At 48.7% G+C, this 141,306-nt stretch overlaps 4 protein-coding genes across 9 annotated transcripts in view; 2 read left to right on the top strand and 2 right to left on the bottom strand.

Annotated features, from left to right (window-relative positions):
• The window catches only part of IZUMO4 (IZUMO family member 4), a 17,547-nt gene extending 16,952 nt beyond the window's left edge, over nt 1-595 (top strand). The window contains exon 11 of the mRNA XM_081846420.1: nt 419-595. Within this exon, the coding sequence (XP_081702546.1) occupies nt 419-519 (101 nt within the window). The 3' untranslated portion in view covers nt 520-595. The remainder of the gene's footprint in view (nt 1-418) is intronic.
• A 2,229-nt stretch (nt 596-2,824) lies between these two features.
• Nucleotides 2,825-50,572, bottom strand: AP3D1 (adaptor related protein complex 3 subunit delta 1). 3 transcript variants are annotated; one of them, XM_081846040.1, is made up of 33 exons: nt 50,434-50,572; nt 40,330-40,425; nt 39,077-39,157; nt 37,711-37,791; nt 36,053-36,160; nt 34,233-34,362; nt 33,798-33,937; nt 32,422-32,495; nt 27,231-27,280; nt 27,074-27,123; nt 26,868-26,916; nt 25,982-26,127; nt 24,402-24,550; nt 23,240-23,470; nt 22,506-22,737; nt 21,119-21,264; nt 19,985-20,126; nt 19,376-19,447; nt 19,121-19,196; nt 16,915-17,126; nt 15,797-15,870; nt 14,815-14,838; nt 13,430-13,656; nt 13,040-13,101; nt 10,675-10,776; nt 9,596-9,742; nt 8,907-8,954; nt 8,601-8,790; nt 7,646-7,734; nt 6,844-6,929; nt 4,137-4,258; nt 3,559-3,638; nt 2,825-3,403 (listed from the first exon to the last, which is right to left on the bottom strand). In XM_081846040.1, the coding sequence occupies exons 1-33, from the start codon at nt 50,527-50,529 to the stop codon at nt 3,308-3,310; spliced, it is 3,708 nt and encodes a 1,235-aa protein (XP_081702166.1). In that variant the 5' UTR covers nt 50,530-50,572; the 3' UTR covers nt 2,825-3,307. The 3 variants fall into 3 exon arrangements, with proteins under 3 accessions (XP_081702166.1, XP_081702165.1, XP_081702167.1); XM_081846039.1 differs by having other exon boundaries at nt 13,040-13,099; nt 13,425-13,656; nt 50,434-50,571; XM_081846041.1 differs by lacking the exon at nt 14,815-14,838 and having other exon boundaries at nt 13,040-13,099; nt 13,425-13,656; nt 50,434-50,570.
• Nucleotides 50,573-63,472: 12,900 nt separating this feature from the next.
• Nucleotides 63,473-137,397, top strand: DOT1L (DOT1 like histone lysine methyltransferase). 4 transcript variants are annotated; one of them, XM_081845996.1, is made up of 29 exons: nt 63,475-63,836; nt 79,309-79,352; nt 81,281-81,355; nt 84,791-84,854; nt 86,876-87,104; nt 88,419-88,513; nt 89,494-89,556; nt 95,417-95,472; nt 98,260-98,339; nt 101,855-101,923; nt 103,267-103,373; nt 104,673-104,714; nt 105,311-105,394; nt 105,985-106,222; nt 107,331-107,444; nt 107,926-108,017; nt 108,776-108,877; nt 110,783-110,920; nt 111,020-111,145; nt 111,256-111,764; nt 114,096-114,219; nt 115,948-116,094; nt 119,045-119,174; nt 120,210-120,826; nt 122,253-122,374; nt 124,864-124,928; nt 125,676-126,656; nt 127,864-128,511; nt 131,183-137,397. In XM_081845996.1, the coding sequence occupies exons 1-28, from the start codon at nt 63,756-63,758 to the stop codon at nt 128,469-128,471; spliced, it is 5,202 nt and encodes a 1,733-aa protein (XP_081702122.1). In that variant the 5' UTR covers nt 63,475-63,755; the 3' UTR covers nt 128,472-128,511; nt 131,183-137,397. The 4 variants fall into 4 exon arrangements, with proteins under 4 accessions (XP_081702123.1, XP_081702122.1, XP_081702121.1 ...); XM_081845995.1 differs by having other exon boundaries at nt 122,169-122,374; XM_081845997.1 differs by lacking the exon at nt 115,948-116,094 and having other exon boundaries at nt 63,473-63,836; nt 122,169-122,374.
• Nucleotides 137,398-140,196: 2,799 nt separating this feature from the next.
• Nucleotides 140,197-141,306, bottom strand: part of PLEKHJ1 (pleckstrin homology domain containing J1) — a gene marked incomplete at its 5' end in the record, with an annotated part of 9,017 nt that continues 7,907 nt past the window's right edge. Inside the window, one exon of the mRNA XM_081845956.1 lies at nt 140,197-140,963. Within this exon, the coding sequence (XP_081702082.1) occupies nt 140,898-140,963 (66 nt within the window). The 3' untranslated portion in view covers nt 140,197-140,897. The remainder of the gene's footprint in view (nt 140,964-141,306) is intronic.

Genomic DNA, 141,306 nt, shown 5'->3' with positions numbered 1-141,306 from the left:
GGCTGATGTGAAATAGAGGCATTCTCTTCCATTAGCAAGGAAGACCTCTTCTTAGATCAAGAAGGGAGAAACATCTCTAGCCCATCTCTTGCTGGACTCCTGTCCTCCCAGACCACGTGTGAGATGGGAGTAATGGTTCCATCTTAAAGAGGCATTCTTTCGAGGGATTGCGCCTCTTCTTCAAGAAGGGACGTAGGAACCTCTGTGGCTGCCGACTCCTGGCAAACAGCCACCATCCAGTGAGCCAAAAATCAGGAATGGAGTTGTCCTCCAATATCTGGGGAGGCCACAGGTTCCTAATCTATTATGCCACCATGTTACAGAGATCGAAAGGTGGAGTCAGAAGGGCGCTGCATGCCGGTTTTAGGGGCAGCAGCTACAAGGGGAGGGTCTCTAATGCCTGCTTTGTGTCCCCTAGGTATAGAAAGCACCCTCTCGAAAAACTGGCTCAACTTGATGGCGCTGAAGGAGCTTGAGGGAGAGACCCCTGTTCTCCAGCTCCTCGCCCCAATCTGCTGAATTCTTTTCCTTTCCGCAATGTTCTATGGAGAGCCCACTTTGATGTAATAAAATTATGGATAGAGAGACCCCTGCAGTTTGCCGCTGTTGAGCTTGGTTGTATCAGAAAGATGGTCTCATTGGTTTTACACACAGCCAGGAACCTGGTAGATCCCTCCCAGCTACATATGGGTCTGGGTCTTTTGAAAGGGAAAATGGGATCAACTGGAAAAGGGGTTTGATGGCTCCCGTCGTTTGGTCCCAGCGCCTGCCAACCTAGCAGTTCGAAAGCACCCTTAAGTGCAAGTAGATAAATAGGGACCGCTTTATACCGGGAAGGTAAACGGTGTTTCCGTGTGCTGCGCTGGTGCTGGCTCGCCAGAGCAGCTTCGTCACGCTGGCCACGTGACCCAGAAGTGTCTTCGGACGGTGCCAGCTCACGGCCTCTAGAGCGAGATGAGCTCGCAACCCTAGAGTTGGACACGACTGGCCTGTACGGGCAGGGGTACCTTTACCTTAACCAAACCCAACGTGGGTGGCGCGAAGGTAAACGGCGTTTCCGTGCGCTGCTCTGGTTTGCCAGAAGCGGCTTAGTCCTGCTGGCCACATGACGCCGGCTCCCTTGGCCAGTAAAGCGAGATGAGTGCCACAACCCCAGAGTCGGTCACGACTGCACCTAATGGTCAGGGGTCCCTTTACCTTTACCCAAAACCGAAGCTTTTCCAAAGCGGGAGGAAAGATGAAAGACCTTTCAAGAGTCAGCTGGTTTTGTAATTTTATTGGATCATCTCAACATACACACACGCACACACAAAAATTGGTACAGCAGCTTTGTGGCGTTTTTCTCTTTTGGGGATTTCAGGGGAAGGGGGGGAATGTCGATAGCAAATAAGTTTGATTTTCTTCTCCCCTCCCCCCCCAAAAAACATAACACATCATACAGTTTTTTAAAGGTTCTAGAATCACCAAAAGGTTTCTGCAAGAGAACATAATCTACATGCTAAAGTGAGGGGTTTTTTTTTCATCCAGGAATATATGTACACATATATAGATATATATATACTTCTTTTTTTTAATCCACTAATTCCAAGGAACCGTTGTCCTTTTTAAGACAAATTTAAAAGACGCCGTGCAGTCTCCCTCCCAACGCGTACACAAAAATCTGGACTAAGCCACGGAAGGCTGAGCAGGAGCTTCTCCCTACCCAAACGATTTTTTAATACTTTTATCAAGCAACATGGGCCCCGAAGATAATGTGGGAAAGTGGAGACCTGGATCCATCTGATAAATCAAGTTCTGCCAGAGCAAAACGCACCCCTTTTCCCCCAAGCTGGCAAGCATTTTGCAAGTGGTTTTGGATTTTTAAAAAACCCAAACCTACCCCCAAATCATAGGGGGGGGGGAGGCTGAGACACCCATGTCTTGAAACAAGCAGCACATCAAAGAGCAAGCCAGAGACCGGGGTTTTCATGCTTGTTTCTGTGCTCTCTCTGCATCCCACAAAATATACTTTATTTGGGGGTGGGGGGGTGGGGAGGTTGAAAAATGATATTTTGCGAAACAGGTGGGTTCTTGTAAAAAAATTGCTAAGTGCCATATTCCTCAACAGTGATCAAGCTGATTTCAAAATAAATAAGTCGCCGGCTCACTTCCGTCTTACGGGACAGGCGCGTGGGGGAAGATTTGTCGAAACCAGAGGGAAGAAGACTTGTTTCCAGCCAAGAATCTCCAAAAAACACAAGGAAGCCGTCCCACAAGCTGTGCGGTCTGCCAGTTTCTCGGACCAATGTCTGATCGGTTAGTGTCTTGATCTGGGAGTTCAGAAGCCCAAGGCACAGTTTATGGGAGCAGGTGGAATATGGGGCGAAAAGAGGTAATTGGGGGGTCATGGTGGGAGAACCATGGCCAGTGCAGCAGCCAAAGGGGTCAACCTAACACGGTAAGCCAAATAAAAATGTCAAAAATAAAGTGGGGGGGGGAGGGGAGGATCCACACACAAAACCAAGAGACAATGAACCTTTGGATTTCCAGTTTTCTTTTTGCTACATTCTAAACAAAATAAAAACTTCAGGAATGTGAGATTTTGCTCTTTCTCTCTCTCTTTAAGCGGACATCACAAAGACCCATGAGAAGGGGAGTTGATCTATCTCGCAGAACGGGAATGAATCCTGTCCTCGGGAGGCAGGAGGGGGAGGCAAACACAACGGGCTTATGGTGGGAGGTGGGAGGGAAGCCAGGGCTTAAAAAACAAAACAAAACCCCAACAACAGCAACAACAAAACTAATTCCAGGTACAGTCAGCCTGGATATGGACAACCACGCAACCGTGAAATTGGAGCTGATTTAAAGAGATGCAGTGCCTGCGATTTCTTGGGTTGCTCAGCACCACACCTCATGGGGCCATCGACTGTGGCAAGGATCTCTTGGGCGGCCGCGTCAATGAGGGCAGAGTGCTTCTCTGGTACAGAAGAAGTTCCCCACCACGGCTGGTCGAAAAGTTCAAAATGGAATGTGAGGGAAGGGGGGAGAGAGAGAAAAGACTACAGCTTCGGGATGTGTAAACCGCCAGAACCGAAAACCAACACCCACCCACACGCCCCGCGTCCCAGGGCGGAGTGGGAGTGGGAAAACGCCCGCCCCCAGGAGGGGCAGGTAGGGGAGGACCGTGCGTGCGCATGGGGAGAGAGAGGGTAGGGGAGAGGAATCTTTATCGCTCGGCCGGATTCAGTCTGTGTGAGCCTCACGACACTCCTCTCTCAGGGGGAGGCGGGGGGAGGAGAACGGATCGCACCAGTTTCTCGGGAGCAACTCAGCACTTCGACAAGGTCTCCTTGAGTTCAGACAGCAGGTTGCCCAGCAAGGTCGGCTCGTTGCACTTGGCATCGACGGAGACGGAGTTCTCTCCCTTTGGGAAGAGAGCGGATTTTCATTTGTGGGTGCGGAAAGAGAGAGAGGGATCAGACAGCAAACACAGATTTTGGCCAACCAACACACAAAGGAGGTGGAGCGACTCCCCTAGGAGGCAATCATCACCCCACTGTATCTGCCCCCCCCACTTACCTTTTTAACTAAGAGACAGACGTGATGGCCCTGGATAGAACGGCTATACATTGATGCGCAGGACCCCACTCGCTCGACAACTGAAGGGGAAGGAAAGAGAAGGCGTTTAAGATGGGGCGTCTTCGTCCTCTCCCTCAAAAACAAGGCTAAGCTTTCAGGAGTGAGAAGGAGGGGGGGGGGAGGAGAAGAGCTTACTCCCTCTGCCCATATCAGCAAGAGGCACTGGTTAAATCTCCTGGGGGGATGAAGCAGAGCCCAAAGCAGGGACTCATGTTGAGAAGCGACAGAAGGCCTCCTCAGAGAGTCTCCTTGGATTGATCACAACTGATGCAGAGAGAGACGACAGGTAAAGGCAGCAAAAGCCCAACCCCCCTTACCTGCCGGCCATAAGGACTTAAGCAGGGGTGGAAACCCTCAAAATTGTCCCTAAACAAATGCCAACAGCGGGGGGGGGGGGGGATCACGTCTGGCAACCAATCTATTGACATTATTTTCAGCTCTCCAACCCCACTATGGCAGTCTATCCTGGGTTGTTGTTGTTTTTTGAGGAGGGGGAACTTACTGCAGCAGAAACTCACCTGAGAAGTGATGGTGGAAGCAGATTTTCGCTAGGAGGTGGTGGAAAGGCATGGTGATGCTGTCGACTTTGAAGGATGTGGCGTGCAGGTCTCCCGACTCCAGCAGCTTGGCATAAGCATCACTTGAGGGAGGAGAAATCAAGGTGAATTGAGCGGCAAGGGAAGCTGGAGGAAGAGGAGTGGGCCGGGACACCATCTCTGGCTTGCCCACTTCTGTGGGCCGGAAAAGCTTTTTAATGACATTGTTTATTATGATCTTGGGACGAACCAGGCCTAGCGAGCAAACACACACTCATGCCAACGCACAAAGAAGGGGGGGGGGAGCATCAAAGCAAGTACATTCAAATGACATTGCAAAGAGATACGGTTCATAAATAAGCTTGTTTTCCCCTGCTCTGGAGGGTAGGACTCGAACCCGTGGCTTCAAGTTACAAGAAAGGAGATTCCGATTAAACATCAGAAAGAAGTTTCTGACTCAACCTCTAGGATAATCCAGGAACAAGGGTTGAAGTTGGTACAAAAATGGTAAGGTTGAGTACAAAAATGGTAAGGTAATGGTAACCTGTAAGGTTATATCATATTACAAAATCTGGAAGTAAGAATTGTTGGAGGAAATGTGGAGTGATGGGAATGTACAGTCATATGTGGTGGGATTGTCCACTAGTTAATGAATTTTGGAAACACATTGGTATAGAAATATTGGGAATTGGGTAGGAAGGTGTAAATATCTAAATTAATAGTTCTTATTAGCCTGAGTAGCACCGAGTTAGAAACAAAAGAGAAATGTAAATGGGTAAAATTGATGGTAATTGCAGCCAGACAGGTTATAGCGAGTAATTGGAAAAATGCAGAAGAGTTAGGGGTGAACCAATGGAGGAAAAAACTGAATAATATTATAATTTTAGAATACCTAACTGTGAAGATACACAGAATGAAAGGGTTTAAGGTCAGTGAGAAGGAGGAGGATTGGTTTGAGAAAAGATTGAATTATTTGGGCAGGTTTGAACAATTTGGGGCAATTAAAATGTTAAAACTTAAATAAACCTTGTAGAGGGAGGAGTGTTAAGGTACATATGGTTAAGGTACATATGGTTGATTTGAATATGTTATTATTGATTATGTATACATGATTATGTATACCCAATGTATCAGCTGCCTGGGGGGGTTTCACTGTTTTCACTGTTTGTGTTTTCGTTGTTGGTAAAAAATAAAAAAAATAAAAAAAGGAAGAAGTTTCTGACAGTGAGAGCTGTGTGATAGTGGAAAGGGTTTACTTGGGACGCTGTGGACTCTCCTTCCTTGGTGATTTTAAAGCAGAGGTTGGGTGTCCACCTGTCATGGATGCTTGAGCTGAAATTCCTGCATTGCAGGGGGTTGGTCTAGATCAGTGTTTCCCAACCGGTGTTCCGCGGCACACTAGTGTGCCGCGAGACGTTGCCTGGTGTGCCGTGGGAGGGAGGCGGGCGAGTCAGGCGGGCGAGAGGCCTTAGACGCCCTGCAGAAAGGCGTCCTCTTTGTGGGTGGGTTCTCCCCCCTCCCTTAGCGCATCGTATTTAGTTGGGGATTCTGGAGAGGGGGGCGGGGGCGCGCTGGCCCCGAGCGGAACAGACGCGCCGTCGTCCCCACCTCCCTCTCCTCAGTAGCTCCGAGCCGACTGACTGAGGGTGGGACGCGGCCAGCGGCGTCCTCTCTCTCTCTCTCTCCGCCTCCCAGCACCGCTTTTCCCGAGGTGGGCGCGCGCCTAAGGCTGAATGGGAGCAGCCTGGAGGCTTGGCGGCCTCTCAGCGGCTCCTGACGGGCGTCCCCGAGGCGGGAGGTGCTGAGCAGGGGCTCTGCGAGAGGGCGCGAGGGATGCGTGGTGGTGCCTGCGCACGCGTGACTTAAGAGGGCGACCTGCTGCCTCTCCTCTCTCTCCCCTCCCTCCCCTCATGGGCACGGAGTCCCTGGCACAGCTTGGCGCTACTACAGCTACAGCTGCTGCTGCTCCTGCTTGGATGAAGGCGGCAGCTTCTTCCTAACGCCCAGCCTCTGAGGGACCGCAGTCTCCCACCCTCTTTTTTTTTTTTTTTTGGCGGGATGCTGAGGTAAAGGATCCCCTCGCGCGCGGGCGGGCATCTCTTTGGGCAGGGCGCGTGTGGAGGCTTAAGGTGGGGAGTGTGGAGGGGTTGCCGCTTGCGAGGGGAGGGTTCATATTGTAATGGGCTGCGGTGTGGGCAACACGGCTCTCCAATGGCCAGCCCGCGGAGGAACATTGAGTTGGAGCATTTCGAGGAGAGGGACAAAAGGCGCACTGAATAAAGTATTTTATAATTTTTCACATTTCTGTTTACTTACTATTTCATAATAAAGTAATTATAAAATACTTTCTTTGTGTTTATTTGATTCCTATTAAAGAGAGTTACTTTATATATAGTCAATATAGGCACAGAGTTAATTTTTTAAACATTTTCTAATGGTGGTGTGCCTCGAGATTTTTTTCATGAAACAAGTGTGCCTTTGCCCAAAAAAGGTTGGGAAACACTGGGCTAGATGACCCTTGGGGGTCCCTTCCAACTCCACAATTTATGACTCTACAAACGTTTTCTCATAAAAGCAGGGCAAGGGAGAAGCGTGTCAGGTCGATCTCTGCATCCAACAGTGGAAGCTCATTTGTCCGCTCCCAGAGTCTCAAGAACACTGCTTAGGCGCTACGTTCCCATTGACTCACCTGTAACAGGGCGTTGTGATAAGGTAGGAGGCGCAGCTGAAATGCAACTTGAAGTCCAGCTTTTCGTGTGTTGAGCCTTCCTCGTCCTGCCAGAAAACAACAGAGGATGGGAAGTGGGGGCAAAGGAAGCAGCCCCCCCATGCATCCCTGAAACAGCCTCTTCTCTTGGGGAGCGGGGAAGGAGGCAGAAAAAGCCCCCCAACTGTCCCTCCCATATGCTCCATTTTTCACTCCAGCCACCCGCCTTGCTGTTCCTCTCCGAGGCTTTGGGAAAAAAATCTGGCTTTTCAGTCCCTTCTACCCATAAGAGTCCCAAGGATGGGATAAAGCCGCATCCAATATATTAATATAAAATCACCATTTATTACTTTTATATACTGCCCTTCATCCGAGGATCCTAGGGTGGCTTTCTGGCATAAAAACACAAAAATCCTTAATCTGTTTCAAACCTTTTTTTTTTTAAAAAAATACTGTGCAAAACTGAGTTTTAATGTTAACGGTGTGCTTTCGTTTATTCTTATTTTACTTATGAGATTTATAGGTCACCCTTCATCACAAGATCTTGGGGTGGTTCACAGAGTAAAAAAAATACAGGTTAAAAACATGAAAGTAAGTAAAATTTAATTGTAACAGCCTGCCATAGGACCTTGGGGTGAAGGGCAGGCAATGGACTGTAATAATAATAATAATAGTAATAGCAATAGTAATAGTAGTAATAATAATAATAATAATAATAATAATAATAATAATAATAATAATAATAATAGAATTCAGGCACTGGGAAAGTGGAAAAGGCCCTTACTTTGACGATAAACGCAAGGGTTCCTTTTAGTTTCTGCGCCATGACAATACTTTGCAAGGTGAAGACAAACTGGGCTTCGTTGGACACCCCTAAATTGGGAGAAGGGAGTGGGGGCAGGGGAAAGAGAAAATTTTAAAAAAAGAAATAAATTTGCAAATATTCACTTTCTTCCATTTTGGCTCAAGCTTGATTGATTGGTGGGGGCGGGGGAGAAGCCCTACCAAACCCTAACCCTAAACACATCATTTGGAAGCATATGAAAATGAAAAGCATCAAAGACCCTCAGCAGTCACACAGCTACAGAGAAGACTGCCTCCCCCTGCAACTACTATCAAATTCTGTAATTTGTATTAATGTAAACTTCCAGTAAACCTCCAGAACATATTCCCCAGTATATTTTATCTTATTGATATGGCTGGTGGCTCAAACAAATGAAGTTTCTATCTATCTATTATGTGAAAATATAATAATAATAATCAAATATCCTTTATTAGGCATAGCAAACCACACATTATCAAATAGACACCGTATACAAATTATGCAAAATACAAGCTCAACATAACAAGGTTTGTCCCAGTCAGATCTTTCGCTCCAAAGAAAATCAATTTGCATAAATAATACAACCACTAAATCTCTTTATAACGGCCCAGTCTTTCTACATGGACAGCACTCAAAATTTCAGTCACCATTAAAGTAATTTGATCATTACTGTCCGAAAGCAGGTTCTGAACCGTTGGTAGAATAGAAGTCAGCCTATTGAGTTGTAAGGCCTCTAATAATTGTCTTCTGGCATAATAATAATGATAATAATAATTTGAAAGGTTGCCCCTGGGCTTAATCTAGATATGACCCCTTTGATGCCATTAAACTTTTTGTGGAAAGGGAGGCTCTCTTGACGCTCCTTGACGCCTCTGGCCAGCCCTGCACCCCCCTCCCCAGCAAAGACAGGACATACCAGGGGGCAGCTGGAAAGGGACAGGAATTCCGTCATGTATCGAGGAGCCTTCTGGCCGGAACATTTTAGTGTTGAGTGAGTCCAGGACATTCAGCTCCATGCTCTTCAGGAAGCTGCTGCTTTTGTTCTCGAAGATGATGGAGACGGTCACCTGGCTGTCGTTCTGCAGGTTCCCCTGGATGTCGTAGGTCTGCGGGAGAAGGCATTTGTGAAGAGGGAGCAGTAGCGGAGCTGGACACCATCACTTAACCACTGCACATTCAAGGCTCTTGCACTCCACGGAGGCGCAGACCCAACCCCACTCACCATTTTGATGTACGCGTTTTCGGCAAGGAGGGCGTAACTTGACATCGGCTGGAAGGCAGAAAGAAAAGGGCGTCATTCCTGAGCTGCGGCCAATTACGTGTGGAGAGACAGCGTGGTTAGAGCGCCGGAAGAGGACTTGGGAGACCGGGTTCGAATCCCTACTCAGCTAAGAAGCTGTCTGGGTGGCCTTGCGCCAGTCGCTCACTCTCAGCCTAACCTACCTTGCAGGGTTTTTGTATGGACTAAATGTAGGCCACCTTGAGTTCGTTATAGAAAAAGGCAAGGTTATAAACGCAGTAAATATATATAAAGTTCTGCTCGGGGTAAACCCACTGAAATTAAGAGAAGTTAGTAATGCCTATCAATTTCAGTGGGTCTACTTTGGGCAGGACCAACACTGGCTATGATTAAAAGAAATCTCTATACAGGAGTGTTTCCCAAACTTGGGTCTCCAGCTGGTTTTGGGACTACAATTCCCAACATCCTAACCACGGGTCCTGCTAGCTAGGGATGATGGGAGTTGTAGTCCCAAAACAGCTGGAGACCTGAGTTTGGGAAATCCTGCAAAAGACCTCTCAAGCGGTTTGCCAGATGGCCTAAAATAGTCATTTAAAATACCAATAAAAAACAAGTTAATCATAATAACAAGAGAAAAAACCCAAAAATGCAATTATAAGACCCTTGCTCACCGGTAATGGTTCATCCTCCAGCGTCCCATTCTGCACCGATTCTGCAGGGAGCTCCTCTCCACTGTGGCCCTGGTGTTTCTTCGACTTCTTATCCTTGGACTTCTCCTCTTTCTTGTGCTTCTTCTTCTTGTGCTTGGAGGATTTCGACTGGGCCAGGGGGAAATCCAGGGGTCAGACACCTTCCTCCCATATCGCCCATTAAAAGCCAAGGTGTGAACCTTGGCGATCTCCGCCAGGCCCTGCCCTGCCCAACTCCCTGCCCATAGAGGGAACTGCCCCTGCCTCCTTCCAAAGTCTCTCAAAAACCGCTTTTGGGACAGGCACTTCACACTACGGATGTTTCTCCTTAACCAAGCAGCATCTACTGCTGTCATTGTGGTTTTTAATTAATAATAACAAATGATAATCATATTATTTTATGCTCCCCAGCCACTCTGGGCAGCTACCAACAAAATATTAAAAAACACAGTAAAACACTGAACATTAAAAACTTCCCTATACGGGGCTGCTTTCAGGTGTTTCTCAAGTTGTGTGGTTGTTCATCTCCCTGACATCTGGCGGGAGGGCGTTCCATAGGGCGGGCGCCACCACCGAGAAGGCCCTCTGCCTGCTTCCCTGTAACTTCACTTCTCGCAGGGAGGGAACCGCCAGAAGGACCTCCATGTCCAGACTGGACGATTGGTTATATTGTAGTCCATATTGCAAGCTGCCTTGACATACAGTGGTGCCTCGCAAGATGAAATTAATTCGTTCCGCGAGTTGCTTCGTCTTGCGGAGCACGGATTCCCCGGGTATTAACGGCTTTAAGAAAAAGGAAGCAAACCCGCAAGACGTTTTTGCCTTGTGAAGCAAGCCCATAGGGAAATTCGTCTTGCGAAGCACCTCGAAAAACGGAAAACTCTTTCGTCTAGCGAGTTTTTCGTCTTGCGAGGCATTCGTCTTGCGGGGCACCACTGTATCTTATGAAAGCATGGGTCGCAAATATTCAAGTAAACAATAAAAGAAGCCAACTCACAACCCTTCTGCGCTCTCTTACTCTCTTTTTTGGCAGTCAGAGGGACAGGGACTTGGCCACTCACCTTTCCTTCATCTTCCTCCTCCAGCTCTTCTTCCCGCGCTTCCTTCTGGGCCCCCACTGGCTCCCCAGCCCCCGCAAGGTTCACGCTCGGCTCAGAAGGGCTCTAAAGGGAGGCGGCAAGATTGAAATTATTTATACTAAGCCCATCTAGCTGAGTTGCCCCAGCCACTCTGGGGCAGCTTTCAACAAATTAAAACACAGTTAGACATCAAACATTAAAAACTTCCCCATGCAGGGCCACCTTCAGATGTCTTCTAAAACTTCTAGCTTATCTCATTGACGTCTGGTGGAAAATGCTCAAAAAGCAAGCCAAGGGACTAAGGGACAATCTAGGAGGGTCTCCCAGAGGGGCAAGGAGGGGTCTTACTTTACAATGGTTCATGCCCTCAAACTGTGGGCACCTCCCTGCTTGCATCCCTCCCCCAAGCCCACTGGCTGCCTGTTTCCCGGGCCAGGCTCAGGGTTCTTGCGTTAATTTACAAGGCCCTTAACAGCATGGCTCCAGGAGATCTTACAATACTCCTGATACCTTATATCTTATCGCTGAGATACTGGGGACGGGGAGAGAAAACAGGTCCCAAGGTCTTCGCCTAAACCAGCTGCTTTCAGGCTTTTTGAGTCCACAGCTTTTTGACCAACTCCATTCTTTCTGCGGCACCCCTGTGAGGCTCAGGAGCCCAGTTATGTCCCCCCTTGCCTGCAGAGCTGGCAGCCTCTTACCCTTTTCCGAACGCCTTCCCTTGTGGAGTGTTCCCTCAGCCTCCTCTCCTCTTTCCTTGGGAGTCCTCTGGGCAGCTGCTGCCCTTGGTTTCTGAGCTGCCCGCCTGCCCCAAAGAGAGGCGCTTCCTCACACTGCCCCACAGGTGCCTGGGAAGCACCACCCGGCCAGCCCCAGAGGCACCATTTGCCTGGGGAGCCTGTAGCCGGGGCTGCTGCAATGAACAGCCATGAAAGCCTTTGGGAGGAAGACGCAAGAGGGCATCAGAGGAGGGAGGGAGGGAAGGAAGGAAGGAAAGAAAGAGGGACAGAGGCCAGTGTTGCCTGCAGCACCCCTGACCAACATTCAGTGCACCCCAGGGTGCCACAGTGCACTGGTTGAAAACCACTGGTTTAAGGAGACCTTTGACGCCTGGCTTACTGTCTTTTTCACTCTAGTTTTTAGAGGAGGAAAGGGGGAAAGCCCTGGTGTGTTTTTTTTGGGATCAGCTCACAGTTGTGCAGCTTCTTTTGCATAGGGGAAAAGCCCCCTTTTTTGAGGATCAGCTCAAAGTTGTTGAGCTTACTTTGCAAAGGGAAAAAAATTCTGTTTTTATGCGGTTCAGCTCAAAGTTCTGCAGCTTCTTTAGGAAAGGAAAGGGAGCCCTTTCTACAGTTTCCAGACAGATAATCTAATCAGCCAGTCACATGTCACTGGGGAAACAAACAGTCTCAGTCTGCAGGACATACAACAATGGAGGCCTGGGCAAGGGAGCGGGGCCAGAAAGGGAGCCAGCGATTGACCACACATTCGCTCCATAAGATGCACAGACATCTCCCCTTACTTTTTAGAAGGAATAAAGTGCGTCTTACGGAGTGAAAAATACGTAAAGTGGTGCCTCGCAAGAAAATTAATTTCTTCGTCTAGCAGTTTTTTCGTCTTGCGAAGCAAGCCCATTGACGGCTTAGCGGATTAGCGCTATTAGCGGCTTTTAGCAGCTTATCGGCTTAGCGGATAAGCAGATAAGTGTTGAATGGTTTCTTTAAATGTAAAGGTTCATCATTGTTCCACCTAATGTGTATGTCTTTAAGGGGCCAGAGCAAGGGCCAGAGCAAGATAACGAGACCCAGCTTTACAGCTGTGAAACATAGCAGGTGCTGCTGAGTTGCATTGATTAAGGTGTGTCAGCATTTGCATGTAGTATATAAGGAGCAGCACCTAGCTCTCCCATTACCCTGGGGGTTGGGTTGGTGGTTGGGTCTGGTTTGTTGTTAATGTATTTAGTGTATAAGGAGTTTTTGTTTTTGTAATTAAAACCTTGTTTAAGTTATTTTTGAGTCCCTTTCTTTTTAATGCATGGTCTCCCCAGCAAGCTCTCTGCAGCGCTACCATACTGCAAATAACCAACAATAAGCGGCTTAGCAAAAGGGGGGGAGGGGAAAAAACCCACAGGAACTCGCAAGACATTTTCGTCTTGCAAAGCAAGCCCATAGGGAAATTCGTTTTGAGAAGCGCCTCCAAAACGGAAAACCCTTTTGTCTAGCGGGTTTTCCGTCTTGCGAGGCGTTCGTCTTGCGGGGCACCACTGTATATACCTGAGTTTGCAATACTTGCACACACACGCACACACACACACACATCATTCCAGAGCTCTGCAATGGAGATTAACCTTTGCTTCCGTAGCAGCTGCAGGCGGCGGACCGTCAGAAAGCCAGAAGTCCATGTCTTCCTGCTGGAACAAGAGAGAAGGGGAGCAAAAAAGGACTGCGGGTTACCTGTAGTGCACTTTCTTTTACAACATATTTAAAACTTACTACTACTACTACTACTAATAATAATGAACACCACCACTCCACCCCGATACACAAAGTGTGTATGAAAACAGCAAACCCTGTGCCCATTTCTGGGTGCTTTTGACCTATAACTCCCACTATCACCCGCGACTGAGGAGCCCTGCTGGAATGCAGCAGCTGAACTGTAATTCCCATCAGACTTGGGTGCTGGGAACGGAAGAGGCCAGACTTGAGAAGAACACAGGTGTGTGGGTGTGTTACCTTCTTCTTCTCCTCTTCCTCTTGCTCCTCCTCCACCTCCTCCTCGATCTTCCTCTCCCTCTCCTTCCTCTTCTCTTTCTCCCGCTCCTTGTCTTTGTGCTTCTTCTTCTCCTTCTTCTTTGGTCGCTTGCTCTTCTTCTCTGTGGAGAGCACTTCCGCCTCCTGGGGCGACTTGAGGTCGTCGGCGTTCCTGTGTCTCTGCACCGGAAGCTTCTCGCTGTCCGCCAAAGGCCTTTTTAGTGGGAAGGAAGGACAGGGGAGGTTTGTTTGTTTTTAACTACGCGTTTCGTTTTGCATTTTTGCGTCTCATTTTGCATTTTTAGGCCGTGAACTGCCTTGTGATCTTCAGGTGAAGGGTAAATAAATATACAAATTCAACCCGGGCTGCAAAAAACACCATCTCAAGATCCAGCCTCCTGTTTTCCAACCCAAAAACAAGATTCTAGCAGGGCCAGTAATATGGTGCCCATTGCAAGGCCAGAATTAACACCACACACACTCTCATGCATAGCACACAGGTACGTTCCCAGGAAGCTGTGATTGACCGCAGCTCCGTCGCTGAATGAACCCTCTGAAATGGCCTGAGGGTGACCAGAAGTTCCCCAACACCAGTCTTTGCCCATCTGGTGCCCTCCAGCGGCTCTGGACCACAACTCTTAGCAGCCCCCATGCTGGCTGCGGCTGCTGGGGAGTCATGATGGCGGAAATTCCAGAACATCTGAAGGGCACCTGGGCTGCGGAAGGCTGTCCTGGAGTAAGTTTCAGGAGCACTGCAACAGGTTAACAGCGAGGTGGACTGCATACAGCTGCTTTCCTGGTCGCCTATGGCGAACGGAAGATTGGCTCCAGGCAAGCAAGCGACCAAACGCCATTCAGAGCATGGAACTCCCTGTCACTAGCAATCAGGCAGGCACCAGATGCAAGACTGAAACAGGTTTATTCCAGGAGGCCTTTGCACCATAAATGCTGTTCTTGGATTTTCAGTTTTGCATACTGCATGTTTTTTATTTTGTAAGTTGCTTTAGTGAAAACTAGGATTTTAAAAAACGTTTCTTTTGTTCCAGGCCACAAACATGCAAATTTAGGTCTATGCAGGCAGAAGAGAGAGAGAATTGATCCCCCCCCCCCAGACTCTCAAAATACGGAGAGTCTCTTTTTTCTGCCACAATTTGGGGTAGGGTTGCTGGGTCTTGGCCGTGCAGGGGTTTTACGACGTCAGAAAGGGAGCAGCCAACTTGCGGTTTTTGCATTGTAATTTTATGTTGTGAACTGCCCTGAGATCTATGGATAAAGGGGCAGTATGCAAATTTAATAAATTGTAAAAAGAACAACTTCCTGTACACTGGAGAAAGAGAGAGAGCGAGAGAGATAGGGAGAGGGGAGCGCTTACCTCGCCGATTTCCCTGAAACCAGACTGTGTGTGAAAGACAGAGAGAAAGAGAGGGAGAGAGGAAAAAAATAAAATAAAATACACATGACGACAGAATACAGCAACTGTGCAAATGGAAGAAGCAGGAGGGAAAGAGACAGAGAGCGAGAAATGCAAAATAATTCTGGTGATGCCTCACAGAACATACAAACAGAAGAGCTGGAAGAACCTGAGGAGCAAACCTAGCCTTTTAAAAGACGCAATGGAAGTGTTCAAATCAATGGCTTCACCTCCTAAACAAAGCTAAGCCCACAAGGTGAATACTGGGGGGGGGGGTACCTGTGACCCCTAGGTCTAATCTGGCCCACAAGGTCAGTGTCTGCCCCAAACCAAGCTCACCCCAGAGGTCGCATGTGACATAAAGGAGGGCTTGCCATACTAGCAAGTGGTCTATATTTGAATCGTTCTCATTCTCAAGTACTGGTTTTCTTTTTAAAAAAACAAACACCCACAATTCATGCGCATGGCTTAGAAATCTGAATATTAAGCCATCTCCATCTCTCCACCTAAATACCTGAAACAAATGAATGAAATATTGCTGAACTACAACCAAGAGTAGAGAAACTTTGGCCCTCCAGGCATTGCTGAAATACAACTCCCACCAGCATGGCCGATGGCTGGGGGTGATGGCAGTTGTAGTTCAGCAAAATGCCCGGCTAGCCAAAGGCTCCTTGCACTCCGATGCTGTTTTTTGTTGCATCAATTAAGTGTTTTAAATGTGTTGTTAGCAGCCCTGAGCCCGGTTTTCTGAACTGGGAAGGGTGGGGTATAAATAAAAATTTATTTATTATTATTATTATTATTATTATTATTATTATTATTATTATTATTATCATCATCATCATCCCACAGAGAGTGGCAAAGCAACAGGCCTCAGCTGACGTCAGGAAGGTTTAATGCTAGCCAGGAAAGCAGAAGAACGCCTGCCCAGCTTTTTCCTTACTTGTCGAGGTCGATGTCCAGGGCCTTGTAGGGGTCGTTGGGGTCCTTGTCATCCTCGTCGCTGGGCAGAGCATTCTGGGGGGAAAGCCACAAGAGAAGAGGGAGTGGGTCAAAGAGGTGCTGGTCTCCAAGGGGCGGGGGAACCTACCCTCCATTGCCACAGCGACAGAATTTTTTTGAAGTCAGAAATATGTTCCCACCACCCTGAACCAAGAGATAATGACTGTGCCACCATACTGCTGCAGCAGGATTTCATTTGCCAGATTAAGAATGTAAGAATTTGCCTGATGCAGCTGGCCAAAGGGGGCCGTTCTACAGTCCAGCCACCTGCTCTCATAGCGGCCAACCAGAAGCATCAACGGGAAGCTCTCAAGCAGGACCTGAGCAAAACAGGAACTCTCCCTGTGATTCCCAGCAACCGGGGTGCAGAAGCACGGCTGCCTCCAACTGTGGGGGGAGAACACAGCCCCTCTATTTCTGCACTCCCTCCCACCCCCAGATTCACCTGCATTTAGCACAGCGTGAGCACCCCAGGCACCCTCACCTGCTAAAAAGTTATGACCAGCTAGCTATCAACCTCAAGCCTGAAACAACACCATCAGAATGAATTTTATCTGCTGTTACCTGGCCTGCTCCCTCCCCCCCCCCTTTTAAAATCTACGCAGTGACCATTTAACGGAGAGAGGAGGTTATCAAGTTTGTTTGTTCCTGCTCCAGAGGGCGGGACTTCAAGTGACAAGAAAGATTCGGAATAAACCTTGAGAAGAACTTCATGACAGTAAGAGCTGTTTGACAGACAGCAGGTCCATACCCATAACTAGTTTTGGGGGCAATTTTTAATGTTTTGCAAATTTTTAATGTGCTGTAAGCCACCCTGAGTGGCTGGAGAAACCCAGACTGATGGGTGGGGTACAAATGATAACATTATTATTATTATTATTATTATTATTATTATTATTATTATTATTATTATTATTATTACCACTACTACTACTACCACCACCCATCAGGATTTGTAACCAGGTTGGTTCCCAATCCACCCACAGCCAGAGAACACCAGGAAGAACAGGGTGGGTGCCTTGATTCGTGCATTAGTTATACGCTCCCGCCAGGGCTTACTTCTGGCATCTCCTCTGTGATGATGTCCACATGTTGTGCGGGCGCAATGTCCTCGTCGCTCTCGGTGTGCAGCGAGTTGTGGCGCCGGTGGTGCTTTCCCCGCTTCTCCTTCTCCTGCTTCTTCTGCTTCTTCTTCTTCTTGTCCTTCTCCAGCTTCTGCTGGTGCCGACGCTCCTCTTCCAGCTTCACATACTGGTCAGAAACCGGCAAGCCTGTGTTGATGGGCGGGGAGGGACAGAGCGAGTTCTCAAGAGGGGCAGTGGGCTGAGCACCAGCCTTGAAAGGAAACGCTGGCCAAGGTACACAGCCTGGGAGTCATTTTGGACTCACCGCTGTCCATGGTCAACTCTGCGCCCAGGGTGGCTGTCTACCAGCTCCATCTGAGACCCTCCCTGCCTGCTCCCTGTCTCGCCAGAGTGGTGCACGCTCTGGTCCCACTTGGACTACTGCAATGCACTCTCCATGGAGCTACCTTTGAAGGTGACTTGGAAACGACAACTAATCCAGAATGCAGCAGCTAGACTGGTGACTGGGACCATATAACACCAGTCCTGTAAGACCTACATTGGCTCCCAGTGTGTTTCCAAGTACAATTCAAAGTGTTGGTGCTGACATTTAAACCCCTAAATGGCCTTGACCCAGTATACCTGAAGGAGCGTCTCCACCCTCAACGTCCAGTCCAGACACTGTGGTCCAAGCTCTGAGGGCCTTCTGGTGGTTCCTTCATTGTGAGGTTACAGGGAACCAGGCAGAGGGCCTTCTTGGTGGTGGTGCCCTCCCTGTGGAACACCCTCCTCTCATATGTCAAGGAGATTAAGAACTACACAACTTTCAGAAGACACCTGAAGGCAGCCCCCTATTGGGAAGCTTTCAATGCTTAATGTTTTTACTCAGAGCAGACCCATTGAAACTAATGGACTTTAAAAGGCAGCCATGCCCTCTTTGTGTGGCTATTCCAACTTCAGCAGCCGGAGAAATGGAAGCCAGGCGTACTCGCCCTTTCAGGATCCCAGCATCTGAAGTGGGAAGCACAGACCAGGGCACAGAAAACTTGATTTGGAAGCACTGAGAATCAAGGCTGCTCATGATATTCTTGTAAAGAAGCTGGTAAAATGCGGTCTTGACTATGCTACCACTCAGTGGATTTGTAACTGGCTGACTGACCGAACCCAAAGGGTGCTCATCAATGGTTCCTCTTCATCCTGGAGAAGAGTGACTAGTGGGGTGCCACAGGGTTCTGTCTTGGGCCCGGTCTTATTCAACATCTTTATCAAAGACTTGGATGATGGACTCAAGGGCATCCTGATCAAATTTGCAGATGACACCAAACTGGGAGGGGTGGCTAACACCCCAGAGGACAGGATCACACTTCAAAACGACCTTGACGGATTAGAGAACTGGGCCAAAACAAACAGGGAGTTTTAACAGGGAGAAATGTAAAGTATTGCACTTGGGCAAAAAAAAATGAGAGGCACAAATACAAGATGGGTGACACCTGGCTTGAGAGCAGTACATGTGAAAAGGATCTAGGAGTCTTGGTTGACCACAAACTTGACATGAGCCAACAGTGTGAGGCGGCAGCTAAAAAAGCCAATGCAATTCTGTATTCTGCTCTGGTCAGACCTCACCTGGAGTACTGTGTCCAGTTCTGGGCACCACAGTTCAAGAAGGACACTGACAAACTGGAACGTGTCCAGAGGAGGGCAACCAAAATGGTCAAAGGCCTGGAAATGATGCCTTATGAGGAACGGCTAAGGGAGCTGGGCATGTTTAGCCTGGAGAAGAGGAGGTTAAGGGGTGATATGATAGCCATGTTCAAATATATAAAAGGATGTCACATAGAGGAGGGAGAAAGGTTGTTTTCTGCTGCTCCAGAGAAGTGGACACGGAGCAATGGATCCAAACTACAAGAAAGAAGATTCCACCTAAACATTAGGAAGAACTTCCTGACAGTAAGAGCTGTTTGACAGTGGAATTTGCTGCCAAGGAGTGTGGTGGAGTCTCCTTCTTTGGAGGTCTTTAAGCAGAGGCTTGACAACCATATGTCAGGAGTGCTCTGATGGTGTTTCCTGCTTGGCAGCGGGTTGGACTCGATGGCCCTTGTGGTCTCTTCCAACTCTATGATTCTATGATTCTATCTGCATAGCTCCGCCCACCGGGCCCCGTTCATTGGTGTGGAATGCTGGGAAACTGGCAGAACTCTTACCAGGAACTTTCAGAGGAACGGAGAGGTCAATTTGCACCACAGGTATGTGCTCGACGCCGGGGCTATCTTGGTACCTCTGGACAAGGTGGGGGTGGAGGGAAGAGGATCAGGTGGGGAAACAAGAGATGTCATGTGCCAACATTGGCCCTGTGTGGCTTATCAAAAGCAACAGCAGGATCCCTGCCATTAGGAGAGGGAGCCCCCACCACCCTAGAGTGGGTCCCTTGCGACTACCAGACAAGGATCTGGGCTTACCTTCTGTGGGGAAGGAGAACTTTTGATGTAGAACGGGTTGTTCGCTTGTTCTTGCTTCCGGACTTCTCGGCGCTTTAGGGAGAGACAAGGGGCACAGCGGTGGGTTTAAAAATCTAATATATTAAGGATTATTGTAACATTTTTCTTGGCTTCATTTATTTAAAAAAGGAGAGTGCAAATGCCCCCACCCAGCTCCACATCAGCTTTGGCTGGGGGCCAAGCTGAGTCTCTATCCAGAGAGGACCAGCCTAACTTGTCTAGGCTCTGGGAACTTCCAGGTTAGATTACTGCAGCATGTTATATGTGGGGCTGCCTCTGAAGCGTTTGGAAACGCCAGCTGGTGCAGGATTCAGTGGCTAGGTTGCTCGCTGGGACAAAACAGTTTGAGCATATTGCATTGCTCCTGGCCTGACTGCCAATCAGTTTCCGGGCCCACTTAAAAGTGCTGGCTTCTCACGTGAACCAGAGGGGCATGATGCCTACATGATGGGCATAATAAATTCCTGCATTGCAGGGGGTTGGCCCTGACGGCCCTCATGGTCTCTTCCAACTCTACAGTTCTTTCATTCTATGATGTGCTCCAACACCCCTGTTCTGCAGCCAGCCTACCCTCTTCAGTTCCTCCTCGTCCATTTCAGGCTGCCGGTGCCTTGTGTGCCTCTGTTCCTCCTCGTGGAACATGGTCCGGGGCTTCTCGTCTTCAGACTCGCTGTCCGAGGGAGGCTCGTTGATCCAAGCGTCAAGGTCCAAGCTGGGAAAGGAGAGAGCCTCCACATCACTACCAAGCTGCCCTTGCTATTGATTACTCAAAAAGTTACTAATTCTAGTTAGATTAATATAGCCTCTTGTCAACAGAATAGACTCTTAAATCTCAGGGCCACGGGTTCAAGCCCCATGTTGGGCAAAGATTCTTGCATTGCAGAGGGGTTGGACTAAATGACACCTGTAGTCTTTTTCAAGTCTGCGATTCTATAATTCCATCTTATTTCTGTGATTTTAGGTTGTTCTGAGCAATTTTCTTAATTGTTGCAACCTGCTTTAGGTTCTTAGAGTGAAGGGTGGGCAAATCATTGTCATCATCACCATCACCACAACACCCAGTCTTGAGTTATCATTTCTCCAATTCAGGGCTGCGGAAACTCAAGGCGGGGCGATATCTGGTTTGCAACGTCACAATATATCACCAGCTAAACACTGTGATATACCAATATATCACGATGTCTGAAATATGTAGAGGGCTTGGCAGGCTACACACCCACCCACCCACCCACCCCATGATTTGCAGTATATTGCCGGGTCAAAATTTTCAAAACGGTTTGGGACGATATATTGTCCAGCCCTACTCAGGACCCTCCCACAGGGCTACTCTGCACCCTCCTGAAGCGCTTTTGCATAGCTGGGATGTTTCCTTGAGCCGTTAATGTGCCTCTTTGCTCAGCTGGATGGGGAACAGAGAGGTGTTTATATGCAGCACCCAGGTTCAAAAGACTCCCCCCCACCCGCTTGGAACCAAACAAGGTTTCTGGACCACCTTATTAAAAGGCAGCCCCATGCACAGTGCACTGCGGCAGTTCTGACGCTGCTGCAAACACAGAAATCGCACGGTCCCTCCTTGCCCTTTCTAAGACCCCTTGCTCTGCCTTCCCCCAATTTCACTCCTCTCAGACTGGCTGGGAGGCAGGTGAGGCTGCAGGCCCAGAACCCTGAGATCCAATGCCGTCACTCGGGCGGAGAGAATCTTACCCTTCTGGAATGGGCACTTTCTTCTGGGCTTTGGGGGCGACAGGGTTGAGCTCCCCAGCGAACAAAGCGATCACTTCCTCGGCTACGGGGACCTCTTTGCTCTGAAGCTTGTGGATGTATTTCATGAGCTGGAGGATGCAAGAGGCCTGACGAGAGGAAAGAATTTTATAAAAGTTAAGAGAGAAAAAGAGACTCTTGTTGATTTAGCCCAGTGTTTCCCAGACTTGGGTCTCTGACTGTTTTTGGACTACAACTCCCATCATTCCTAGCTAGCAAGACCAGTGGTCGGGAATGGTGGGAATTGTATTTTTTTTTTATTTATAAATATTTATTAAAGTTTTTAAATATAAATGCACAAATAATAAACGATCTTACTTCTATCACAACAATTTCATCACTTCTTTGGACTCCCTCACGTCTCCCGCTCCCATTTACATCGTTAAAATTTTTTTCCAAACAAATTATCAACTTGTGGGAATGGTGGGAATTGTAGTCTGAAAACAGCTGGAGACCCAAGTTTGGGAAACACTGATTTTAGCCAGAGGGTTAAAATGTTGCACAGGTGGTACCTCATGTCAAATAAATGAGCCAAAATGTATAAAAATGTGCCAGATAAGTGCTGGGAACGGTAAGTAGACAGAAGGGTCATTCTTTCATATGTGGTGGACATGCGAAAAAGTAAAAGGCTATTGGGAAATGATATACAGTGAAATGAAGATGATATTTAAATAGATTATTCCCAAAAGATCAGAAGCTTTTCTTATAGGCATAATAGGGACAGACATTTTGAAGATGACCAAACTATTTACGTATGTGACAACAACATCTAGAATATTATTTGCATAGAAATGAATAGAAGAAAGGGTTCCATTGAAGGAAGAGTTGTTTTTAAAATTAATAAGCTATGCAGAAATGGCAAAGCCGATAGCAATATTAAGATGAGCCTTTTACAGAAGAATGGAGGCCTTTCTTGCACTATTTGAAAAAGTATTATAGTCAAATGAAATTGCGGGCAGAATTCCAGATAGGACCGCAGCAGCAGAAAAACTATACAGTAACTGTATTAGTGGGATTCTGCAATAGATGAGAGTTTGATATATTACAGTAGAAAAGGGTATGAAAAGGGCTGCATTTTCTCTTTCCTTTTCGATATTTCTGACTTCATTTGTTCTAGATATAACCTTATTTTATTGTGAAAACTTTAATTTGAGCATAAAAGAAAAAGGTTTGAACAGAAGCACTGTGAAGCTGGGAATAGGAAGCCAATTTATGAATCGATCCAATTATTCAATCTGAAGTCTAATTGTGAAATTTTAGAAATTTAATAGAAAGTGATAATGTGCAAAAAAGAAAAAAGAGAAGGGATCTTGGGAGGATTTTTGCTTACCCTTTCCTGGACCTCGAGGTCCGCACTCTGCACGAACTGCGGCAGCCGCTCAATCATCATTTGAGTCGCCTCCTGTGCCACCTCCTTCTCGTCGGCCTGCTCCTTCTGCTGAAGGATTGCGGCGTACAATTTCACCATGTTTTGGACGTACACAGCCTGGATGTGGCCGGGCAGCGTGGTGACCTTGGGCCGCAGCATGGCTTCGAGAGTCTGATGAGGCTCCTCGAGGTGCCTGAGGAGGAGGGGGAGAAGGTGCTCAGAGGCGGGGTGTCCCAAATCCTCCTTCCAGGAGGGAAAGCGAGGAAACCACAAGAGGCAGCAAGGGGAGAACTCGGCCCTCTCCCAGTTGCGAGTGGTTCGTGAGACAGCCTTTGTGGTGGTGGCCCCAAGGGCAAGGAACTACCTCCCCACACAGGTGATACCAGCATCATGTCTTTACAGATGTTGGCAACGGGTCATGTTGGTTGTTGGAGACTAGCAACATCTGGGAGGGCCCTGCCAGATGTTCCCCATCCCTGGTCTAAGAGGAGGAATTCCCCAGTGAGGAGGGAATGCCTCTTCTCAATAGAGGCACTCCTCCATCTCAAGCATCCCATAGCAGACACTGCTTCTTAGAGAAGGGCTGGGGAACCTGTCACTCTCTTGACTCCCATCTTGCAGGCCCACTGGTTGTCTGCAGGCTACAGCTTGGGAGCTCCTGCGTGACAGATGCCACCGTGCAGCTGGGAACTTACTCAGAGAACTCCCCGCAGATCCAGGCCGCGGCGTACAAGACCTCGCAGATCCCGTTGCGCTGGGTGTTGCTGGCCAGGAGGTGGGCGTTGTCCAACAGCATGGCCATCTGGGAGACGGCGAACTTGCGGATGGCCTTGACGCGAATGGCCACGTCAAGCATCTGGGAAGCAATGAGGTGGCCGTGGCGGGTCCCCTCCAGACGGGTCAGCTCCACCAGGATGCTGATGTACCTGGATCACGAGAACACAGGAAGGGGCCTTAGACCGAGTCAGACTATTGGGTCCCTCAAGCTCAGGACTGTCTTCGGCAGGGTTTCCCAAACTTGGTTCTTTGGCTAGGGATGATGGGAGTTGTAGTCCAAAAACAGCTGGAGAACCAACTTTGGGAAGCCCTGGTCTACAGTGATTGAAAGTGGCTCTCCAGGGTTTCTAGTTCAGACCTAACGGGAGTTGCTGGGGACGGGACCTGAGACCTGCTGAACGCAAGGTGGATTGCTCTACCACTGAGCTATGGCTTTTTCCTTAAAAAACAAAGTAATAAAAACGAAATGAAATGAAAAAGATATTTAAACTGGTTATCCCCCCCCCAACCTGATGCTTTTCTCCTATGGATAATTGGGTCAAAGGCCACAAAGAAGATGATTAACTTATTTATGCATGCAAGAAACAGCAGACAGAACCTTATACAGTGGTACCTCAGGTTACATATGCTTCAGGTTACAGACTCCGCTAACCCAGAAATAGTGCTTCAGGTTAAGAACTTTGCTTCAGGTTGAGAACAGAAATCGTGCTCCGGCGGAGCAGCGGTAGTAGGCCCCATTAGCTAAAGTGGTGCTTCAGGTTAAGAACAGTTCCAGGTTAAGAACCGACCTCCAGAACGATCTAAGTTCTTAACCCGAGGTACCACTGTACAAGCAGAACTGGAAAGAAAAGTCCAGAGAAAGAAGAACGGCTCTTAAAATTAACGGACTATGCGGAACTGGCAAAACTAACAGTGAAAATAAGAGGTCAATACGATGGACAATTTATGGAAGAATATCATAATCAAATCGCCGGCAGGATTTGAAACTTGAGCAACGAGAAGAAAATGGTAATATATGAAATAGAGGACCACGTATTAGATGCAATGTGTGAAGCCCTGTAGGTAAACAGAAATACTGACCATTCAAAATTGGTGATGTATTGGTAATTGGACTGGCTACATATGTCAATGATTTTGGTCAGCAGCTCATCCCTGTAGGTTGTCCCTTCCGCTTTGTCCACGTGGATCATCAGCTTCTTCACAATCTCCATCAAGTTCTTCTTGGACACCTGAAGTTATAGAGGCCGATTGGTGGGGAGGAAGGGGCAAGTCATTAAAGGGGATATTGACAAGCTGGAGCGTGTTAAGAGGAGGGTGACCAACAGTGGAGTGAAGTTTTTTGTCAGGGAACAATGATGCCAGCTTGAAAGGGCGATTTGGGTGTGGGTGTGAACATCGGGTTGTGACGTCCCAACATGCTGACATGCATGGCCATCGTGCCTCCCTAAGTCGGGCAGAAGCATCCAGGGCTTTCATACATGAACAATTCACTGGGAACACAGCCTAGTCCCCCTAATCTGCACATCACTGGCAACCAAGATGATGAAGGGCCTGGAAACCAAGCCTTTTGAGGAGCAACTGAAGGAGTTGGGGATGTTTTGGCTAAAGAAGAGGAGAACTGAGAGGTGGGAAGATGGCCACCTTCAAATATCTCAATGGAAGGTGGAGCCAGATTGTCTTCTGCTGCTCTGCTGGGGAGGACCCCAGACAATGGATTCAGATGGCAAGAAAGGAGAACCCAATGAAACATTCAGAAGTTCAACAGTAAAAAGGTGGTGGACTCTCCTTCCTTGGAGGCTTTTCATAGAATCATAGAATCACAGAATAATAGAGTTGGAAGAGACCACAAGGGCCATCGAGTCCAACCCCCTGCCAAGCAGGAAACGCCATCAGAGTACTCCTGACATATGGTTGTCAAGCCTCTGCTTAAAGACCTCCCAAGAAGGAGACTCCACCACACTCCTTGGCAGCAAATTCCACTGTCAAACAGCTCTTACTGTCAGGAAGTTCTTCCTAATGTTTAGGTGGAATCTTCTTTCTTGTAGTTTAGAACCATTGCTCAGTGTCCGCTTCTCTGGAGCAGCAGAAAACAACCTTTCTCCCTCCTCTATGTGACATCCTTTTATATATTTGAACATGGCTATCATATCACCCCTTAAGCAGAGGCTGGGTGGCCACCTGCCAGGGGTTCTTGAGCCCTGATTCCTGTACTGCAGGGGGCTGGGCTGGATGAAGCTGCAGGTCCCTTCCAACTCTACGACTGTATGAATGCCTTCTATTGCTTTTGAGAGTGTTCTGGATGCAACATCTGTCGCCCCACGAAGCATGGTTTGCTTTAGGAATGCAGGAAGCTGCCCTATGCTGAGTGTCAAGACTGTTGGCCCCATCTAACTCAGTACGGTTGACACTGACTGGCAGCAGCACTCTGGGGTTCCAGAAGGGGCTCTTGCCCAGTCCTACCTAGGAGGGGTCAGAAATTGAGCCAGGACCTTCTGCATGCAAAGCAGGCACCAATGAGCCATGGACCGCCCCCAGCTTGATCTCCCTCTTGCCTCCAAGGATGTTGCTATTGCTGCATTGCTCCTAAGGGTTTTCAGGTGTGCTCTCTATACTTCTAAAAGACCTCTTTTCCGTGATGTTGTGGTGGCAGGTGAGCGTACCATCCCGTAGAGAAGATCCAAGGCCCGGAGGCGGATGGACTCGTCTTTATCATCCAAGCACTGCAGGATGAGATCCTTGTGGGACTGGACCGATTTGGGGTGGGTCTTCAGGATCTTGGACATCGCCAGCAGCCCCAGATATTTCACTACGTGGAGAGGAGGAGACACAAACACACACAAAGGCCAAATAAGATTTCCAGGGGCAGCGGTGGAGGCCCGGGAAGCTGAGCTGCACTCAAGAGTAGATTCCGCGAAATCAACGGACTCAAGTTGGGAAAGCCCAGTGGATTTCAACAGCTCTAATCCGAGAATGACCTATAAAGCCTTAAACGGCTCAGGACTGCAATACCTCAAGGACTGCCTCTTTCTTTATGAACCTACCCGGACCCTGAGATCATCTTCTGAGGCCCTCCTTCGTGTGCCCCCTCCTTGAGAGGTCCAGAGGCAGGCAACACGAGAACGGGGCCTTCTCTGCAGTGGCTCCCCACCTACTCTCCCCAGGGATGTTCGCCTGGTGCCTTCATTATATACCTTTAGGCGCCAGGCAAAAACATTCCCTTTAACCAGGCCTTTGGTTGATTTGATTGATATCCTATGCCCTTTTTAAATGTGGGGGGTTTTTTGGGGGGGGTGTTATTGGATTGTTGTTTTTATTTTGATTATGTATTTTGTGGTTTCATATTTTGATTTTATTTTGTGAGCTGCCCTGAGACCTCTGGGTATAGGGTGGTGTATAAATTCAACCAATCAATCATAATCATAAAATGACTAAGCCAATGCAACTGCTCACTCATATTAGTATTTAGCAGGATTTTAAGGGTGCCCCCTCCCTTGCCCTTGGTGCCAAGGACCTCCCCCCAACCCCCCCCCCAGGCCCGAGACTTACAGTTCTGGTCCGAATCTTCTATCAGTATCCTCAGCTTCTGAACGCAGAGCTGTAAAGAAATGACGCACAGGTTTGTTTGTTTTTTGCAAGAGGCGGAGAGGATGACACCTTCCACCTCCCTCTGCAATCAGCGAAAGCCCTTTGCGCTCCAGCAAAATTTCAGCTGCCGCTGCCGCGAGAGCTGGCAGACCAAGAGGGGACTGTACCTGGATGCTGGCACTGTGGTTGGGCATCCCCGAGGAGAGAGAGATCAACACTGGAGGAAGGAGGGCGGAGAAAAGGGAGTTTAAATTGGTACGGTGCAAAACACGCAAGTCAGGAGGGGTAAACAATAATGGTGTGCTTGGCAATGTCTTCCCTTACCTGCAATCACTGTGTTCACACATTCGTAAAGCAGCGACATGGCGGAAGTGCTGAGAGGGGGGAAAGAGAGAGTTATTGCACTGCGGAAAGCTCGCCGGAAAGTACTGCAACACTGCACATTCATGGAGGAGAAAGGCTATGGGTGTCCACTAGCCGGCTGACCAGGTTTTACCTCTGTGTTTGGAAGCAGCGCGAGACTTTAGGACCATCAAGGCAATGGCTTTTTCCACCCACACTCCAGTCCTAGCAGCCTTCAGATAGGAGTTGCTGCCACGAGCATTAAGTGCATGTGATGAACTAAGTGGAAGGTCGCAAGTCATGGGGTGCACAAATTCAGCAGGGCTTAGTGTGATTTCGGCTGCTGGTTTGCTAATGCTGTTAGCATTGTTTTGCGGATTATGAGTGCTGCAGTGCTTTGCGAATCATATATTACGACTTTTTTGTTGTGGCTGCTGTTTAGCTCTTTTAAAAAGTTCTTTTGTTAATAGTGACTGTTTTGCTGATGATTTGTTAAGTATTCCAACGGTTTATGTTGCATTTGTGTTGTTCTATTATTTATCTGATTGGTATACCGCCCTTCATCGTAAGATCTCAGGGCAGGTCACAGAATAAAAATACAGGATAAAAACATGAAAATAAGTAAAACAAAACAACAAAACAGTAATGCCCTCCCCCTTCTCACAAACACATTTAAAAGGCTGTAGAATATTAATCAGCCCAAGGCCTGGGAGAAGAGGAGCGTTTTTGCCTGGCGCCTAAAGGTGTATAATGAAGGGACCAAGCGAACCTCCCTGGGGAGAGCGTTCCACAAACAGGGAGCCACTCAGAGAAGGCCCCGTTCTCATGAATGGGTTGTTTTATATAGGGAGAGGCAGTACTCAATGTACAGTATTGCGGTCCTGAGCCAGTTATTGTTGTTTACTGTGAGCCACTTTGTGAAAACTGACATCTTGACCGTTGGACCTGCCCTTGGTCTCGTCCGCTCCCTTCACTGGAGCCTATCTTCACATGGAGGGGAAGTTCCTAACTCACTGAGGGTTTGAAACCCATCGGCTCCCCTCGCCTGGTTCAACCGGCCAGTCAAAGCCATTTCCGGGATTGCACCCGCTGTTGCATTTTTGACAGCTTCCAGGAGCCACGGGTGAGAGCAGAGTACAGGGTGGGGACCAAAGGTGGACCTAGCACCCCAGAAGGAACACTAGAGGTGCAACCCCTCCTGTTAACACCCCGTATTCCCCAGCTTCCAATATTACAGGTTCATTATTTAGCAAAACACGTACCGTATTTTTCCCGTGTATAAGACTAGGGTTTTCCCCCTTTAAAATGTCAAAAATTAGGGGGCGTCTTATACATGGGGGCATCTTATAGATGGAAAAATATGGTATGCCACTTAAAGACTAGCTATAAAATCCACAGACATGATAAAACTAGCAAAATACAAAGGAAGAATGTAAACAGCCAAAATGTGTAACGACTACATGTCAGGATGAAACACTTTTAAGCATCATAGAATGAAGGCAGAGAACAGATGCTGTCTTGCTAAAAGATTGGAACATGGAACAAGCATGGTGCTGCCCTGGAAAAAAGAGTCAGTTCTGCAGACCAAAGCAGTGGGAACACGATGGGGGCAAGGCCAATCCTTCTAGTGAAGTAGCCCCGAGTTGTGGGTGGGTTTTATGTGTCCCCTTGAATCTGCCCCACTAACAAGTCACCAGACAGCGCAGATCTTTGCAGATCTATATTATTGGAAGCCAAACGGTTGCCATTTTGGGGACCAACACTTTTCAAACTCGCACAAGCAATCAGCCTGCATGCCTGTTCAGGTTTAAATATCAGGATTTAGAAATCAATATGCCCCGTGTTTTGTCAACTGGGTCGAACAAAAACCCTGGCTGGAGGCAAGTTCACTTTGGTTGCTTCCCCAGGTCAGCATATGGGCTGCCTGTTTCAGGAAGCGCAAAGGTGTTCTGACCGCTGGATTTGCAAGATCCACAACACAGACAACCCGCCCCAAACCATAGAGAGGTGAGTGAGGGAGAACACAAGGGATGTAGAGCCACAACACGCTTTCCACAGAGCTAAGGAGAAAGGCCTAGAGCGACACACAAACAGAGGCAGAGCGCCCTCTTCTGGTTCCTGAGAAGGCGGCTATTTTAATGGGGTGGGATCATAGTGCTGACAGGGGAGGAGCCAATCTACCCTAGAGGAGTGGGGGGGGGAGGAGATGGGCAAGCTCCAAAGGCCTGGTACCAATCGCCACCCAAACTGGCCGCATCTAAGGAGAATCCAGAAGTGGGAACCACGTGGGGATTTATGCAGCTTTGCACGTTTGTGAGAGGAATGGGATCGCCGTGAGGTGCGAGAAGTGGGAGGAACACAAAAGCAAAAACGGAACAAAAACAAAAAAACACACCCCTCCACTGCTGCTGCGTCAACATCCCAGGTGGCAACTCTCCCCCCTCTTCCAGGACTGCATCCCGCAGAGCAGCCCCCGGGCTAGGGTCCACCCAGTGAAAATGGCGTTAGCTAGAGATACACACTTCTCGTTTTTTAAAAAATAGACAACAGCAGCACCACCTAATTAAGTGGTTCCCAAACTCCCTGCCCCACTTGAAAAGGGTCGAGGGGGCTTGCTGAACTGCAGAATGATTTGTCAGCTGTGCTAGATGCTGGTCTGGTCTTTAATTGCTTCTTTCACATTTGGGAACCCCTGATCTAATCCATGTTGCAGAACTGGCACCCATTTCAGACGCCGTTCCTCAGGCAGCAAGTGACATTAGGTTTACACAACATAGAGAATGCTGAGCCATTAAATTGTCCATGGTATAAAACCATGTCTTGATTCCCACCTAATGCTAAACCGTGGTTTGTGCAGCTACAGTTTAGTAAAATATGGCTTGGCGTGCATTCATGTGCTTAACTATGGTGTTTCTACCGCCAACAAACTACAATCTGAAACCATGTTCTATTGTTGGGTTATGCACCTTGCTCTGGTTTAACTTCTAGGGCAGGGGTGGGAAACTGGATCCTTACCCCAGCACTTGTGGGCAGAGTTTGACAAGTGGGTGTGGCTGCTCAGCTGCCAATCCCCTCACCTCCCAATAAAGCCAGGTGACCTTTTTTGCCTGCACAGGTGAGAGAGCTGGGAGCCACTTGCAAAGCTCCTTTCAAAGGGCTATTTCTGCAAGGAGCTGCAGGGCTCAGCGGACATTCCCTGTCAGCAGGGTCCTCAAACCTCCTTCCAGCTTGCTAAATGGTTAATCGCCTGTTTTGTGGACAGGTCTTACCAGGTTCACTCTCTTCCAGCATCTTCAAGTGGGACTGGGAACTCTCCCCTCTGGGGAGCCTCTGCCAACCAGAGCAGGCAGAGCAGGCAGATGGAAGGACTAATGGTCTGGCTTCGTATATAGCAGGTTCCTGTGTCCCTCTCTCACTGGCAAGCTAGCACAGCATAACAGTTAAAGGGTTTACTAGGACCTGGGAGAGACCAGACCTCAAATCCCCCACTCAGCCCCCAAGCTCATCTTGGGGAGCATTCACCATCTTAGCCTAACCTACTTACAGGGTTGTTTGTTGTGAGGATAAAATGGGAAGGGATTTGAGAACCACACTGGAGAAAACGGTGGTATAGGAATAAAATATGGCGTTTTTTTTAATACAGTGGTGCCCCGCAAGACGAATGCCTCGCAAGACGAAAAACCCGCTAGACGAAAGGGTTTTCCGTTTTTCGAGGCGCTTCGCAAGACGAATTTCCCTATGGGCTTGCTTCGCAAGACGAAAACGTCTTGCAAGTCTTTTCCCTTTTTCCCCCTTTTTCTAAGCCGCTAATAGCCGCTTAGCTGCTAAGCCGCTAATAGCGCTAATCCGCTAATAGGGATGCTTCGCAAGACGAAAAAACCGGTAGACGAAGAGACTCGCGGAATGGATTATTTTCGTCTTGCGAGGCACCACTGTAATAAAAATATTAAGCCAGGGTTTTCCCTGCCCCACACTTAACATTCCACATGGTGCACGGTGCAAGGTGGGTGGCTGTGGCTTGGGCAAAAAGGCCTCGCGGGCCAAATTGGGGCAAAGGGGTGGGCCGCGGGACAGAGCCACAGCCCCTTCTCTAAACCACTGGGTACTCACTTCTGGCCTAATCTAAGGTGGGTCGCAGCAGCAGCACTCTGACCATATGAAATACATGGCCAAATAGAGAGAGGAAGGAAGGAAGGAAGGAAGGAAGGAAGGAAGGAAGGAAGGAGAATAAAATAATAAAAATAAAATACTACTACTACTACTACTACTATTATTATTATTATTATTATTATTATTATTATTATTATTATTATTACTATTATTATGCCACCCACCTGACTGGGTTGCCGCAACCACTCTGGGTGGCTTCCAACAAATTAAACACATTAATAATAATGATAATAATAATAAATTGGTCTCAAAACACGTCTGGGTTAAAAGGCAAGTCCGGATCTGAAAAAGTTGAAGGCTGCTCATTCCAGACCAACCCCTGCCACCGCCATCTTCGAAGTCAGCTGGCTCCACTCCCGTTAACACAGAATCAAAGAACGGTCAGGGTTCGAGCATCAACTGGGGACCTCGTAGGGTTTTCTCGGCCAGTAGCCCCCCACCCGACCCCCACCCCTGGCCCCAACAGCTACTCAACTACAGCAGAATTAGGGTGAAAAAGAGAGGGAGGAGACCAGAGCACGGGGGTGGTGGAGTTTTGGGGGGGTGGGTTTGTGTTTGCTTTGAAGTATACATACTGTCCACTTGGGCGCATTTCTTGGAGGAGGACTAGTTTTTTATCTTTGGTGGGGCTGCCATGAACTCTACCCCCTTTGGGGAATTGGAAGAGGGCGCGCTGGCTGTTTGGGGAGAGAAAGGAGGGTTAAGTGGAACACTTCGCACGGGATCTACGTGTCCTTTTAAAAAATGGATGGGGTGCTCCCTTGGCAAAGGTGGAGAGGGGGTGCTGCACTTTTTACAAGACCCCACCCCCCAATGGTCACAGGAGGCTGGTTAAGGGGTGAAGAGTGTCCTGGCAACCCTGTCCCAGAAGCAGAAGTGCGTGCTTGAATGGAAACACAAAGGCAGGGGGCTGGGATTCTTGGATATCAGCAGCTGAGGCGCGAGAGGTGCTTTGCACAAACGGCGTTAAGGACTAGTGGCGCCAAAGAACTGACTCACTCACCTGTGTATGAGGTTGGTGAGGGGCTCAATGAGCTTCTTCCCTAGCCTGGGTTCCAAAGGAGTGAGAGCACCAAACTGCAGGAAGAAAGGAGAGAGAATGTTTGAATGGCCGGATGACAACAGCTATCCTGCAGGGTCTGAGGGAGCGTCTTCACCCCCATTGTTCAGCCTGGACACTCAGGTCCAGCTCCGAGGGCCTTCTAGCGGTTCCCTCACTGCAAGACGTGAGGATGCATGAACCCAGGCAGAGGGCCTTCTCTGTAGTTGCACCCTGCCGCTAGATGTCAAGGAAATAAGCAACTATCTGGCCTTTTGGAAGACACTTGAAAGCAGCCCTGCATAGGGAAGTTTTTCATGTTTGATGGCTTGATGTTTTCAATTTGTTGGAAGCCGCCCAGAGTTGCTGGGGCAATCCAGTCAGATGGGAAGCAATTAACTAACTAATCCAGCCAGCCTGCCAGCCTTTGCGGGGGGGGGGGGGTTGCTTCTCCCCAGACCACACCCTCCTTGAGTTCTTTTTGCCCTGTCGCAATGCGTGAAATTGAATGTAGCCCAATTTACACTGGTGAGAGTTGTGTCCGCTTTCCCCTCTGCTTTTGACAGCCTTCTCATCCATTAATTTTCCTGATCCCTTTTGGAAACTGAACATAGGAGCAGTCCTGCTGGATGAGGCCAAAAGGGGCCCATGTAGTCAGGCGCCCTGTCCTCACAGGGGCTGAACATATGCCCCAATGGGAAGCCTCAACAAAGCCCTGCTGCTCCTCTGGTTCACGAGGAGACCCTCTCCAGAGCCTGAAGATGAGGCCCAGGTGCTCCAAACCCGTAATGCAACTGGAGTCACTTGTAAATAAATAAAATCCGTGCCGCAACAGAGTACAGTGGTGCCCCGCAAGACGAATGCCTCGCAAGACGAAAAACCCGCTAGACGAAAGGGTTTTCCGTTTTTCGAGGCGCTTCGCAAGACGAATTTCCCTATGGGCTTGCTTCGCAAGACGAAAACGTCTTGCGAGTCTTGCGATTTTTTTCGCTCCCCCCCCCTTTTCTAAGCCGCTAATAGCGCTAATCCGCTAAGCGGGTTGCTTCGCAAGATGAAAAAACCGCAAGACGAAGAGACTCGCGGAACGGATTCTTTTCGTCTTGTGAGGCACCACTGTATACGGCAGCTTCCCTGCGCACTCTTGCTCACACTTCAGCCTCTCCCAGAATCCTTTGCAGCCTGAGTCAGACACTTCGCCGCCACCTCCCCACACAAACCAATTAAGCAGGCTGCCTGCTGTGTCTGCTCCTTTCCTCTCTGTTTCACATCAACTCTTCACCTCTTAAGTGACAAGAGTGTGTGTCTTCACACTACGATCGGAGGAAGCCGCCTGTACTTGCCAGCTTGATAATTTTAATGAGGACCCAGTTGTTGGTGGACGACGTCATCAGCTTAAAAAAGAGCGGAGCAAGGGAAAGGTAGTTTTTCGGGTTGCGCCTGGCCAGCTCACAGATGACGTTCACGGCGGCTGACTGGACACCTGGGGGACAGGGGAGGAATAAAGGGAAGAGGGGGTCCGAGTGAGTTGTGGAACAAAACGGCTGACGGATTTAAGATACGTCTTCCCCAGAAAGTTAAAAATTTTTTTAAAAAATTGTATACCGCCCTATACCTGCAGGTCTCAGGGCAGTTACAGCACAAAAACACAATATAAATACACAACATTACATGATAAAAAAAACAACAAGCCAATGAAAGCCACTCCCTTCCCCTTCCCACCCAAAGACACACAGTCTTTGCAATCTTCTGGATCCTGTTTTATCCAGCTTACTAACCGGGGTCTGGGTCTTCCAACTTCTCCTTAAGGCGGGGGAACGCAGGGCGAAGGGACTCCGGGTATTTCAAGAACACTTTGTACATGATTAACACTGCCTTCTTTCTGATGTAAGGCTTCGTGTGAGACATCTGTTGGGGAGGGCAGGGAGAGGAAGAAGGGAGAGGAGAATGAGCTCACGTTTCTTCCACAACAAGGGCATCAAGGTCTCTCCTTTTGCACCACAGCAAACCAGCAGCACTGGGAGGAAGGGCTGTAGCTCAGCCGTAGAGCTGAGCTGCATGCAGAAGGTCCCAGGTTCAAGCCCTGACAACATCTCCAGGTAGGGATGTTAATGCCCCCTGCCTAAAAACATGCCAGCCAGCATGGGCAATATTATTAAATCACAATACTATTAAATCAGGAGCTGGCTCCAGGCACCGGGCCCATTGGCAGACCAACACTGCATTACAAAGATGTCTGCAAACATGACCTGAAGGCTGGCAACATTAACCCCGCCATGTGGGAATCGCTTGCAGGCGGCTACAGTGCCTGGAGGCAGGCAGTGAAGTGGCGCATCTATGGCAGTGACCAGAGGAGGAATGACCGCTGGCTGCCCTCCTCTGCACACCTTCCAGCTTGTCAACATCCTTCTTAAACTGTGGTGCCCAGAATTGGACACAGTATTCCAAGTGTGGTCTGACTACCGGTAAGTCAGAATAGAGTGGTACTATTACTTCCCTTGATATGGACGCTAGACTTCTGTTGATGCAGCCTAGCTTTTTTGGCTGCTGCATCACACGCTTAGCTTGTGGCTGACCAAGACCCCTGTACTATCCAAAAGCATCTGGGGGGCAGAACATAGCCATCGTGGTGATTGGATGTTAATGATCTTCTCCTCCGGGGATTTGTCCATCGACAGTTGCAATCAAAATTATTCAACTCCCACTGCAAATCAGGTTTATTAAAATTTACAGACTTTTACAGACTGTTTGCAATGAGCAAATAAAACAAAAGCAATTGAAATAGCTCAACACGATGGTTTCCCCAAATTCAGCTGAAAATATAATAATAATAATAATATAATATCTTTATTGTCATTGCCCCCTCTCGGGGACAACGAAAATTACTTGGCTGCTCCATCCACCCAGGTAGGGCACTCCACACAAAATCAGAACAACTATAAAAACACTAATTAAAACAATACAGTATAATACAGCAAGGGAGATTAGATGACTTTCAAAGTCCAGGTTTCCCATTCAGGGCCGAGATCGCTCTGGAGAAGAAGCTGTTCTTGAGACGGCTCGTTCTTGTCTTCATCGTCCTGTATCTCCATCCCGACGGCAGGAGCTCGAAGAGACAGTGACCAGGATGTGATGGATCTTTTACTATGTCCAGTGCAACTTATACTGGCTTCTCCAGTCTCACTATCATGAATGGAATCCCTCACAACAGCACAAATGCAACATGTGCATGAGCTGGAACACATGAAATACTGGCTAGGATTTGCTGAGTGCCAAATTTGGCTGCATGTTAGAAATATCGCCAAGTCAAGAGAATGGTCCAAAAAGGTAAGAGATGAGAGCCCTTCGCAAACAAGGAGTCTGTAAATTTTGATAATAAACCTGATTCGCAATGGGGGTTGAATAATTTCGATTGCAACCGTATGCTTTCGAGATGGTTCTTATGCACTCGAGGAGCAAAGCACAGAACTTAGTTGTGGGACAAGGACTTCTGAACAGCTTTTAAAATCCCAATGGCTTGGCAGAAGAAAGAGCAAACAATGCAACCATTGTAGACCAGCCGCTCCCCCCCCCCAGCCCTACCCCCGTCCCAACTCACCAGGGTCATGATGTCGTTGGCCAAGTCTCTGGCCAGATCAGGAGTCACAAAGCAGGACAAACCAGTCAGTGCGACACCGGTGTCATACTGGTTGGGGCTACTCAGGTCCTAGAATAGGAGGGGAGATGGAAAGGAGTGTCGGGGGTGGGGGTGGGGAGGGGAGAGAGGTGTGGGAAGAGGAGGGAGAAGAGTCCTTAGTTGAGTTCAACCTAGAAAGACGAAGTCTTTATCAGCGGCGTAGCGTGGGTTGTCAGCACCCGGGGCAAGGCAAGTAATTTGCGCCCCTAACCCCTAACCTGCCGCCGCTGCCAGCTTCTTCTTGCTGCTGCCTGGGCTGGGGTATTTACGGTAAGGTAGCCACGGCGGCGGCGGCGGGTCCGTGTCAGGTGATCTGAGGTGAGTTGCCGCTGGCGCTGCCACCCAAACGACGCCGCTTGCCCGGAGGAGGGCAGAGAGGCGAGGAAAATGCAACATGGCCCAGCAGCTGCAGCAGCGGCGGCGAGCGCTGTGAGGGGCTGCCTGGCGCGCCCTCCACGGCCCTGATGCGCGGGGACCGTGGCGAGCGCTGAGAGCCACTGCCTGCCGGACGCCTTCAGCCCGGACGCGTGCACAGTTGGTTCCGCGAGACATGGGGCTCTGCTACAGCCTGCGCCCGAGGCTCTTCGGCGACTCCGGAGGCACTGAGTGTGCCCCCCAGATTTTGCGCCCGGTGCGGCCGGCCCCCCCTGCACCCCTCACGCTACGCCACTGGTCTTTATATCCCGCTTTACCTCCAAGGAGCTCAAGGTGAGGAACATAGCTCTCCCCTTCCCTTTTTATCCTCACAACAGCCCAGTGCAATAGGCTAGGCTGAGTGACTGGCCCATGGTCACCCAGGCTGAGTGGGGATTCAGACCCTGGTCTCTCCCAGGCCATAACTCAATGCTCTGACCCAGTGTTTCTGAAACTTTGGTCTCCAGATGTTTTTGGGCAACTCCCATCATCCCTAGCTAGCAGCACCATGTGGGGAGACCTGTATTCTAATGCAAGTACAGTGGTACCTTGGCTTACGAACTTAATCCATTCTGGAAGTCTGTTCTTAAACCAAAACCATTCTTAAACCAAGGCACACTTTCCCTAATGAGGCCTCCCACCGTCGGTGCCCTTCCACCATTCGGATTCCGTTCTTAGACCGAGGTAAAGTTCTGAAACCAAGACACTATTTCCGGTTTTGCGGAGTTTGTAAACCAAATTGTTCTTAAACTGGACTGCTCTTAAACCAAGGTACCGCTGTAGTAGCTAAAGACCGCTACTGTTAAAAAAATTTAAAGCTGTTGTTTCAAATTGTTTTTACATGTTAATTTTGATTTTTGTTATTTGCAATTTGTGGGTTGGAGGGTTGGTTAGGCGCTTTTGTTGGGGAGCGTAATTTCTGCGAGTTTGCACACATTAGTTTTAGTAATTATTTTTATTATGTATTTCATGCTTTCATATTGTTACTTTGTGTTGTGAACTGCCCTGAGAGCTATGGGTATAGGATGGTGTAAAATTTAACCAATCAATCAAAGTGTAGGGCATGACCTACATTTCTTAAGTCATAAGGAAGAAAACAGGCCGGTGGTCTAGCAGGAGGAGACACCAATAACAGGCAGCAGCTCTTCTGGAATGGCGACACTCACCTTTCGGATCTGGTTCGTTGTCAGCATGATGACGTCGGTCCCTTCGTGAAAGCACTGCGAGGCTGCCAGGTACCCGATCCTCTGCAGGGTTAGGAAAGAGGGAAAGCGAGTCAGTATCAAAGGCTGAAAGGGACTCATTGCCACTGCGTGCAAGAATGGTAAAAAAAAACATATTCTTAAAAATTGATGTAATCTGGCCCGGGACCTTCATAGACTATTCTTAATGTTACAGTGGTGCCCCGCAAGACGAATGCCTCGCAAGACGGAAAACCCGCTAGACGAAAGGGTTTTCCGTTTTGGAGGTGCTTCGCAAAACGAATTTCCTATGGGCTTGCTTCACAAGACGAAAATGTCTTGCGAGTTCCTGCGGGGTTTTTTTCCTCCCCCCCCCTTTTCCCAAGCCGCTAAGCCGCTTATCAGCTGATCCGCTAAGCCGCTTAACAGCTGATCCGCTAATCCGCTAAGCCGCTTAACAGCTGATCCGCTAAGCCGCTTATCAGCTGATCCGCTAAGCCCGCTAAGCTGCTAATAGCGCTAATCCGCTAATGGGCTTGCTTTGCAAGACGAAAAAACCGCAAGACGAAGAGACTCGCGTAATTTTTATTTTAATGTTATCCTTCATTATCTTAATTTTATGTGCGTAATGCGAACGTTGCTATGTTTGGTTTTAATAAATAATTTTATAATTTCAAGCTTTCAAGGTGTCTTATTTACAACGTCTTCCTTCGTTATGTTGTAGGGGGTAGGTAGAAATATAAAGGTAAAGGTACCCCTGACCAACAGGTCCAGCCGTGACCGACTCTGGGGTTGCGCGCTCATCTCGCTCAAGAGGCCAGGAGCCAGTGCTTGTCCGAAGACAGCTTCCGGGTCACGTGGCCAGCGTGACGAAGCCACAGCTGGCGAGCCAGTACCAGCGCAGCACACGGAAACGTCGTTTACCTTCCCGCTAGAGAGCGGTCCCTATTTATCTACTTGCACTTTGGGGTGCTTTTGAACTGCTAGGTAGGCAGGAGCTGGGACTGAACGACAGGAGCTCACCCCGTCGCGCAAGGATTCGAACCGCCGACCTTTCGATCAGCAAGTCCTAGGCTCTGTGGTTTAACCCACAGCGCCACCCGCGGTCCCAGGTAGAAATATAGGTGCATCAAAAAATGCAAATTTGTCACTGCATCTTTCTCTTTGTTCGCTTAAAGGCAGTAGGTTTCCAGAGGGGCGCTGAGTATTTTTTTCATTTTCTGAATGAATTTGGCAGGCCAAATATGTTTGGGAACCTCCATTTTAGAGGAAATATGTTTCCTTGGCAGCTGCCAGGAACCCCCTAGCGCCTTTCCCCCCGGCAGCCCAGGTTCCCACGCAGCCCACTTACTTTGAAGGTGTACTTTGAGGCGCTCATGACTTCGATGATGTTGAAGGCTGCCCAGCTGATGTCGTAGCCCAGCATTTGCAACTGTGAGGGGAGGAGGAACAAAGGCCAGAGTGTGAGTCTTGGGACAGCAAGGATGGGACATTATAACGATTAGCAGGAGAAAAGGCGTCTTGCCTTTTTATGTGGCACCCAAGATGCTTTTGCCCTAGGCCAAAAGTAGTTGATGGTACAGGATCACAGGATCGTAGAACAGTAGAGTTGGAAGGGACCCCAAGGGTCATCTCATCCAACCCCCTGAAATGCAGGAATCTTCCCTTTGGGGTTTCCTCCCACCAATCCTCTGCATCTAACCGCCTACGGACAGCCAGATGGAGAGGGCTGGAGGGCCATATTCAGCCTGGGCGCACACAGGCCTGAAGTTTCTTACACCTGCCCAATTTGATACCCCTGCCAAGCTCAATGCCACGCCCAAGGGATACAGAGAGATAAATAAAAAACTTGACAATTCTGTATGTAGTTTATGCAAATTCATTAATAATGTGCGGCATTTCAACAATCTCTAATACGTGAAATCTTAATTACCGTATTTACTCAAGTCTAACGCGCCATCGAATCTAATGCACACCTTAATTTTCACAGCGTAATTTGGCCAAAAAAGGTGAGCATTAGATTTGAGTAAATATGGTAATACATACAGTGACAAAATGAAAATGACAAGTGCAACAATGAGATACCCGAATTTCGATCTGTTTCATGGTCGGACTGAAAAGGAACTCTTGAGTTATATATAACATGATTGTAATAACTTCATTCAATGCAAACCTCATACAATGTCATTTTTATTTTGGCATTGTATATATTAAGATTTTAAAGAGTTGTTAAGTTTGCGATTTGACACCACCTCACCTTCCATGGAAATAACACTGATACAGGAACACAATGTATGTTCCGCAGCTGGAGGCAGCAGATACTACTTGCTGGAGGGGAAAGTGTCACTGTGTTCAGAGCCTGTTTGTGAGCATCTGGTTGGCTTCTTTTGAAAACCAGAACGGCCACTGGCCTGATCCAACTGGAAAATTCTTAAATTCTTCTGTTTACTCCCCACCTCTACTATGGGGAGACAGAATTATGGGATGCAGTCGGAAACAAAGAGGGCCACCTCACCTCGGGAGGCTCCTCGCGGAACAAGCTCACTTGCCTGCCCCACAGGCCGCACGGCAGAAACCTGACCCACAGGTGAGGGAGACACTTACGTAGGTGAGCTTGCAGACGGCATTGGCTTTCACGGCAATGTTATCCTGCTTCAGTTCCTGCTTGATCTCATCGATGCACTGAGAGATGTACTTCGCCTGGAGGGGTGGAGAGGAAGGAGTTGTGGGTTAAGGAAGTCACTGGAAATCTCCGGCTCAGTCAAGATTGTCCCCAAAGATCCAGTGCCCAGAACACATTTCGTTCTTAGGCACAGGAAGTTTTGTCTGGCCTCCCCAAGCACCCATGTCAAACAAAGGATGCTGCCTTATGCCAAACTGGTCAATCTAGCATAGTACTGTCTGCACTGACCGGCAGCAGCTATCCAGGGCTTCAAGAGGGCACACCTAGCTCTACCTGGAGCTGGGGATAGGCAGGTCACACCGCTCACATGATATAAATGTTAGGCACCCCTCCCCTTTGTGGGTCACTAGCAGATCTGGATGCAAAAGGCAATTAACGTTCCCTCTCCAAAGGTGTTGCACAGTTACTGATTTAGACTTCGTTAATTAAGCTTGCTAAAAGCCAGCTTCGCATGATAAAGCAAAGTGCGATTTGGGAGGGGAGGGAACAGGAGACAGAAGAGAAGCGGAAATAATTTAGGAAGGGAGTAAAAATATCGCCCTCTGTGTACATGGATCCTGCCATGATGCTGAAGCCTGCACCTCAAGGGGAGGTTTTGTGGGGTCCTGATTTCATCATCATCATTTTATTACTTGTACCCTGCCCATCCGACTGTTGGAAGCCCTACTCTGGGCGGCTCCCAACATGTATAAAAACATACTAAAACATCAAACATTGAAAAAACTTCCCTATACAGGGCTGCCTTCTGATGTCTTCTAAAAGTCAGATACAGTTCTACCTTGGTTGTCGAATGGAATCTGTCCCAGAAGTCCGTTTGACTCCTGAAAATGTTCAACAACCAAGGCACGGCTTCTGATTGGCTGCAGGAGGTTCCTGCACTCAATTGAAAGCCACGTAAGCCGCATTGGACACTCGGCTTCCAAAAAAGTTCGCAAACCGGAACACTCACTTCCGAGTTTGTGGCGTTCAGGGGCCAAAACGGACAAGTACCAAGGCGTTCGACAACCAAGGTATCACTGTAGTTATTTATTTCCTTGACATCTGATGGGAGGGCGTACCACAGGGTGGGTGCCACCACCGAGAAAGCCCTCTGTCTGGTTCCTTGTAACCTCACTTCTCACAGGGAGGGAACCACCAGAAGACCCTCAGAGGAGGACCTCAGTGTCCAGGCTGAACAATGGGGTGGAGATACTCCTTCAGGTATACAGGGCCGAGGCTGTTTAGGGTTTTAAAGGTCAGCACCAACACTTTGAATTGTGCTTGGAAACGTACTGGGAGCCAATGTAGGTCTTTCAGGACCAGTGTTATATGGTCCCAGTGACCACTCCCAGTCACCAGTCTAGCTGTCACACTCTGCATTAGTTGTAGTTTCTGAGTCACCTTCAAAGGCAGCCCCACACAGAGCGCATTGCAGTCGTCCAAGCGGGAAATAACCAGGACATCATTTGAACGTGGGCTCCATATCCTTCTGGTGTCCTCAATTTCTTTTTCCCCTTGATTAAAAAGACCCAAGTTTGACGACCTCATTTGCATGACCAATAATACTAAAAGTGGGCGGGGCAACTGATGTAAATTCTATCTGTGTGCTTTTGTCCAGTTTCTTAACACACACACTCTTTATCCTTCATCCAATCAATCAAGAAGCATCATCATATTCCAATGAAACATCTCAGCCGGGGATGGGCGTGTGGATCTGGGGGAGGGGTCTGGAACCTTTAAGACAAAAAGAGCCACTTGGACCCGTTTCCAAAGAAAAAAAAAAACTGGGAGCCGCAAAACTCGTCATTATAAAAATAACTTTTTTGTCACTTTTTAAAAATTATTTCTTTGTTTGACCCCTCAGAATTACTCCTCCTCATAGAAATAAACGTTAAATTAACAGGTTACCTTTTGTGTGTGTGTGTTCTTCACTCCCCTTCAAAACAGTGAGCAGCGTACATGCCCCCTTTCAATGCAGTGACCAGTGTACATGCCCCTTACAATGTGGCGGGTGGGCAGGAAGGTGACGTCGGGACGGTGCGTGACTAACGCACGCACCGCCCCCATGCGACGTCACAGCCAGTACAGCGCCTGCCACAGTGGGGAGTGTCAGGGCGCACAATGCACCTCCTCCCCTTGCTAGTATCCGCCCCGGAGCCGCAGCAAAGGTGTAAAAGAGCCACATGCAGCTCCGGAGCCGAGGGTTGCAGACCTCTGATCTGGGGTGTAAACGAACAGCCCATGAAATGTATGACCTAGGCACAGTTCTGAGGGCTAGTCAGAAAGGCATTCTACAGTAATCTCCATCTCTGCGGCTTTTAACAAACATTGCCAGATGATTGGTTTCTCTTGTCTTCAGCAGTTACCAGATTTTTAACCTGGCACATTTTTGTCCCTAGGTACCTTGGGTGATGGGACACTTCCCACTCTGCTCCCCACAAGTGAGCAGTGGGGCCTGGGAAATTAGATACGTGCCTGATGGATTCCATGACATCTGTCTTTTCCTGCCGCGACATGGCCATCAAATATTTAGTGCAAGTTAACAATGTGTTCAGAGATCCATTGCACAGCCGACAAGCCATTGGGGGGGGGGCAGGGGGGAGAGAATAATTCAGCTCTGACTTATGGGACCCTGACAGCTCACTGGAAGACTTATCACCTTAGTTGCATCTTAACTGGGTTTTCTGCTTCATTATCCACACTTTTTAAAAATTTTGAATAAAGCGGTAGGCCGATCTGTTGGTGCTTTTGGTATCTGTTACCTGACCATCCGCTTGGGCTGATGAGAGTTGGGGGACTGCCTTGCCACGCGGAGGGCAGTGAGATAACTAATTTGGACCATCTTCTGTGCCCCTGCGCGCTCTACTCACCAACCATCTTACCATCCACCACATCCACCTTCCAGAGCTTCCCCTTCTCGCACCATGCAACTACAAGGCTCATTTTTCACCTTCTGAAGCCGCATTTCTTCAGGCAAATCCAGATGTGGCACCACAAATCCTCCCAAGGGGGGGGGGTTGCACGATAGACAGCCTTACATTTTAATGTATATAAAAAGAGAAGCAAACTCTGTTGCATGGCTGCTGTTTTGAATGTAAAATTCTGAAACCAGTTGCTCCCACACACTATGCCATGTGGAATTGGATTCCCCCCCCCAAAAAAAAACCCCGAGGCTGCCTGCTGCACTTCTGTATGATTTACTGGTCTGACCATACAGCCTCCCTGGGGCTGGGGCAGGTGACTCCTGCTCTGTCTCTGATTCAAACAAGATCTCTCCCCATGCAGAGATTAAGAAGCTGTCAAGTGAGCATGCTGTTTCCTACAGAGGATCAGTGGGTGGGCATCTCTGATTGTAGGCAGTATATTATATCAGTGCTCCCCCCCCAGACATTGGCTGAATACAAGCCCCACAGCCAACGGTCAGGGATGGTGGGTATTGGAGCTGGCAGAATCTAGAGGGTCTCGTGAGGTCAGTCAACTCCTGCTTCAGTCCTTCTGGGTTTAAGGGTGTGGTGGCCAAACTGAAATGGGAAATACAGAAAAGAAGGGGGGTGTTTCTGTGGGTCTTAAGATCTGGGAAGCGGCCTTATTTATACCAGGTTCATCTAGCTCATAATTCTCTAATCTGACCAGGGACTCAGGCAGCAGACCATTTTTTACCCTGCTGACCTCAACCGAAGCTGTTGGGGGTCTGAGTCTCAGATGCGCCATGTTCAGAGTATGTGTTCAGCGGGTCCAGTGCTCCTTTCCCAGAATTCTGAAATGTGCTGGCTTACCATGGGGACTCTCTACCTTTCCCTGGACATTTAGCAACTCCATGAAGGCGGCTGACCTCAGTGCTGCTTGCCTCGAGCAGCCGTTTTCAATAATGGCCTCGCCTGGCTTCCACGATGGGACAAAACCCTGTGACTGGGAGCATGTTGGGCTTGCGTTAAATCTTTGCAAGGAGAGGCTGCTAAAAGAGCTCTGTGGGTGTGGACAGGAGGCAGATCTCAAGCCGGCTAGCGGAGGAGCATAAACCACAGAATGGAGCAAGAACATTTTAGAGGCTATCAGGCCAACCTCCTGCCAGCACTTTCAACAGGAATCAGAGACAGGGAAGTCTATTCTTGCTCTTTGCACAGGGCGCGGTCGATGGCCCTCTTTAATCTTCTGTCCTAATTGCAATGAGTGGATTGTGGGTATCTGGACTGTCCCTGGATCAAGTGACTTTCCTTCTTTCAAGTTCTCAAAGCTCTTAACTGAGCTCAAGGTTGTCCTCTGAACTAGCCAGATATTTAGCTGAGAATCAATCACATTCAGTCTGTCATTTGAAAAATAAGACTGTCTTGTTGTCAAATGGGAACTAGACATTCCGTTTTGGCGACTGTAACCTTGGTTTCAGGAGCTGTTTGGCTCCCGTTGCTCGGACCCTGCTCCTGCCAACCTAGCAGTTCGAAAGCATGCAGTGCAAGTAGATAAATAGGTACCACTCTGGTGGGAAGGTAAATGGCGTTTCTGTGCGCTGCTCTGGTTCGCCAGAAGCGGCTTAGTCATGCTGGCCACATGACCCAGAAGCTGTACGCCGGCTCCCTCAGCCAGTAAAGCGAGATGAGCGCCACAACCCCACAGTCGTCCGTGACTGGACCTAACAGTCAGGGGTCTCTTTATCTTTAGGCATCTAGCTTATATATTGGGAATTTCTAATACTGACCACAACCCAAGATGGTTGGCAGTGAAGGCTAGATGCACCTAAGGCATGAAGTGCTGTGATGACCACCATGACCCCAAAGGAACACAACCCTACACAGAATCATAAGAGTGTTGGAAGGACCTCCAAGGGTCATCAAGTCCAGCCCCTTGAAATGCAGGAATCACAGCTTTAAAATCCCTGACGGACAGGCATCCAACCAACCTCTGTTTAAAGCCTCCAATGAAGGGGAGTCCACTTTCCAAGGGAGTGCATGCCACTGCCAAACAGCTCTTACTGCCAGAAAGTGCTTCCTAGCATTGAATTGGAATCTCCACTGGTTCAGGCAAGCTAGACATACACTTCAAGGGAAGACTGCACTGGGCACACAGCTAGAGCATGGGAACATGTCTTAGAATCACAGAATTGTAGAGTTGGAAGGGACCCCAAGGGTCATCCCTGCAATGGGGGAATAATGTATAGCCATTTTCATAATGCTATGTCTCTGCAGCTATAAGAGGTTTCACATAAGGTACACTTTGTGATTGGTCAATCCTAGAGGGGGCCTCCAACACACCCAACACAGCTCATTCTGCAGCTTCAAACTGCCAGAGTCAAGCTTATTTCCCCCCCCCCCCCCAAGGAGGCTAGCTTCTGCATCCAGAACCCACTTGTCCCATTGGCCAGCACAGCAAAGTCCTTCCTGGCGTTTCTGCTATGAAACTGAGCCAGCGGCTGCTCTTCATTGGCAGGAATTTGGGAGATGGGGGGAGAGAGGAGCAACAAACCATTTCAGGAGGCTTCCCAATGGACTAGGAGTGACGTGTCCAGAAGTTAAAAGCTCACAAGAGAGCAGGCCTTCTGCTATCTGCCACTGGGAACCAATCCTTCGGTCAACATGAACACTTTTATTTTTTTTAAAGGAGGGGATGACTAATTTCCTGAGCAGAAGCACTCGGGTGGCTCAGCACCGTGAGAAGTGCCATATCATCCCTGGAGTCATTAAAAGCGCTCCCCAAACAGACACCTCACCCTCTCGCCAGGCTCCCAATATTGTTGATTTTTTAATACCAGCAGATTGCTTTGCCCACATGCAAGCAGAGGCAACAATGCATGTCCTTTTGTAGGTGCTGCTTTTCCCGATTTCACTCTGAAACTCCGCCCCCCCATGAGCAGTGTTAGAAACACAGATATATGTATAAGCTAGGTACCAAATGGCTCCTTAGACCAGGGTCACATTCACCAGAATTGAATGCCTAGTTGCCACTTTGGTGCCAGAAGTTGTGTATATGACTTTTTGGTTCCTGCTTCATTCCGATTGTGTAGATAAAATATAGAATTAGATAAAATATAGATATAGATAAAATATAGAATAGAATTCTGAAGGATGCATTGCTAGTGTGGGAAAACAGTTAAGATCCAAGGATCCCCAGGTGTGCACCTCCAGATGATGAGGACGTCAGGTGGCATCCTGGCAGCTTCAATTGGTTGCAAGTGCCCATTAGCAGGTGCAGAATGCCACCTGGCAAATTTTGAATGCTGTGCTGGACTAGCTGGGCCGCTTGCCCCATCCAACATCTTATGTTCTTTATACAGCCTACGCCAGACCCCAAACCTGGACACAAAAGTACCCTAGTGCAGGCCATACCAATGTTTGGCCATTCATGGCCTGAAGAAAAACCACACACCCTCTTTCTATCTGCAGATGTGTAATAAAAATTCCTCCAACATTTAGCATCGAAGCACTGTAAACAAAGTTAAAATGGCACATGCTGCGCTCGAGCTCACAATCTCATTTCAGGAATGAGGAAAGGAGAACTAAGTGAAAGGCGCGGAGGTTCTTGGTTACTTCCCTGAATCTCTCCCCCAGCCACACATACCAATTTGCAGTAAGTGCATGATTATTTACAAGCAAGCTGGGCTGCTCGGGCTACGAACTGCATTCAAAATTGTATGTTGATAGCAAAGGTATGCCTCTTAAGGGGTTGCAGTCCAGTTCCCCACCCACCACCCAATCTAGTCAAGGGCAGCTAAAAGAAGAAAAAGCAATATATTTACAGACTGTCACCTCCTTCCTGATAAAAAATGAGTGCTGTATCTGTTATCTCTGTGCCTTCACACAATTGACACTTGTTTTAACTCTCTAACCACATCACAAACACTTCAAGGCCAGCGCCGCAAAGCTCTCCAAAGAAACACAATGAGATTTCCAGAAAGGCTCTCTTGTAGCGAGTGGCTTCCTCTTCTGAGACAGAGAGCTCCCCAAATGGGTCTAGATAGGACGAAACTGGTATGATCAAAAGGGAGGGTTGAAAGTGAGAGACTCTCTCAGTTGAGGAGCAGCCTGGAACTTTTATTAGGCACTGACAAGGGTTTCACCTGAAAGTTAGTGAGCAAATGGGATCTCAGGGTAAGGGGGAGAGAAAAGATGTTACAATCCAAGAATCACTTCAAAAACTAAAATTTATTTCATCATGGAAGAGTCCTCGGAGACAACGCTGTTTTGCTACAATTCTGAAAAACGGGCGGCACTTTCAGCTTCCCCGCTGGCAAATATTCTTACATAAGTCCCTCGCCCTGGTGTCTCCCCTTCCGTACGTGAATCTTTTCCAGGCCTTGCTGCAGCTCATTGCCCAGTCTGGCACCCCAAGTCCTTTGACAAGCTGGACCCGTGGCCTAGAGGCAGGTGAGCAGGGGACCAGTTGCCCCACTGTGGCTCTGCCTGATGCTGCCCTTATGAGGAACAGTTGAAGGAGCTGGGGATGTTGAGCCTGGGAAAGAGGAGACTGAGAGGAGATATGATAGACATCTTCAAATATCTTAAGGGCTGTCACCTGGGAGATGGAGCCAGCTTGTTTTCTCCTGCTCCGGAGGGTAGGACCTGAACCCATGGCTTCAAGTTACAAGAAAGGAGATTCTGACTAAACACCAGGAATAACTTTCTGACCGTGAGAGCCGTTCAACACTGAAATGGTCTCCCTCACAAGGTGGGGGACTCCCTTTCCTTGGAGGTTTTTTAAACAGAAGCTAAACGGCCATTTGTCATGGATGCTTTAGCTGAGATTCCTGCATTGCAGGGGGTTGGACTAGATGACCATTGGGATCCCTTCCAATTCTACATCTCTACAGTTCTGTGATTCCTGCAACTTCCTTCACCCAACCCACCCGTTTTCTTGCAGTTCCTCTTTCAGGTCTGCAATCGAAATGCATTTGCTTGGTTCTTACTCTCATCAGCCGACAGACATGCCAAGCTTTCTTGCAAAGTGGAAGTAAGGCGGGATCGGTCATGGGGAGAGGGCGGTGCTTCAGTGGTAGAGCGCATGCTTTGATTGCAGGAGGTCCTGGGGGGTCCTCTGACATCTTTAGCTTGGGTGGGTATGGGGAGCCCCTGCAGCCAACCAGATTTGCCAAGATTCCCGGCACCCCTCTGCCACAATGGCCAAGGATCATGGAAGTTATAGTCCTACAAAACTTGGACCCAGCTTCCCCATCTAAAACCCTGAGGAGCAGCAGTCGGTATAACTATAGATAAGTGGGACACTGGGAGATCTTCCAGATGTACATAAGCATTCATAATTGCCTCTCTATTCCAGGTTCTGGCAGAGGGATGGGGAACCTATGGTCCTTCAGATGCTGTTGTCTGACTCCAACTCCCATCAACCCTGACCATAATGGCTGATGGGAGTTGGAGTTCAACAGCTTCTAGAGGGCCACAGGTCTTCCAGGCCTGCCTTAAGGGGCCCCTAAGGGAAACCTGTATCGCTCCAGATCATTTTTGCCCAGAGCTCCCACCGTCTCTGCAGCTGACTACAGCTGATGGGTGTTGGAGTCCAGCAACATCTGGAGGGCCAGCGGTTCTCCATCACTGACATATTGCTTCAGGGTCTTTACAATGGTGTATAAATATTGATGGTGATAAACAGAGACACGCCCCATGAACAGTTCTGTTTCCTTGGGGGACCCCACTTCTTACAGCGTACATGCAAAATTTGTTTTTTCCCCACCACCATGAACCATCTCGTTGAGAGTGATTTTGAAGCTTGGAGACACCTCCCCCGCCCCCAAGCCTAGAACCTTAACACCAACCTCAGCTCAGCCTCCTAGTGGTTGAGGATACCTTCAGCTTTTGAAATTCGCCAGGCACCAGGCGCATTTTGCACCTGGCTATTGTCTACTTGCAACCAAGTTCAGATGCTGACGTCTCCGTCATCTGGAGGTGCATGCCTGGGAATCCTTGGGTCCAGACTGTTTTCGCACACTACAACACATCCTCTAGAACAGTGTTTCCCAACCTTTGGGCTCTAGCTGTTTTCGGACTACATTTCCCACCATCCCTGACCACTGGTACTGCTAGCTAGGGATGATGGGAGTTGTAGTCCAAAAGCAGCTGGAGACCTAAGGTTGGGAAACACTGCTCTAGAATTCTATCTATCTGCTCAATCAGAATGAATTTCAGGAACCAGAAAGTCGTATTGAAAAATATATGACTTTCAAGCTGTCTGGTCCAAAAATGGCAACTAGGCATTCCATTTTGGTGACTGTAACCCTGGTCGAAGGAGCCATTTGGTCCTTGGATTATATATCTAAGTTTCTAGTACGTACTGGGTGCCCTGCACCAGGTGTTCCTATCCCCCACTTATGTGGTCTTTGCAGAAACTGAGAGTGCCCCCTGCTGAAAGCTAGAGAAAGGAAATTCTGCTTTGCTCTTCAGCACACTTGGGTGTGGTACAGTGAACGCCTATGCACTCCTGCGGGTCACAAATCCTGAAGAGCTCCTGTCAGTCAGGTAGACCTCTGGTCCAATCTCAGCTACCTTGCTTGGCTTACAACAATTCACTTGTCCCAGTATGCAAGGAAGAGAAACGCACAGAGTGGAAATGGAAATAGCTATGGGCTGAAGCAGAGGTTTTTAAACTGCTTTAGCCCAGTAGCAAAAAGAGCCTGGCAAAACCGGGCTAATTCCGAACACGGCCCTAAAAATTCATGTTTCAAGCAGCCTTTTTGTCTGCAACTCTTGAGGGCTGGACGCTTTTAGGGGCAGTGCAGATGCTCTGCTTGCAGGAGGTCCTGGGTTCGATTCCCGGCGAGAGAGGCCTGTCCCCCAAGCCCTGCAGGGGCGCCGCCAGTCCACACCAAGGGAGGAGAGCTCCCCACCTAGGAATCACGAGGACTAGCCCCTTGAACGCTCCTCCCGGGCTACAACTCCCACCGCCCCTAGTCAGCAGTGGTGGGAGTTGTAGTTCTGAGCCCCAACCCGATTCGTTCCCCCTTGCGCCTCCCTTCGGGAATCACGAGGACTAGCGCCTCGGAGGGAAGCAGACTGAGGGGGGAGCCTGAAACTCCGGGCTTCCTCCCTGAGGACTAGCGCCCGCCTCACCTCGTCCTCCTTGTGGTTGCGGATGCCGCGCACCAGGTCCTGGAGGTTCTTGTCGAACATGCGGTCGATGCTGCCTTTCACCATCTTCAGCGCCATGGCGGCGGCGGCGAGGGGCGGGCGGGGGGCGGCCGGGGGGGGGGGAGAGGCGGAGGTGAGCGAAGGCGGCGGCGGCGGCGGGCGAAGGCGCCTCACATGCCTCCTTCCCGCCCCCTGGCGCTCGCTCTCCCTGGCGGGCCCCGCCGGCGCTGCTCTGAGGGGGCTTCGCGGGGCGGCGGCGGCGGCGGCGGCGGGAAAGAGCCGGAGCGGCGACAAAATGGCCGCCGGTCAGCTGAGGGAGCGCTGGCGCCACGCCCCCTTTCTCCTCCGGCGCGCTTGCGTCACCACGCCGCGCCGCGGCCCCCAGCTTTCCACGTCCGCCACTTGAGGCGGCGGGTCCTCCTCGCCCATAGAGAGCGAGGGAAGGAGAGGGAGCGGACGTCACGTCCGGTTAGGTGTTTCTAAGCCCAACCCACGCAGGGGCAATCCTTCCCCCGAGACGAGCCACCTCTATGGTTCGCCCGCTCGGCTTCCGCCCTGGCGCTCCCGAAGGGGATTCCGAGGCGGCGCTTGAGCCACGCCCTCTCTGCGTCTTGGCTCCGCCCAGCGGGAGATATAGCCACGCCCCCAACCTTCCTATGCCTGGCTTTATCGCCCTGTAAAAGATAAAGATTATGTATTATTATTATTATTAACAACAACAACAACAATTATTATTATTATTATTAACAACAACAACAACAATAATAATTTTATATTTTATATTTTAAAAATATTTTATATTTTATTAATTTTTATTTTATAAATAATAATGATAATAATAAGCATGTTTTAAGAGAAGCATGTTTTAATATTTGCGGTACAGCTGATGGATCAGTAATTACATGGATGGAGTATTTTTATTTTATAAAAATATCAGAGTGGTTCACAACGATCAACACACAGAAAAAGAATAAATTCACCTCCCATCCGACTAATTAAACAATCTATAGCCTTTTAAACTCTGGACAGGGTGTTGTTTTTGTTATTATGGTGTGCATTTGTGTGTTTTCATATTGCAAAATACCCCGTGATCTACAGATGAAGGTATAGAAATTCAATTCTAAATAAATAAAAAAAAACCATAAGCTTGTAAAAATATTAATAGAATTTTTTTAGACAGCAATACAGTGGTATCTTGGTTTACATATGCTTCAGGTTACATACGCTTCAGGTTACAGACTCCACTAACCCAGAAATAATACCTCGGGTTAAGAACTTTGCTTCAGGATGAGAACAGAAATCGTGCTCCGGCAGCACAGCAGCAGCAGGAGGCCCCATTAGCTAAAGTGGTGCTTCAGGTTAAGAACAGTTTCAGGTTAAGAACGGACGTCCAGAACAAATTAAGTACTTAACCCGAGGTACCACTGTATAACAATGAATAAAAACAACCTTTGAAGACTGAGCACACGATCAACACTTTACTATAACGTACCATTGTTGATTTTATATTTTATATTTTTAATACATAATGGCATTTATCTAGGGAGCAGCAAACTGTAATGCTGAAAATATTAATTTTTAATATTAATCATATAACCAAATCATTTACTGCTAATGCCAAGCTGTTATAGCACTATTAATATTGTATCAATTATCATTCATTATTTTAAAATATTGTATCTACTTTTTTATGATGTTCTACTAGCAGTTCGAAAGCACGTCAAAGTGCAAGTAGATAAATAGGTACCGCTTTATAGCGGGAAGGTAAACGGCGTTTCCGTGTGCTGCCCTGGTGCCAGTTCGCCAGAGCAGCTTTGTCACGCTGGCCACGTGACCCGGAAGTGTCCGCAGACAGCGCTGACCCCCAGCCTCTTAAGTGAGATGGGCGCACAACCCCAGAGTCGGACACGACTGGCCCGTACGGGAAGGGGTACCTTTACCTTTACCTTTACTTAGCTCTACCTTTCTACTTTCTTTTGTGTTTTTATTTCATAACTGTTCAGCCTGGGTATCTTTGGTGGAAAAGCGGGATGGAAAAAGATTGTGGTGAATCAGAAATGGTTTGGCTTCTTTTGAGTGACAGCAACAGCTACATGGCATGGAGAGTGATTCTCTGTGCACCAGCAGGAAAAAAAAACCCTGGAAAAAGTAGTTAGATAAAATCACAATTAACTGTTTTAGTAATGTGGATATTTAATCTGATTTAAGATTGTTGTCTCTGGGGGAAACACAAATGGGCGAGGTATCAATAATAAAATGATTATTCTCATTTACATCATGAATGTCACCTTATATTGGGGATGCATGTTCTGTATTACTTTATTAATACTGTTGCTACAAGTTTGCTATTGCCTTTGGCTGGAACAATAAATAGAAGAACTGAACTCTCTCTCTCTAAACACACACACATATTTAGACCTGCGATCCTTTTCAGGGAAAACCATGAGTGTTTATAGTGGTATGATAACTGCTACAAGTTCATAGTGTGGATTGGGACTCTGTGTCTGTTCTGCATTGAAAGCTGGGTGGGGTTTTTTGGTTTTTAGTGTATGGAATTGTTCTTCATTGTCTTGAATACACACAATCACTTTTACATCTTTAATTGTTTCTTCATGAGATCGCTTTGAGGCCTTTCATGGGCCACCACTCATCACCAGAGTTGAAGCAAAACAAATAAATACCCATTTTATATGCCCACATGCCACATTGGCAAGACTGATTGATTCAAAACGTTTGTTGTTTTGCCTTTCCAATTACAAATGAGAACGTCCAGAATGCCTTGCAACAGTAATTCAGAATAACATGTCTGGAAAATTAACCCAATGGAGGTCTGGGGAGGAGGGGAAGAATTTGAGATGGAAAAACTTTATTCGGAGAATTAAACTTCCTTTGCTATTTGGCATCTCCTCCAGCAGAGGGCAGGCCAACACAACTTTTCATCCCAGGCGGTACAGCCCTTGAAATTAATGGACATTGCAAACTTCACAGCCATTCTTCTGGATTGGTCTACTCTTGAGTAGAACTGAGCTGGTTGCAACCTTATGCCTGTCTCCAGGACTCATGGGCATGCATTCGATGAAACCCAAAGTCGGAAGATTCATACAGATAACAAGAAAGGACTTGTATATGTTTGAATGATGGAATTTCCCCCCTTCCCCTGGGAGGCAGCGCTGGTTGGCAGCTTAAAAAGTGGATCCAATATATTCATGGGCACGAGGGAAATCAGTATGTACCGCTCTGGCGGGAAGGTAAACAGCGTTTCCATGCGCTGCTCTGGTTCGCCAGAAGCGGCTTAGTCCTGCTGGCCACATGACCCGGAAGCTGGACGCCGGCTCCCTCGGCCAGTAAAGCGAGATGAGCACCGCAACCCCAGAGTCGGCCACGACTGGGACCTAATGGTCAGGGGTCCCTTTACCCTTTACCTTTTAGTTTAGAGAAATGGAGAATAAGAGACGACATGGCAGAAGTTTATAAAATGACAAAGGGCATTGAGAAAGTGGATAGAGGAAAGTTTTTACCCACCTGTCATAACTCTAGAACTCGTGGGCATCCAATGAAGCTGAATAATAATAATAATAATAATAATAATAATAATAATAATAATAATTTATTATTTGTACCCCACCCATCTGGCTGGGTTTCCCCAGCCACTCTGGGTGGCTTCCAAAAAAGACCAAAAATACACTAAAATGTCACACATTAAAAGCTTCCCTGAACAGGGCTGCCTTCAGATGTCTTCTAAAAGTCTGGTAGTTGTTTTTCTCTTTGACATCTGGTGGGAGGGCATTCCACAGGGCGGGCGCCACTACCAAGAAGGCCCTCTGCCTGGTTCTCTGTAACTTGGCTTATCACAGGGAGGGAACCACCAGAAGGCCCTCGGCACTGGACCTCAGTGTCCAGGCAGAACGATGGAGGTGGAGACGCTCCTTCAGGTATACTGGACAGAGGCTGTTTAGGGCTTTAAAGGTCAGCACCAACCCACTGAATTGTGCTCAGAAACATACAGTACTGGGAGCCAATGTAGGTCTTTCCAGACTGGTGTTGAGGCATCTGATCAAGGCCTGTATTTTAAAATGAGCTTAAAGATTTGCAAATGTTTCATGCCAGGCAGAAAAGCAGCTGGCTAAGTACTTTGGCAGTTGTTTATCCTCCTGGACAAGCCCCCCCCCCCCGATTTATAGCAGAAGCAGGAGACAAATTTCTCAAGGTTGTAAAAAGGGAAATACAGGCTGGGAGCAAAGGTTACACTGACCCTACATATTACAGAATACAATCAAGCTGCAAAAACACTAATTAAGAGTTGGTAAATAGTAAGATCTCTGTTTAGATAGAACTTAATACCACGAGCCATTTGTTTTAGCCATTTGTTTTGGAATGCAGGGGCAACAGGGGCAAAAGGTGATCTGGTAATTAAGGTGCCTTGTCGAGGCAAATGTAAGATATATGACTACTTGTCTGCCATTTATGGGTAGAAGGAAATATAGCTCTTTGTCTCCCATAAAAGGTAATAGGAAATGGGTGTATCTTTTATGATTGGTTCTAGCAAACAGCCAATAGGAATTTCAACCAGGCTGATTGGACAGAGGCAGCCAAAGGAGGAGCAAGGGGGCTGGGCTGAGGAAATATAAGTGCTGGCCATCAGGGCTGGAGTGGGCAGAGCTTTGGTAACCATATACCACTGTGCCTATCATTTATTTGTCTGACAAATAAATTATTATTTTAATTTCTCTATTGCTGCGTTGAATATTTCATTCCAGCTAAGCGTTAACCACAAGCAGGGTGCTACAGTGTTATGTGGTCTCGGCGGCCGCTCCCAGTCCCCAGTCTGGCTGCCACATTCTGGATTAGTTGTAGTTTCCGGGTCACCTTCAAAGGTAGCCCCACATAGAGCGCATGGCAGTAGTCCAAGTGGGAATGTTAGGAGAAGATTCAGGACAGATAAAGGACAGTGCATAAACTGTGGAACTCCCTGTCGCAGGAAGCAGCAATGGCCACCAACTTGGATGGATATAAAAGGGGACTGGACAGATTCATGGAGGATGAGAGGGCTCTCGAGGGCTATTAGCCATGGTGGCTATGCTCTGCTTTCACAGCTGGAGTCAGCAGTGCTTCTCAATACCAGTTTCTGGAAACCAGAGGAGGGGAGTGTGGCTGCTGCGCTCGGGTCTTGCTTGCGGGTTTGTCATTGGGGCATCTGTGTGGACAGGATGGGCCGTTGTCCTGATCCAAAAGTATGCTGGAAATGCAAAGAAAAAGAAGGGATTTTTATCATATGTGGTGGGAATGTAGAGAAATTTTTAAAAAATTGGGAAATGATATATAATGAGTTGAAGAAAATGTTTAAACTAACATTTGTAAAAAAAAACCAGAATCATTCTTGTTAGGGATTATAGGAAAAGACCTGCCAAGGAAATTAACAAGAACTTATTTCTGTATGCAACAACGGCGGCAAGAGTCTTGATAGCACAAGGATGGAAGAACGAGGAAATCCCAACGAAAGAATAACGGCAAGAGAAATTGATGGACTATGCAGAACCGGCGAAACTGACATATAAACTGCAACGCAAGGACAACTGTGGCTTTAAAGAAGAATGGGAACTTTTTACAAATTACTTTAAAAAAAACACACAAAATTTTGTGGACTCCTTGGCAGGTTTTGAATAAAAATACACAAATTTATTATTGTTGACATAATAGATAGACAATTCAATGATTTTTACAATTTTATAATATGCTGAGAATAATGTGTGTTGAAAAACAGAGAGAGGAGCTGAGGGAAGTCTGGGGTCTGTGTGGGAGGGAGGGTTATTCTTGGGGAGGGGGGAAATGGGGGGAATGAAGATGATATGTTTTTGATAATTTATGATGTTGAAATTCTTAATAAAAACTATTTAAAAAACAAAACAAAAAACAAAAGTGTCATCCTGTGTTCTAAGCTAGGGTGGGATGATGAAGCAGTAAAAAAATATAACGTTCTGGAGAGATGGAATGAAATGCCTGCGGCAAAAGGGGGGGAAGGCAGTCTTGGAAACATGATCAAAAGAAAAGAGTTTGGTTTCAACCATCTGTTAGTATAGGAATTGCCCACCAGAAGCAGAGAACCTTTCAAACACAGCTGAGGGGCGAATTTACTGCGTAGACATACAGTTGGGTGCCTACCTGCTTTGGGGTGCGTTCCAAGTCCCCCCACAGCTTTCACAGCAAAAGGGGGGCCTCAGGAGTCCAGGTCTCCTTGACTACTCCTCATCTTCTCAGTCCATTGCCTGAGGTGTCTGTGTCAGGATTGCAAAAGGCTTCTTAAAGGCTTTTTAATGTCTCTGGGGCCACCTGGGTCTTTAGATCTGAGGCTGCTATTATGGTAACAGATTGTGGGGTTCTGCTTGGTGGGCTTTCCTCCTCGCGTAGGGGAGCGGAGGCTGGACTGGCAATGTTGTGTTGCCTGTTGGGAATCTTTCCCCCCAAAAACCTTTTTTTTAAAAAAAAAATTAACCTAAGAAGAGCCATGTAGCAGGATCAGGCCAGAGGGGACCCTCCGGCTGGAGGCAGGAATGCTTTCTGAGTAGGTTCAGAAAAGGGCAGGCAAAATGGCCAAGGGGGTGGGGCAAATTCATCATCATCATCATCATCATTAAAAGTTATATACCACCCTATACCCGCAGGTCTCTTCATAAGAAAGGTTGCAGCCTTTGTGTCTTTTTCATTGGGAGAAAAGGAGAGCAAGAGGCCACATGATAGTTTAGAAAACTCTGCATGGCATGGAAAGAGGAACGCTTTTCTCGCTCTCTCCTAACACTGAACTTCTGGGCATCAAGTGAAATCGCGGAATGAAGACTGGTTCTTGAGGATGAATTTGAAGATGGTGGTTCCACCGTCTGCAGAATTTGGGGCTGCAGTGCCCAAGCTGGTGTCAAGTCAGAATAACTCACACGGTGTCTGTGAAGTTGACCTTTTACTCCGCGATTGCAACTTTGAAGTGGACCCTTTACTTAGCGATCGCAGCAACTTTCCCCGGAGGTCTTGCCCCAAGGAGACAGATGTGAGGACTGAAGGTCTCCGCCTTCCCTAAGTTCTCTCCTCCCCCAGGTCCTTCCCAAGCAATCCGAGACTGACACCTTGCTTGTGTTTGTTCCACCCTTTTCATATCTCTCCTGGTCCTGGGAGACAAGCAGGGAGGGGAACTGGTTGTAGCAGGAGGTGGAGACACCTGTGACTCTTCGCCATCTCTGCCTCTTCACCTCCTTCCTCTGTTTCTGTACTTCTCTCTGGCACAGACTCTTCCTGCTCACTAAACCCTGTTACCCCTTCAGCTTCTGACACCTCCACTGTTGGTACTAAAGGGTTAAGAGGTAACAAGTCGCTCTAATCACTGAGCAGCTGGAAGTCATTAAGCATCCAGGAATGTGAGTTGGTTTGTATAAATAGTCAGTTCACCCGTGTTTCTCTCTCTTCTTCCCCCCTTGACCTGACTCGCAGACTCAGTTTGTGGCTGTGGGCGTGTTTGCTGATATGAGTTAAGTTTAGAGTGAAGTTTTCATTATGCCGGAGATAAAAGCATGTGTGCTTTATTGCCAGGGTTTTTTTTTGCTTTTGTGAATAAAGTTTTTTCCTGAGTTCCAAAGTGCTTGCTCCAGGATTCTTCATTTATAAAAGGTACTGACTCTCCTGCCTCCTTCAGCCGCTGCACAAAATTCTCTGCTGAGATAAGACTTATGGCGTTGGAAGTGCACTGGACGTTTACTTAACATTAAACTAATCAAAGTTTAATGGACATCCACCTCCACGTCTTATTCTTCTCCTCGCTCTGACCACTCATTGTTGTCTCACCACCAACCTCCTGGCTCTTGAGCCTTCTTCCCTTGGTGGTTCCTCCCGCCATTCCCCTGCCTCCAACCAGTCCATGACACCCAGCCTCTTGGGTCCCTTTCTCACAACATGAGAACTCATGGGTGTCCAGTAGAACTGGGAGGTTAAGGAGAGCTAAAAGAAAGGACTTCTTCCTACTGTACAGAGTTACCGTATTTTTCGCTCCATAAGATGCACTTTTTTCTTCCTAAAAAGTAAGGGGAAATGTCTGTGCATCTTATGGAGCGAATGCATGGTCCCTGGAGCCGAATTGCCCAGGGGCAAAAAGCAGATCATGTGGGGGGGTTTTTGAAAGAGGGAAGTGGGTGTTGAAACAAAGCTGCTGATCGTTTGCCGATCGGGAGAGAGATAAGGGATGCTAGAGATAAAGGAGGCTGCCTGGGAGGGGGGAGGTAAAGACAGCAAACTTGCAAAGGGGGGAAACAGGAAGACTAAAGCAATAAGGAGAGAAATTAGAAGAAGAGGAGGAGCAAAAAACTGCTCCAGCTAAGGAAAAGACACTAAGGCAAACAAGAGGGAAAGGAGTGTTGAAAGGAAACAGCTGATCGGTGGGATCAGAAGAGAGATAAGGGACGCTAGCGGAGGCTGCCTGGGAGAGGGGAGGTAAAAGCCCAAGGATCCTCAGGATTTTTACATTGGGTCTCCCCAAATTCACCATCAGATCACATGTCTATGGCCACAGCATGAAAACCACAAAAATAATACATCCACTGTTTCGTTCAGAATAGTTTTTTTATTGTTTTCCTCATCTATGGAGTGAAAAATATGGTAAATTGTGGAACTCACTCCTGCAGGAGGCAAGGACAGCCACCAACTTGCCATTAAAAGAGGACTGGACAAATTCACGGAAAGTAAGGCTTGTTAATGGCTTCTAGCCAGAATAACTATGTTCCAGCTGCACGGTCAGAGGCAGTAATGCGTCTGAGCGCCACTGTTTTCTGGGGAACCTTCTGAGGGTCACACGTGTGGTTGGAGACACAGCTTTCAAATGGATAACACAGAATTGTGGGGTTGGGACTACAAGGCTCATCTAGTCCAACCCCCTGCAATGTAGGAGTCTTTAGCCCAACGTTGGGCTCAAACCCACAACCTTGAGATTAAGAGTTCCATGCTCTGCCAGATGAGCTATATGGGAGCCAACCGGTTGGAGACAGAGGTGGGCAGAGCGCTGAGTGCAAATGTTGCCCTTTGTACCGTAGGCTGCTTCCTAATTTTAGGGTAGGTTGCACCTGCTTTCCATGCAGAAGCCTCAGGTTCAGTTTCCAACGTCTCCAGATAGGGCTGGGAATGGCTTCTGTCCTGAAACTCTGGGGAGCTGCTGAGAGTCAGTGTAGGACGTGCTGAGCTAGATTGAGCAACGGGTCTGACAAACAGAAGGCAGCTCTCCTGTGTCATCTATACACACACACCTCTTTCCAGGAAAGCGAAGCACTTAACAGACCACAGATAGTAAAAGGTCCAGTCAATCGTGTCAGGGTGGTCCAGTTAATTTTCCTGCCACGGGAAAGCCATGTGTTGCTGCCCTGTTAAAACAGACAAGGGGATGCGATAGGATGTTCAACTGGGAGGGAACCAAATTTCAGCCTTCGTGGCTGAAGGGCGGCGGTGAGGCGGCAGGGGGTGTTTTGATAACATGCCTGCCAACCAGGCAAGGTGGGCCAGGAGCAGCTGTTGGCATCCCTTCCCTGGAGACAAGCCAGAAAAGCTTTTGTGGGCGGAGGTAAACATGTGTGGGGACATGCCTCGCGGCTGCCAGTCGAATTGTGCAGCCGCAGGCAGGGAAGGAATCTGCAAGAGGCGAGAAAGAGGTGGGGGAGAAATAACTTTTGATTTGGATTCTGGGTTGCCCTGATCGGTGACCTAGATTACTCCAGAGCATAGCTGTCAACTTTCAGATTTGAAAATAAGGGATCAGCAGCCTCACCTGTCCCAAAATCTGGGATAGCAGCTGGAAGCAGCGGGAAACTGCGCTGGAATAAGGGAATTTCCCGCAAAAAAAGGGAAGGTTTGACAGCTATGCTCCAGAGAGGGCTTTCCTTGGCTGAGGACTTCAGAGAGCTTGCTTGGCAACCAGTTGCTGACTGATGCTGCTTGTGAAAATATGTGCACATAAAATATGTATGCATGTGAATATTTCCAGAAATTCACCCTCCGTACACTGTCTGGAAATGGCAAGGACTGAATTTAGGATCCTTTGCTCTAAATGAATGAATTTATTATTATTATTATTATTATTAGACGCGGGTGGCGCTGTGGGTTAAACCACAGAGCCTAGGACTTGCCGATCAGAAGGTCGGCGGTTCGAATCCCCACGACGGGGTGAGCTCCCGTTGCTCGGTCCCTGCTCCTGCCAACCTAGCAGTTCAAAAGCACATCAAAGTGCAAGTAGCTAAATAGGTACCGCTCTGGCAGGAAGGTAAACGACATTTCCGTGCGCTGCTCTGGTTCGCCAGAAGCGGCTTAGTCATGCTGGCCACATGACCCGGAAGCTGTACGCCGGCTCCCTCGGCCAATAAAGCGAGATGAGTGCCGCAACCCCAGAGTCGGCCACAACTGGACCTAATGGTCAGGGGTCCCTTTACCTTTACATTATTATTATTATTATTATTATTATTATTATTATTATTATTATATCATCCTATACCTGAAGGTCTCAGGGCGGTTTACAGGATGAAATCACAATATAAAAACCCAAAATACATAATCAAGACAAAACAAAAACAACCCAATAACGTCCTCCACAACACATTTTAAAAGGGCATCAAATGTTAATCAACCAAAGGCCTGGCTAAAGAGGAACATAGGAAGTGGCCTCATATAGGCTCAGACCACTAGTCCACAATGTTCAGTATTTCTTGCTCTGGCAGCTGTGAGGCATGTCCCCACACAGGTCTACCTCCGCCCAGAAAAGCTTTTCTGGCTTGTCTCCAGGGAAGGGATGCCAACAGCTGCTCCTGCCTTGCAAATCTCAGTGTGGCTCACAACTTAAAATTACAATATAAAAACCCTATTTTGGTACAGGGAGCGGTGTTTGCAATGCTGCAGAATGGACTTTTGCAAAAGAAAAGAAACAAACCCGTCGCTTTTGCGTTTTCAAAGTGAAAGGTGCTTTGCATGCTGATGCGCAGGACTGTTCCACACCTGCAGCCGATTCCTGGATCTGGGAACTCACATTTCTCTTATCCTCACCCCCCACCTCGCAGTTTTCCTTTGCAGACCTTGAAAGCACCAAGGACCAGATTTCCTCCCCCTGCTGGACTAGAGCTGCCGAGACAATCTGAGCTGCTATTTCGCCTTCCCTTTCAAAGACGCCCCCCTTGCCATGTTCTGTTCCAGCAGCTGCAGACGGAGGAGCATCTGCCGCACGTCCAAAACGTTGCTCTCAAACGTTGCTCTGCAAGCCGTGCGACCGCACTCCCCCAGCCCCACAAAATTTAACAAATCTGCCTGCAAAGGAATACAGAACGACCAGAAAAATCTGCTCTTTTGGCAGATAACAGATTGATTTGAAAACATATTGATAATGACGGATGGGGAAACTTTTCCAGCCTGGGGCCAAATTCCTTTCTGGGGAAGCTTCTGGGGGCCACATGCAATGTGGATTTGACCTCTTTTCCACAGCCCGTCACCCAGAGGCATTATTAGAATCCAAGGACATCCCAGCAAGCAGGAAACTTTCAAGGAGGGTATGATGCCAGATCAGTGAGGGGTGTGGCTTACAAAGAGTTCCAAGGGCCAGATAGAGAGGCCTTGGGGGCCACACTTCCCCACCTCCTGATGTTATATAACTGGGCTATATTCATGATCAGACCTGCTTCAATTAACTGACCTAAATTAGCATATAAATAGAAGTTTCTACTAGCTTATAATTTATATACCACCATATTTATATTTATATTTATATTTAAGGTGAGTCTTTTAAAAGAGGCCCCGTGGAAAACGTGCAATCTGTATCCATGGGGCCTCTTTTAAAGGACTCATCCTGTACTAATTTACTATATAAATGGAAATATAAGCGAGCTGGTATATAAATGATTAAAATAAAATAAATCGTATTGAGGACTGGTAACTTGAATTAAAAAAAAACACGAAAATGAAATGAGATCCTAGAAGGTTTGGACCCAGATGGCACATTCTGGGTTGTATGCAGTTAAATTATATCCTGGAGGACACCCACTCAAATTAATACATTAATTAAAAATTTATATATATATATATATGCATCCTAACCACTTCAGGCATTTTTTTTTTTTTAAATCAGCCTGTTTTCCTCAGAGGTTGCGTGGAGGATTTTGGTTCGTTTGAACCCGACCCGCATCTCTCTCCGTCTCGTGTGAACCCGCCTCTCAGGAAGAAACGCGTGTCTCCGCCACTGCGAGCCCCTCTGGACTAGAAGCGCGCGCCCCCGCCGGCGTGTGAGGGAGACACCTTGAGCGAGGCGCGCGCCCGACGCCTCAACCGCCGCCTCCTGACAGGCAGCGCCGTCGCTGAGGGCAACTGAGGACAAGGCACGCACGCGCAGAGGCGAGAGCGCGCGCGCGCGGGGGGGGGGAGGTTTCGCTCGCGCACGCGCGCTGTCACACTCTCTCTCTCTCTCTCTCTCTCTCTCTCTCCTCAGAAGCGCGCTCTCTCTCTCTCTCCGGCCGCCCGCGCCCCTTAAGCGTGCCTCTCCTCAGCGCGCACGCGCGACCCCTCACATTTTCCCGCGCGCCGCGCTTTTCATTACTATTTTATTGGGTATGTCGAGGGACAGAGAGAGAGAGAGAAGTCAAGCCCCGCCCACTCTCGTGGTTGGCCCCGCCCACCCCTGGGGACCCGCCTGCCTACTTTTTTTTTTTAAATTTGGGGGAATAAGACGAGAAGCCCCGCCCACTCTCGTGGTTGGTCCCGCCCCCCGCCCGTGCATTGTCGTGCGTTCGCGCTTTCTCTCCCTCATCCGCCCGCGCGTGCGTCCTCGCCTTCCCTGCGCGCGCTCCCGCCCGCCCGCCCGCGACCTTATCCCACTACCAACGATTAGTAGCGAAACAACCTATGGAAATAACATTGGTTGGCATCTCCCGCCCGCCTGCTTTCCCTTGGCGCCCCTGTTAGCTTGGCCGCCCTTGCCCTCCTCCGCGGCCCCTCCCTTCCCTGACGCCGCCGGGCGTGCGAGGGAGGGGGGGGCGCGAGCGGCCCAAAATGGCGGCCGCGTCGCTCTTGGTGCGGCTGACGAGGCGCCCGGCCCGGCGCGAGCGACGACAATAGAGAGCAGGGGAAGGAGCGGCCTCCTCGCTCGCCCTCCCTCCCGCCCCCTCCTTCCTCGCCTCTCGCTGGTGCTCCTCCTCAGCCGCCGCCGCCGCCGCCGCCGGGCTAGCATGGTGCGGGTCCGCCGCCGCTGGGCCCCCTCCGCCGCCCCGACCTGACCTCGCCTGCTCCCTCGCCTGGTCCCTTCGGCCGCCAACATGGGCGAGAGGCTGGAGCTGCGGCTCAAGTCGCCCGTGGGGGCCGAGCCGGCCGTCTACCCGTGGCCCCTGCCCGTCTACGTGAGTGGTGGGGGAGGCGGGAGGCCCAGGGAGGGGAGCCCCCCCTCGCGAAATAGAGGGGGGCAGGAGTGGGGGGGGCCCTGTCTTCTCTCCTGCATTTTTAGGGGGGGGATTCGAGCGGCTGTTGGGTCACCTGGGGGGTTATAGGAGGCTTTTGGTTGTGTGTGGGGGGGTTGGTGGGGGGAAGGTTGCTAGTTGTGGGGAGGGGTATTTGGGGGGGTTGCCATTTGGGGGGGTCTGTTGGGGTGGGGGATTTGATGGGCTGCTGTGTCACCTGAGTTTTTCTGCTTTTCTTTTGAGAGGTTGCTGGGAGGGGTACGGGGGGGGGGTTGCCATATGAGGTATTTGGGGATTTGAGTGCTTTTGGGGGGCAGTTGTGCTGATGGGGTGGGATTGCTCTATGTAGGGAGAGATTTTGGGGGAGTTGTCATCTGGGGGGATATGTAAGTGCAGGGGGGATGCCATAGGGGGGAGTTGGGGAGAGGGATTTTGAGGGGTTGTTAGATGTGGGGAGGAGCATATGGGGTATTTGGGGGGATGTGTAAGTTTTTTGGGGGGTGACATATGGGGGAGTTGGGGAGACGGATTTTGAGGGGTTGTTATATTGGGAAGGGGGATGTATAAGGTTCAGGGGTTACCGTAGGGGGGGTTGGGGGATGCAGTGTCAGTTTGCAGGATTATGTGGGGACGAGTTGGGGAGGGAGATGCAGGGTGGTCGCTATATTGGGAGTTCGGGAGATTTTGGGGGCTGCTGTGGTATTGGGGTTATTATTTGGGGGGACCTGGAGAGTGCAGCTTAGTTGGTTATAAGGAGGAAACAGGCTTCATAGAGGGTTATTCTATAGGGGTGGTTTCTGTATCCTCTCTGGGGGCTACAATTGGGGCTGTTTTGTGGTAATAAATGGGTGTCTAGGGGTACCCCATTAGGGGGGGAATCATATGTTGTGGAATAATTTGCTGCCTCTGTGGCTAGGGGCGTAGGGAGCAATTGGAAGTGTTAAGCGGCCGGGGGGGGGGGGGGAGGAGAAGGAATGTGACAAAATTATATGTCAGGAACTCCACTGTGCAAAAAATGGGGGGTGGGGGGGCTATGTGAATGGGGAGCACTTTGCCACTTGAGTGGGTTGCATTGGAAGGGGGCTGTTATATGGGGGAAGTTTGGCTGCTTGGAAATGGAACTTCATGGGGGGAACTTCTATGGGTGAATTTGGGTTGAGTTATTACACAATGGGGCTATCCAGAAACTGTGTGTGTTAAGTCGGGGGGGGGGGCCTTCCTGCCAGGGCAGGTATTATGTTGGGGGGGGGACGGATGTGGGATGCAACTGGATGTTTCTTAGTGAGGAAACAGAGAATGTTATGCAAAGGGCAAGGAGGTTATACATGCAGTGTTTTTCTCTGAAGGTCGCCCTTCACACCAAACGCTTCACACTCTTTATACAGACATGTGCATTAGAAATTGGTTCAGCTCCCCAGTGCTACTCATCCACATGATGTCTCACTTGGACTGCATCAGCTCCTTACTCCTGCAGAACTCTGGTCTCGCTCAGCATGTTCCCATGTTAAAATTTGACCCCCCCCTCTTAATGCCAGGTGGAGTGGTGAACTGTTTGCACCCCGAGGGCCATGTTACCTTCCCGGTAATCTGCCGAGGGCCACATACCAGGGGTAGGTGGGGGGGGCAGAGGTGGAAGTAAGAGGAGCAATGGATGCAAATTTTGCCTTTTGTGCAGCACATGAGGCCCACTCACTTCCACACAAGCACCTTCTCTAATATTTAAACTTTCCTGTCCTCAAAACTTTTTCCTGGAGATGATCCTGATGTGAAATTAAGCCAGTCAGAGGTGTCTCCAGAATATGTTCTTTGCCATATTTGTCCTTTATCCTTGAGTGCTTTCCTCTGTTCTGTGTGCTTTTATGTCTTCCCCCAGGGTTTTGATCTTGACTTTTCCCCCTTCAGAAATCATCCACAAGGAAACCTCTTCCATTTGAATCTCCTGCGCGGAACAGCTCACCCCCCCCCCCTTTTCTACATCTCAGCTCCTGACAAACTGATCTCTACTTCCTTGTACCCACTGGCTGCCATCCCTTCCCCTTTCGCTCCTTGCAAGGCTCTTCCGGGCTTGCCTTCCACACACAGCTTGGTACATCTTCCTGTGCGTGCTCCTTGCTTCCTGACTTGCTTGCAGTTTGCCAGGGACATCTATCTTAGATGGCTTTTAAGTGGAAAATTAGGCAAACGCATCTTGGCTGCTAGTCATTATGCTTACTATGGACTGACTCTGTAAACATGTGAGGGTTTCATATCTCTGCACTCCAGTTGTAAGTATTTGTGGCCTCCTTTGCTTGAGGCAGCATTGCCTGCTAGACCTGCCTTTCATTTGTATAGCTGTGGTGTTTGTGTGTGTTGCAATTGGCTTCAGTGTTTCTGTTAAGTTTGTAAGTTTGAGTCATTTGAGTAAAGTTGCTGATAAAGACGTAATACACCAGGGCTGGGGAACCTTGAGATGTCCCCCACCCCACCCCCTGGTAAAATGTACATTCATTGTCCCAACTGCTTTTATCTCTGCCCACCAGTGGCAGCAGGAGGAGGGATGACTTGAGCAGTTGCCCAAAAGATAAAGAGATCCTTCAGCTGCCGCCACATCTAGTGTAAATATAAAACTCCTCCCTGCCCTTTATCATCTTTGATAAGATATTTTTGTATGTGTAAATTGTTTGGAAACTTCCCCCTTGCTTCTCATTAATCCCTCCCGTTTGCGGTCAAATGCTATCCTGGTGTGGTGTGTTCATTACTCAGTGTAACCAAAGCATTTATTATTATTATTATTATTATTATTATTATTATTATTATTATTATTATTATTATTATTATTTTGCACCCAGTAATCTCCTTGCTTTAACCTCCCAAATCCTCAGTTGACCCACTGAATGCAACTGTCACTGGCCTTGCTCTCTCTGTCCTGACCCCATTGCTCAGGACACAGAGCTGTTGCCTGCTTGGTCCTTTGCCAACCTTTCCTGTTCAGCTCTCCCCACCCTATCTTGCTCCCCCACATACACACTCTTTTGAGTCCCAAGACATTCTTTGCGTCCCAGGCCAGCCATTTCAAAGTAATCCTACTTTTCCTGTTTGTGGATGACTCACCCACTTGCAGATACTCCTCTAGGTCCACACCCCAAACATCTAGTTCTTGCCTCCTGTTCCTCCCTTTGACACTTCCACACCTCGCAGTCCTTTGCCTGCTGTAATGTGTGTGCTCTTGGAGAGGCATATTTCATCTGTTTCCCAAGAGCATTAAATTATTACGGGATAATTAAGGGTTTCCTCTTCCAGACTTCTTCTTCTTCTTCCAAACCCAAATCCAGTGTTGCATACCTCCTTTCCCCCAACATTTGGACTCAGTCACTCATTTTGGATAAGCTGCTGCGAGGAACAATTAATACTCTGTGGCTGCATGGATTGTGCAAAACTGATATAAAGGATTAGGTTCCTTTTTTGTTTCTTCAGCGCTAGGTAACAGGGCCCTGCTGTTTTAGGGAGGTGATAAAGTACAGAAAAACAAATTAATAGAATTAATTAGCTATGGAGTGGCTTTGGGTTGAGAGATGAATAATAGAATTGTAGAGTTGGAAAGGGATCACAAGGGTCATCTAGTCCAACCCCCTGCAATGCAGGAACCTTTTTGCCCAATGAGGGGCTCAAACCCACAACCCTGAGATTAAGAGTCTCCTGCTCTACTGACTGGGCTATCCCACAGGATACATGGAAATGCTTGTAACTTTCTCATGATGTTGGTGTTGTTGTTGAATAAAAAGCAACCCTAAGGTCATTTTCTACCTGTGGGTTTTCCCCTGGTTGGAAGAAGATGTGCAGTGGAGACAAAGGGCGAAACGAGGGACGCCGACTTAAGTAAAGAATGTTCTTCAGTTCCTGTTCCTTCATGGAAGAGACATGCCTGCAAATTTCTCCCCGCTGTGATCCATGTTTGGTTATTTTGGAGCCCGCTGGCGATGACGCCTCATTTCATTTTTGCAATGGTGTGTCTGTGTAGCATTCTAAATATCTCATGAATGTGGCTGCCCCCTCCCTCCCTCTTATGAATAATAGTGTTTGGGGCGGATCTAATCCCAGAGAAATAACATTTTTGGAAGTATAATATGGTGGGCGTGAAAGATAGAACCGCTTCTCAAAAGGCTGCTGTGCTCAGCATCTCAGCTGGGTCAGAGGACTTGCATTCTCTTGCCAGAGAATGGGCCTCTTCTTCTTCTTCTTCCTCTTCCTCCTCCTCCTCCTCCTCCTCCTCTTCCTCCTCCTCCTCCTATCTGGCACGGAGCTTATTTGAGTACCGTATTTCTGTGGCCTATGGCATTTCCGTCAGTTGTGTTTCCATGCCTTTCAGCGGTTAAAATGAGGCAGGGTCCCCAAAGCCTTGTGGAGACCCCAGTGGCTGTAAGAGATCTGCCTTCACAGGTCAGCTGTTAAGTGTGCAAGTGTGCAAGGAATGACAGTTTGTTTGTTTTTAAGGAGAGAAGGGCAAGCCCCGCTGCACGCTGATGTTAGCCTTGGCTTTCTGTCATCTTGGTGCTGTGGATACTCCGGTTTCCAAAACATCCTGCCCGTTTAGGAGGGCGCGCTATTTTTGATCGTCTTGTTAGGCTGTTCCCAGGGAGCAGTGCATGGTGGTTAATGTGCCCTTTCCTGTTTGGGCAGCTTTGTGTGTTCGTGTGTGTTCCTAACGCTTTCACAGAAATCGAAAGTGCAGTTGCCTCTCTGCTTAGTTTCTTTCCATCACTGGGTTATTTTCAAGCTTGGTTTGCACAGAGTAATAAATCTCATTTCAGAAGACCATCTCAGTTTGTTGACATTCCGACCCGATGCATTTTTTAAAATTGAAACTTTTATTTTAGAGCAAAATCTGGCTGGGGGTGGAATTAAGAATCTGTAAAGCTCTTTTTGTTTAACATTTTTTTTTTAAAGTGTGTGTAAGTCCCCTAGAACAGGCACCCCCAAACTCGGCCTTCCAGCTGTTTTGAGACTACAACTCCCATCATCCCTAGCTAACAGGACCAGTGGTCAGGGATGATGGGAATTGTAGTCCCAAAACAGCTGGAGGGCCAAGTTTGGGGGTGCCTGCCCTAGAAAAATTATATAGAATAAATTTTGGGTTGTGTGCAGTTAATCAGACTAGGCGCATTGGAATTAATAGGTCTAAGTTAATCATGCCCATTAATTTCAATGGGCTTTCTCTGAGTATGACTAATATTGGAAACAACATTCTATTAATAATATTTTTAATTAATGTCTAGAATAAATATTATTACTGAGTATGATACTGAGTTGTAGTACCCAATGACTCCAAGTAGATACCTGAAATAAATGGGCATGCCTAACTTAGGCCCATAAATTCCATTGCGTCTGCTCCGAGTATAACTTAATTGGAGACACCCCAATTGAAACATCCAGAACAAAGTGAAATTATGGTACGCCCTGAAAATCCACATCAAACAAACCACAGCATCTAGTGTGTATATTTCCCGTCGCCTGGAAGAGTCTCCCAGGGCATGCAGGAATCAGATCCTGCAAGTCTGGGGGGGGGGGAAACCTTCGTAGTCGGTCCCCCCAACCCTGCATGCAATTGGGTTGGCTGCCAGTCCAAACCTTACCAGGAAATGGCCTGACCGCGACAATTTCGGTAGTCCCCGTCAGCACCACCACCCCGCACCTCAGACCACCCCGCTTTCTGCATCTGTGCCAAATCTAAAGCCCTGCAGTATGCATAGGTGACCTTTTGAGACAGCCCCAGGTTTCCATGGTGCCCGTCGGGTCCTGTTAAGGTGATCCCAGTATGGACCTCAAAGCACTGTCCTTGGGTTCTCCATCTCACCTTTGCAACCTCCTCCATTGGTTCGAGTAGAGAGATGGGTGGGTAGTAAACAAGCCGTCTCCCTGTGCTGCCTCTGTGGCCTCCAGCACCAGATTCAAGTCCCAAAGTGGAAGTGTTACCTGGTGGGGGCAACAGGACCATAGGGAGCCCCTCCCCTGCATCCCAACCTCTTCTGCGCCAAGTACTCAGGCAAACAGAGCTGAGTCAGACTCGCTCTGCCCAGCTCACCCACTCAGGTTTCAGTCATGCCGGTTTGGCCCCCCTGTCGAGGTGTCAGTCAGACCAACCCTTGTTCCCCGGCCTCCGGAACCTGGCACTAGGAAGGCATTTTCCGCTTGACCTTGGTGGTGAACGCTGCTCCGTTAGACCTGCTTTCCACGGCTTGTTCCGTCCAGTCCCCTCTTAAAGCCCATTAACATATCCCGCGATGGTGTCTTCCACATATAAGTCATGCGTTGGGCGCATGTGTGCATAAGAAGTGCCTTCTGTCGCCCTGACCCGCAGCGTTTCCCCCGCTGTGCATCCGAAGCCGTTACCGAGATGAGGGACGTTGCAGGGATTCCACAAGGCTTTTTAGAAATCAATCCACTTTGGACGGCACTGTTAGCTAGCCTGCTGACATTGGGCTGTGTATATAGTCAGCTGTAAAAAATAGATAAAAATAAAATTCTCTCCTCCCCGGGCTTAGAAGCTTTCTGGCACCAAAGGAAAGAAGGGTGCCCTTGTGGTTTCAGAGCTGAGGTCTCTGACGTCAGCAGACTGTCTCTTAGTTTCACTGCTCTGTTTCCTTTGCTGGAGGTTCAAGTAGCAAGGTGGGAATTGGTTCTGTTTGAGTGAAGCAGAGCTTTTGGGATTGTGGTATGCAGATTCCAAATGAGTGCTGGATTTTCGGTCAGAGGAGACCTACTCAGCAATTGAGGGTGTGTGTGTGTGTGTGTGTGTTGGTAGAGTATGAGACGCTTAATCACAGGGTTGTGGGTTCGAGCCCCATTGCAGAGAACAAGATTCCTGCATTGCAGGGACCCTTGTGGTCCCTTTCAGCTCTACATTTATGATTCTAGGTACAGTGGTGCCTCGGGTTACATACGCTTCAGGTTACAGGCTCCGCTAACCCAGAAATAGTGCTTCAGGTTAAGAACTTTGCTTCAGGATGAGAACAGAAATCGTGCTCCGGTGGTGTGGCGGCAGCAGGAGGCCCCATTAGCTAAAGTGGTGCTTCAGGTTAAGAACAGTTTCAGGTTAAGAACGGACCTCCAGAACGAATTAAGTACTTAACCCGAGGTACCACTGTATTTGGGTGTTCTCAGTGGGGGTCTTTAAATAAACCAGACATTATTTTTATTTATTGCATTTATTTGGGTTTCAACTTTTTCTCCCAAGTTGCTCAAGGGGGGGAAGGTGTACATTGGTGTTCTTCAACTGTGGGCCCCATGATGTTGTAGGACTGCATTTCCCATCACCCACTTCTAGCTTAGCCAGTAGTCAAGGATGATGGGATTTGTAGTCCTACAAAACCCAAGGAACTAAGGTTGAGTAACATCACTGTACACGGTTTTCTTCACCTCCCTACAACCCCCACAGCGACCCTATAAGGTACCTTAGGCTGAGAGACACAGTGACTGGCCCCCAAGGTCTCCCAGTAACCCTTGTGGCTGATTGAGAGATTTGAACCCTGATCTCTGCCAGGTCCTAGTCTGGCACTCTGACCACCACATCACAGGGGTGGCTCTTTCAGCCCTGCTTTACTCAGCAGCTCTTAAACAGAGAGAATCAGTCCTTGAACTTTGTCCCTGATATGTTTGCGTTCTGCCAGAAAGTTATCATTAGGGGTGTGTGTGCATGTGCATGCTAGAATTTATCAAATGCAGACATGGGGAAGAGGGGTCATACGTTCTGCAAGGCACACTCGGTTCCCCTTTCCAAGGCTACCCAACCAGAATACACTGAAGAAGAAGAAAAAGCAAATACTGGATATACAAAATAAGGTTATGCATGCTCAGCCTATTTGCGTAATTTACTGGGGTTGCAGCATTTCATCTTCCCCCCAATACAGAAGTTGTGGTTTTCAACGTAACACACCTTGCGTTCAGCTTGCTCTAATGTTTAACATTGGCCTTAGCTATATAACTGCGGTGAAATTTCAAATACGGAAACAGCAGCGTGCCACAACAGTGTAATTTTGCTTGTAAAGTGTTCATCTGCCCACCTTAGTTAAAGAAGCTCAGCCACTCCTACAAGCAGAGTTTGGGGGATACTTTATCGCACCTTTCAAGGCTCTTAGTCCATTCATCCATGAATGCCTTTTGTCGGCGGCCCCCACCTTGTTGCTGAAATTAGGCCTGAAAAGGGGTGCCTGTTGCAGCTGATAGCTTCCCCTTCCCACAAGCCATCGTTCGAAATTTGCCAGGCGCATTTTGCTCCTGGTTATCAGCCAGGGACGCGGGTGGCGCTGTGGGTTAAACCACAGAGCCTAGGACTTGCCAATCAGAAGGTCGACGGTTCGAATCCCCGCGATGGGGTGAGCTCCCGTTGCTCGGTCCCTGCTCCTGCCAACCTAGCAGTTCGAAAGCACGGCCAAGTGCAAGTAGATCAATATGTACCGCTCCGGCGGGAAGGTAAACGGCGTTTCCGTGCGCTGCTCTGGTTCGCCAGAAGCGGCTTAGTCATGCTGGCCACATGACCCGGAAGCTGTACACCGGCTCCCTCGGCCAATAAAGCAACATGAGCAACCCCAGAGTCGGCCACGACTGGACCTAATGGTCAGGGGTCCCTTTACCTTTACCTGTCAGCCACTTGCGACCAAGTGAATATGCCAGGATGGCGCCTGAGGTTTCCCCCATCTGGGGATCATTGGACCTGAACTGTTTTGGAATTTAAATTAAAAGCATTTGCAGATGATTTAGTAATCACAGTAGAAGAGCCAATGGACATCTCTCCCGATACTCCCAATACTTTTAGAGAAAATTCAGGAATTTGGGCGGGTGGCTGGATTTAAGATACCGTAAATAAAGGAAAAACTAAGATGATAGTTAAAAATATGACTGAGTTGGAAAAAAGAGAGTTAGGAGTAATGACAAACATGGAGATTTATAAGAAAGTCAAATATCTAGGAATTTGGCTTACAAATAAAAAGCTGAATTTATATAAAGGTAATTATGAGAAAGTTTGTACTGAGATAAAAAAGAACTTGGAAGTTTGGAATAGAATGAACCTTTCCCTTTTAGGTAGCAGCAATAAAGATGAATGGCTTGCCAAAGATGTTGTATTTATTTCAATCAATCCTGATAATAGGCAGTGTTATATGCCCAAGAAGGTACAAAAATATATATCAAAATTTGTCTGGAGTTTTCATTTGTTTTTAGTTCCCCCACTGCCCTGCTCAGAGTTGGGAAGAATATTCCTATGTTATGAATGGTCTGAGTCACCATTACGAAAAAGAGGTCGGAATAGGTCAATAGATATGTGGACTGTCCTGGGATTGAGTGACTTTTCTTCTTTAAGTTCTCAAAGTTATTAACCTGGCTCAAGGTTGTCCTCTGAACTAGCCAGATGTTTAACTGAGAATCCATCACAGTCAGTCCATCATTTGGAAAATAAGACTTTAGAGCCATCTTGCCCCCAAAGGGCAACTAGGCATTATGTTTTGGCACCTAGCTTATATATCTGAGTTTCTAACACAGTTTGGCTTCCAACTCCTCACCCCCAGCCTGAGATTTTCCTCCAGGTTGAATGGTATAGAGATGGGCTCTCTGGCCTGAATAGCTCATTGGCGAGAGTTACTTGTCATGGCTGGGGCCTGTTTAAAATTGAAACATGTCTGCGTGTTTGTACGTCTATACCCTGTGTACTTTGGGATGATAAATCTGGAACTCCTCCATTCACAGCTGGATTTGCATAATTGCTCAGCTGCTGCCGGTGTCACGATGTTCAGAGCTCGGAGGGTGACGTGAAAGCATGTATCCCCCCCCCCGCTTCATATTGCTAATTAAGGCATTGGGAGGACAGAGCCTTTGGTGTTCTAGATGCCCCCTCCCACTGGCTTTCATGTAACACTGAACGGTGTGACTCCCTCTTCTCCCCGCCTCCCTATTTCCTGAAAGGGAACATGAAGGGTTTTTTTCCCCTCTCTCTAATGAATCAACAGTGCGTAGTTCTTCTTATCTGGGTAAGATGAATCGTGCAGAGTTTGAATAATCCTCCCTAATTTCCCCACCCCCTCAATGACTCAGAAAGTGGTTTTTCTGAAGCTGACCCCCCCTCCCCACCCTTTGCATTTGTGGCTACAGCCCTTATAACAGCTGTAGTTTTTCGTTATTTTCAGCTTGCTAGGAGTCCTCGACGACTTCACTTTGCAAACACTCTCATTGCTCCCTCCTTACATACACACACTCACACGCAGCAAAGGTGAGCTAGGAAACAGGAACGTAAACTCCTAGAGATCAAAAGAGCTTTTTTGGAACAGGGAGGTCTTCATAATCATTTGAGCGGAAGGTCAGTTTTAAGCGGCATCCAAGATCTGCTGTGGTCCTCAAGAGCAGAATTGGTTCTGGAGGATGGATGTGGCTTAGGACCGCAGGAAGTTGTCTCACACTGAGTCACAGACCGTTCCTCCTCCTTGCTCACTGCTGTCTACACTGACCAGCAATGGCTCTACGGCAGGGGTGCCCAAACTTTTTTCAATGAGGGTCAGATTTGATGAAGTGAACATGCATGAGGGCGGACCAAAGTTATTGACCTTTCTTTAGCATTGAAGTTCTTATCTCAGCCCTACCTGGAGATGCTGCAGATGAAAAGCCTCAGATCTTCTGCATTCCAAGCAAGTGCTCTCCCACTGAGCTGTGGCTTTTCCCATCTTAGAATTGCCAGAAATGTGCCCATGTGCTTCTCTCCCTCCCAGCCCCGTAAAATCCACTTGCCCTGGACTGATGCTGCATGAGGACAACAACTTCTCTGGCTCAGCAGATGTTGGGCGTCAGCCTTCCCCAAACCCGCATTCTCCAGGTGCTTTGAACTACAACCAGTGTTAGAAACTCAGACGCACAGTATATTCCAGGCATATCCTACTCCCAGTATAAAAAAATCTGGCAGTGATCTACCCATTGTCATTGGAGGGGGGAGGAACGTGTGTGGGGTGGGTGGGTGGATTGCCCAGAGTTGTTGAGCCTTTTTAGGAGAGCATTGCACAGGATCAGCTGGGGATCTACCGGTAGATCACAATCTACTGGTTGGACGTCCCTGCTATAGTCCAATTGCCAAATGGCACCTTAAACCTTGGGTTGCGGTCGCTGTGACGATATGTCTAGTTGTCACTCTACCCATCTGAAAAGCGATGCTGCTTTTGAAGCCTAAGGATCAAAATTGTTGCAAAATAAACAAAACAATTGCTAACATACCATTTGTGTGTGTGTGTGTGTGTGTGTGTGTGTGTGTGTTTTATACTTTAGCAGAGCAGTTTGTAAAAGTCTTGAATGACCTGTGAATTGAACTGGAACCGAATTAGTTCCTTTTCAGGGGCAGGGGAGGAGCTGAGTCAAATTCCTTTTTTGAAATGAGTGTTGCAAGTTTGGTGTGTTGCTTTTTGGGTGGGTGTTCCTCCCCTCCAGGCAAGTGAGTGAGCAGCCTTGCTTCTTAACATTTTCATTAAAGGTTAACCACAGAGATGAGTAAGGCCCAGTGTTAATGACACCCTTCCATGTAAAACCCCACAAGAGAGAGCGAGAGCGTGGGCAGGCGTCCCAGTTGCCCTGAGTTAGTCACTCAGTGGCTCATGGTCGGCCTGGAATCAGGGGGCCGTGAGGGGGAGAGCCGACTAACTCACTTTTTAATTCCGCCTTTAGATGTTTCTTAAAACTCCTGCCTGCCTAACCGTGGTTATCACCCAGATCTTGCCGGTTTGATGTCAGTCTGTATCTGCCCTGGCCTCTGGCGGTGTTCCCAGGCACTACTGGTTTTTTACATTTGGAAAGAAGAAAAGGCCTTGGCCTACTCCAGGGGTCAGCAAGGTTTAGGGTTCACTCCATTGGAGATTGCTCCATGGGCTGGATCGTGCGCGCACCTGCAATTTCCGGCATCTGCGCCTGCACAGGCGCAATTTCTGGTGCCTGCGCAGACGTGATTTTTGGCACCGCAGAAGTGAGTTGCTGCACTGCACTGGTTTAGCTCAGCGTGTGGGGACTCGCTGAGTGGGCGGCTCATTTCGGGGGCGGCTTGTGGGCCGGTTAAACGACCCCCGTGGGCTGCTTTGGCCCATGGGCCTTAGGTTGCTGACCCCTGGCCTACTCAGTCCCAGGGGATCCTGCCTAACTCTACATTAAGTTCACCTGCAGACATCCTGCTCTGGGAGATTGTATGTTCAGAAGGAGGGGGGTGGCAACTACTCGAGACCGGGGGATGGGGTGCCTCTTTGGTTGTGGGGCACCCAGGCAGTGTTATAAACTCAGATATATAATAAGCTAAGCGCCAAATGGCTCCTTGAACCAGGGTTACACTCGCCAAAACGGAATGTCTTGTTGCCCCTTTTGGGCAAGACGGCTGTAAAGTCTTAATTTCTATATGATGGGCTGAGACTGATTGATTCTCAGTTAAACATCTGGCTAATTCAGAGGACAACCTTGAGCTCGCTTAATAGCTTTGAGAACTTAAAAGAGAAGTCAACTTGATCCAGTGATAGTCCGCATATATATCGGCCTATTCCAATCTTTTTTTCTTAATGGTGACACAGACCATTCATAACATTGGGGTATTCTTCACAGCTGCGAGCAGGGCAGTGGGTTGGGGTAAGTGAAGAAACAATAATTCACTATCTCGTTGTTTACCACTCCTGCTCAGGCTGCACAGAAAAAGCATTTTGGCTCCAGAAATTCATTACGATTTTGCAGATAATATATAACTGACAGAATTTTACAGGAGGGAGCCTTAGTGTGTGAAAACACTTCAGATCCTAGGATCCCCAGATGGGGGAGAGGCCGCATCCATCCTGGTTCCCAGGCATCTTCGCTTGGTCACGAGTGACCGATAGCCAGGTGCAAATTTCAGACACTGCCAGGCACTATTGGTTTTTGACTGTTCGTAAGAAGAAAAGGCATTTGCCTACTCAGTCCCGGGGATCCTGCCTGAATATAAATTAAGTTCACCTGCAGGCACCCTGCCCTGGGTGATTCTGCTTTCAGGTGGGAGATGAGTGGCTGGCAACTCAAGACTGTGGATTGGGGTGGCTTTTTGTTTGTGGACACCCAGGCCTTGGAACACCTTCCCCAGTGAATATTGAAAGGTGATCAGTGGGAGACAACTGTTCCTCCCGCCTGCTGGGAGAGGGAAGAGGGTAGAGAAGGTGTGTGTGAATGTGTGTGTACACCTGAAGGAGCATCTCTGCTTGCATTGTTCAACCCAGAAACTGAGGTCCAGCACTGAGGGCCTTGTGGCGGTTCCCTCCCTGTGAGAAGTGAGGATACAGGGAACCAGGCAGAGGGCCTTCTCGGTGGTGGCGCCTGCCCTGTAGAACACCCTCCCGTCAGATGTCAAGGAAATAAACATCTGAGTTTTAGAAGACATATGAAGGCAGTCCTGCATAGAGAAGTTTGCAATGTTTGATGTTTTACTGTGACGAATGTTTTTAATTTGTTGGAAGCTGTCCAGTGTGGTTTGGCCAACCCAGTCAGATGGGAGGCATATAAATAATAAATGGTTGTTGTTATGCATGTGTTTGTGAGAGAAAAGAGGGGCAGCCCTGCCCATGAATGGAGTGCAATTTCCCAGCTGATTAGCCCCGAGGCCCTTGACAAAGCGGAAAAAGGGACTCCACCCTGCCTTAAACTTTTTTTAAAAAATAAAAATATTAAAGATTTCTTAGTTTACAAAAGTCCGTGCATTGTCTCTTTTTTCAAGTTGTGTTTTCTACAGATCAGGTACATTTGTTGTGAGAAATTAGTGTTGCATGCACTATTAGGTTGGGAAGAAAAGGGGGGGGGAAAGGGTGAGGGGGGTGCATGGGGTCGTCTGCCTTTCACTTTTGACTCCTGGTTATTTAAGATGTGAAATGTATGATCTAGCTGTAAACTTGAACTGTTTCACTGTTGCTTGAGTTTTGTCATTACTATTATTTGTGTGTCTTTCGATAAATAAATACTGGGCTGTGTATTATGTCGTAAGCCACCTTGGAAACCCTGGAAGTCAGGAGATAAATATTTGGATAAATAAACGAGGTTTCCCCCTAGCGTACTGGTTAATCTGTAAGCCTGGTTTACAACCTCCTCCTTGGGCTCTAAGCCAGGAGGCGGCGGCTGCACTTGGCCAAACTGCAGAGTCTGCTTTGCAAGCAGAAATGTTTTGTGTGAATGGTCGCCACTCTTACTTTGTGTGGGTTTTACTTGGCGTGCAATTGTTGCGGCCTAGGCCTCCTTGCTTTTCACAGCCTTTTGTGCAATTCTCTCCTTCCCTACTTGTGTACTACGGTCATACCTTGGGTTACAGATGCTTCAGGTTGTGTTTTTTTGGGTTACGGACGCGCCGAAACCCAGAAGTACTGGAACCGGTTACTTCTGGGTTTCAGCGGTTGCACATGCGCAGAAGCACTAAATCATGCTTTGCGCATGTGCAGAAGCGCCGAATTGCAACCCACAGTGCTGCGGGTTGCGAATGCTGAGGATTGCGAACGTGCTTCCCGCACAGATCACGTTCGCAACCTCAGCGTCCACTGTACTGGGATAGCCAACAAAGTGCCCTCCAGCAGCAAAATGTTAGAAACTCAGCTATGTAAGATAGGGACCAAAGGGATCCTTAAACCAAGGCTGCAGTTGCCAAAACGGAATGCCTAGTTGCCATTTTTGGGCAAGGCGGCTCTAAGGACTTTTCAAATGATGGACTGACTGTGATTGATTATCTGGCTACTTCAGATGACAACCTTGAGCCAGGTTAAGAGCTTTGAGATCTTAAAGAAAAACAGTCCCTTGATCCAGGGATGGTCCACACATCTATTGGCCCATTCCGACCTCTTTTTCTTTATGCTGACTGCTCCTGCTCAGGCTGCACAGAGAAAGCATTTCAGTTCCTGAAATTCATTCTGATAGTGCAGATTGATGGATTGAATTCTACAGGATGGAGTATTAGTGTGTGAAAACAGTCAGATCCGAAGGTCTCCAGGAATGCACCTTCAGATGGTGGAGACGTCAGGCGCCATCTCGGCACCCAGGCATCTTCACTTGGCATCTTTCAAACACCAATCTTCCCAGTGTTTGAAATCCAGGTGCGAAATGTGCCTGGCTAATTCCAAACACTGCAGTGACATCCAAAGGACCCACAGGTTCCTCATCTCTGCAAGAAGAAAGTTTTTGGAAATGGGTCCTCTTTGGGCACAGGGAAATTAGATAGCATAGAGCTAGCTTTTTAAAATAACAGCCGCAACACATGCATCTACTAGGAAACATTACTTTTGATCACTTCCCTGGCCCAGTTTTCATTTATCCGTATTTGCAAATAATGAGGGGTTTGTAGAAGCCAACGAGCCCTTGGTGATCCGCCAGCCAACGTGGGTGATCTCTCCTTCCAGACAGTTCCTGAAACCACCTTCTTTCTTTGTTGTTGTTTCAGGACAAACACCACGATGCTGCTCACGAAATCATTGAGACAATTCGGTAGGTGCTAAGCAGCAGCCGATCTGCATTGCAACCAGATATTTTCACCCCCTTCCTCTGCAGCCTGTGGAAACTGGGAAACCCATCTTCCAGTAGTGATAGTGACACTATTCTTGCTAGGATTTTCCTTTTTATATCCTTGCTCTGTAATCACAGCTTCCTGCAACATGGTGCATGTTTTACCCTGCATTAAAATGAAAACCCGGTTTTGCCTAAAACGCTGGAGGGTTGCCTTATAACCAGGTCAGGACCATACCGGGGTCCCCAGACCAGTATCATCCAGTGTGGGGCAAGTGCCTTTCATTCCCCAACTGGGAATAAGACTATGAGGCTATATCTGTCTTGAAAAGGGCACATGCTTTCGTAAATAGTCTGAATCAAAGCCACCATTGACAGCTTTGTCTAAGTAGGAGTACAGTATGTTGCATTGATTAGCTGGTCTGGAGAAGGGAGGTCACATGCCTGCTATTCCAAAGTGACAGGGAGCTGTCATGTTTCTGCGCAAGCTTAGTATGAAGGAATTGGTTCATTTCTTCTAAAGTCACATTTGCCTCCCCTAGAAAAGGATTGAAGGTGTTGGGCGGTCAAAGCGTTTTCTGCCCTTGAGCTTTGACCAGGGTTTCCCAACTTGAGTCCTCCAGGTGATTTTGGACTACAGTTTCCATCATCCCTGACCACTGGTCCTGCTGGCTAGGGATGATGGGAGTTGTTTTCCGAAAACAGCTGGAGACAAAGTTTGGGAAACCCTGGCTTTGACCCTTCCTTTAAAAACCAAGTGAGATCCTACTCATAAATCTCAGTAAAAGGTTTGGTTTAAACAAGAATCTAGCATGCTGTCTTCCACTGAGCCAGACCACTGTTCCATCTCACACCTTGGGAGAGGGACCAGTCATACCTGTTCTTTATAAACCACATCATGCATAGATGGGGATGCGGGTGGTGTTATGTTCTAAACCACTGACCCTCTTGGACTTGCCAATTGTAAGGTCAGCAGTTCGAATCCACGCCGTGGGGTGAGATCCCGTTGCTTTGTCCCAGCTCCTGCCAACCTAGCATTTCAAAAGCATACCAGTACAAGTAGATAAATAGGTCCCGCTGCAGCGGGAAGGTAAACGGTGTTTCTGTGCACTCCGGCACTCGTCACGGTGTTCCCTGTGCCAGAAGCAGTTTAGTCATGCTGGCCACAAGACCCGAAAAAGCTGTCTGTGGACAAACTCTGACTCAACAGAGATGAGCACCACACCCCATAGTTGAATTCAACTGGACTTCACCGTCCAGGGTTCCTTTACCTTTTATCTGCATAGATGGCAGTATACTTTATTATTATTTATCAAATTTATATACCGCCCCAAACCTGCAGGTCTCAGGGTGGTTCACAGGGTAAAATCAGAATATAAAACCACAAAATACACAATCAGACGGGACAAACCTAACAGTAGTAGCCACCTTTGGCCTTTTGGGCTGCCAGTGAGCCCCTAACCATTTATGGCTTGAGACCAGGCTGTCTTAAAGATATTAAAAATGTCACGATGCAAACCTTCCCTGGGGTGCTAAGATATTCAGGTGTGCACCTCCACACTGTCCTTTGGAAGGATAATATCAAGATTTTCCTTTGGAAATGGAGGTGCAGGATATCCTGACCACAGGGTTGCTGTCAGGGCAAACTGGATTTGAACTGCTGGCTCTGTGTATGCTGTGATGTATTTTAATGATTCTTCTCAACCGGGTTTGTTGTTATTGCTTTGTGTGTTGGGATCCAAACTTGGGAGAAAGGCAGGATATAGAAACAAGCAAACGTGACAAAATTATCGGTGTGTTTGGGGCAGAGGTGGGCTTGCCAAAAGGAGGAGGAAATGATCTAGTGATTGGGGGGGGGGCGGCGGCGTTATTTTCATATTTATTTCACCTACACCCTCTTTTCCTTTCAGGTGGGTCTGCGAAGAAATTCCAGACCTGAAGCTTGCTATGGAAAACTATGTTTTAATTGATTATGATACTAAAAGGTAAGGATAAGAGTCTCCTTAGTTCTCACTACTTTCCTCCCCCATGGCTCCCCCTGGAAGTCATCGCTGGACTCACAGCGCCAGTCAGCCCCAACCAGCACGGCAAATAGGGGTGATGGGAACTGTCTTGGACAGCGTGGGGCTGGGCTGGATGACCTCTGGGGGTCCCTTCCAACTCCACAATTCTATGATTCAGTGGCTCTCTCTTCTATTTTAAACAAAACAAATTCCTTCCAGTAGCACCTTGAAGACCAACTAAGTCAGTTCTTGGTATGAGCTTTCGTGTGCATGCACACTTCTTCAGATACCAACCAGCACGGCAAATAGGGGTGATGGGAACTGTCTTGGACAGCGTGGGGCTGGGCTGGATGACCTCTGGGGGTCCCTTCCAACTCCACAATTCTATGATATCTGAAGAAGTGTGCATGCACACGAAAGCTCATACCAAGAACTGACTTAGTTGGTCTTTAAGGTGCTACTGGAAGGAATTTGTTTTGTTTTGACTATGGCAGACCAACACGGCTACCTATCTGTAACTCTTCTATTTTAAATCAGCTCCAAATTCTAAGGTGGTGATATGGGGGGCAGTGGGGGGTGGCAGTGCTGCTGTCCTGTCCCTTTTGTTGTAGATTCACTCTGGAAGTTGGAAGCTTCTTGCAAGGGGATTCTTCAGCTGTTCCATGTTTGAGAGAGCTTGATAAAGACAGCCTTTCTGATAAGGGCTCTGCCCTTCACCCCCCCTGCCCTTGCCTCTCCCCTGCCCTTTACTCCTTTGAATGGTTAATTTGTCCTGTTCACAAATGTAAACAAAAGGAGATTTTCCTGCTGCTTCCATGTCCTCCTTGCAAGGATGAGAAGGGAGGTGTCCTCCCCACCCCCGGGGTCTTTCCAAACAGGCCAGGGAGTGTCCTGGGTTATTCCCCCCCTCCCCACAAAGTGCTTGTGAAAATAGAGATGAAAAACTGCCTTGGGTGGAGGAACCCACCTGGGGTGGAGGGGGGACAGCCCTCTTGGCTTGTTGACTGCAGGAGTTGATGAAGAGGCTGAAATGGCTGAGCAGCCCTGATTTTTGCTCTCTCTCCCCCTCCCTCCCTTGATGTTTGAAATCTGATTATGCAATGGGGCACGTGACTTCCCGTGCTGCCCCTCCTTTCCCTATCTCCTGACCTGAGTTGATTCTTTAATCCTGGTTTAAAAAAAAGAAAGGAAAAAGAAGGGATTTTCAGACCAGCCAGGCAGCCCTGTTCAGCAAGTCTCTTTAGAGCCCAAGGCAGCAAGGCTCAGTATCGCTTGCACTGGCTGGCAGAGTTCTCCAGGGTTTCGGGGTCCCGTCCCTACGTGGAGGGGGTGGGGGCTGAACCTGAGACCTTCTGTGTGCAGAAGGAAATGCTCTGTTGCTCAGCTGCAGACCTTCCCCTTAAATTTCCCGCCCTCTGGACTCCAAATAGCCTCACACCCTTACTCAATTTAGCCTAGTATTGCCCACACTGACTGGCAGCAGCTCTCTAGGGTTGCAGGCGGGTTAAAGTATGTAAAGAGAGCAGGTGCTCTCCCATTGAGTTATAGCTCCCCCACCCCCGTTAAACAGGAAGCAAGATTCCAGTCCTCAACGTTCAGAAGGAAGGGCTGATTTAAAAAAGGGCATAATAATTCAAAGTGCTGGTTTTGACCTATAAGACCTTGAACGGCTCAGGACCGCAACACCCCAAGGATCGCCTCTCTGTGAACGTACCTGGACCCTGAGATCACCCTCCAAGACCCTTCCTTGTGTGCCTGTCCTGCGAAAGGTCTGGAGGGTGGCAACACGAGAACAGGGCCTTTTCTGCAGTGGCTCTCCGTTTATGGAACACTCTCCCAAGGGACGTTCACCTGGCGCCTTCATTACACACCTTTAGGCGCCAGGCAAAAACATTCCTTTTTAACCAGGCCTTTGGCTGTTTGACATCCAGTGCCCTTTTAAAATGTGTTGGGGAAGCGGGAGGATTATTGAGCTGTTCTTGTTTTTATGTTTATTACGTACTTTTGTGTTTTTGTATTGCCATTTCATCTTGTGAGCCGCCCCTGAGACCCAAAGATATAGGGCAGTATACTAATTCAATAAAGAAAACAAATAAGCAATAAAAATAATAAGATCTCTTGCACCAAGCCAGGCCACAGGTGCTGTCTGCAAAGACTGACATAGGCTCTCCAGGTTTTAGAGGTGGGGGGAGAGTCTTTCCTAGCCCTCCAAACCCCAACCCCAACCCCGGAAATGATGGGCAACTGGAGCTGTATAGCGCAAAGCATTTCAGTAAAAAATATTTCTAAACTCAGCTTGCAAACTTGTCTGGCTGGAACTCTGAAAGCGTTTGGGAGGCTGCAGTCCTGTTCCATATACTTAAAGGGAACTCTGTGGGACATACCGTATTTTTCGCTCTATTCGACGCACTGGACCATAAGGCGCACCTAGTTTTTAGGGGAGGAAAGCAAGAAATAAGAAAGCAACAAAGCCTCCTGAGTGAAGAGGGGGCCTCTGTAGGGCAGCGGGATGAAGGCAGCACTCCCTCTAGCTGTTCTGGCTTCTGGGGTAGCCCTCAAAGCCTCCGCAGGGCACCGGGGAGCCTTTATCCTGCTGCCCTGCGGAGGCTTCGCGGGCTACCCCAGAGCTGCTCAGGAGTGCGGGGCATCTGCGCGCAGCCGACCCGCTGCTCCCAGGGCTGGCGGGGGAAGCCCGGGTTCCCCCCGCCAGCCCCAAAGAGCAGCTCAGGAGCGTGTCACACTCTGGCAATTTAGCTCCAGGGACCACACATTCGCTCCATAAGACGCACAGACATTTCCCCTTAGTTTTTAAGAGGACAAAAATGTATTTTATGGAGCGAAAAATACAGTAACCTGAATGGATGAATGCAATGGGGAGGGTGGGGTAGAGAGCTGGATCTGGCTGGTGGGCCAGATCCCAAAGATGCTAGCTTTCCAAGGGCCATTTTGATGGGCAGGGTGGAGTTGGCCACCTGCCGCCGGAGACTGAAAGGCAGAGCCTTCGCCGGGAAGGAAGACTCTGGAAATCCAAATGCAAACCCAACACGCTTGTCCCAGAATCCTTGTTGCTTTGGGGCAACCACCCTAAGCCTGGTGCCTTCCAGACATCGTTGGTCTCCCAGCGGCTAGTACAACCAGTGGTCAGGGGTGACAATAATGGGATTTATGTCTTGCAACATCTGGATGGCCCCAGGCTACAGAAGGTGCTGGGGTTTTTTAAAGAAAACTTTGCATACAAAACATTCCTTTTGGGAGTGGCACAGGATTACAACTACAAGGAAGATGTAGGCATCTGTGCAGCATGTATTATGTTTTGGGGAGACACGCCTAGAAAGCTTAGGCCCATCGTAATTTGCCTGACTGCTACAACTTTTTTTCTTTTTTCCTTCCGCCCTCCTCCCTTCTTCTGATCAACAGCTTTGAAAGCATGCAGAGGCTTTGTGACAAATACAACCGCGCCATCGATAGCATTCACCAGCTGGTATGTATGTGCCCCGCCCATCCGCACCGCGTGGCTTCTGGGTGGTTGTTGTTGTTTTTGTTTTGATGGGGGGCGGGTAGCCTGATTTTTGTTATATATAATTTTTATTAAATTTTCTGTTTTACAATTTCAAATAAACATTTTACATACTTTAAAATGACTTCCCTTCTCTTTCCATGGTTCATTTTGCATATCTTACATCCCTGCATATTTTACAAAAACTATTCCAATTGGCTTTCCACTATTGCATCCATCACAGTTATTTTCCGTATACTCAATATACATTTTCCAATCTTCTTTAAACAAGAAGATTGCTCTCTTATTCTGTATTTTAAATCTGCATATTCTGTCAATTTAAGTTGCCAGTCTTTCCAAGATTTTTGAGGCCAGTTAGTCCTGCTCATTCTCTGCTTGCTCCCACTGGCAGGCCTAGCTAGTGCTCTGACATGCTGGGTATAGTGCCCCCCCCCCCGTTTTCTCAATTTAGCCTGGATTACTTAGAATTGAAGGAACACGGGTGGCACGCTGGTCTAAACCACAGAGCCTAGGGCTTGCTGATCAGAAGGTCATGGTTCGAATCCCCGCAACGGAGTGAGCTCCCGTTGTTCGGTCCCTGCTCCTGCCCACCTAGCAGTTCGAAAGCATGTCATAGTGCAAGTAGATAAATAGGTACCACTCCGGCGGGAAGGTAAACGGCGTTTCCGTGCGCTGCTCTGGTTCACCAGAAGTGGCTTAGTCCTGCTGGCCACGTGACCCGGAAGCTGTCTGTGGACAAACGCCGGCTCCCTTGGCCTATAGAGCGAAATGAGCGCCGCAACCCCAGAGTCATCCACGACTGGACCTAATGGTCAGGGATACCTTTACCTTTACCTTTACTTAGAATTGTAGAGTAGGAGGGGACCCCCAAGGGTCACTAGTTCAACCCCCAGCAATGCAGGGATTACTTATTTATAGCAGTTCTAACCCTAATTATTTAGCCCGGGGTGGGGATTTGGGACCTGCCCAACCCCAGCCTAAGGGTCGCATTCTGTTATGGGCAGCCTTCCTGAGCACATTGCAGTGGCGGGAGGAGGCAGAAGGGGAAGTGGGTGGAGCAATAGATGGGACACTTTCCTGCATGAGGCTACATTTCAAACACACAGAGTTGGAATATTCCACACGGCACAGTATCGCCAGTAGGGTTGGCACCTGTGCTGCATAATACAGGATTGTCCTGTGTTTCAATGCAAAATGCTATGCTCTATTGGTTCAATACAAGATGCAGTTAGTCCTATACAGTGGTGCCTCGCAAGACGAAAAGAATCCGTTCCACGATTCTCTTCAGCTAGCGGTTATTTCGTCTTGCGAAGCAAGCCCACTGACGGCTTAGCGGATTAGCGCTATTAGTGGCTTAGCGGCTTTTAGCGGCTCATCGGCTTAGCGGATAAGCGGCTTAGCGGCTTAGAAAAAGGGGGGGAAGGGGAAAAAACCTGCAGGAACTCGCAAGACATTTTCGTCTTGCAAAGCAAGCCCATAGGAAATTCGTTTTGCGAAGCGCCTCCAAAATGGAAAACCCTTTCGTCTAGCGAGTTTTCCGTCTTGCGAGGCATTCGTCTTGCAGGGCACCACTGTATTTCCCCTATTCCCCCCCTGCCAAGTTAAGGAGCCTCTCCTCTGCTCCTACAGGGATGGCATCCCTGGCTTGGAAGGAGAAACTGCCTCTCACTTCTTTCCTCCTTTCTCCCTGCTCCTGCTTCTTGACAGCGGAGGCAGAGCAGTAGCCATCACAACAGCCTTACCTTCCTCCCTGAATTTGTCTCCCCCTCTCTTAAAGCCCCCACTTCATCTTGTGCAAGTGAATTCCACAGTTCCACAGAGTTCCACAGTCGTTCCTTTTGTCTGCCGGCTTCACTGGACACCCCAGGTTCTAGTGTTTTATGAGAGGCACAGAAGCGCCTTCATTGGCCTGTTGCACGTGGTAAAGTGTGTGTATGTGTGTCTCTCTCCCCTCACCCTCCTGCCTCTCCCATTTTGTTCTCCAGTGGAAAGGAACCACGCAGCCCATGAAACTGAACACCCGCCCCACCAATGGGCTCCTGCGCCACATCCTGCAGCAAGTCTATAACCACTCGGTGACCGACCCCGAAAAACTCAACAACTATGAACCCTTTTCCCCAGAGGTGTATGGCGAAACTTCCTTTGACCTGGTTGCTCAGATGATTGATGAGATAAAAATGACCGAGGACGACCTGTTTGTAGACTTGGGCAGCGGTGAGTGGTTGCCGTACATTTCCCTCTCCTGTCTCTGCCGTGAAACCTATCTATACGCGAAACTGTTTCATTTCTTCTGTAGAACATTCAGCACATAGCTGTCAACCGTCCCTTATTTGGCGGGAAAGTCCCTAATCCCAGTGCTGTGTCCCGCTGATGTCCCTTATTGATGATGTCCCTTAAATTTCCCGGGTTTCAAAGGAAGCAGCTCCTCTCCCTCTCTCCCTGCCGGCCAGGGAGGAGGGAGGCTCCAACTCTGTTGCATGGCTGCATTGCTCACCCAATAAGGAGTCTAAGAACGACTGGGGGGTGGAGCTTGCATGCCTTGTGTCGATCAAATCGGCCGTGTTGCCTGGGGACTCGCCTTTGCTCAGCGCTTCCCAGCGGAGAGGGGACGGTGGTTTTCCTTGCTGCATCCCCTTTGCCGGGTTGCTGTGCTGTGGGAACCACCGCTTGAGGCTTTGTTTGGCTGCTGGCTGGGCTTTCTGCCTTTGGCTTGGAGGGGCTCAGAAGTTGAACATACCTGTGCCCTGAAAATCACTTATTTTGGCTGCTGATCCCTTATTTTTGAGGCTGCTGGTCCCTTATTTTCAAATCTGTAAGTTGACAGCTATGATTCAGCAGCGTGTACTAGTTTGCTTACGAAGCAGCTGAGCTGTGTAAATAATGGCCCACTTTGGATGTGATGGCCAAACCACGGTTTCTTTAGCAGGGCTGTGCTTTTGGTCCCCTTTTGCTTTCCTCATGTCCTGGAGCAGGGGTCGGCAACCTGCAGCGGCCCATGGGGGTCGTTTAAATGGCCCCCAAGCCACCCCCGAACCAAGCTTGTCATTTTCCACTAATGACCAGCGGAATTGGGAGGGAGAGGTGGGTGTATTTAGCATTCAGTCTGGAGGGACGCGGGTGGCGCTGTGGGTTAAACCACAGAGCCTAGGACTTGCCGATCAGAAGGTTGGCGGTTCGAATCCCCGCGACAGGGTGAGCTCCCGTTCCTCAGTCCCTGCTCCTGCCAACATAGCAGTTCGAAAGCACATTAAAGTGCAAGTAGATAAATAGGTACCACGCTGGTGGGAAGATAAACGGCATTTCCGTGCGCTGCTCTGTTTCGCCAGAAGTGGCTTAATCATGCTGGCCACATGACCTGGAAGCTGTATGCCGGCTCCCTCGGCCAATAAAGCGAGATGAGTGCCGCAACCAAAGAGTCGGCCACAACTGGACCTAATGGTCAGGGGTCCCTTTACCTTTACCTTTACTGGAAGGGTATAGTCGATTCTGCTCCGTTTCTACCTGCCTCCTCTCCTCTTCTTGTCTCAGGTGTGGGCCAAGTCGTTCTTCAGGTAGCAGCGGCCACAAACTGCAAGCATCACTATGGCGTGGAGAAAGCGGATATTCCGGCCAAATATGCGGAGGTACGTAGTCCGTGTGTGTTTGTGTGGTTAGAAATTGGGAGCATCCTGTGACCTACATTAGAAGCATAGCTGTCAACTTTCCCCCTTTTTTAAGGGAGATTCCCTTATTCCGAATAGGATCCCTCACAAGAAAAGGGAAAAGTTGACAGCTGTGATTAGAAGCCAAGTGCAATGTAGAGAAATCTAGACTTGAGGGGTGTGCATGCTTGTTTTAAAGAATCTGAAAAAAATACTGTATTTTTCGCTCCATAGGGCACACCGGACCATAGGGTGCACTTAGTTTTTAGGGGGGGAATAAAGGGGGGGAATTACCCCCCCCCAGGTCCAGGAGCGGCAGCAAGATTGCGTGCAACCTCGACGCCGCTCCCGGAGCTTGCGGGGCTGGGGGCGGGGAAACCCAAGCTTCCCCCAACCCCAGCCCCCAGAACAGGTAGCTATCCTCCTGCCACGATCAGAAGGCTTGCAGATGGCTGCCTGAAGCCCGGCGAGTGTAGCGGGAGTTGGCGCAGTACTCACCGGGCTCCAGGCTGCAGGCTCTCCGAAGCACTCCGAAGGCTTGCGGATAGCTTCCTGAAGCTTGGAGAGCGAGAGGGGTCGGTGCGCACCTCCAGGCTTCAGTGAAAGACTGCATTCACTCCATAGGGCGCACACACATTTCCCCTTCATTTTTGGAATGAAGCAGCTTCTTTGAACTGATAAAAATTTATATTCAGATTTCTTTCCATTGTGTAAAATATCTGGGCCATGTGCCACAAGCCGTACAGGTGAAAACAGAGCACTAAATGCAGTCAATACAACACAGGATAATTATATATATAAAAAAGTTCTCTGCTGGTGCAAGTCCTTGGTGGTTAATGATCTCTGCCGCAGTTGCTGTGTTCCCCCAGGTTGCTGGAAACGGGTCACTATCCAATTTACTACTAACAGCACACCTGCTTTCTCCTCCCCTCTTCTCTCCTCCCGGCTGCCTGCCTTTCCAGACGATGGACAAAGAATTCAGAAAGTGGATGAAATGGTATGGGAAAAAACATGCAGATTACACAGTGAGTTGAAACGGAACCGCAAACGTCACCTCCCACCAAACCCTGTTGCAAATCACCCTTCTTCCTCCTCTGTTTTGGTGTGGGGTTTTCAGAGGCTACACCTTTGTGTAGGGGCAGAGAACCTTTTCTGGTCTTGGGGGGGGGGCACATGCCAATTGTGGGTGAGCCAGAACGGGCGGACAAACAGATGCGACACCTATGAGACTTTTTCTGCGGAAGGTTACACCTAGGCTACATGCCCACTATACATTAAAGTGCTATGATATCTCCGTAAACAGTCATGGCTTCTTCCCTCAAAGAATTTTGGGAACTGTAGTTTGCTAACGGGGCTTGGAGCGGCTTGGAGATCCCCTTTCCCCGCCCAGAGTTTCGTGGGAAGAGGCATTGATTGCTAAAGCGCTTTGGCAGACCCTCCAAGTGTCCCTATTTTCCAGGGACAGTCCTGGATTTACAGAAGCCGTCCCGGTTTCTGATTTGATCCTGGAATGTCTCACTTTTCCTTTGGCCGTCCCTATTTTTATCGGAGAAAAGTTGGAGGGTATGGAGTTAATGTGACCCCTGAGCTATCTGAAGGCAGCCCTGCATAGGGAAGTTTTTTTTAAAAAATGTTTGATGTTTTAATTTGATGTTTTTAATTTATTTATTTATGTTGGAAGCCACCCAGAGTGTCTGGGGCAACCAGGTCTGATGGGAGGGGTATAAATAGTAATATGACAATAGTAATAGTAATAATAATAATAATAATAATAATAATAATAGAATAGGACTTGCCTATTTTCATCAGAGAAATGTTGGAGGGTTTGGTTCTTGGGGTGTGGGGAATGCAGTGACTGTTTAAAGTGGTATTACAGTGCTTGAAAAATGTACAGTGTGGACGGAGCCCTAGTCCATGCATCTGCCATAGGTTCTACACATTCATCTCTCCCTGCAGGCAAACAAGAGGAAGGCAAAAGCACGTGGGGGTGTGGGGGTGAGGCAGAGGGTCAGAGAGAGGACATGAGTCCTGAGGGCTTGGAGGGTCCCATTCAGCCTACAGACTCGAGGTTTCCCACCTCACACACACCCCTAGGTCACTAGAAGCCTTGCACCCATCGTCGATGGGGAATTCTAAGAAACAAACCAGTGCAATTATTCAAGGTCCAGAGAGCCGTTGTGATTCAAAGTGGTGTCCAGTCATATCCTAGCAAAGGTGGAAACTCTAGCACCAGCATCTCAGGAGCCACCATGCAAAATTTGGTTGTAGCAGCAGCAGCAGCAGCAGCAGCAGCAGTAATTTTATTATTTATACCCCGCAGAGGGAAGAGAAAAGAAAATGGCTTTGCAAAATGTATAGTAGGTGATGGCAGCAATAAAACCCATTTAGAAAACGAAAACAAATGGGGTTCTGATTCTCATGCTGGGGAAGGAAGCCCTCCCTGCAAGATTGGCTCAGCCTCTGGATTCCTGCTTGTCCAAAAGAGGCTTTTCCTTTAAGTTCCAGATCCTCAGATTATTATTGTTATTATAATTATTATTATATTGTATGCTGCCCATCTGACTAGGTTACTCCCAGCCACTCTGGGCGGCTCCCAACAGAATATTAAAAGCACAACAAAACACCAAACATTATAAAGTTCCCTAAACAGGGCTTCCCAAATTCAGAGCTTCAGGAGCTCCTTTCTTAAAAGCAAGCAGCCTCTGTCTAGCCCCTGAACAACTCCGCCCTAGAAATTCCTAGGGAATTTCTGCTCCCATTTCCATTATTGAGTTAAGGCTTGAAAGCTTCTCGTTGGCAATTAATGCTGACAGATGGTGCTTCCCCCCGCTTCTTGGCGGTTCCTGCTCAGAAGTATCCCCTCCTGAATGCTGGCCAGGTATCTAGGGGGAGCTTAATGACACAGAGCCTATGGGATGTCGGAGCGCTTGAGTGGTTGTTTCCTGGATTCCTCCTCCAATGAGGTCATTCTGCCTCTCCTTCCCTCCCCTGCCCTTTCTCCTCTGAAATGCTCCCCACCCGTCACTTTCCCTCCCGGTTTCTCTAATGACCAAATAAGTTGTGTGTGTGTGTGTGTGTGTGTTTATACGCATTAGATGGCACATCTTGCAAGAGGAAATTAAAATCGGCTGCTTAGCTTAATGACTTTGAGGGTGTAGGAGGGAGAACTTGCGGGGTAATTCAGGAGGAGGAGAGAGACATCATCTCAGTCTATTATCATCATCAGCAGCAGCAACAACAACAGCAAATATATCACATCTATCCTCCCAATTCCCTGGGACACGGGGGGCACTGTGGTCTAAACCACTGAGCCTAGGGCTTGCCAATCAGAAGGTTGGCGGTTCGAATCCCCGTGACGGGGTGAGCTCCCGTTGCTCGGTCCCTGCTGTTGCCAACCTAGCAGTTTGAAAGCACGTCAAAGTGCAAGTAGATCAATAGGTACCACTCTGGCGGGAAGGTAAACGGCGTTTCCGTGCGCTGCTCTGGTTCGCCAGAAGCGGCTTAGTCCTGCTGGCCACATGACCCGGAAGCTGTACGCCGGCTCCCTCGACCAATAAAGCAAGATGAGCACCGCAACCCCAGAGTCGGCCACGACTGGACCTAATGGTCAGGGGTCCCTTTACCTGTCCTCCCAATTGCTCAAGGTGGTTGCGTACTTCTCCCCAGTTTCTCTTCCTGCCTTTGACACGTTAGGATGGGGCAGGTCGCTCACCACCACTTAGGGCAGGGGTTAGCAAGGTTTATCTTGCCTGGGCCGGATCGCATGTGCGCCCGTGATTTTTGGCATGTGCGCAAACGTAATTTTCGGCATCTGTGCAGACGCGATTTTCAGCGCCGCGGAAGCAAGTTCCCGCACCTCGCTGCACCAGTTTAATGCAGCACGCGAGCAGGAACCTTGGTTCTGGGGCGGCTCGTGGGCCGGTCAAACGACCTCCGCGTGCCACTTCTGGCCCATGGGCCTTAGGTTGCTGACCCCTGACATAGGGTCTACAAACCTCCCAAATTGGTACATCTTTTTCTTGGAGGGGGAAACCCAAGCTGAAGCTGGCATTCTATTTCGGAGTGTGCAGATAATTTGTTGTTAGTTTCCGCACGGGAATTGGGAGTCACTTGCACAACGCCCCCCCCAAAAAAAACTTGGTGGGTTTTGGGGTGTGAGTCCCGTGCTTTTTTCCTGGGGGCACTCAAGGGTATGCAGTAGTCTTTGCTCTCCCCTCCGTGTAAAAAAGAGAGGTAATTTCAACAGTCTGCTCCTTTTGCAGCAAAAGGAAAAAGAAAAGGTCTGCAAGGTATTAAGCCGTTCCGGATTTAACGCTTCTTTTTTCCTCCTGAGCGGGAACTTTTTACCGCTCAGATATTTGAAAAAAAAAGAGAGAGGAGGAACAAAATACCCAAGCCCTCCTCCAACGGCTTCCATAGCTTTGAAACAGAGCCACGTTCCGTAGCTTTGGGTTCCTGCCGCTCTTGAGCGTGTGTCTTAAGAAGTATTATTATTATTATTATTTCAAAAATAGCTGTGTGTGCTTTTCCAGGCAGAACAAACAGGTCTTTGTGAGCCAAGTGTCGTGCTCAGAGAGGGCTCTTGGAATGCAGGGTTTTTCCTCCCTTCCATGTCTGCGTTACGTTACCGCCAGCTAGCCTGGCCACACTTCTCCCCTGCTTCCAACGGAGGGTTTTCTTTTCAGATTTGTTTTGGAGTCCAGATTTATTTTGGACTCCAAAACTCCCTCCCCTGCAGCCCCCACCTCCATAGACCGCTGGAAATCTGCCCTTGCTCCTTCTTAATGTATTTTGCACAGACCCCACTTTCTCTTGGCAGAATCACACCCCCTGCCTGCTATGAAACGTGATTTCCTTCTGCGGTCTCTGCTGGGTAGACCCTGTTGCCTGTGTTGTGGGGAGGTAGGGTGTGTGCAAAGGAACTTGTTTCCTGGCTAAGTTTGGAAAATTCCAGCTGAATTAAAAATCTCCACTGAAACAGGGGTTTGGGGAGAATGGTGTCACCTGGAACGGTTCATTAGCTTCTGCAGGATTTTGGTTTGATTCCAAGCCCCAGTTCAAAGTGCTGCTTCTTAATTCTTTTTCTCCCGCTTGCGAAAGATGGAGGGATCCCTCTGTTTAGAAGAGGCATTCTCTCCTGAGAGCAAGGGATGCTGCATATTTAGCTGAGATTCCTGCATTGCAGGGGGTCAGACTAGATGACCCTTGGGTCCCTTCCAACTTTACAATTCTATGATATATTTTTCCTAGACCCCAGGGATGGGCAACTTCCCTGCAGGGGCTGCTAGACTTGGCTGGTGGTCAGGGACCAAGGGCTTAGGAGTTCATATGTAAAGCGTCTGGAAAGTCTGGTTTTCAAATTATGTGCAATTTTCTCCCGTTATAGCTCTGCTCCAGAGCGAACGGCACCCAAGCGCCCAATGTGAGGTTTATAGTCAGTTTCCGACTTGAGTTGGAATTACTGTTCATGCTGCCAATAACATGTTTATTACTAAATTATATTATTTTTTATTTATTAAATTTGTATACCACCCTATATGCCTGCAGGTCTCAGTGCGGTTCACAAGATAAAATCACTCTCTCTCTCTCTCTCTATATGTGTGTGTGTGTGTGTGTGTGTGTGTATATGTATATATGTATATGTATATATATGTATATGTGTGTGTATATATATATATGTATATGTGTGTGTATATATATATGTGTATATGTGTGTATATATGTATATATATATGTGTGTGTGTGTATATATAGAACAAGAGCAACCTAATAATGCCCCCCCAAAACCCCCACATTTTAAAAGGGCATTGGATGTCAATCAGCCAAAGGCCTCATTAAAGAGGAACATTTTTGCCTAGTGCCTAAAGTTGTAAAATGAAGGCGCCAGGTGAGCCTCCCTGGGGAGAGCGTTCCACAAAAGGGGAGCCACCACAGAAAAGGCCCTGTTCTCGTGTTGCCACCCTCTGGATCTCTCATGAAGGAGGAACACAAAGAAGGGCATCAGAAGATGATCTCAGGATCCAGGCAGTCCTTGTGGTCCTGTGGTCTTGAGCCGTTTAATACCAATTCTTTTGACCATATATCTACAATTTGTATCACCAAAAATAATCAGTAACTATAATTTTGGACAGCAAGTTGCAGTTTCTTTAGTAATATTATTTCTTCCAACATTAAGTTCCAGCAATCTTGCCCCAAAATACATTCCCACATTGAACGATAACATGTGCCAAGTTTATCGCGACCCCTCCAACAATTAGCCGACACGGGAGAGAACGTTTTCTTTGATCATTGCACATGGATTTGTGGTTTTTTTAAAGGAAGAGTCATCCGCCTTGAACATTCCTCTGCGGAGGCACAGATTTATTCTCATGGATTTGCATAAACAGAGAGCTTTGAGGTGGATATCCTCCAAGCCAGTTGCTGTCTTTTGGCTCCCTCCTTGCCTTGGGAAGATGGAAATATCTGGTGCAGATGGAGCCTCTCCTTTGCTGCTCGCTAAGCAGATTATGTTTCCACCATTGCGACCAGAGAAACAAGACGGGGAAGGTTGGTTGGAGGGGAGGAGACACACAGCAGTTTAATAGGAGCCTGTGTATGTGATGCCTTCTGTTCCGATCTCTCTGTTCCCCCAGCACCAAAAAGGAGGAAGAGTCTGGCTGAAGATAAGAGGGGTGTGACTTTTCCTTTCGGTCTCCTTATTTCAGTGCCTTGTCAGTGGCCCAAATATAGTCAGAAATCTGTATCGCGGGCTGGTCTTAGGAAGATGTTCCCTCTTCAGGCACGGTAGCAAACGCAGCTGCATTTTGCCAGGGATGTAAAAGCTGGCTGAGTTAAAACAAGAAAGTCAAACTCCGTTTTCTCTCTCTCTTCCTCTCCTCTTCTTAGCTCGAAAGAGGCGACTTCCTCTCGGAAGAATGGCGGGAGAGGATCGCAAACACAAGGTACGGCGTTCTGTGTCTTTTAACATGGACCCCCCCCCCGGCGCAGAATGGGGCACACCTGCTTGTCCCGCCCCCACTTCTTATTCATTGGATGCTAGATATTGCCCCTGTCTCACTTCTTTGCGAGGAGAGAGTGCTGGGTTGCTTAGGGCATCCTGCTCAGGGGCTCACCTGGCTAGTGGTGGCCGTGGTGGTTCCTATTTAACTGTCCTTCACCCTAAGATCCCAGGGCAGGTTAAAGCATTTAAAACGGTTTGGAACAACTCACGGCCACAAAGAGATAGAATCATAGAATCCTAGAGTTGGAAGAGACCACAAGGGCCATCGAGTCCAGCCCCCTGCCAAGCAGGAAACACCATCAGAGCACTCCTGACATATGGTTGTCAAGCCTCTGCTTAAAGACCTCCAAAGAAGGAGACTCCACCACACTCCTTGGCAGCAAATTCCACTGTCGAACAGCTCTCACTGTCAGGAAGTTCCTCCTAATGTTTAGGTGGAATCTTCTTTCTTGTAGTTTGGAACCATTGCTCCGTGTCCGCTTCTCTGGAGCAGGAGAAAACAACCTTTCTCCCTCCTCTATGTGACATCCTTTTATATATTTGAACATGGCTATCATATCACCCCTTAGCCTCCTCTTCTCCAGGCGAAACATGCCCAGCTCCCTTAGCCGTTCCTCATAAGGCATCATTTCCAGGCCTTTGTGGGTCCTAAAAATATGGACTTCAGGTGTCAAAGGTCTGGGGCAAAAACCTGTGTTTCCTCCAGAAGCTGTGTGCTGAAGGTTCCAATAAGAATAAGAATATGAATAATTTTATACCCCGTGACCCAGGGACCCGTGGCCCAGGGACGCGGGTGGCGCTGTGGGTAAAACCTCAGTGCCTAGGACTTGCCGATCGTATGGTCGGCGGTTCGAATCCCCACGGCGGGGTGAGCTCCCGTCGTTCGGTCCCAGCTCCTGCCCACCTAGCAGTTCGAAAGCACCCTTAAGTGCAAGTAGATAAATAGGGACCGCTTTATAGCGGGAAGGTAAACGGCGTTTCCGTGTGCTGTGCTGGTGCTGGCTCACCAGAGCAGCTTCGTCACGCTGGCCATGTGTCTTCGGACGGGGCCGGCTCACGGCCTCTAGAGCGAGATGAGCACGCAACCCTAGAGTCGGACATGACTGGCCCGTACGGGCAGGGGTACCTTTACCTTTACCTTTACCTTTACCTTTACCTTTACCTTTACCTTTACCTTTACCTTTACCTTTTTATACCCCGTGCACTTGGCTGGGTTTCCCCAGGAACTCTGAGTGGCTTCCAACACATGAAAACATCATAAAACATTAAACATTGAACATTTCCCAATACAAGGCTTCCTTCAGGTGTCTTCTAAAAGTTGTGTAGTCATTTGTCTCATTGACATCTGATGGGAGCGCATTCCACAGAGTGGGTGCCACCACCGGGAAGGCCCTCTGCCTGGTTGCTTGGAGCTTCACTTCTCGCCTAGGGTTAGGGAACCGCCAGAAGGCCCTTGGAGCTGGACCTCAGTGTCCAGGCTGGTGCATCTCTGTGGGGAAGGAGTTACACAGCTTTGGGGCCACCGCTGAGAAGGCCCTCTCCGCTGGGGCAGCCACTACCCCTGAACTTCTGAGGGAGGTGGAACTGCCAAGAGGGCCTCTTCTGCTGATCTCGGCACCTGAAAGGGTCTGTAGAGAAGGAAGTGAGCTTTCAGGTACTAAAACTGGTGGGAATGGGAAGTGTCAGGCTTGGATTTGTGTGACCGGGACATATTTAATGCTTTTAAAAAACCCAGACCATGTTGCTTGGAGCACCGCTGAATTGCATCAGCATTTCCATGTGGTTGGTCTTTTCTTCTAAGGTATTTTACAAATGCGGAACACATTCCCCTGTATTTTCTGGGGTGGCTTTAGTGAAACACATGTGAGAGTTGAAAGCTATGTTATGCCTTGCCTTGCCAACAAAGTACCGTATTTTTCGCCCTATAGGGCGCACCGGCCCATAGGGCGCATGTAGTTTTCGGGGGGGGGGGGGAATCAAGGAAAAAATATGACCCCCCCCCCGCAGCTCTGGGAGCAAGACCTCCCTGCTTTTGCGGGAGGTGGCGGAATTCCCCCACCTCCCGCAAAGCCCGCAGGAGCCGCGGCCAGTCAGTCCCTTGTCCCTCCTCTGGGAAAAGCCCCCAAGAGCGGTGTGCTCTTTAAAGGGTGCACGGCATCCTGCAGGCTTTTCTAGGAGGTGGGGGAACTCCCCCACCTCACAGAAATGCCCGCAGAAGCCACACACCCTTTAAAGAGCGCGTGGCTCCTGCGGGCTTTTCGACCCAGCTTGTGGGGCTGGAGATGGGGGGAAGCGTTGCTTTCCCCCACTGCCAGCCTCAAAGCCGGGTCGGAGAGTAGCGGGAAGGTGTCACGCGCCTTCCCGCTGCCCCCTGATCCTCTGGGGCTGGCGATGGGGGGGGGGGAGCGCTGCTTTCCCCCACCACCAGCCTCAAAGAGCAGACTCTCCTGGCTTCAGCGAAAGCAACACGAAGCCTCCAGAGCGCAGGCTTCAGAGGCTTCGCGTTGCTATCGCTGAAGCCAAGGAGCCTGCATTCGCCCCATAGGACGCACACACACTTCCCCTTCATTTTTGGAGGGGGAAAAGTGCGTCCTATAGGGCGAAAAATACGGTACATGTGTGTGCACGTGCATGTGTGCGTACGCACATGCACCCTTCCCCCCACCCCTTGCAGCAAAAGCAAGAGAGTGTGTGTCCATGTTTTACTAAAACTCCTCTTACCTTCCAGTGTTATTTTTGTGAATAACTTTGCCTTTGGACCTGAGGTGGATCATCAACTGAAGGAGCGATTTGCAAACATGAAGGAAGGTAATGAGTTGCGTCCTCTCCTCTGGCCTCTCCACTGCTGGGAAGACAGTTGTGCTTTTTCAGTTGTGTGGTGGCAGCAGCGAGTATGTTCTTTGTATGTTGGAGGTGGCTGTTCTGCCCGCAATAAACGGGCTTCCTAGAATGGATATAGGCAGGGGCAACTGATGTTGTGTTTCTAGATGTTCCTGAACGCTGGCTCCTTTCAGCCAGCACAGTCAAAGCTCAGGGAGCTATAGCTCATAGATATATGAACCCTTGCAATCTGGGAATCACAGCTAAAGAATTCCACTCAACCTCTGTTTAAAATCCTCCATTGTAGGAGAGTTTGCTACCTTCCAAGGGAGTCCGTTCTACTGTCAAGCTGTTGTTAACACCAGGAATTTGTTTAGCTGGAATCTCGTTTCTTGCAATCTGAATCTGTTGGTTTGGCAGCAGAAAGCAAGCTTGCTCCACCTTCAGATCTTTGAAGGTGGCCATCCTATCCCCTGTCAGTCTCTTCTTTTTGCAGGCTTAATGTACCTAACTCCTTCAACCGTTCCTCATAAGGCTCGGTTTCCAGACCCTTGATCATCTTGGTCTCCCTCCTCTGCCCACCTTCTAGCGTGTCAACATCCTTCTCAGCCCCCCATCCTGCTCCCACAGTGGCCATCCACTTCCTCTCACCCTCTCTTAAAACAGCCGCTATCAGTCCTTGTCTTTGTCCTTCAACAGAAAACTGGCTCAGGTTGATCTCACCTTGTAAAAATTATAACAACCCACAAATGAGGACTTGACACCTGCTCTTGAAATGCGATCTGGTGGCCTTGATGAGTCCTGTGGCTGTGAAACTCCCTCCCAGGGGCTTCTGTTTCAGCCTGCCAGGCTTCTTCGATCTCATGGGTGTTGTCACAGGGAGCAGCTCTCTTCCACAGGTGTCAGGCAAAAGCTTTGTTCTCTTCTCACCCTTTGTCTTGGGGTTTTCCTTCCACCCCAGTTGGGTGATTTGGGCTCAATTCTTTGTGCGTGCATGTGCAATTTTTAACTGAATTTTATACAGAGTGAGTACACAGGTTCCACGGGGCCTCTTTTAAAAGACTCACCCTGTATTATAACCACAAATGCCAATTTTTAAGTACATATATCACAATATCACACATTCTGGCAGATGCATTACAATGTTTTTCTCTCTAGTGATATGACCGAGTAATAGAAATATACCATAGCTATACAACTAAAAAAATAAGGTGACTATTAACCCATCAGGCAGAATAATATAGGAAGATTGATGTAACGGAAAGCAGAAGGCTGCATTTGGCTGGCATTTTTTAAAATACAAATCGGCATCCAGAATAAATCTCCCTCTCTCTCACACAGTGTTGGAAACTCTGATGAAAAAAGCTAGGTGCCAAATGGCTCCTGAAACCAAGATTACAGTTGCCAAAATGCCATGCCTAGTTACCCCTTTTGGGGCAAGACGGCTCTAAAGTCTTATTTTCCGAATGAAGGACTGACTGTGATTGATTATCAGTTAAGCACCTGGCTAGTTCAGAGGACAACCTTGAGCCAGGTTAAGAGCTCTGAGAATTTAAAGAAGAAAAGTCACTTGATCCAGGGACAGTCCGCACATCTATTAGCCTATACCATCCTCTTTCTCTTAGTGGTGGCTGCTCCAGCTCAGGCTGCACAGAGAAAGCATTTTGGTTCCAGAAATTATTTCTGATTGCGCAGATGAAATACAACGGATAGAATTCTACAGAATGTTGTTGTTGTTGTTGTTGAATCGTTTAGTCGTGTCCGACTCTTCGTGACCCCCTGGACCAGAGCACGCCAGGCACTCCTGTCTTCCACTGCCTCCTGCAGTTTGGTCAAACTCATGCTGGTAGCTTCGAGAACACAGTCCAACCATCTCGTCTCTTACAAGTCCAGCACCTACATATTGGGGGGAGGGGGACCAATTTGCTTGTTTGCTTCCAGCAGTTAGAACACTGTCCCACCATCTCATCCTCTGTCGTCCCCTTCTCCTTGTGCCCTCCATCTTTCCCAACATCAGGGTCTTTTCCAGGGAGTCTTCTCTTCTCCTGAGGTGGCCAAAGTATTGGAGCCTCAGCTTCAGGATCTGTCCTTCCAGTGAGCACTCCTTCCAGTGAGCACTGATTTCCTTCAGAATGGAATTCTACAGGATGGGGAATTACAATCCTGTTCCAGTGATCCCCAGGCATGAACCTCAGATGGTGGAGATACCAGGCACCATTGTGGCGCCCAGGCATGTTCACTTGGTTGCAGGTGGTCGAAAGCCAGGAGCAAAAGGCGCCTGGCTAATTTCAAACACTGCTCTCACGCCAGTGAGATTTTGCCAGAAGCAGCTGCAGCTCGGGCTGGGCCCAGTTTACTAGGGCTGATCTGAATGTTCATGTGTGTGCCTGTGTGTGCCTGTGGTTCGGCTGCTCCAAGATTTATTGCTTAAAAGCTTTCACAATGTTTTTTTGTTCCCCTTTTTTGCTCTTCCTCTCCCTCATTCAGCTCTTCAGACAAAAGGTCTAGCTTTAGATGTGGCAAGTGTTCATGTCCTCTGTATTGCTGTATTTACCTGTGCTGTTGTTGTTTTTAAAAAAGACCGCAAGTACACTTAATTGGTGAATATGGTTCACTAGGCTGGGGGGGGGGGCTGCTGCAGAACGCCACCGGGCTCTGCTCGCCCTTCTCTCCCCTCGGTATAGAGAGCAATTAGCCTGTGACCTAAAAGGAAACAATTAATATGAGGCATTAGGGAAGCTTTCTTGAGCCCTGTAAATCACTTCAGAGGTTATTTGGGGTGGGTAGGGGATCCCTTATCTTAAGATGTCAAGGCCGAATTCCTAATGCCCACAATTCATACACAATCACCCATGCAACTTGGTGAGTCGGGGGGGGGGGGAGTTAAGACGGTTTACGTGCAGCACTCATGAACCTCCCTGATGGTAAGATTGTCAAAGTGGTTATTAACACGAAATCAAAAGTGCAGGCGGAAAAGAAAGAGGGAAAACATGATTAGAGGTGGCAGAGCGGCAGTAGCAATACTGTGTTTCCGAAATTAACAGAGAGCAGATAATGTAGAAGAATCAATGCAGCACGAAAAGCCTTTTTTGTTTTTTTGTTTTGCAATTTGGGGGGGGGGGGAGAGTGTGGCACATATCTGAAATTGACCCGTAAGGAGTGGAATCCCACCCGATGGCAGGGAAATGTGCCATTGCAAGTTCTGGCCTCTGCAGTAGCCAGAGTCCACCTATTCCTGCACCGCAGGGAGAGAGGGCCAACTCTTCAGTTTCTTGGCCAAATGCATTCTCTCTGTGGTTTGCTTACTTTTGATTTATGTTCCCTGCCTTTTGTTTGCCTGTGCTTTTTGATTTTACGTTAGCAAGGAACCGTGATTGGGGGAAATGAGAGATTCCTAAGGTCTTGCCTTTTTGACATAAGAAGGCACAAATTTGACCTGTGCCCTTTCCACTGCTTTAGGGTAACTAACGAGGGGGCTCTGCTCCTGCTTTTTCCCCTGACAGGTGGCCAGATTGTATCCTCGAAACCTTTTGCACCATTGAACTTTAGAATAAACAGTCGAAACTTGAGTGGTAAGATTAATCTCTCTCTCTCTCTCTCCCTATTTTAAAAGTGTGTTAGGTTTTGAACTGAGCGTGAGGAGCTGGGTGTGCAGCCTTTGTGCCCGCTCCCTCGGATGTCCCTGGGCTTGAACTTGTTGGAAGATAATGCCGAGGCCTTGTGCCTTCCCCCAATGCAGCGTCACCCGGGATTCATCACTCCGGTCTCCCGTCACACTGATGCGACCCATATCTTCCAGGGACATGAGCACACGACTAGCAGAGTCCAAAATAGAAGCGTTAGCTTTGGGGTGTAACATCTAATCCTTATTTATTGCAACGAAATCAAACACAACAGTACAAAGTAAACAGGGCTCCTCTTTCTCTCTCTTCCTTGGAGAGAACGCTGAAACAAAACATCACTGTGAGAGAACAGTGGGAGGAAGGGAGCAAACAAACGGAGTATCTCCCTTTCCTCTTATATAGCTCTAACAATCAGCAGCTGAAATGCATTACATACAGACACGTGGTCCAACAATCCTATAACTGCAGCCTAGGGAGGGGTGAAATCCTAACAGAACTCCCATCATCTAAGAAGAGGCATCTCTATTCCCAGGAAGGGATGCCTGTTCTAAATAGAGGCATTCCTAGAATGACAATACTTGGAGGGACGCAGGTTCCCCATCTCTGCTCTAAGAAAAGGCATTCCGTCTTCTCAAGAGGGAATGATACTGCAACCAATGCTAATTCTTAGGTCGGGACAGGAAATTTCTGTGTGTCTCTGATCCCTCTGCCAGATGTTGTCAGGACAGGGTCCCCCCAACTTGGGCCTCCAGTTGTTTTGGTACTACAACTCCCATCATCCCTAGCTAGCAAGACCAGTGGTCAGGGGTGATGGGAATTGTAGTCCCAAAACAACTGGAGGCCCTCATTTGGGAAGCCCTGTGTCTCAAATCGCAGCATCCCTGACCGTTGACCTTCTACTCAGCCACACCTAGAGATGCCCAATCTTGGGTGTATGGAAACAGGCTTTTGTTTTTTTAAAGAACATAAGAAGAGCTTGCGGGATCAGGCCAATTCTTCTCCAGCATCCTGTTTTTGCAGCGAGATGCCTGTGGGAACCCTGCAAGCAGGACCCCAGCCCAAGAAGCACTTACTGCTTCCAGCCATTGTGGCTTGGCAGCCTTCTCCCCCCGTCAATTTGCCCCCCAGTCCTCCTTGAAAGCCGTCTAAGTTGCTGTCCACTCCTGGCTCCTGTAGGAATGAGTTCCCTAGTGAAACCGCACGAAGGGTGGGGTGTGACTCTGAAATGTGCTCCATGGCTGGCGCTCCTGTTTCCTCTTTAACCCTCTCCCATCTTTCTCCTCCCCCAAAAGATATCGGCACTATTATGAGAGTCGTAGAACTGTCACCACTCAAAGGGTCTGTCTCATGGACTGGGAAACCTGTTTCTTACTACCTGCATACTATTGATCGGACCATAGTGAGTAGCTGCACACAGGGCAGTGGGTGGGTGGGAGGGGGGCTGAGGGTGTGTGTGTGTAAGTGTGAATAAGTTTGTGTATTAATTTGTTTGCAAATGGCAGTGGTGAGCATCATCAGCCTAATTTTATCGTGCATTAAATATATATATATATTTATTTTCATGGTACAGAAGATAATTTTTTGGGAAAGTAACAGTTACAACAGTAAAAAACAAATAACTTGTCCTGATAAAATTGCAGACTTTCAGCATGCCCACGTGTTAAAAGTTTCATTTGATTACTCTTTAAGAGATGACACCACATTTTCCCATGAGTGCTGGGTGGATTCCTGCCACAGTCTGAACAATTTATGTATTCAGTAAACCTTTGCCATATATTATAAAAGGAATATGGATTGTGTTTGCCCTTTGCCGCTCTCACCTGGCATGTTAGTTTCTCAGCCAATGCTATTGACCCTACTCTGTTATACCAAGAATCAACATTCAGCCCAACACATGTTGTGCATTTGTGTTCATGGTGGGATCAGGAAAGGGCGTGTTACTATTTTGTTGTTTTGGTTTAATTATTGACTTGTGTTTTATTTTGTATTTCGTTCTGTGAACTGCCCAGAGATCTTTGCTGAAGGGAAGCATATAGATTTAATAAATATATACAGTAAAAATAAAAGGGGTGGTGGGGTGGGCAGCAGCAAGAGAAATCCACAAACCACCTTCCGCAGAGAGTTAGAATTATGGAATTGTCAAGCTGGAAGGGACCCCAAAGTTCCTGGGTGCTCTGCATAAGGACCCTGACGCCTCTCTTTTGCATTTATTTATTTAGTTGGATTGCAACCTTTTACCTTTGGTGGCTTTAGGTGGCAAGTCCCCCGTCTCCCCCCCCCCGCCCCCGCCCTGACTGTTTGTCGCTTGCGGTTCCCAAGAACACAGTGTCTGCAGTTTCCCGTTCAGTCATTGCACTGTGATTGTGGTCCATCAACACAAGTTCTGTCCGCTTCTTAGACGCTGCTTTCTGTAAACTATTTTGAGAGTGGTGGTTTTTTGTTTTGTTTTTTGCTTTTGCTTTTTTACAATCAAGTCCTACATAAATTTTGTAGGAAAAAATAAACAGGACTTCTCATTTTGTTGGTCCCAAGTCGCTAAAAGAGCCAATGCTGGTGTGATGATATTTTAAGGGCGGGTTCTTGGTGCAGTTTTTAGGGAGACGATGCCTGAATGCTCCTTTGAAACACCTGGAACATCTGAGGAGGTTTATTCAATTATTTATTATACTGATCTATTTTTCTTGTCGTTGCTATTTAGCTTGAAAACTACTTCTCTAGTCTCAAAAATCCAAAACTCAGGGTAAGTGGCATAACAATAGCCGTTTTACTTTTTAAGCCTAACTGCAGTCGTGGAAGCTTCAGAGTAGCACAGCCTCTCCGAGACACGTAACGCGGGTGCAAAAGCCCTCTTTGAGCACTCTTCTCCCGTGGCTGGTATGCATGGAATCATGGAGCTGGAGGAGACCCTAAGGAATCATCTGGGCCAGTGTTTGCCACACTGTTGTTGGACCACAACTCCCATCATCCCTAGCTAGCAGGACCAGTGGTCATGGGAATTGTAGTCCCAAAACAGCTGGAGAACAAAGTGTGGAAATCCCTGATCTAGTCCAACTCCTCCGATGCAGGAACCACAGTTAAATAATTCCTGATGGGTTGACTATCCGACGTCTGTTTCAAATCCTCCAGTGCACTATGTTGGAAAGGCTGCGGGGAGATAGGCTCACATTTTCACGCACGGTGGAGTTGCCCGTTTTCAAGAAGAGAAATGACACGCTCTTCCTGTGTGTCCTCCACCTCTTATTGTTTGGAGGGGGGAAGTTTTCCTGTCTTTTCTCTCTCCCCCCCCCCACCCCCAGCCTTCTCCGGCCTCACGCTCTCAATGTTTACGCTCCGCAGGAGGAACAAGAGGCAGCTAGACGTCGCCAGCAACGAGAAACCAAGAGCAACACCACCACGCCAACAAAGGCCCAAGAGACCAAGGTCTGATCCCACAAATGATCTGCTGTGTGTGGACAGTTGCAGTTTCCTAAAAGCCAGGCTCAGGCACACATCAGAGGGGCAGCATGCTTCTGGGTGGGGCTGGGGGGGCGTCCCAACATCTACAACATGACATTTCTTTAAACAAACCTTCCCACCCCCCACCCCAATTATATTTTATTAAGTTTCAACATTCTTAACATATACAATCAAAGCTTTTCTCTTATTTTTGTTCCCACCTCGTTTTCCATGTTGTTGTTTCTCCCCTTCCACTGCTCCTTCTATCTATCGAATCACAACCACAATATTATAATCTACTTACTTCTGTTGCTCATAGCTCAAATCCAGCTGTGAGTTCATCATACTGTAATATTTCTTTAAATAGTCTTTTCAAACAAGGTTTTTGTTTGAAATCGGAAGTACAGCCGAACAAGCACCTCCCCCCAGTAACCAGCCCTTCCCATAAGTATAGCACAAGACACTAGTCCTCATGCCTCTGGGAGCAACAAAGAGCCCTTGGGCAACTTCTCGAGGGAGGGCTTCTGCTTTTCTTGGGTTTCGTGTCCTCTTATTTATCTGTTTGTTGAACAAAGGACTATGGTGCTGAAGAAGAGGCGGCCCCCGGGGCCAACGCCATCAAAAAGCCATCTCCGTCCAAAGCCCGCAAGAAGAAGCTGAGCAAGAAGGGGAGGAAAATGGCCGGCAGGAAGCGCGGGCGCCCCAAGAAGATGAACATTGTGAGCTCAGAGCGGAAGCCCAAGAGGAACCAGACAGCCCTGGAACTCCTCCACGCTCAGACTGTTTCGCAGACCTGCTCGTCTTCTCCTCAGGGTGAGCTGCCAAGTGGTTTGGTGTTAGCTGGCCACCTGCCACCCTTCACGTTGCGGTGTGGGCCATTATTAATTAATTGAATTTATATACCGCCCTATACCCGGAGGTCTCAGGGCGGTTCACAGAATAAAGCTAGTTTAAAAGGTGTTACTTTCCTTAAATGTGCATTTGGATTTTGCTCCTACTAGGGCTGGGCAGTACAGTGCTGCCCCGCAAGATGAACGCCTCGCAAGACGGAAAACCCACTAGATGGAAGGGTTTTCCGTTTTGGAGGCGCTTCGCAAAACGAATTTCCCTATGGGCTTGCTTCGCAAGACGAAATGTCTTGCGAGTTCCTGTGGGTTTTCCCCCCTTTTTCCCCTCCCCCCCTTTACCTAAGCCGCTAAGCTGCTTATCAGCTGATCCGCTGATAAGCCGCTTATCAGCTGATCCGCTGAAAGCCGCTAAACCGCTAATAGCGCTAATCTGCTAAGCTGTCAATGGGCTTGCTTCACAAGACGAAAAAACCCCTATACAAAGAGCCTCACAGAACGGATTAATTTCGTCTTGCGAGGCACCACTATATCTGGCCTTCAGCATCGCGATATATCACCAGCTAAACATCACAATATTCTGATATATCATGAAGTCTGGAATAAGGATGGAGCTGGTTTTCAACACTGTGATGTACTGATGCATCTCAGTGTCTGAAATAAGGGTGGAGCTAGGTAGAGGCATTGGCTGGCTTCATGGATTCCCCACACCCTGATCTTGTGATTCGCTGCCCCCTGCAGGAGTCGGGAGAGCTGAGCTGGCAGAGTTAACGGGGGGGTTGCAGGAATCTAGAGTAGCATTGGCTGCTTCACATTTCCCCCCCACATATTGTGTGTGTGTGTGTCCTGTTCCCTGAGTGGCTAGCAGTCCTGAGCCATTTACGGCTTCATAGGTAGGCTTGGTGATGAGCCCTCACCAGTGTTTGACTGTATTCAACCACATCTTTCCTCCACTTGTGGTTCAAGCCATCTCCCAGCCTGTTTCCTCGCCACAAATCCACAACCTCCTGTTTTCCTTGGGTGGGGCTTCTAAAGCAAAGTGAGAAACTCAATGCCTTGCGTCATCTCCCTTTCAGATGCTTACAGGTCACCTCGTAGTCCGTATTACCAACTACCTCCTAAAGTGCAGCGGCATTCGTCAAACCAGCTGTTGGTGACCCCCACCCCACCTGCACTCCAGAAGCTGCTAGGTAAGAGGGCTTCCCCCCTCCTCGATGAGCAGGCCAACCCACATGGTCGGTGTGGGAGGGTGTGGATGTGTTCAGGTTTGTGCAAACAAGGAAGTGTGAGACTTCATCAGCACCCTGGACAGCTCCATGGAGGCTTCAGGCTAGATGCTCCATATGAGCGGAGCTCAAATATTGTTTCAGCGCCAGCCCTTGGGGGACTTGAATAGTACCTGTGACTCTTATCTTCAGTAGCACCATGGACAGCTCATATAGGGCTCAGGCTAGAGATTCCATATAAAGGGAGCTCAGATATTGTTTCAGCACCAGAGGTCCTCGGACTGAGTGCTTAAATAGGAGCTGCAGCTGTCTCTGAGTCGCCAGCTCATTTAAAGGAGTCTGGACCGCTGTTCTACTGGGACAGGGATGGGGGAGGCTGGTTCTGAATGCAAGGCTGTCGTTGACGATGTTCTTCTGTTCTCCATCTCCTCTGGTCTGAACGCAGATTCGTTCAAGATCCAGTACATGCAGTTCATGACGTACATGAAGACTCCTCAGTATAAAGCGAACCTTCAGCAGCTACTGGAACAGGAAAAGGTAAGGAAACAAACTTCCTTTCGGCAGCTGTGTAGGATCTTCCTTGTAAGCCTGATCAGGGAGTTTTTCTGAGTAGAAATGCAATCGCCCCTTTTGGAATTTGGAACTCAACCCTTGGCCCTGAGAAGCAACAAAGCTCTGTTGATTTAAACTCTTGCAGAAGATATAATTAGCACAGTTTTGAAAAGTGAAGCGAGAGGCTGTAAAGGAATCTACAGCTGCCGCCTTGCAGCAGTTCTCAGTTTTCTTACCATTGAAGCTTGAAACAGAATGCAAAAGAAGGAACGTAAATACCGTATTTTTTGCTCTATAAGACTCACTTTTTCCCTCCTAAAAAGTAAGGGGAAATGTGTGTGCATCTTACGGAGCGAATGCAGGCTGCGCAGCTATCCCAGAAGCCAGAACAGCAAGAGGGATTGTTACTCTCACTGCGCAGTGATCCCTCTAGTTGTTCTGGCTTCTGGGATTCAGAATATTTTTTTTCTTGTTTTCCTCCTCCAAAAACTAGGAGTATCTTGTGGTCTGGTGCGCCTTATAGAGTGAAAAATACGGTAATTTGAGATGTTTGGAGAAACTGTAATTGTCCTACAACTGTGCCTTACAACTCATGTTTGTAAAAAGGTTCATTTCACATGCAGTATTGCTTTATCTACTTACAAATCCCTTTTTGTACCATTTCTTTACACTGGATAATGTGCTGGGTGCACCTGTTAACCTTGCTGTGTTCCCACCCTCTCCTGTTCCTGCTACTGTTCTAGGAGAAGAATACTCAACTTCTGGGGAAGGCCCAACAGTTGTTTACTCACTGCCAGGCTCAGAAGGAAGAAATCAAGCGGTTGTTCCAGCAGAAACTGGATGAGGTAGGAGTGGGGAGTGGTCTGGCTGGCGGGGCAGAGGGGGGAGAGAAACAGAGAATGCCCTCTGCAGAGCATGTAGTGTTGTTGTTGTTATTTACAGTGGTACCTCTGGTTACGAACTTAATTCGTTCCGGAGGTCCGTTCTTAACCTGAGGTACCACTTTAGCTAATGGGGCCTCCCGCTGCCGCCACACGATTTCTGTTCTCATCCTGAGGTACCCAAGGTACCACTTCCGAGTTAGCGGAGTCTGTAACCTGAAGTGTTTGTAACCCGAGGTACCACTGTATTAATATTTATTATACCCCAGCCACTCTGGGCGGCTTCCAGCCTATATAAAAAGATAACAAAACATCAAACATTAAAAAGCTTCCCTATACACAGCTGCCTTCAGATATATCCAGAAAGTTGTGTAGGTGTTTTTTCCCCTTGATATCTGAAGGAAGGGCATTCCACAGGGAGGGTGCCACCACCGAGAAGGCCCTCTGCCTTGTTCCCTGTATCCTCGCCGTGAGGGAACTGCCAGAAGGCTCTCGAAGGAGGACCTCCATGTTATAGCTAGATTGTAACTACACATGATTATCCAGTCATTACTATCCTCCAGCGCCTTACATTCAGACATTAACTGATATATCTCTCGTCACCATGGATGTGCTTTCTGCACCTGACTGTTTATTAATCTGGCATATCACATGCGTAAAACCCTCTGTCTCACTTTTCCCAAGGCATCTGGCTGTCAGGTCTGGACCATTCTACATTCCATCTCCACTTTCCCCACTTTTTCCAAGTCCTCTGCTTAATGGGTTGATTTCCCTCTTATCCATGCCCATAGCATAGCTGATCTTCCTTGCAGCTGGTATTTTTTTTTAATTTCTCTTTCCCTTCAGGCCACATCTAGATTGCACACACCAATCCCATGTCTGGCCTGGAGTCACAGTGCAGTGGTCTTTGCGCATGCTCTACAGGGGCCCCTACATCCCAGATCGTTATACCCTCCCTATCTCTGTGCGAAAAGTTCAGATCTGAAGAGCGCCCTGCCCCATGCATTGGTCCTGATATCAATTGGGACGGGACAATTTTAGACACACCCACCGTATTTTTTGCTCTATAAGACGCACCCGACCATAAGATGCACCTAGTTTTGAGAGGTGCTATGATGCTCATGTCCTTCTTGTGGGCTTCCCACAGGCATCAAGCTGGCCACTGTGTGGCCACAGTGCTGGCCACTGTCTCTGCGCAGCGCCTCTCCTGCAAAGCGGGAGGAGGAACAGAAGGGAGGAACATAGGAGGAACAGAGAGAGAGAGCTGCACAGCGCCCCTTCAGCGAAGCGGGAGGAGGAACAGAATGGGCTCCGTTCCTCCTCCCGCTTCACAGGAGAGGCGCTTTGCTGAAGGGGCAGTGCGCAGCTCTCGCTCTGCACAGCGCCATTCGCTCCATAAGACCCACTCACATTTCCCTTTACTTTTTAGGAGGAAAAAAGTATGTCTTATGGAGCGAAAAATACAGTAAATCTGCCCGGGTCAGATTTAGCATCTTTCACTGTACAGTCCCAGGGCGGCTTGCAACAGTGAAGCATACGTTTACCAAACAAAGGGATAGTTACCACCACGAAGCAATAAAGATGTAATCCTGAGTCCCTCCAGGCAAGCCCCCCAAGGGTATGCTCAAGACCATCAGCCCAGAAAAGGGGAGACTGTAACACAGTGGGCTGGGCGGTCTCTGTAGCAGCTGCAGCAACAGGGTCATGGCTTCCTGAGTTGGCATGGAAAGGGGCACGAGGAGAAGACAAGCCATTATTTTTTGTTTTCCTGAACTTCCTCCCTGCTCCCAAACTGATGCTCCCTGTTTTGTGTCGCCGGGATGATGCTGGGTGGGGGTCTAACCATGTTCTGTCCCCCCACCAACCTAGCTGGGTGTTAAGGCACTGACGTACAACGACCTTATCCAGGCCCAGAAGGAGATCTCTGCTCACAACCAGCAGCTGAAGGAGCAGACCAAGCAGCTGGAGAAAGACAATGGCGAGCTCAGGAACCAGAGTTTGCAGCTGGTGCGTCCTCCCCAAGGGGAGTCCCAGCGTCTTGGGGCTGGGGGCTGGGGTGTCTCACGTCCAAACTCACCCTCCTTGTCTGTCTCCCCCATATCCCAGCTGAAGGCCAGGTGCGAAGAGCTGAAGCTGGACTGGTCGACGCTCTCGCTGGAGAATCTGCTCAAGGAAAAGCAAGCACTGAAAAACCAGATCTCTGAGAAACAGAAGCATTGCTTAGAGCTGCAGGTAGGGTTTCGTGGAATCCTAGGACCAGAGTGTTGGAAAACGCCCCAACCAATTTGTGCATTGCGCATAAACTACCCGATTTCCACCCTCTCCGTTTTTTCTTTTTACAGATCAGCATCGTGGAGCTCGAGAAGAGTCAGCGGCAGCAGGAGCTGCTGCAGCTGAAGTCCTACATGCCTCCCGACGACTCGCTCGCCCACCCACGCCACAAGCGCCACCCGAGCCGAGAGGCGGAGCCCGATCACAGCACCTTCCACCCCGAGCTGGAGTGCTCCAAGTTCCCCACTGGCCCCCACCTGAACGGCATGAGCCCCGAGCTGTCCATGAACGGCCACGCCACGCCCTACGAGATCCACGCCGCTCTTGGCCGCCCGGCCTCCTCGTCGTCCTCCTCATCCTCCTCCAAGCAGGGCACCCCCCAGTACCCGGCTTCCCACCTGGACCAAGACATAGTCCCCTGCACACCCAGCCACAGTGGCAGGCAGAAGCCGGACAAGGCCTCTAGCTTGTCCTTGCCGGATTACACCCGCTTCTCCCCGGCCAAGATCGCCCTCCGCAGGCATCTGAACCAGGACCACGTGGGCAGCGGCAAAGCAGCGCCCGCTGAGAACCACCCAAGGTGAGAGGGGTCGGCAGCAGAGGGGCGGGGGAGGGAAGCGAGGGGTCCTTTTCGGGCAGCTCCCTCCTCCCGCTTGCTCCATGCAGACTGCACTTTGCCAAGTACCACGGACAGAAGGAGGTGCTCTCTCTCACTTGCCAGTTCATAGAATCCTAGAGCTGGAAAGGGACCCCAAGGGTCATCTAGGCCCACCCCCTGCAATGCTAAAGCTTCCCTGGCAGATGGCCATCCGACCTCTGCTTGAAAGCCCCCAAGGAAGCAGAGGGAGACCGTTCCCCTGCTGAGAATGTCTCTTCCTGATGTTGAGTCGCAATCTTGTAACCTTGTAACCTGAAGCCATGGGTTCGAGTCCTACCCTCCAGAGAGGGAGGAAACAAGCTGGCCCCCTCTTCCATGTTCCAGGTTCTGGCTGCCTTCTTTGACGCAACCAGGGCTTTGGAGGAAGGGTTTGTGTTTCCCCATCAGATACTGCTAAACACTGAGATGCCACGGTTGGTGTGGAGCCTGCGTGCTTGAAACCCGGATGGCACTAGGCACCAATATCCCTTCATCCGTGGCCATTGGCCATGCTGGCTGCTAGGAGTCCAGTGTAATGGTTCTAGGGGGTTGCTCATGCGTAAGTCGTCGCCACACCTGGCTGAGTTACCTGGGTGAACCCTTTCTGTCCGGACAGCCACTCACCCGTGGCTGTCTCAGTCGCTGGCAGAATCCGTCAGTGGGCGTTTCTTGAACTTCTTCCAGCAAAGAAGTTCTCTGACGCCAAGTCTCCTCCTACTCTCCCTGCGCGGAAGCCTTCTGCGCAGGGAGGGTGTGGGCAGCGGAGGACCCGTGCTCTCCCCGCTGGTCTCCAGCGAGGAGTCCAGGAGCCTCCTCACCGATTCCCCCATCTGCCCCCCTTCTCCACTGGTGCTACGCTGATTTCCTTCCCCTGCAGATGGGCTGCCTCTCTCCCTATTGGGACGCTCTCCGGCATCCCTCTGGAGCCCTCCCTCCTCCTCTGGCTCCGGTGGCAGTTCGCTGACATCCAGGAACATCTGGAGGGCTCCAGGTTTCCCCATATCTAATCTAGTAGTAGTAGTAAATAATAATGACAATGATAATAATTAATAATAATATTTCTACCCCACCCATCTGACTGGGTTGCTCCAGCCACTCGGAGGGGCTTCCAACACATATAAAAACATAATATATATAAGCCAGGCACCAAATGGCTACTTAAACCAAGGTTACAGTCACCAAAATGGAATGCTTATTTGCCATTTGGGGGCAAGACGCCAAAAGTCTTATTTTTCAAAGGGTGGACTGACTGTGAAGGATTCTCAGTTAAACATCTGTCTAGTTCAGAGGACAACCTTGAGCCAGGTTAAGAACTTTGAGAACTTAAAGAATAAAAGTCCCTTGATCCAGGGACAGTTTGCATATCTACTGGCTTTTTCTGACCACTTTTTTCTTAATGATGACACAGACCATTCATAACATAGGAATATTCTTCCCAAGTCTGAGCAGGGCTGTGGGGGAAGCAAAGACAAGCGACAACAGTTCGCTATAACGCTCTTCACTGCTCCTGCTCAGGCTGCACAGAGAAAGCATTTTGGTTCCAGAAATTCATTCCAGTTGTGCAGATAAAATATAACTGATGGAATTCTACAGGATGGGACCTTAGTGTGTGAAAACAGGTCCAGATTCAAGGATCCCCAGATGGTGGAGACGTCAGGCACCATCCTGGCACCCAGGCATCTTCTCTTGGTCACAAGTGACCAATAGCCAGGTGCAAAAAGCGCCTGGCACCTGTTGAATTTTGAACACTGCTTGGGATATGTCGTGATGAAAGACAGGATGTCTCTCTTAACAAACGATGAATGCTTTCCATTGGCAATGGGGAAACCTTCAGAACTCTTGCATCCTGTTTATTTTATTTTCCAAACACAATTCAAAGTTTTGGTGCTGACCTTTAAAGCCCTAAATGGCCTCGGTCCAGTATACCTGAAGGAGCGTCTCCACCCCCAGCATTCTGCCCGGACACTGAGGTCCAGCGCCGAGGGCCTTCTGGCGGTTCTCTCGTTGCAAGAAGCCAAGTTACAGGGAACCAGGCAGAGGGCCTTCTCGGTGGTGGCACCTGCCCTGTGGAACTCCCTCCCACCAGATGTCAAAGAGAACAACAACTACCAGACTTTTAGAAGACATCTGAAGGCAGCCCTGTTTAGGGAAGCTTTTAATGTGACATTTTACTGTATTTTTAATCTTTATTGTATTTTAATATTCTGGGGAAACCCAGCCGAATGGGCGGGATATAAATAATAAATAATAATTATTATTATTTCCTTATGGCAGGACTGAGCACGTGAAAGAGAATGTCCTCACCTTTTCAAGCCCTGCGATGCCGAACGGCCTGAAGATGAGCCCTCAGGAACCCCAGCCCCCTTCTCCAGCAGCTTTGTCAGTAGCCAATGAGAAGGTAAGGAAGCCGCAAGGGGGACGGTCCCTGAGCCTCCAGGCGCAGCTTCCATAAGGTTGACTTCCCGGGAGTATTCAACTGTGTGGTGTGTGGTTTTTTTTGGGGGCGGGGGGACTGAGCTGTACCAAATGTTAAGTGAACCTTAGTCAATGCTAAGTGAACTATGGGTTGTTTCCATCGGAATATATATAATTACTAATGTGAAGATCCAAATTTGGAGCAAGTACTCTTTGGTGAGAGATTATTTTGATTATTTATTGAATTTATATACCGTCCTATACCCGGAGGTCTCAGGGCAAGAACCCCAGTAGAGATTAAAAGTCACAAAATATACAGAAGAGTGAAGGGTGGAAATATAAGCTGTTAGACCTTTAAAATATGCCCTTCCAAAATTTCCCTCTTCCCCCAGCATAGATGAAAAAGCCACAGGTTTGGTAAGTTAAAGATTGGTTTACTCACAAATGCTTCAAAGCTCCAGTTCATGCGCTTTTCCATACATTGGTCAGAAACATTGCACAGGCATAGTAAAACTTAGTTATAAAGCAGTCAAAGCTCCAAGATTATTGGTATAGGAACTCAAGAGTGGCTGGTGAGAGCCATGCGGTTGAGCTGGAGCAACCAGCTCAAGCTTCATCACATACTGAGCTTCTCAGGTAGACTGGAGGTGGGGAAAACAATAGGCTTGAATTACCTGTTTCCTCCCAAGGTAAAGGAAGTGGCATAGCTAAGCCTGGCAGGATAGATTGCTTTTTAGTATTAAACCCTTCATGCATTCATTAGACTTAAGCATGTTGGTTACTTGTGGCTGGTTATCCCACGTATCCAACGCCAGGTAAGTTGTGGGCTGTATCCAATGCTAAGTAAATCTCCCTTCAGTGCAGGGATTTCTGCTTGTGCCAAGGGACTCTTCCCCCCACCCCCTGTGTGCCCTCTAATTCAGTTCTGGGGTTCCCCCCAACCCTTTAGAGCAGATTTGAAGTAACTCCACAGGATGGAATTTGGGGGGGGGGTTCCCATTGCACAAGAGGAAAATTTTGTGCCAACGGGAGACATTGGTCGCTTATGCTCAGAGCATACTGATGGGGAAATGCAGGTTGTGTCCCGAGCCAAAGAGGACCCGAAAAACCCACACCGCATAACAAAGTGCCCAGATTGAGAGTGCTGTATGTTAAAATACATTTTACACGACTCTGGAGGTTAGACTTGGGTCTGTTTGATGCAGCGTTTTCTCTCTTGCAGTGTCACAAGTACGTGTTGTCTGGTCTCAGTGGGGTGTGGAATGCATTTCTCTACCCCCCCCCCCCAGAACTGTCCCTTTCTTAAATGTGTCAGAAGCGCCAAGCTGCAATCAGCCCTGGTTTCCAAAGTCCAGCCTCAAACATTTGGGGGAACCAAAACGACATTGCTGGCGCTTGTCTGTTTATCTTAGCAAAAACAGACACAGGTGTAATATTCCCCATCTCCAAGGCTGCCGTGGTTAAATGGACCCCTGTTTGTACTCTGACCGAAACGGCAAAGTGTGCGTGTGTGTGTGTGTATGTTGGCTGGCTGATGCAGTTTACCTCTTGTCCGTGTCTTTTTAAGAATATTTGTTGGGGGGGGGAATTGCTTGCAAGCGCTCCATGCTCTCCTTCCGCTAAGCGTCCTTTTGAGAGCTTCTCGGCTCGGAAGGCGAAAGGGGGGGCGCTGCATTATTTTGGCCTTCTCTGCTTTTTTGTGTGTCTGCAGGCTTTGCGAGAGAGGACGTCCGCGAGTAACGGGGAGACGATCACCAGCCTTCCCATCAGCATCCCCTTGAGCACAGTGCAGCCCAATAAACTCCCCGTTAGTATCCCCCTGGCCAGCGTAGTCCTACCTAGCCGTATTGAGAAGGTGGTGAGTAAGGGTGCTTTCCCCATCTCCTCCTCTTCCTCTTCCTCTTCCTCCTCCTCCTCCTCCTCCTCACCCCTTGCTATAAAAAAGCAAATCTGATGAGCTCCCAACAGCATCTTTTAAGTTGCAAGCCCTACGGATAGCTCCAGCTCTTCGCTGCTTTCGTTCTCTCTTCCCGCCCTACCCCTCTGGCATCTGAAAATCAGGAATCCGATGCAGCTGATTGATTGTTATGCGGTCGCAGACCCGTCGAAAAACGGAATAGGAACGCTGAGGATCGTAATGTGCGCTTCTTAGAAATAACAGCATGATGAAATGCAGGCGTGCTTATGGTGCAATAGATGAAAGCGTGAGATACAACTTGGATTTGGGATTATCCTCTTAGAATCGTAGAACTGCAGAGTTGGAAGGGACCCTGAGGATCATCCAGTCCAACCCTCCGCAATGCAGTAATATGAAGGTGCCCAATGCGGGGATTGAACCTGCAACCTTGGCGTTATCAGCACCATGGTCTAACCAACTGAGCTATCCAGATGCTACAAAGTCTTTGAACACAGGAGAGGATCTTGGCTGCTAACTCGCTTATTGACTTGCTTGTCAATATTTATACCTATATACAGTGGTGCCTCGCAAGACGAAATTAATCCGTTCCGCGAGTCTCTTCGTATAGCGTTTTTTTTGTCTTGCGAAGCAAGCCCATTGACGGCTTAGCGGATTAGCACTATTAGCGGCTTTTAGCGGCTTATCGGCTTAGCGGATAAGCAGATAAGCGGCTTAGTGGCTTAGAAAAAGGGGGGGGGGGAGGAAAAACCCCCCGCAGGAACTCGCAAGACATTTTTGTCTTGTGAAGCAAGCCCATAGGAAATTCGTTTTGCGAAGCACCTCCAAAACGGAAAACCCTTTCGTCTAGCAGGTTTTCCGTCTTGCGAGGCATTCGTCTTGCGGGGCACCACTGTATATTTTCCAGGTACTTTTCCTTTGACCTTTCCTCCTAAAGGAGCAAAGTAGCCTAGGATGGTCCTTTCTGTGCAGGTTGCACTCAAAGAAGTCATGACCCAAAGTTTTGACTCCTTGAGAACTCCCTCCCAGTATTGCAGAAGGGAGACCAATTCATCAGATGCATGGCACAGATTCCTGAGAAATTTCCTTCCCTTTTCTTACCCCAACCCCCTTCTTAAAAAAAATGCCACTCTGTTAGTCCTCACGGGTCCCAGGGAGCTGCCTCTGCGATCTGCTACCTGGCTTCATCTGGAACAGGGGTTCTCCAGCTGTTTTTTGGACTGCAATTCCCATCATCCCTGCCCATGCGTCCTACTAGCTAGGTTTCATGGGAGTTGTAGTAGTTCAAAAACAGCTGGAGACCCAAGTTTGGGAGACTACAGTTCCCATCATCCCTGACCACTGGTCTTTCTTAGCTAGGAATGATGGGAGCTGTAGTCCAACAAGTTTGGGAAACCCTGGTCTAGAAAGCAGAACGCAGGGCTTAGAAGTGGAAGGAACATCTGTGTGCCTTCCCCAACATTGTTGGACTCGTAACTCTCCTCATCTTGTCGCTGACCATTGGCCATGCTGGCTGATGGGAGTTGTGGTCCCTTGGCAGCCAGTCTTCCCCACCCTGATCTAAGAAGCTGAGTTTTTTGCTCCAAGGAGGGGATGCCTCTTCTAAATGGAGGTATTCCCTCCAATGGCAGTAGATTTTATTGTTTATAGCCAATGGCCATCACAATACAATATAAGCACAGATAACACAACTACAGAACGAAAAACATTACCTGCACCAGACCAGGACAAATCGACAATGTCCAGAATTTTAACAGCTTTCCTTCTGGTCAGCATCCCTGGGGTTGGCATTTGCGCTATCCAGAAAGGTTGCCCTTAATTTTCTTGACTCTGGTGCGAATGATGCCACCCTATAACGGATGCGCTTATCAAAATGCGCCGACAGCCATTTAATTTTCAAGTCGTCCAGTTGACCTTCTAAGGCAATCTGAAAAGGGAAGATAAATTTAGCTCTGGGTGAATCATACAATGGACAATATAGAATATAACGTGCAAGATCCTCAACAGGCCCTGATCCTCATGTACAGAGGCTGTCCGTCTCCCAGCCAGATATTCAGTAGGCATCGTTTGAAATCTGAGCTCAGTGAAGGCATGTCTAACGGGGGGGGGGGCAGGGACGCATAATACATGGAGCAATGTGCCCCCCCCCCGCCGCCAAGAAGAGTTGGAGGCTGCCCAGAGTGGCTGGTGTGTTGGTGACACACAAACGTGGTACCCTCTAGAAAGTGGACCACAACTCCTATCCTTACTAACTTTGGCCACACTGCCTGGAGCTGAATGGAGTTGTGCGTCCAACAACCTCCGGAGGGCTGCAGGTTCACCGCCGTAGTTTGTACAGTGAAAAGTACCACGTTAAATTATGGTCGCCCCCGTGGGTGGCTGGGTTGATAACAGCTCAGTCGGCGGAAGGTGATGGGATCAAGGGCCGCAGTCTCCAAGGCTTCAGTTGGCAGGAGGTGAGCAGTGGGATCACTGCAATCTCCCACTGCAATTGTTTCTTTTAAAAATTTTTGAAGTGCAGACCCTTCCTATGCTTGGGATACGTGGGGTGCTGCTGCCAGTCAGAGCAGGAGCCACTGAGCTGAACTGGCCCATCCCTTGGGGTGAAAGCAGCTCCTTCAATTGGTGTTGATCAGCAGCGTCTCTCCTAACCCCTTTGGACGAGAATCCACGCATGGCAGGGGGGCTGGACTAGATGACCCTTGGGGGTCCCTTCCAACTCTATGATTCTGTGACTAACGCTCTTTGCGGTCGCTTGCTTGCCTGCACAGCGGTCCAGCCACTTTTAACAGGAGCAGCAGTCTAAAGTCTGTTTCCTCCGCAGAAGCTCAACCAACCCTTCTCTCTCTCTTTCCCCCCCCTCTCTTTCCCGTTTCCCCCCTCGTCCCTCCAGAGAAACACCCCCAGCCCCGTCCACCAGATCCGAGACTCCTTTTCGACACTTGAAAAACAATATGGTGCTAGTTCTCATAACGGCATTAGCAGTGCCGCCGGTGGAAAGATGCCACCTTTGGCTACCTCAGGTGAGTTGTTCCCCATCTCCCTTCTCAACCCCACCTTCCCCAATGGGGTGGATTTTAGCCCTTCCAGATGCCTAGGGATGTTAAAGCAGCTGTTTTGGTGCCTGCTGAAAATATTCCTGTTTAGACAAGCGTAGCCAGATTCTTAGAAATATGGGGTAATTTTAATCTCTCTTAGTATTTTTCTCTTAAATTTTTTTTGGGGTTTATTTAGTTTCAAATATTTGCATACTTTACCATCAACAATAAGTTTCATTTATCCATTGACTCCCGATCACCCTTCCCTGACGTTCTGTGTTAATCCTTTGACACTGCATATTTTATCTCCATATATATCTGCATCCTAAATTATTAGCCTTAACATCTTTCTGCCGTTGCTGATATTTCAAATCCTGATTGCGTTTTCATGCAATCGCAATACTTCTTCAGATATTCTACAAAAAGTTTTCCAGTCCTCAAGGAACGATTCCTCGTTTTGATCTTTAAATTTTTGTTATTAGCTTTGACATCATTTTAATAAGCCATTCTTCCTTCTTTGAGACCTCATCCTCTTTCCATTTTTGAACATAAAACATTCTTCTTCCTGTTGTTGCATACGTAAATAAATTAACCAACTTTTGTCTGCGCTTCAAATTTTTTATTTGTAAATTTAAAAAACACACCCCACAAAAACAAATGAATATAACATTTTCCAGTTAGCAGTCAATTAACACTGGACTTCCCCTTTGTCCCTCCATGGTTTCCCCAAATTTTCAAATATTGCTGCATATTACAGTTATTCTGCTCCTTCTCTTCACCAGAATTTTCTCAAATACGATCTTAACTGCTGTTCTTATTCAGGGCCTACTTGCGTTTCAACATGTTTACAGCAGTTTTTTAAAATGATCTACGAATGTTTCCCAGTCCTCCTTAAAGTGTGTCTCACCCTGATATTTAATTTTACCTGCTAAGCTTGCCAATTTGGCATAGTCCAACTCAATTACAGCTGCCAAGAGATTAAACCAGCTTTTTTGGTATATATCTGTTTCAACCTCGCAGGTTTTTCTTACATGTCTGGCTCCATGGCGATCAACGGGGCGTTCCCAAGCAGCCCCGCCCTGCTGAACCCCACCATCGACCACGCGGCCCTGGAGGACGCCTCCAGCTCGGGGAGCCTGTTCAACTCCGTGGCAGGGTCCCGGAGCTCCACCCCACAGCAGCCCTCATTCCTGGCCATGCCCTCCCGGGCCTCGGCCCAGAGCTCGCCTGCCCACCAGCACTCGGCCAGCCCCAGGCTCAACGGCGCCCCCCAGGGCCTGGCTGGCGTCCTGCAGTACGTGGACTCCCAGAAGGGACTGGCCGAGGGCAGCAGTGGCCCGCAAGGGATGGAGCCAGCCTTCTCCGACCCCGAGAGCGAGGGGAAGAGGAGGTTCATCTTCACCATTTCACCTGCCACCGGGACCGTCAAGCACTGCCCACCCAGCAAGCACAGCACCCTCACGGCGAGCATCCGGGCAGAGTGCGGCCAGGACGGGAAGAAGCGCGGACGGAGGAAGCGCTCCTCCACAGGGGCACCGGGCACCAACTCCGGTGTGTCGCCCAAGCGCAAGCCGCTGCCTGCGGTGGCTGGGCTCTTCGCTCAGCCTTCGGGGTCTCCCCTCAATATCAACTCCATGGTGAGAACCAAGGTGGTTTGTTTGCTTGTTTGCCTGCTTGCTTGCTTGCTTGTTTTGGGTGGTTTCAGATGGGGTGATTTATGCAGCCACTAGCCTATGCAAGCCAGAGTCGCCTCCAGGTGATCAGGCAGGGAGAGAGCGAGAGCCCTCTGCGGATTGGTGAGATCACCTCACCTGACAGGTGCCCACCTGACCGCTTCAGTCGGTGGAATTGGCCCTTCTGAGGGCGCCACATAATGCCTGTTCCACATCTGTAAGAACTCAATTGGTTAGCTCTTTCACTTTGTAACTCCCTGCTTATTGATATCAGGCAGCACTGCTTTCAGTTTGCTCGTTTTGGTGCCTGCTAAAAACATTCCTATTTAGGCAAATATACCCAGATGCTTAGAAAGCATCTCAACTTTTAGCATCTCAACTTCGCATGTTTTAAAGTCGGGTTGCGATTTCCCCCCTTGATTTTTACTGTTCCGTCTTTAGCAAACCGCTTTGAGGTGTTTCTTTTTCTTTTTTCGAATAAGGAGTGCGTAGATTTTGCAAAATCAGTAATAAATAAATTGTGCAATCCCCTTTCAGTGCGGACCTTTGCGGTTTGCATTCGTATCTGCAAAAGCCCCATAAATATCAACCTGTAGCCCCTCATAGCTAGTGCAGTTAGGATGCTCTATGAGTCTTTGATCCTATAATCTTCTCCTTTGCCACAGACAGTGAAATGTTGGTCAGCAGAATATGTCACCTTTGAAGTAAAGCATTTGTCCTCCCCTACAACAGAGAAGCTGGACAAGCTTTTCTTCAGCTTTCCCTCTCCCTTCCCTGCCCGTTTCTCTTTGTGCTATGCTTAGATAGATAGATAGATAGATAGATAGAATAGACAGACAAAAAAATAACACAAAACCAAAGTTACAAAACATAGGAATTATGCAGAAGCTGCAGTTTCTTTTAATATATGTCTATTAGTTTTTGAGAACATGGTATTTGTTTTCCAAACAAACAGGGAGCAGGAACTCTAGAAAAAAACGAAAGCAACAAAACAGATCACGAATGCTAAATTTTGTGATTTGGTGGAGTGAAAGTGAGTTTTGTATTTCTGGATCTGATACAAATTTTTGCCGTGTCCCTTAAATGTAAAGCTCTAAGGCCCAGGGGGTGGTCACCTGTTAACCAGTTGCAAAAAGGTGCTCTGGGGGTCCTTTTTGGCTGCAGTTTGGGGTAGATAAACACTATAAATAGCAAGAAAATAAGAGCGCAAAACCTCCACGAAACACGCCGTAACGTTAGCAGCGCTTCTCCAATCCTTAAACGCTTCTCTTCTTCTTCTTCTCCTTCTTCTGTCTTTCTTCCTCAGGTCAGTAACATTAACCAGCCTTTAGAAATAACAGCCATTTCTTCCCCTGAAAACTCCCTGAAGAACTCTCCTGTTCCCTACCAGGACAGCGACCAGCCCCCTGTGCTGAAAAAGGAGAAGCCCCTGACCCAGAGCAATGGCATCCATTACTCGCCGCTGACTTCTGACGAGGAGCAGGGCTCAGAGGATGACCACAACAGCACCAGGTGAGTGTGGACCTCGCCTTGTAGGGGGGAACACCCCTGCGGGGGCCGTGGTCTCGCGTCGGAAAGACCTGACTGCCGTAGGAAACTGCCTTCAAACGAGTGAGGCTTGTTGGCCTTCCTGGCTCAGTACTTTAATAATAAAAATAATAATTATTATTATTATCATCGTCAATTCTGCGCCCAAGACAGCTGTCTACCAGCTCCATCTGGTACACAGGCTGAGACCCTCCCTGTCTGCAGACTGTCTCGCCAGAGTGGTGCATGCTCTAGTTATCTCCCGCTTGGACTACTGCAATGCACTCTATGTGGGGCTACCTTTGAAGGTGACCCGGAAACTACAACTAATCCAGAATGTGGCAGCTAGACTGGTGACTGGGGGCTGCCGCCGAGACCACATAACACCGGTCTTGAAAGACCTACATTGGCTCCCAGTACTTTTCCGAGCACAAGTCAAAGTGTTGGTGCTGACCTTGAAAGCCCTAAACGGCCTCGGTCCAGTATACCTGAAGGAGCGTCTCCACCCCCCATCATTCTGCCCGGACACTGAGGTCCAGCGCCAAGGGCCTTCTGGCCGTTCCCTCACTGTGAGAAGCAAAGCTACAGGGAACCAGGCAGGGGGCCTTCTCGGCAGTGGCGCCCACCCTGTGGAACGCCCTTCCACCAGATGTCAAAGAGATAAACAACTACCTGACATTTAGAAGACATCTGAAGGCAGCCCTGTTCAGGGAAGTTTTTAATGTGTGACATTTTAATGTATTTTTAATCTTTGTTGGAAGTTGCCCAGAGTGGCTGGGGAAACCCAGCCAGATGGGCGGGGTACAAATAAATTATCATCATCATCATCATCATCATCATCATCATCATCATCATCATCATATACCCCACCCATCTGGCTGGATTTTCCCAAGCCTACACTGGCCAGCAGCTGCTCTCCAGGATTTTGGGAAGGGAGTCCGGAGGTGCCAGGGTTCGGATCCTACAACCGAGAAGCATTGGGTTCTCTCATTGTGTCCTCTCTGTTCTGTGTTCCAAAGCTACCAAGTGTCTCTGATCTGCCTTGTTGGTGACTTTTTCCTTCCCCCGTTTGGTCCTCAAGGCTTACATGGCAGGCGGGGATTTTTAACAGCCTAAATGAAAGGCTGTCGACCTCTGGCGATCTGCCAGCTCTGTTCAGGTGGTCCGCAGCATGTCCCCGTTAAAAATGCATCTTGATTTTTCAATTGTACTTTAATTGCTGCTTTTGTTTAACAACAGCAACAACATTTATACCCACCTATCTGGCCTGGGTTTCCCCAGCCACTCTGGGTGGTTTCCAATACATATAAAAACATAATACAAAGTCAAACATTAAAAATTTCCCAGTATCGCAATTTATAACAGTAAAGACTTGCACACTTCAGGAACTCAATACCTTAAGCTTCTCCCCGTATGAACTGATCCAGGCCCTGTGTGTCCCCTCCTGGAGAGGTTTGGAAGGTGGCAACAGGAGAACGGGCCTTTTCTGGCTCCCTAATTGTGGGATGCTCTCCCCAGAGAGATTTGCCTGTTGCCATCACTACATGCCTTTAGGTGCCAGGCAGAAACATTCCTCTTTACCCAGGCCTATGGCTATTAAATAATCTGTGGCCTATGAAATTGTGGGGGAGAGGACTGTTATTATAATGACTATTTTACTATTAGGCTGTCTGTCAGTATAGTATGCTTTCTGTTATGTTTTTATCATTGATAAATGTTATTTATCACATTTACCACATTCTATAATGTGTTTTTAATGTTGTACAGCACCCTGGGATCTTTTGATAAAGGGTGGTGTATAAATTGAATAAATAATAATTAAAATAATAAATAAATAATGATGATTATAGGTGGTGGTGATAAATTGTTACCCAACTCTTCACACTAAAGTTCCAGGGAGGGTTACAAAAATCAAAACACATTAAAATCGATCTTGAACAACTTATGATCCCAGAAATGATGCAGGTTCTAGAACAGGCAGAGGCAAACTCAGCCCTCCAGATGTTTTGGGACTACAATTCCCATTATCCCTGACCACTGGTCCTGTTAGCTAGGGATGATGGGAGTTGTAGTCCCAAAACATCTGGAGGACTGAGTTTTCCTATGCCTGTTCTAGAAATACGGAGCTCAGGTGTTAAAGGCCGGGGTGCAGTGGTGCATTCTCAGCATTTGTCCAAAGCTGTATAGCAAAAGTGCCAGATGTGCATCTGAAAATACAATTAAAAAAATCTATCAGAGGGTATTTTAATTGCCAGGACAGGCAGAAGAATCATGGAAGCCTGGGTTTCCCTAACCACTAGGGATGACGGGAGCTGTAGCCCCAAAACAGTTGGAGACCCAAGTTTGGGAAACACTAATGTAAGCGGTCTACTAAAAGCGCAAGCAGTTTTCTCGTGACCCATGGGGTGGGGAGATTTTTGGGAACCCCTAGCTTAAGGTAAACAGCTTTTCTTTTCTTCTCCCTCCCTTCCTAGAATTGAGAGAAAAATCGCGACGATATCACTGGAAAGCAAATCTCCGCAGAAGTCGATGGAGAACAGTAAGTGTGGAGGCCGCTGGTGTGGGTCAGGGGGAAAAGCTGTTTGGGACTGCCTGCTTAGGGTGGTGGTGGGTGTTTGTAACAGGTACATATAAAATAAGTGCCGTTCCATACAGATTAGGTAACTGAGCACAAAAGCTGTCTTCACCTACAGAAAGAATATTAGCTATGTTTGATTGTCAAATGCCGTTCTAGATTCGCCAGGCTGGTCTTGAAAATGATGCTTCTTCTGTATATAATGAAGGAATGTCAAGGCATATCAAAAGTGTTGGGACGTTCTGCTTCCAGGGAGCCAGTGTGGTTTATTGGTTAAGAGCGGTAGTCTCGTAATCTGGTGAACCGGCTTCGCTTCCCTGCTCCTCCAGCTGCAGCTGCTGGGTGACCTTGGGCTAGTCATACTTCTCTGAAGTCTCTCAGCCCCACTTACTTCACAGAGTGTTTGTTGTGGGGGAGGAAGGTAAAGGAGATTGTTAGCCGCTTTGAGACTCCTTAGGGTAGTGATAAAGCGGGATATCAAATCCAAACTCCTCTTCTTCTTCCTTGGTTGCTATTTGGTGCTGACGTTGCTCTCTTTTGCTCCCCATCCGTCTCTGTCTCTTCTCCTATTGCCTCTCTCACTCCTGCTCCACTTGTCTGTCTGCGTCTCTTTGCCCCTTCGTCGCCCCATCCGCTTCTCCCTCTCTCGCCTTCTCCGTGTGTGTCTCTCTCTCTCACACACATTCCTTCCCCTGCCTCCCCAAATCCCAGGCATGAGCTTAGCCGGGAGGAAGCAGGCTAGCGAAAACATGAACAGCAGCAAGTGGAAGTCGACCTTCTCTCCCATTTCTGACATCAACCTGACCAAAGCAGTGGACAGTCCTCTGCAGGCCCCGTCGCTGAGCCAGAACTCCCTTTTCGCCTTCCGACCGCCCTCCGAGGACGGCTCGGGGGGTGACAACAAGGTCTCGGCCCACCCAAGGAAGCACGGGGCCTCGGCCGCCCTCGACGGGCTCAGCCAGACCATGAATGGATTTGCTTACAACAGCGGGCTGCCGGCCGACCTCGGTTTACATAGCTTTATTGACGGTGCTCCTCTCCCGCACAAGGCCGCGGCGGATGTGGCCGCGGCGCTGGCGGGCAGCTCGCCCCTGAGCTTCCTGGCGCAGCGCAGCAAGGAGGGCAGCGGGGTCTCCGAGACGAACCCCTTCCTGAGCAAAAGGCAGCTGGAGAGCCTGGGAGCCCTCGCCAAAGGGGAAGACTCCAACTGGCCCGGCGGCCTCAAGGGCAAAGACCCCGGCGAGCTGAGCGCCCGCCTGGGAGCCGCTTTGGACAAGTCCTCGGTGCTACACGGCAGCAAGGCCTGGAAGGGCAGGGAAAGGGAGGCCGTCGAGCTGAAGAACGGCCACAACCTCTTCATCGCTGCTGCCGCCGCCGCCACCGCCACCCCTCCGGGCGGGCTGCTGAACGGCAAAGGCTTGTCTGTGGCCCCCACGGGCAGCTCTCCTTCCTCTGTGCCCTCCTCCTCCTCCTCCTCCTCCTCCATGGTGGCTCACCCGTTCTTGAACTCGCTAACCACTGGCTCGCAGTTCCCCCTGGGCCCTATGGTGACGAACTCTTCGGTACTGCAGTCCCTGTTCAGCTCCATGCCAGCCGCCAGTCTGGTTCACGTCTCGTCGGCTGCCACCCGACTGACCAACTCTCACACGATGGGCAGCTTCTCCCCCGGGGTGACAGGTGGAACAGTTGGAGGTAAGGCGGAGCTTCGGGGTTCTTCCTTCCCTGGGGGCACAGCTGAGAGGGGGGGGGCTGGGACAGCCTTTTTCGTACCCTCTCTGCAGCCCCACTCCACAGTTAGGTGGGTTTTATTTCTTTATGCGTCTTTATTGAAGTTATATACTGCCCCTCATCAGGACACCCCAGGGCAGATCATAGAGTAAAATACAAGACAAAACACCAGTAAATAATTAAAGCAAAACAGCAAAACACTACTCCCTTTCTCACAGATACATTTCAAAGGCTGCAGGGTATTTATCAGCTCAAGGGCTGGTTGAAGAGGAATGTTTTTGCCTGGCGCCTAAAAGTATATAATGAAGGCACCAGGCTCTCCCTGGGAAGAGCATTGCACAAGCGGGGAGCCACTGCAGAAAAGGCCCTGTTCTCGTGTTGCTAACCTCTAGACCTTTCATGGGACAGGCACCCAAAGAAGGGTCTTGGAGGATCTCAGGGTCCGGGTACGTTCATATGGAGAGAGGCGATCCTTGAGGTATTGCGGTCCTGAGCCGTTTAAGGCTTTATAGGTCGAAACCAGGTTTTCAAGCGCTCTTTTCTGGGAGATCCCCCACTCCACTTGTGCTGAGAAGGGGGGGGCGGGCTGGGCATGCATACACAGACCATCTTGGCCTACCTGGTGCCTTCCCCAAATGTTCCCTGGTGTCTTCCCCCAGCCAGCAAGGGGAACCAAGGAGGAAACATGCCAGTTCCCCACAAACATGCGTGCCTGAAGGTCTCCTCCTCCTAAGAGCCTCTCTTTTTGGGAGAAGTCGTGTTTCCGGGGCAGAGTGGCTGCAGCAGCCTTGAGACTAGCTTGCTGTCGCCAAAAAGAGGGCCTTAGAAATGGGTGCGCTGTTGGGTCTCTGAGTTCAGCCAAAGTCCCTTCCCCCTGGCGCATGAAAGGAGAGACAGGTAAGTGAGCAAGCCTCTACCCCGCTCAGCTTCTACACCATCGCTGCTCATCGCTTGCCGCTGCGGCTGTCGTTCATTTTCTCCATGCTGCGCATTTGTCTGTCAAGCTGCGGCTGCTGCGATCTTTTTTAAGTTTGCTTGCTTGCTTTAAAAAAAATAATTTATTTCCCCCCCGGTTGTGTTGCGTCACGTTGTCGTTGTTGTTTTTGCTTCTCTCGCTGTGAGCCGTGCCAAAGTTCCGCCTGCTGAGTTTGTTTCTTTCTCCTGTTTGCAGGTATTTTTAACCATGTGGTGCCTTCTGCCTCCTCCTCCTCCTCCTCTGCTCCCTCGCCTTCCCTTCCGTCTTTCTCCTCCTCTTCCTCCTCCCTCCACTTTGGCAGCAGCGCTGTCTCCAGCTGCGCCGCCGCTGTGCTGAGCCTGAACCCTCTGCAGGCGGCTCCCGCCTCCCCATCGTTCCACTCGCCCCCGGCCCCGTCCGGCGAGACGCAGCACCTCACGCGAACCCCGGCGCACCCGTCCCGCCGCACCCCGCCTCCCAACGTCTCCTTGCCTCCGCCTCCTCCCCTCCTCGCCTCCAGCAGCGACCCCGTCCTCCTGCAGGCCTTTTCCTCCCTTCCGGGCTCCGAGGCTTTCTTGCCGCCCCCGTCCTCCTCTTCCCCCGCTAACTCCGCTTTGTCTATTAAGCTAGCTTCTCTCCAGCACAAATCCTCCCGCCCTTCCTTCACTGTCCACCACCCGCCTCTGCCCCGCTTGGCGCTAGCCCAGGCCGCGCCCGGGATCCCGCAGCCCAGCGCCGCTGCCTCCGCCGCGCCCGCTATGTGGGTCACGCTCGGCCTGCAGTCTCCTTACGCTTCGCACCTCCCTGGGGTTAAGCCACGGTAATGGGCTCGGCTTGACCCTTTAAGTGTTCGTGCTCCGTAAGGTAAGGCTGGCCGGGAGGGGCGGGGGGGTGGGGCAGGCAGCTTCTTCGGAGGCATGGAGCCACATGTCTGCCCTTGCGGCCGTGTGTAAGCTTTGTCTTCTTGCAAGGTGGTTGTGGGGTGGGTGGCGGCTAATGGATTGAGGTTGAATATGGGAGAAAGGGGTCGGGCAGCTGTGGGGGAATCCCTGGTCCTGAATGGGGTAACTGTGACCCTGAAGGACCAGGTGCACAGCCTGGGGGTCATTTTGGACTCACTGCTGTCCATGGAGGCGCAGGTCAATCCTGCGTCCAGGGTGGCTGTCTACCAGCTCCATCTGAGACCCTCCCTTCCTGCGTCCTGTCTTGCCAGAGTGGTCCATGCCCTGCTTGGACTACTGCCATGCACTCTCCGTGGGGCTACCTTTGAGGGTGACTCGGAAAATAAAGAATGTGGCAGCTACACTGGTAATTGGTACCATATAACACCAGTCCTGCAAGACTGGCTCGCAGTACATTTCCAAGAATAATCCAAAGTGTTGGTGCTGACCTTGAAAGCCCTAAACGGCCTCAGTCCAGTAGACCCGAAGGAGCGTCTCCACCCCCATCGCTCAGCCCAGACACTGAGGTCCAGCTCCGAGGGTCTTCTGGCAGTTCCCTGACTGTGAGAAGTGAGGTTGCAGGGAACCAGGCAGAGAGCCTTCTTGGTAACATTTGGAAGACAGGCAGCCCTGTATCAGGAGGTTTTTTTTAATATATATTATTTTTATTCAATTTTTCCAATACAAAATTTATACAATTCATACATCTTTTTTATATCGGTTCTCTTTTTGTATCAGGAGGTTTTTAATGTTTGATTTACTGTGTTTTGATTTGATGGAAGCTGCCCAGAGTGGCTGGGGTGACCTGATCAGATGGGCAGTATATAAATAATGTTGTTGTTGTTCCTCATGGCCCTTTTCACTACCTTCCTTGGGGTGGTGGTCGTCAGCAGTGCAGCTTCTGCCCTCGCATGCAGAATGGCATCTCCGGACAGGGCTGGGAGAGGCTCCTATTCTGGAGGGCTGCAGCTGCCAGCCAGTGTAGACATTGCTGAACTGGTTGGACCAGTGGCCTCACTCATCATAAAGCAGTTTCCTGACTAAATTGTTATTACCAGGCAGATGGCATCATGCCTGGACCTGAAAAATTACTGTATTTTTTGCTCTATAAGACTCACCTTTTCCCTCCTAAAAAGGGGAAATGTGTGTGCGTCTTATGGAGCGAATGCAGACTGCGCAGCTATCCCAGAAGCCAGAACAGCAAGAGGGATTGCTGCTTTCACTGCGCAGCGATCCCTCTTGCTGTTCTGGCTTCTGAGATTCAGAATATTTTTTTCTTTGTTTTCCTTCTCCAAAAACTAGGTGCGTCTTGTGGTCTGGTGCGTCTTATAGGACGAAAAATACGGTAATAACTGGCGATGACTTGCAATAACTGGAACCCGATTTTGGAGGGTTGAGGAAGAGAGAGGCCTTGTTTGCCCACAAAGAAATAAAACTCCTCCTTATCATTATTCTTGTATTCATATCCCACCTTTTCCTCCCAAGGGCTCAAGGTGTGGTGTACCTGGTTATTCCCAGGGCGTTTTCTTCAGCTGGAACTCGCCAGAGCTCTTGTCCCAGCACTTCTCGGGGGGGGGGGGCGTCCTTGCCATTATATATATATATATATATATTTAAATAGTATTTATTCACATTTTAAAGAGTACAAAAAGAAAAACATAAAAAACAATAAAAATAAAAATAAAAAAGACATGAGAAATACAAACAATTTAAAAAACAAAACAAATCAAACCTTTACATAGCTTTCTTTCCTTTACTTATTTCCTTGACCTCCTCACACCTCCCTTTTTTGTATTCTAGTTCAGTTAGATGTTTCAGCAAATCCTTTCCAGCTTTGTTTTTATCCTAATAATTTATCTTAATATACTATAATTCTCGTCTTTCACCAATTAAAAAATCAATTTTAACCTAATCCTTTATATCATTTCTGCTAAAACCACGTTACTTCATTCCAACAACCTTCTAACATTCCTTAATTTTGCAATGTTTCTGTAGATAAACTTTAATTTTTTTCCCAATCTTCTTCCACCGACCGTCCTTGCCATTATAAGAGAACAGGGGAGGCGTTCATAGCCCCTCTTTTTCTAGAAAAATAGCACCGGTTCTCCCTGCGCAGCAGCAACAACAGCCCTGTGAGATCGGTTAGGCTGCGAGAAGTCCGTGAGCTTCTCCCAAGGCTCACCCAGTGAATGCCGTGGTGGCCGAGAGGGGGATTCGAACTCTGGGCTCTCCCATGTCCAGTCTGACGCTCCAACCCAGTGTTTCCCAAACTCGGGTCTCCAGCTGCTTTTGGACTACAACTCCCATCATCCCTAGCTTGCAAGGCCAGTGGTCAGGGATGATGGGAATTGTAGTCGAAAACAGCCGGAGACCCAAGTTTGGGAAACAGCACTGTGCCACACTGGCTCTGTCTTGCAGGTCAAGCAAGGTGAGAATTCTGAGGGCCAGGTAGTGGCTCTGGAGGGCCGCACTGGGTCAAACCTCCCCAGCCCTGCCTGCGCCATCCTTGATTTCCTGGTTTCGTGAACTGTCCATAATCCGCTGGCTTAAAGTGTGCTTCTCCTCCTCTCTCCCTCCCTCTCCTGTTCCCACAGGTAACTAAGGACCTTCTACCTCAACCCCCACGTGACCTATGCAAGGCCAGCCTGGACCAACGCCTCTCCACTTCCACTTGAAGGTGCTGCCCTCAACCGCTGTAGAGAGGGGCTTCTGCTCCTCCACTCCCCCTCCTCCCCAACTCTCTATACTACTGGACATACGCAGGAAAACCAGACGAGGAAAGAGACAGGCAAACAGAATGGAACCCTTGAGTCCTAAGCCTAAAAGCCGGAAGAAAATGCTACTGTGAAATCCTAAGTGTATGTGTGTGTGTGTATGTGTATATATATATATATATGTATATTATATTATATAATATATATGTATATGTATATCTCTCTCTTTCTAGATATATTCAAACTGCAGAAGGCGACAACGGCCTCCGATTTGTATTGTTGATATAGTTTAGATATTTATATATTTTTTAAAGTTTGAGAACACGTGTTTTCACAAAAGGCAACCCCTCCCCCCCCCCTTGTATGTGTTCGTTCCACGCAAAGTCTTGGGACTGGGAAAAAAAAACATGCTGGGGAAGGAGGAGGGGGGAAAAGAAGAGGACTTTTAACAAACAAAATACTGCTAATAACAAAAGGACTGGCCAACACAAGCGGAGACACATCCAAAAGGTTCTCTTGGTGCTATCCATGCCCGACAGACGTGTGCCTCTCCGGGCCGAGCTCCCCTGTGGTGCTTTCGTTTTTGTGTTTTTTTGCGGGGCGCAGAGGCCTGGTTGTTTGCATGTTTGGGGGGGGGTGACCAATACCAAGCCACGTTCATATATAGAGCGAGTCTGACTCTTCTTAATTTATTCCACCCGCTCCCACCAGATGTCTGGTCCACTTCATCGTCCGTGTCTCTTCCGCTCTGTAGTGAAGCCAGGGAAATGAGGAATCCAGGGCTTGTCCTCCTCGGAGCTGGCCCCTTAGAAGCAACCTTAGTTGGCCGTTGGGCAGTAGCTGGTGTTGGGCAGGGGCCAGGGGTGAACGGAGCCAGTCGTTTTGCACGGGCGTCTGGCTATCTGCCTCCCCCTATGCTGTAGATCTGACCACCAATGTCATGTAATGCTTATTTGAAGGTGGGAATGCAGCCATCGCACTCCCCTCCTGGCTTCCCAGCAGAATTCTGATATGGTGCTCGTGGGGGATAAAACATAGCCTCTCCCACCCCAGAAACAGCCCCCCCAGGTGCGTTTCCGAAGCGAGGGGAAGGGGATTCCTCTGCCTTAACTGTGAAACCCAAAAGGGTCGTGTTCGGAGTTCAAGGTGGGGTGGGGTGGGGACCCTGACCCACTGGTTTCTGGGGTGGGTGGCGATGAAAGCAACCCCCCCCCCATTCCCGGCGGAATGGCTCCCGCCAGGCAGCCAAGCACTGGCAGGCATTTTCTCACGCCACGGGCAGCTTCACCCGTATTTTGGGACTCCACCTCAGGCTTGGGCACCTTTCTTGCCCGGGTCCAGGCTTTGTAGTCTTCTAGGTTTCCTTTGAAACAAAAAACCATTGCTTACAATTTTCTAATCATGCCATCTTTGGGGGCTCTGCCTGGCCCTCGGTGAGGAGCTCTCCCGGTTTGTCCTCCCCTCGGAGGCAGCAGATTGGGTCCCCGGCTGTCTGGCTCGTTGCTTTGTTCCTTGGAAGAAGCAAGGATGCTCATCATCCTTGTCCGGTGCTCTTCCCTTCCTGTTTGTGTCCGTCTCCCACTCTTGGAATACTCCGCCAGGGATTATTTGTTTTGGGAGACGATGGCCGCGCAGAGACATCCCACTGGTGTCGCTGGCCAGGCTGCTTGCACTGGAAAACTTGAGAAAGCAGGCCGCCCAGTCTTGCGCTGGGCCTGATGCCAACTCTCTTTCTCGGGGTTCTAGCATCCTTTTCGTGTGTTGTCGGCGGCAAGATTTTTTGATACTTGATTAAGACACGCAGCTTTGTACGTTCCGTCAGAGACACGTCCGCTCATTGCTTCTGTCCTTGTTGCTTCTCAGTGGGTTGTGTTTTAAAAATGTGATTTCACACCCCTCCATCAGAGATAAAATTCACACACACACACATGTGCATACTGCAATCAAACTTAACTTTTCTTGTCTCTCGCCTGACAACACTGGTGCTTTGCTGATTTTTTTATAACAATAAATTGTGACTTGGGTGATCAGTGCATAGGAATAATTCTCACATTTTTTTAAAGGCAGACAGCTTTCTGGGAATGGTGAGATGTGTGGGGGGGGAATATATCTGTTTAAAAACACATACACGCTCATATGCTTCCTGCTAATTTTTTATCAGGTTGTGTCCATAGTGTAATTGGAAGCGGGAGACAAATAGCAGTTTTGTTTCCTCAGGTGTGCCTAAAATCAGGGAGGAAATGGCAAGGGCATGGGGATAAGAAAGTTTGTGATGATCGCAGCACAGGGTATCAATTCTTGCTCCCCTCAATACCACAGCGGTCCCTAAAGTCTCACGTTTGCCTTCCTTACTTCCAAGATCCATCTTATGGCTTTTATAAGATAGTCTCTTGCTGTTGCTTTCCCCTGAATCTGTCTTGCTCTCTCTCCCTCCCCTTTGCTAATGTCTTGGAGCAAACAGCTGACTTCTCATAAAGACTTTTCACCATTCTGCTTATTTTTCCTTGCCCCTCTTGGTCTGCTCAGCATCGGCAGAGAGCCGGAACTTCCCCGTTTCCAGGTTTCTTAAAACTCTCATTGCAAGCCGAATGAATTCCTTTTGGCTCCGGTTCCCCGGCCCCAGAAGGAACAGGGAGGATGCAGCTCATTACTCTGGCAACCCTTTTTTGCTTTCCGCTGCGCAGGACCAGCACAGAAATAACCCCCTAATGAATGTGGACTGGCTGCCAAAGCCCTTTATCTTGCTTGGATAAATCTCTGCTGCCTTCTGTCGCGTCCCTGGCCAGGTTTCCAGCAGCACTCCTGCTTCTCTTTCTTGCCCTCCTTCCACACTCGGGCATCTTTCCCCTGCAGGCCCACAATGCCTGCATATTTCCACTTTGGGGGAAAGTGTGATACAGTTTGCTCTTTCTTTCCCCTTTCCCTCCCTTGACTTTAGACTTAGCTTGCTTTTCTTTTAAAAATAAAATAAAAATCCCACTTGAAGGCCTGGTTCTTACAAGTCTTTTCCAGTCAGCTGCAAATCTTTTCCTAGGTCTGAAACTAAAACGGATTTTTTGCTTGTTCACCTTCTGCCCTGTGTTAAATTCGTAGGGTGCAAATTTCTCATACCTGACACAGGAACCATGACTTGCTGCGCTTGAGGTGAGCTCTCTCCAGCAACCGCGTTCTCTCCCCCTCTTTAAAAAAAAATCCTCCATCTCCCCTCAACCCCTCTTCTCATCTTCAGTACTCTTGAGGTCGCAAGTGTGTGTTTCACGCGTTGATCTTCCGTTGGGAATATAGTCTTTAAAATGCCGGACTGCTATATCCATAGCAGTCTCGAGCCAAGCAGGTAATAGGGTGGTGGGCCCTTCTCCTCTGACCAGCCCAGGGTTTTGATTTTATAAAAGCACAGGAAAGCTGGCCAAAGATACAGAGACCGAGCTGCCTGTCTTTAACTAACCAGGCGGTTCAGACTTGGGGCAGTTGGTCCTGGGTCCACAACCGAAGCCTGCCTTACCCGACCCCTCGAGGACTCAGCTAGGTTTCTTGCTGGTGCTGTCTTGTTTGCAAGAACTCCACGCCGAAACACAAATCCACTTGGGTGATCCATTCGGCTGCTGGGGCGGGACTCCCCGCCTCTGGAAAGATCACCCCCAAAGGACAGTTGTCATATTTGCCCCTGCTGCTTCTGGCGCAGAGATGGAATCTCGGGGGCTCCCCAGTCAACAACCCCCCAGGGCCGTGCATTGAAATCGAAACCCACACCACTTTGTCTTGTGATGCCGTTCTTGGGAGAAGCTTGTTGTAGTGAGCTGTTGGGACTTCCCCTGCCTTGTTTTAATTTATTTATTTTTCTGAGTGGGATTTGCTGCTGCTGCTGCTTCCCTTCATTGGTGCTAGATGCTAAACAAAACCCTAAGGTGCTTGGCCGGGTTCTTTTTTACCGCCCCCCCGGGGGGGGGCATTCCTTTCACCCAGCCGACCTGGCAACGACAGGCCACAAGGAAAGGAGGAAGGCTGGGTATTCTATTTTATTCTTTGCCAGTAAAACCTGCTTTAAGATGCTTTTACTTTGCCCGCAAGCACACAGAGATTATGTTAAGTTGTGTAAGGGGCGTAGAGGGAACCCGTCTTCTAACTTTATTTTTCAGGAGGGCAGAGTATTAGTTCAGCAGCAAACCTCTCTAAAGGCTTGACCCTGTTTCTGGTGCAGAATATGGTGCTATTTGGGTGTCTTTGTGTTTCCCTAAGCCATCAGGGCTCCACCTTATCTGAGGTTATCCTAAACCAGCCTCTGCCATTTTGGGGCCCCTCCCTTGGCAGTCCAAAGCAATCTTGGAGGGGCCTCACAATGGCAAACGGACTCTGCAGACCACAGGACGATGTCCTCATTTTCGCAGCTAACCTATTCCATTCCATTTCCAAACACACAACCTTTCTCCTAAACTGCTGGGCATGAGAACTCGTAGAGGTCTAGCGTGCTTGGCTTTGAAATCTCAAGAGCGATGCCTGTGGCATGAGCTTGGACAGCACCCTTTTTTTTGCGGGGAGCTCTCAGAAACTGAAACACACCCCCTGTGCTTTTCTGCTTCTCTCTCTCCCCCCCCCCCCCGCAAACCCCTTCTTTGCAACTTGGATAAAGTGGTGAAGAAACTTTGGGATTTGTTGCAAATGACGGTGTGTCCTCAGAAATTGGGTTTGGTTTGAGATGGTGTGTGTACTCTTTGTGAAAGCGTGCGGGTCATTGCAACAGCGATGGTGGGATTTGTTTGCACCCAGTGGAGTCGCTTGGTTTTTAAAAGTTGTAGAATTGCTTCAAAGTCAGGGCAGGGCGGGGGGCTTCTGGGGTTGGGTGCTAATGGTGCTTTCCCCCACCCCTCCCAGAAACAGACCCACAGGGGGGAAAGTAGCCTTTTGCAGGGTGAAAACTACTTTTCGATCAGTCTAACAGACACACTGTAGTAGATGCAGTCCATTAAGCAGGCTGCCACAGTCTCCTGTGAAGTTTGAAATCAGCCTTGCCGGATATCTTAATATCCAACAAGAACTTCCATAGAAACTGGCTTGCTTGTCTGTGTTTAACTAGCATAGGAATTTGTGGTACTCTGAAAGAAAGGTGCGTGCTGGGGAGTCGATAGCAAGCATCCCATTTGCAAAATACCTTTTGTCTCTGTTGCAGGAGGCTGTTTTTGCAAATCTGGTTCAAAACAGGTCTTCCTCCCTGCAGGTCTGCAGCCCTTCATAATTTTGGATTTCCTCACCCACATGCACATTGGAACCTTAAAAACCAACACCTTACCCCCCCCCCCCTTTTCTAGCCTTGATGGGATGGAGATCTATTTAAAAAAAAAAATAGGAAGGAGAAATGGGGGGTAGATCAGCTCCTTCTTTCAGTGCTTTGCATTATTTTGAGCCTTTGGAGAAACGTGCTTTGCAGAAACAGCCCTTGGGGGGCTGGTTAAGGAATTTTCTGGTTCCTCCCCCCTCCACAATGAACTGAGGCTTTGCCTTGCCGAAACAGGGAGTTTGGATGTGGGCGGGGGGGGGGGGTGCGTATTCAGTCAGTGATGGAAATTGCTGTTTCTCAGGAATTAAATCTGTAAAATGTAAAATAAAAGGAACCCGTTTGTAAATGGATTGAAGGGAGTACCCACATTCTTAGAGGTGGGATGTTCTTTCCCAGCAACTAGGAACTTGATTTGTATACATTAGCCCATGAAAATGAATTCTATTTAAATTTCAGTCTTTCATCCGATGTATCTTGGGGTTTGTTCGTTTTTTTGGCTTTGTTTTTGAGACTTTGCTCCATGAAATCTCGATCTGTCATTCTTCCATAGATCCATATGAACTACTTCTGGCGTTGTGTATATATGTATGTAATAATCTTTTATCTATATATTTCAGCCCCTTCCATTCCTTCCGATTCTCTGCACTGCAAAAAAAAAGTTTTATCTTTCTGTTCTAACTTCCACTTCAGATCTCCCCCCCCCCGCACTTCACCCCGATTTGTAATTGAAAAAAGAAAAGCAAATGGCTTTGAAGTTTGTCTTTATATTAAAAAAAAATGTATGTATTTTAATACACTGTATACCCTTGTGGTGGTGCTTCTATCCTTTCTGAAGTTGTCTCGTTTCTTTTGCAAGAGACGTTCAGGTTTCATAGCCAGAGAGGCCTGCGTTCCCTCCTGGGGCCACATGCTAGAGGTCAGCTGAGCGATAAATGCAGCTTTCACCTTTGTAGAATCATAGAACTGTAGTGTTGGAAGGGACCCCCCCCCCTGCAATGCAGAAATCTCAACTAAATCATCTGTGGCAGATGGCCATCCAACATCTGCTTCAAGGCCTGCAAGGAAGGAGAGTCTACCAGCTCCCGAGGGAGACTATTCCACTGTCAAACAGCTCTTACTGTCAGAAAGTTTTAAAAATCTCTTTTCGTGTAACTTGAAGCCATTTGTTCCAAGTCCTACCCTCCCGAGCAGGAGAAAACAAGGCTGCTCCATATGACAATCACTTGTACAACTTGTATACAGTGAGATTACACGAGCACCCCCCACCCAGCTTTCTTAGTCTTAATTCCCCTCGTTTACTGACGCACACCCACCAAACCCGAAAGTCCATTGCCCTGTTGTTATCTTTTCATTCAGCAGCCTAACAGCCCCCGCATAGAAGCTCTTCATTACCCTGTTGGTGCGACTAATCCTGCTTCTATATCTTCTGCCCAAAGGCAGGAGATCAAGAAAGTGCCGGCCAGGGTGTGAATCATCCCTGAGAATTTTCCTCACTTTCCTGAGGCAACGTTCTTCCACTATTTCATCCAGCGGATTCACAAGACAGCCCATCATATCTTGTGCTGTATTCACCACCCTCTGTAGGCACTTCCTATCAGTTGATGTATGTTATCAGCTGGGCATGTTTAGCCTGGAGAAGAGGAGGTTAAGGGGTGATATGATAGCCATGTTCAAATATATAAAAGGATGTCACATAGAGGAGGGAGGAAGGTTGTTTTCTGCTGCTCCAGAGAAGCGGACACGGAGCAATGGTTCCAAACTACAAGAAAGAAGATTCCACCTAAACATTAGGAAGAACTTCCTGACAGTAAGAGCTGTTCGACAGTGGAATTTGCTGCCAAGGAGTGTGGTGGAGTCTCCTTCTTTGGAGGTCTTTAAGCAGAGGCTTGACAACCATATGTCAGGAGTGCTCTGATGGTGTTTCCTGCTTGGCAGGGAGTTGGACTCGATGGCCCTTGTAGTCTCTTCCAACTCTAGGATTCTAAAATGTCAAACCAGCGTATCACACTGTGATGCAGTATGAAAGGACGCTTTCTATTGTAGAAGGAGATCGTCATGGCTATCCTGTCTCCTCTCAGTCTCCTCTTTTCCAGCTCCTTCAACCATTCCTCATCAGGTCTGGTTTCCTGACCCTTGATTATCTTGGTCTCCCTCCTCTGCACACCTTCCAGCTTGTCAACATCCTTCCTAAATTGTGGTGCCCAGAAGCGGACACTGGACTCCAGGTGTGGTCTGATCAAGGTGGATAGAACAGAACTGTGGCTTCCTTGATCTGAACACACTGGCTCATTGCAGTGATACCTCTCCCCACAATCCTCCATCTATTCTGGCAAGTGAGATGCAACAGCAGAGTTCAAGTACACCTTTCCAGCAATTCAAGGATGGTGTGACTCAGGAAGAGACGTTGCCTGACCTCCTTCTGCTGCTATCCCAATGTAGTGGGGTAAAAATCCTCGCACGAATGCACTTTTGAATGCAGAACTCGTCCCAGCCTATTCCCACCTCTCTCACACAAAGAAAGGCAAAAAGGCAAACGCCAACAAGACAGTAGTTTCGTTTATTAGAGGGGCAAGGAAATCAGTGTGGACATAACAAAAGGGGATCTGGGCATGTCAACAAAACAGTAAAATTTCTGGTTTAATGCACAGAAGTAATAAAACTGGCCAGTTATCCAGCAGGCAATGGTGTCTTGGGGCAGGAGGGAGTACAGAAGATGAATGTAAACTGATAAAAGTACATTTTACATTTCTACAGCCTCTTAAAAACCTCTAAATAACTAGCCGCCCTTTGTAGCTGGTGATTTCTCTCCCCCCACATTCGTCCCCCAAACTCTGCCCCTTTAGACAACCATGGATTTCACAAGCTCCCATCGTCCATGAGCAACTGGCCGAGGATCGCAGACTCCCTGGTCTTGTTTCCCCTGCCTCTTTGCAGAAGAGACATTCCTCTGCCTCACACATGCAGCAGTGAAATTCAGCCTCTTAGGGCAGGGTTGGAGAAAGCAGCAGCCCAGCGCCCCCCCGGACAGAGTTTTAAGTCTGATATTAGCCAGAGAACCACAGCTTTCAGTGAGTTTTTAAAATGCCTCTAAATTTCACAGCAGATTTATATATATATAAAAAATTACATTCAGCTGCCAGTCCCAAAAGTTGGGCAGAGGAAAGAGAGGAAAGAAGAGAGCAAGGAGGGATGGAGAACAAGGTATTTTTTCTTTGAGGAAGGGAGATTTCTGCCACCCCAGCAAGCAAGGAACCTGCTCTGGAGTGAGCTTGGAACACAGTTTGGGCACCGAGCTTGGGAAAGTGGCAAGGGGCTCTTCTCAGTTCCCTATTTTGCCAGGCGCAGACAGCAGCTCTGACGCAGGGGGTGCCAGCAAGGCACAACAAAACGGTAACAGATGGCCGAGCACCTGAGGGAGATAGTCGTGTTGCTGCTCCAGTAGTCTGGCATTCTTCTGTCCAACACCTCCTAGTTCAGGTTTTCCCAAATTTGGGCCTCCAGCTGTTTTTGGAACACAACTCCCATCCCTGATCACTGGTCCTAATGGGAGTTGGTAGTCCCAAAAACCCGCTGGGTAGCATTCACCCGTTTGGGAAACCCTGTACTAGGTGAATGCTATAGAGCAAGTAAAGAGTTGCCCCATCCTGGGTAAGAATTACTGAGGCCTGGGGGGTGAGAGAGGCTCAGGATTGGGAGCAATGACTTCAGAGACACACACAGCCCATTTCACGGGGGGGGGGGCGGTGCAGGGGGAGTAATTCAGCACCCCAGTATCCCTTGCAGGGACAGCATGGTGGCTCCCACCCAACCCAGTCAGCTGATGTGAAGGTGCGCAAAGCCAGAGCAGTTACTCAGTGGGGAAACTCCGCCGAGGGTGTTCTGGGTGCACCGCGGATCTCAAATCTCAGCACAAAAGTTGGGAGCAAACCCGATTTGGGATGTTAATGAAAATCAAGCACGATTCCAAGAAGCCCCCGCCCCTTCCTTCAGCTCCAGGAGCTCCCTTGCCAATGTTGTTTGTGTGCACATTTACACACACGAGGAAGCACGATTCTGAGCTGAATAGCAGGTTCTCTGCGCCCTGGAAGGAGAGAAAACCGGCAACCGCTGGAGTCAAATCTCCACTCCCGTTTCAACCCCCCAAAGCTAGGAGGAAGCAGGTGGGTGGGTGGGGTCACCCTCTTGACGGCACAAGGGAGGTCCTGCAAGTTCGTGAAAGCAACTCACTCGGTCGGCGTACAGTCCTGACCCTGGAGGCTCGGGGAGCTGCGCAAGGGTGCTGGTGGTATGGTGAGGTGCCGGCCCAGATCCAAATGCTCGGGGTTATACCTTCCGTGCGCCCAGCTGGAAGCGGGCTTCCCCCGAGATGCCGTACTGCTCCAGGGGGTCCTGTGGCGAAAGGAGAGGTGGGGCTTTGAGGGCCAGATGTCACGGCTAAAAATTGGCCACTGTTTCTTTAATGCTAAAGGAACTAAATCAGCATGAGTCAGTGGCCTACAATGACTCATGTAACCTTTCACCAACATGTGTGTGTGTCTGTATATACAGAGTGGTCAATGTTAGTGTTTGGTGTGGGTTGGTTGGATGGTAGAAAGCTGGTTGCGTTCGGTGTGTGTAAAAGCTGTCGGTCGTGGTTGGAGAAGAAGACTTTTTAAGAATAAAAGCAGCAATACTCTGCAAGAATTTCTCAAAGACTCTTTTGTGCCAACTAAGGTCTGAGGACTAGGCAAAG

Source organism: Podarcis erhardii, assembly GCF_964252035.2.
Source record: "Podarcis erhardii genome assembly, chromosome: 18".
Classification (NCBI taxonomy): domain Eukaryota; kingdom Metazoa; phylum Chordata; class Lepidosauria; order Squamata; family Lacertidae; genus Podarcis; species Podarcis erhardii.
Note: the sequence above shows the minus strand (reverse complement) of the source record. Positions and strands in the feature narration are given on the sequence as shown.

Excerpts from the sequence above, each read along its gene's own strand:
- AP3D1 (XM_081846039.1), bottom strand. The coding sequence starts at position 50,529 with ATGGCGCTGAAGATGGTGAAAGGCAGCATCGACCGCATGTTCGACAAG. Across the intron at positions 10,777-13,039 it reads CAGCTGCTACGGAAGCAAAG|AGCCCTTCTGAGCCGAGCGT; the intron begins GTTAATCTCCAT and ends GCCTCCCTTTAG. Across the intron at positions 9,743-10,674 it reads AGGAGGAAGATGAAGGAAAG|TCGAAATCCTCCAAGCACAA; the intron begins GTGAGTGGCCAA and ends CCCCTGGCCCAG.
- DOT1L (XM_081845995.1), top strand. The coding sequence starts at position 63,756 with ATGGGCGAGAGGCTGGAGCTGCGGCTCAAGTCGCCCGTGGGGGCCGAG. Across the intron at positions 81,356-84,790 it reads ATTGATTATGATACTAAAAG|CTTTGAAAGCATGCAGAGGC; the intron begins GTAAGGATAAGA and ends TCTGATCAACAG. Across the intron at positions 114,220-115,947 it reads TGTCAGTAGCCAATGAGAAG|GCTTTGCGAGAGAGGACGTC; the intron begins GTAAGGAAGCCG and ends GTGTGTCTGCAG.